The sequence below is a fragment of the Ctenopharyngodon idella genome, chromosome 7, assembly GCF_019924925.1.
Source record: "Ctenopharyngodon idella isolate HZGC_01 chromosome 7, HZGC01, whole genome shotgun sequence".
Taxonomy (NCBI): Eukaryota; Metazoa; Chordata; class Actinopteri; order Cypriniformes; family Xenocyprididae; genus Ctenopharyngodon; species Ctenopharyngodon idella.
Genome location: NC_067226.1, coordinates 13,338,291 through 13,467,257, shown reverse-complemented (window position 1 = coordinate 13,467,257; position 128,967 = coordinate 13,338,291). Strand labels below are relative to the sequence as shown.

At 36.6% G+C, this 128,967-nt stretch overlaps 4 protein-coding genes across 14 annotated transcripts in view; 2 read left to right on the top strand and 2 right to left on the bottom strand.

The window, feature by feature from the left end:
* The window catches only part of mnx1 (motor neuron and pancreas homeobox 1), a 2,628-nt gene extending 347 nt beyond the window's left edge, over positions 1–2,281 (bottom strand). The window contains exons 1-3 of the mRNA XM_051900467.1: positions 1,733–2,281; positions 419–579; positions 1–204 (exon numbers count right to left, since the gene is read on the bottom strand). The exon at positions 1–204 is cut by the window's left edge and continues 347 nt beyond it. Coding sequence (XP_051756427.1) covers positions 1–204; positions 419–579; positions 1,733–2,228 — 861 coding nt within the window. The 5' untranslated portion in view covers positions 2,229–2,281. The remainder of the gene's footprint in view (positions 205–418; positions 580–1,732) is intronic.
* A 5,621-nt stretch (positions 2,282–7,902) lies between these two features.
* On the top strand, positions 7,903–40,982 carry ube3c (ubiquitin protein ligase E3C). 2 transcript variants are annotated; one of them, XM_051899854.1, is made up of 24 exons: positions 7,903–8,046; positions 9,037–9,169; positions 9,327–9,380; positions 9,708–9,782; positions 9,894–10,040; positions 11,318–11,433; positions 11,560–11,717; positions 11,832–11,985; positions 13,428–13,648; positions 13,809–13,960; positions 14,073–14,260; positions 18,240–18,326; positions 18,427–18,584; positions 18,772–18,998; positions 22,142–22,246; positions 23,462–23,549; positions 26,079–26,176; positions 26,431–26,563; positions 27,322–27,569; positions 31,384–31,596; positions 32,448–32,636; positions 32,831–32,897; positions 33,345–33,475; positions 39,164–40,982. In XM_051899854.1, exons 2-24 carry the CDS (start codon positions 9,104–9,106, stop codon positions 39,332–39,334), a joined length of 3,246 nt encoding a protein of 1,081 aa, XP_051755814.1. In that variant the 5' UTR covers positions 7,903–8,046; positions 9,037–9,103; the 3' UTR covers positions 39,335–40,982. The 2 variants fall into 2 exon arrangements, with proteins under 2 accessions (XP_051755814.1, XP_051755813.1); XM_051899853.1 differs by having other exon boundaries at positions 18,427–18,596.
* Positions 40,983–43,900: 2,918 nt separating this feature from the next.
* Positions 43,901–70,446, top strand: dnajb6b (DnaJ heat shock protein family (Hsp40) member B6b). 9 transcript variants are annotated; one of them, XR_007930921.1, is made up of 12 exons: positions 43,902–44,200; positions 48,810–48,927; positions 52,144–52,253; positions 53,401–53,454; positions 53,547–53,660; positions 56,826–56,954; positions 57,067–57,211; positions 57,391–57,461; positions 66,951–67,106; positions 67,578–67,666; positions 68,451–68,550; positions 69,324–70,446. XR_007930921.1 is itself a non-coding variant. In XM_051900348.1 (12 exons), exons 3-12 carry the CDS (start codon positions 48,863–48,865, stop codon positions 69,411–69,413), a joined length of 1,023 nt encoding a protein of 340 aa, XP_051756308.1. In that variant the 5' UTR covers positions 47,172–47,224; positions 47,348–47,422; positions 48,810–48,862; the 3' UTR covers positions 69,414–70,446. The 9 variants fall into 9 exon arrangements, 8 of the variants coding, with proteins under 8 accessions (XP_051756306.1, XP_051756312.1, XP_051756313.1 ...); XM_051900348.1 differs by lacking the exons at positions 43,902–44,200; positions 68,451–68,550 and adding exons at positions 47,172–47,224; positions 47,348–47,422; XM_051900346.1 differs by lacking the exon at positions 68,451–68,550 and having other exon boundaries at positions 43,901–44,200.
* Positions 70,447–88,761: 18,315 nt separating this feature from the next.
* The window catches only part of ptprn2 (protein tyrosine phosphatase receptor type N2), a 179,628-nt gene continuing 139,422 nt past the window's right edge, over positions 88,762–128,967 (bottom strand). For both annotated transcript variants that reach the window (XM_051900568.1, XM_051900567.1), the window contains exons 13-23: positions 119,964–120,179; positions 115,803–116,015; positions 108,444–108,591; positions 108,079–108,152; positions 104,138–104,215; positions 100,552–100,671; positions 100,182–100,348; positions 95,361–95,414; positions 94,296–94,360; positions 92,032–92,105; positions 88,762–89,489 (exon numbers count right to left, since the gene is read on the bottom strand). In XM_051900568.1, the coding sequence (XP_051756528.1) occupies positions 89,418–89,489; positions 92,032–92,105; positions 94,296–94,360; positions 95,361–95,414; positions 100,182–100,348; positions 100,552–100,671; positions 104,138–104,215; positions 108,079–108,152; positions 108,444–108,591; positions 115,803–116,015; positions 119,964–120,179 (1,281 nt within the window). In that variant the 3' untranslated portion in view covers positions 88,762–89,417. The remainder of the gene's footprint in view (positions 89,490–92,031; positions 92,106–94,295; positions 94,361–95,360; positions 95,415–100,181; positions 100,349–100,551; positions 100,672–104,137; positions 104,216–108,078; positions 108,153–108,443; positions 108,592–115,802; positions 116,016–119,963; positions 120,180–128,967) is intronic.

Below are 128,967 nucleotides of genomic sequence, written 5' to 3'. Positions count from 1 at the left end.
GTCTCCTTCTTCGTCGTCACTGTCTCTGAAGTCCCGTATTCTGTTACTTTTCACTGAATCTACCTTCTGGTAGTCCTTCTCTAGTCCGTCCATTTTGTCCTGGTTTCCTTTACCTTTCTGCTTCTCGGCCTCCTGGGCGGCTTGTTCTTTTGCCTTTTTACTGCGCTTCCATTTCATACGCCTGTTCTGAAACCAGATTTTCACCTGGAAATAAAAACATGACATCTCATTCGTAAACGATATAGCTAATCAACTTTGGCATTATTTGACGTTATGTTAATCAGCCATATTTAGATTAAACCGTTTTCTATTAGCTATTATATTTATCAAAAACTACATTTCAACAAATTAATTTAGACTTTTTTTTCATTACAGAAGTATTTATCCAGGCGATGCATTAAAAAACCCGATGGTTTACCTGTGTCTCTGTTAGCATTAGTGATGTGGCCACTTCAAAGCGTTTTGGTCTAGATAGATATTTATTCAGCTTAAATTGATGCTCAAGTTCAAGGAGCTGCTGGCTTGTGAACGCGGTCCTGGGTCTTCTGCACTTCCCGAGCAAGTTTGACTGCGCCTGGCCTACAAAATGAAAAAAATTACATTTTTAGCCTAGATATTTCATCATATATTTCGTAAAACACAGCAGAAATAAATAAATTGTAATGTTTATATGTTGGAAATATTATTAAAAAAAAAAAAAAGAAAGATTCCAATTAGAACAAAAAAGATTTAGCTATGCTGATACCATAAGAACCTTTTAAGTTTTGCAAAGATTTTTATAGCCTACTTTTTTTTAGAAAACCACCTACAAACTGATGCTGTAAAGAACCCAAAAACGAAAACTGGTCTACAAAACTCAACATCAATTTCTATAATCTCCAAAGAAGCTATAAAACAAACTTGTTAGTGTTATTTGATGAAAATGCTTCTGCACTGAACCGTTGAATAATTTATTTTTGAGAGTGGCACGGGCAGTGGACCTGTAGGCCCTGCTTTTCACATTTTTATTTTATTTTATTTTAAAGTAGGCCTATAGCAGCAGTTTTAGTGCACTGCACTCACACTGAATTTTTAACACACCATGTAATTTATAAAATGGGACGGCAAGAAATGTTAAATGCTCTAATTCTTAAGCCCCCAGAGCAATTCCCAATCACACATGGCCTCTATGTGCCACGGCATTGTCAGTACATCTGGTAACATTTCCACCCTGTCTGATTTGTTTGGGAGAGGTTTGAGAAAATCTGCAGACGAGCAGCGGAACAGAGAGACAGTGTCTGCAGTGTACACAGTTGGCAGGCTGTGGTTTTCACACTCGTCCGCCACTTTCCCTCTGTCCATTATCTGTCCATTTTAGCCCCTCTTTGAAAGAGAGTGCTCGTTCAGTCTCAGCTTTACTGACCCTGCACGCGCTTGTTATATCAGGCTACTGTGATCCGTTGCTCAGAACAAAGTCTCAAGGCAGTATTTACGGGGGCTTGGGGCAAAAATCTTATGATTATTTTTATTTATTACAGCATACAGTAGAAGAGTTGTTGAAAATAAACAGCGTTTTTCTGTAAGATCAAAATATGTAGGCTAATTCAACGCTAATTAATGAATTACAGAATAAAATACGTAGCACACATAAACAAATTGAATAGCCTAAAATAGGCTACAATTAATAATAATAACAACAACAACAGCCTAATACGTTATCTATTTAACCACGTGCATTTCAAATGTGACTCACCACTGAAATCTGCCATTTTGGGCAGCATCATTCCCGCAGTTGACACCCTCAGCCAGTGATCGAGCTGAAAGGAGCTGGCGGTGAGTTTGAGGGGGTCACTGGGATGATGATGATGCGACCCATGCGGATACGAGTACGACAGCGCCGGGTGCTGACCGAGCGCTGCTGCTGAATATGTGTACATTGGATGACCGTAGAGAGCCTGAGGAGGAATCCCGGTGCTGCTCTGAGGGTGTAGTCCGACCATGCCCGAATGTGGAGAGTTTAAGAAACCCGGTTTGGGAATCAACCCGCAAGACGATATCCTGGGGGGAGATGGAGTCGCGGTCCGAAGTGCTTCGGAGTTCGTGTTCAACTCTGACGCCTGGACACTTTCGGAGGAGGATGATATGGAAGAGGTGGGCAGGGAGGTTACCAGCGCCAGCGGCGAGGTCTGCACTTTTGGTGGATCGACAGCCAGAAGCGCGTCGATTCGAAAGTTTTTAGATTTCTCCATCTGGCCCACCTCACAAACAGATTAACGCGTCGTTCGCAACTTTACAAGGCTGTCACGAGTGTCACCGTTCCTCTCCTTAAAGTTATGATCTTGGCCAAGGTGTGCAAGCCAGAAGTCCACTTGTCAACTGCTGCCCGAAAGGGTGTGGATTGGTCATCACGTCATCCTTGTGGATATCCGATTGGACAGTGATTTCACCGTGTTCACAGTGCGCTTAGTAGAAATTCAGTAGTCCTCAAAAGATAAGAATTTCCTCTTATCGTTCGTGGAAAGTTAAGGGTGTGTGAAAAACAGGGGGGAAAACAATTCCTATATGTGTGTGTATAACACACAACACGCACATACTTTATACATTTTGCTTACATAATCAAGTGCAGAATTGAAGAAAAACCTAACTGTTTTAAGAAAGAATTGAAACGCAATGATTAACATCAAATTCTCGTCTTAATACAGAACAGAAACATTTTCATTGCATCTCTTAAAAAGAGTTTAATGGTGTTATGATCACGATATCATTGTTTTCGATGCAAAAGAATAAGCTTGAAATATTAACTAAGATGTCTAATTAAATGGCTAAACTATCCTGTTCACTCGGATGTAGATAATTCATTCAAACTATATCATTCATTTATAATTGTAAAGATAACATTTATGCTTATTTGTTTTAAAAAGAGAATGACAACTATCCACCAAGAGCTACTGAATTGTATGTGCACGCATAGGGCTATGGGCGTTTGTTTGTTTTTTAATTGATCATATGAATGAATAACAAAGTGGCATATAGCTTACGCAAATGATATTAAATTCTGAATTCTGAATAATTAAGAGAACAAATTTGTGGAAAGACTGTCCTCACACCAAACAGACCTTGTCACATTTATTTGTACTCCAGTGAATATTTTTGAACAGTCAATGATACAGTCAATTTTTTTTTTTTTAGCAAAGATTGAAACAGTACAACAATGATGAAACATAAAACAATTGATACAAAATGTAAAAGGTAACACAATGATCAGAACAGTGTTTTGAACAACAACCATTTAATATTTAATAAATCATACATTTAATAATTTAATAAATTATTAAATGTTGCCTAATACATAATATTTAAAACGCATGTGACAACTTGCCCCCCCCCCCCCCCCCCCCCCCCCCCCACCTGACATATATGAAAAATACCTTTGTCCTGAGAACACAGTTCAACCTTTTATTTGAAATCGACCTTGAATATATTTGACCTTTGCCAGTTTGATCTTTATTGTGATCATTTGTTTACAAAACAGCCACGGTGTACACAAATATTAATTTATTAAAAGTTTACTAGAGGATAAAATTCACAAAATAATTTTAATTTAAGTGGATTTTTAACTAGCCATTGCAAACACATTTTGACTTGAAAACCTTGTGACAACTTTTCCGCGTCACATGTAGCGCCGGTCTTTATATGCTCTAAAAACATCTTAATTACGTGATTAACAGTTAAATAATTCTGTTATAGGCTGCTGTCGATGTTGACATATTTTAGCATCTTTGCATCCGTAACAACAAGATAATGTGTAGGTTATTTCAACGTTAGATTAGCCTATATTAAACAAATAAAATAGCCTATAGACTACAAAATAAATACTAAAACACTGGAGATTATAATCAAACTATCCCATTTAGCTACTGATAATATTGTAACATGTTGGTACATTAGATAGCCTATAGGCTATTTTGTATTTATTCTGCATAAACATGGGCAAATCAGACCTCTGTTTTTTTGAGAAAATTTAAAGGAAAAAAATTTTGACATTAGGCATAGTTACTCATGGAAAAAAAAAAAACCGGGGTCTATGGCTTCCTTAAATGTTTCAATGTCTAAAGCCTACTGTAAACGTTGGATCTCGCACTCTTAAAATCTAAATTAGCTATATATTTCTTGAAGCAGCTGGGCACGTGCACGGTGGGATAGGAATGTGGGAGATCTGCATCCTATTGTGGGGTCTGTTCCTCTTATAAGCCTCTTTAAGCTAATGGAGAAAGAGGTCAGAGAGAGAATTATTGACACTCTGTTGCCCTTAACCTGTCTACCAATAAAGCGGATTAGTTTTCCTCGATTCATCAGCTAACCACTCTCTCGAGACTGCTCGCATGCGTTTATTTGCTCAGGGGAAATCAACAAGTCACGGGCCGAAAGGATACAGGGTGCCGTAATGATACAGTGACCAATTCTGAAAATATAGGATGGAATCACTAAGTATCAAGTGTTATTGCTTACAATATGGGTAACAACTACAATGCACATTATAAAATAACCCAGTCACATTTAGGCGATGCTGGACTACGGGGGAAAATGATTTTAAGTGATTTACAATTTATTTTATTTTAATTTTATTTGAGTTTATGGACAGTTTGAAGTCTGCAACATTCTTGTGTCTTCAAGCGCTACACGTTTAAACGTTCTGTGTCTTACCGCTTTGTCTGCTTCCCAGTTTTAATTTCATTAAGGGATCGCATGAATATTTCTATTAAAGCAGCAGTGAAATATGAAGCCATGGACCTGCAGCGATCAGAGAGATTTATGGCTCTTTTTCATCACATCAGGGGAGAGTAAAATTATTATTGCACCCTGAGATAGAAGGGCCTGAAACCAGGGACTCTCCTCAAAGCTGTTCATTCGCTCGGTAATTACTTTCACAATTAAGTGGAACACATATCACAATGACAAATCGAAATAGTTTATATATTAATTATCCATGGTAAATGTGTTCATTATGAAAAGCCAATTTAACTGGACCTCCACTGTCTCTTTTATTGCAATAAATATTTTCGATTATAATGGCACAAATGGGCAGTGTGTTGAAACATAGCCTATATAGCACTGCTTTTAAACACATTTAGGACTCATAATCTTTTTATCAATTTAATTTGTAGAGAACGGTTACTTACAACGAATGGTCCTAGACTCCAATATCAAAAATCATTAAAGGAAATCCGATTTCAGCGCTTAATGCATGATTTTTTCCCCAAGGACTGAACATGAAGATAATTCATTTTAAACTGCATACCAAATCCTTCTTGGCTATCGAAATAAGCGTTTTTCATCAGTTTGCTTTGATAAGCCTGAATAGCCTATATCTTAAGTGATTCACTGGACCAAACAAACGAGTGAACAAGCCCGAAAGCCAGGTGTCACTTAACCGAGCATACTGGTAGACTACACTAATGTGATGAATACACACAATTCAGTCAGTGGTGTAATTTAAAATGTGCTTTAAACGAGATGACCCACGAGTCCCCTCTCTCCGTGACACGAGCCTGTGATTGACGATGTCACCAGATGTCAGGCTAATTCAAATGAATTCATTTCATACTTGTCATAAGCAAAACAAAGACCTCGCTGTTTATTAAAACGAGTGCCCCGCGAAAGACAAGCTGAGAACCTAGTAAATATTTTAAAAGCAATGTCTCTTTTGTCTCTCTAACTAATGTCGCTAATGTAGTCTATTAATTAAATAAAAAACAATGCTTTAATATTTAGGCGACAAGAGGTAACAGTTTTGTAAAAAACGAAAAAAACAAACAAACAAAAAAAAACAATGGCTATTTAAAGACATGCAACTTAACACAAACATGTTGCAAAGTAAAGCTGTATTAGCCTATAATGCTTTGAATCTGCATATTTAGGCTAACATGATTTAAAAACAATAGACCTAATAATAAAAGTCACTGTTGCCTTAGATACAATTAGCTATTTTGTAACTTGATCTTTTAAACCCTGATTTCAGCTGAACTCAGCTGCCCCCCCCTTATTATTTTTTTAATGGTAGATGTGACACAGTGATGGCTGTATTGTACATTTGGCCACCTCAAATTAATTGGAGGTGTCAATTTTCCTTATTTCCTTTTCTTCCTCTCTTTTTCATTATTTTTCAGAAAAAAGGGGGAGTGAGGTACATTTAGCCCTAGAATGTTTCAATTTATCAACCAACATCGTAAGAGCTAAACAGCTTTTAGTCAATGAAAACAGTTGCTTCTTATTAATGTTTCTCAAGCGCAGCTTTTACATTTTACTCACTGACTGATGAATGATCATAGATCAAAGACTTGTTTTTGTTAGAGGAGTTTTATAATTTAAACAATGACTGTAACCTGACTTCAAATAAAAAGCACAGCTCAGGACCTATGGACTTACAGATTTAATGATTAAGTATGAATTTTGAATTGTTTTGTAAAATTTGACGTGTACTTTGGAGTAAGATATAAAATTTACTCTGTGAACGTACAGCGTTTGTATAACTGAATTATTTCTAACCCACATTTGTTTTTAATTTTTTTTGGGTGCCTATTCTTGGTTTAAAAGTAGAATCTTGTACATGTAACTTGAACTAAGCATAAGCACATATATATAGATATATATAAGACAAATGTAAAGGCTTCTTGATTCTGTATTCATTATGAATTGTTAATTATTCAACAATTGTTGAATATTTAAAAATGTAGGCTATGCGATAAACTCAAAAATAAAGGCTCTTTATTGGCATCTATGGTTCCATGAAGAACCTTTAACATCCATGGAACTTTTTCAATGTTCAGAAAAAAAGTAGAAAAAAAGTTATTTTGACACATGAACTGTTCTTTACACTACAGAATATATATATATATATATATATATATATATATATATATATATATATATATATATATATAAGTCCTGAGAGGACTCTTGAACAATTTAGCAATTAACCAGCCTCAACAAAGAGTTATGGAGACATATAACTCATGGAGCTGACGTAAATGTGTGACCCTTTTTGACATCTTTCAAAATTAGAGACCTTTTGAGATGATGAGACCCCCATTTTGTATTCTGAAGCAGCTCCAGAAGACTTGCTGTAGTGGCTCGTTATATCCTTTTCAGGTCTAAAAGGCAGGATATGATCAATCAATAACTCATAAATCCCTCTATAACATATATGAGAAACTGAGTGGTTTCCTCTCTACTGCTGTCCAACAAGATGCCAAGCAATGAGTGTGAGACATATTCTACAATATTTAGGAAGATGTGTGTGAAGTACTTTTGAGTATTTGTTCAAAAAGTAAGTTGGCTTCAAAGTTAAAGGGATAGTTCTCCCCCCCCCCCCCCCCCCCCCCCCAAAAAGTTTACTCACACTCATTTCTATATGTATGACTTTCTTTTTTTTCTGTGGAACTTAAAAGATATTTTGAGGAATGTTGGGAAAAAACAAACAAACAAACAAACAAACAACAAAAAAAAAAAAAAAAAAAAAAACAAACAAAAACAAAACATCTCTGTTCCACAGATAGAAAATGAAAGTCATACAGGTTTGGAACGACAAGCGGATGAGTAAATAATGACATAATTATCAAGTTTGTGTGAACCATGCTTTTAATGTTTCAAAACTTTATGTAGGTTGCTTTTTTGCTTTACTATGTGTTTGCCAATTCATTATTTACATCACTTACAAACAAACCAATGAAGAAAGATATTTTATAAAAGACTATCTAAGATAAAGATGATCCAGTTTAACGTCCCGGAGATTAGATCCCTTTCACCGTCCGCAACTGGTTTCCTTTCATTGCTGGGATTCATCCAGGAAGTAATTGTGACATTTTTCACGTTATTGACCTCGTTTTTAACCAATCGTTTGGTAGCAAGTGTTGTGTTGTCCAATCACATTTCACCGTGTTACTGAGAGGGCGGGCTGTTCTCTGTGTTGTGTTTGTTTAGTAGAGCAAGAGCAACGATTTCGGTTTTGTTTTCTTTGATTTCCAGTCGCTGAACTATAAGGTTCGGCTGATCATTCAGTAAAACCAGGTAAACAATTCGCATTTCATCATTAATACGACTCATCTGTAGAAAAAGCTGTATAACCTCACTGAAATCACTAGATGACTCTAGAAGCGAGAGCGACATATGACTGAAGTTTATGTCAAGCTGAACTAACATGTCAGAGCAGAGCACAGCATTGATGTTTCCAAATTACTGTCTTAATTCTCGTTAAGTGGTGACAGACCCCAAATAACATGCAGTTATACGTGTAAATTACTGGGAAATTGGGAATTGTCGAAGTGAAAGACAATTGAACTGCTGCTGAGTCATTAGCTAGCTAGTCAAAGAACCTTTAGCCAAGAGGCTAACAGAGAAGTTCAGTGGATCTGACTGAAGAAAATACCAGAAGTCTCTGTCTTTCACAGCGCAAATGCCGATTTATACTTGGACCTTAAAAGAACACGTTCGTAAATGATGATGAACTTCTGGTATAGTGATTCTTTACTGGTTCTGTATGTTAGCAAGCTAACTAGCCTGGCTTGAGTCATAACAAATGTATTTGTCTGCTTATGAAACAGCCCTTTTCTAGAACATGTTTCGCTCAGAAGAGGGTGCATGGCAAAGCAATTGTTGTACACACAGATATTTGTATGAATTAAACATATTTTTCCTGACTCGTTAATGTATAGATAAAGTTGAAATAATGACATTTCTTGTTGGTGATACACTCGTGTTATACAGCTCTGTTTAGTGTTGATCATTCCACCTGCTGAAGTGCCAGATTAGCTGCTGCTAGAATGACAATTTCCATTCACGCCCACTGTAACCTTCTGCACCTCTTCAGTTATCTATCACAAGGATAAAGTTGCTTTACATATCTTCTTCAAAACAGCCTGCTTTAATTAACAGTAGCAGCATCTTTACCAGTGTTTATTGTTACAAGCAAACATAAATTCTGTTATGAGAGAGTGTTTCCATTATGATTAGTTCATTGACTTGACTCCAGACTCATCATCATTTTTGTTTTCACCACAGACAGCACTTCGTTGCACTGCACACAAGATACTTGTATTGATTGCTGCTCAATGGGAAAAGTGTAACCATGTTCAGTTTTGAGGGAGATTTCAGGAGAACACCCAAGGTTTCCCTTGGGGGTGCTAGCAGAAAAGTAAGTTTTCCATTTGATATGCATCACTACATTTGACATTTGTCTACAATGATTATTACTTGGAAACTGACCATATTGTATTGTTGTAACATGTACCAATTGTTGTACCATCTTGATATTGGATCTATTTTGTTATGTCTAACACGTTTTTGTTCAGGAGGAAAAAGCATCCCTTCTTCATCGAACACAAGAAGAAAGAAGGAAAAGAGAGGTGAGCATCAGCCATTAGGGTATTTTACAGATGTTTATAGTGTTTTATTGTGAAAAGAAGACCAAAAAGTTAAGTTAAGTTCTAAAAAAAAAATTGGTTTGACTTTTGTTATCTAGTGAAATGACATTCATACATTTTCATGTGTGTCTTCAGTGTCCAAATACTTTTTGGTGTATGACAAAATTTCCGTGATGTGTATATGAATAGTTGTATCTATTTTCAGATTAGAGTCAGATGTAAGAATGTGAATCTTGCAGTTATGAACAAATAGAAGATGATGGTCTTGTCCTTCATATATGGTTTTACTCATCTTTTTATTTCCCACAGGATGAGAGGAAAAGACTGAAAAATGCAATCATCATTCAGTCTTACATAAGGGGATACCAAGACCGGAAACAGCAAGTATGTGGAATCGCTTTAAACTCTACAAGTGTGGAAGGGTTTCTTTAAACCATTTCTTGTAGTTGATAGACAGATTGTTAAATTCCTGAATTTTCTCTCTTTTTCATATAGTATGCCATCCAAAGGGGCTACTTTGACCACTGTGTGTGTCAGTGCCAGTCAGGCTCTGGCCCTCAACTTACAGACAGTGCCATACTCGGCCAACTTGTTCGCCAGCTTCTCTTTTTTTACAGACAAAGTGAAGACAGACACAGAATGGTAAGAACCACAAATATGACCTGCGTTGCCTGTTTTAAAAGCTTTTATTGTCATATAAGGGCCAATGACTTTTTGCTTTTGTTAATTGCCTTTTTAATGTGAATTGATGAAAAATAAAAAGAAGTTGGACAGCTTTGTACTATGGCGCCATTGTCTTTATGAATCCAAGAACATCCATTGTATTTATGTTAGGGCTGTCGACGTTAACACGTTAACGTATGCGTGTAATTTAAAATTTTAGACATAAATTGACAAATAGACAAGGCTTAAGCTAGTCCTAGACTAAAATGCATATTTGAGCTGTTGTAACTGAAAGTAACTTGTACTGACAGATCTTAAAATATGTCAGTGCCATTGTTTTGTCTCAAGATGCACACCAGTACAAGATGTTTTTTTCTAGTGAACGTTTATAAAAGCTACTTAAATATCCTAATGGAACTAAGGCTTAATCCTGGCTTAGGCTAAGCCCTGTCTGTGAAACCGGGCCTTTAAAATAAGTTAATGCAAATAATTTACTGAAGCATGTGAAATTGCATCATTAACATAACGTCACACAGGTAGATGATCTTGGGAGTCGGAAGTTTATCACACTGAGCATCTACAATGGCGCAAACATCTGTAACCCTGGTTGGTGGAAATTTCTGTTTTAACCAATTACCAGATTTCACTTCTCTGTTTGTGATAAGATCATTTTAAGCCGCTAAACTTCAGGAAACATTTTCAGTCCAATCATCAAGTAAGAATTCATTTAAACAATCAGTCCAAAACAGCGCTAATGTAAAGAAAACCCGGCTGATTACATTGCACTGTGTGAAATACAGACCTGAACTGAACGCCAAAACATCCCACCGCTGTATAGCCAGATAATACTCAAACTACGTTTCTCGGCTTGATAAAGCAAACCAGCGTCTTGCTAGTAAAGTTTTCATGGATGAGGAGACTTACAGGAATCGTACAGTAAGTATGCGTGAGTCCGTTATATTGATGGACAAACAAACCGCGTGTGCGCTCCTTATATCATTTGGTTATTTGGTGTTCTCTTGGAGTGTCCTTTTTTGGAAAGACGCCTACATTTACTTTGAAAAAACTTGCTGAATATACCGAGTTGTGAGAATCACCCTTCAATCTCATGGTTTACTTTACTGGATATAGCAAAAGATGGTTAATTTTCACGACAAGGGTGTGATTAATGTGCGATTAAATTATTTAATTATTTTAATCTGTTGACAGCCATAATTTATGTGCATTTAAGAATGTTAATGTCTTAACTGTTGTAGATCTGGATGTGTCAGAGTTTGGTAAAGCATCATACTCAGTTTATCAAGCTGCTGACGGGGCCAGAAAGACAGAGCTGCCTGTTTCAGATCAAGAGGATATTGGGACACTGTTGCAGGTACAAAATTAGATGTTCCCCAGAGACTGTTTTCATCCCTAAAATAAATATGTCTGTCATAGTAACATGTAAATCTTTAGATCTGCTTGTTGGTTGGTCGCTAAGCATTTTTTCTGTCTGTTTAAGGTTATTGCAAGCATTTGAAGATAACAGTCTGAATGTGACGGTCCCGATGCGAATGCTGGAGGTGTTTTCATCTGAGAGAACCTACTTGCCCTTTCTACAGGATGAAAACTATGTCACTGCACTTATTGAGCAAATTTTGCACTATATGGTACAGAAAGGTACAGAGTTTTGCCTTATGTTTGATTTGTCTTCATCATACTTTAAGGCAATAGATGAGTTTATTTAGTTAAAAACTGTTTTTTTTTCTTCTTCTTCATTTCTTTGTCTTTTAGGATACTACAGATCTCTGTATGTTTTAGTGAATCACAAGTTGCCATCGAGTCTAGAGTACAGTGACGCCCCTTCCATTCCGCTGGCACAAACGCTGCTGGAACACACACTCAAGCCTCTGCACTTTACATACAGTTCCTGCCCCCCAGATACCAGGTACACACTCACATAGGTTCATACTGGAAAGAAATCTAACTACTTCAAATTATTCACAGCATTTTATACCATATATGCTTTGGAGAGCATTCGATGTAAGCTGCTAGAGGAATGTCTTTGTGTAGGTGTTTGTGTGGTGCACAGGTCCCACCCAGTAGAAGGGTGCCCACTGACCCCTTATTGCAGACCGTTAGCTTTATCCTTCCAGAGGACCAATGGACAGTAATTCCCTCACTGCTGTGTTTACAGAGAGTAGTAAAATCCAGACAGACTCATTGACTCAACATGTAATGTTTACACAACATTTACCCTCCATTGTAACACTCTGAGTGACGAACAGCGCTGTTTTCTTTTCTTTTCTATCTGAAGAACGACAAGAGCGCGAGAGTATAAGCTTGTTCATACAGTCCTGTGTTTGTCCTCTCCCCCCTCTCTCTCTCTCTCTCTCTCTCTCTCTCTCTCTCTCTCTCTCTCTCTCTCTCTCTCTCTCTCACTCTCTCTCACACACACACACACACACACACACACACACACACACACACACACACACACACAGAGAGAGAGACAGAGGCACGTATTTAGACAAACCAGCCAGATGTTGTTTTCAGTTATGTATCACCTTTTGATTGAAATTAACATTGACACATTTTTATGTGTTCTTTTCCTTTTACATTTTTTAGGGTAATAATGTTCACTACCATTCAAAAGTTCTTTTGAACTTTCTATTTATCAACAACAATAAGAAATGTTTCTTGAGTGCCAAATCAGCATATTAGAATGATTTCTGAAGGATCATGTGACACTGAAGACTGGAGTAATGATGCTGAAAATTCACAGGAATAAATCTTTAAAATATATGAAAATAATAAAAAAAGTTACAACAATATTTAATAATTACTGTTTTTACCATATTTTTGATCATATAAATGCAGCCTTGGATAGTATAAGAGATTTCTTTCAAAAACATTAAAAAAATCTTACTGACCCTAAACCTCTGAACAGTAGTGTACATTGTCGCCTTATATTTCATTCCAGTTTGGGTAGACTAAATTGTGGAGGTGCCACTTCTACTTTAACAACTTTGTGTCTGTAGAGCAAAGGCAAAATACGTTCTTTAGAATTGCTTAATTACTATACTGTTAATTTGAAAAAATATGTATTAGTTATATGTAAATATGGCAACAAACAAAGTTCTGCTAGTAAAAGGTCTCCTTTTGACAGAGGATTGAGGGTTTTGTTGTCTCATAGATACACAAATGGCCAAAAGTGTGTGTGTGTGTAAATGTATATTAGTATTGAAGTGCATCTATATTGTGATATTTAGTAAAAATGAATATGAAAGTTAAAGTACTTACTACAGGCTAAAACATAAGCTACAGTTACAGTTTATGTTAGTCAATAGAGTATTAAATTCACAACTTTTTCTCTCTTCTCATTCACAGGCAGTTTGTTTTTTCAGCCTTCACTGAGGAGTTCATCTCAGCGCCTTTCACTAAACAAATCTATCATTTCATCGTGCCAGCTTTGGCAGACCCAAAACTAGCTTTCCCATTTCAGAACTTCCTTTGGTCACTCCAGGCCACCGTAGCCTCCTCTGCCCAGGCCAGAGCTCAGGCTCCTTGGCTCTTTTACTTTGTGCTATCAGTTGGAGAATCAGGACTGGGTAAGTAGTGTGTGTAAGAAAGATAAAACTGCATTGTATGACTAGTATAACGTGCTCACAGGGTAACCCTTTTAGGAATAAATTTGCAATTTTTTTAGATATTTTTGAGAGTATATTTAGGGAATCAGGTTTGAGTATTTTGTCTGTTTTATTTGTATAGGTTCACTTTCAGAGGAAGGGTTGCTGTTGTACTTAAATGCTCTACAGACTCTGTTGCCATTGTTGCCAGTGACGGAGTGCAACAGGAGAGCTGACATCAACAGTGATTCAGAAGATGAGGAAGAAATGACCGTACAGCATCCTGCTGCGCAGGTACACACACATTATCTCTTATCCATATCTTTGCACAAAAGAAAATATTCAAAGAGCAGCATACAATTTTGAGCTAAAACGGGTGGATATAATCCTGTTTCTTTTACTATAGGATGGCAGTTGGATTTCTGTGCATTACATAACAGAGGAATGTGTGCAGAAGTTGGACACCAAGCAGCAGACTAATGCTCTGCTAACATTAGTGTGGAGAGACTCGGCAAGTGAAGACATCTTCACCATGATGGCCTCTATCTGTCACACTTTGATGGTGCAACACCGTATGATGGTGCCCAGAGTCAGGTCAGATCACACACACACACACACACACACACACACACACGCACACATGCAAACAAACCATCCAGAAAATTAATCACTTAGCATTTTATGCAACACAACATTAAGGAAAACTAATATAACCAGATTTACTGCACAGTGTACACTTGTGCTCTATCACTCTCTCATTGCAAGATAATTTAATCATGCTGTACTGCTCTAATTGATAAAAAGAGATACAGTTAAGAAAGTGCTATAGATCGCAATCAGATAGGATTGGGATGCACTTTTATATGAGTATAAAAAAGATTACCAAACATCAAACTGTCCTCAAGTCTGTGAGTGTTGTTTTTCTTTTTTGTTTTTCTGCTTGTTTTTAAAAGCAGAAAGCAGTAAAATTTCTAATGAAGCAGTCAGACGGTTAAGTCTCATCTTGCTGTGTTTTTTATATTACCAGGGCAGTTTTAGTTCTTGTCATTCCCCAATTAGTGTAATGAGCTCTCCTCTCAATTACCTTTGCTTTATCTTCTTCTGGTTCTGCTATGTTGACAAAATGAGAACAGGATTTCAGCAGAAGGCACTTGAGAAAGAAGGAAAGTGATGGAGAGAGGTGGTATAAAAGACAGGGAAGAGATGAACGTCTCGTTTAATGATGGAGAGGGACATATCTGATTGATAAAGCCAGTGTCAATCAGCTAATCAGAACTTCCACACATGGCGTGTGTTTAATCTTGTTAAATCAGTTTTCAGTTAAGAATATTGTAGAACGTATTAATATCTTGTCAGAAAACATTCTTCACAATTGAGGCAGCAGGGTTCACAAGCCTTTCAAATCTTAGAAAAAATGTAAATGATACATTTTGCATATGCTGAAAAAAGGTCACTTATTTTTTCACACATTTTTATTTTTACATAGTTTCACATCTCATTTTTAAAATTTTTTATTTTGTTAATGTTTGCAATGTTTAAATTTTGCACATTATTGTCTAATTAAAATGGTGTTTTCATATGCTAAAATTATATGCCATTTTAGTCAAAGTAAAATGAAGTTTTTAAAATTCTATTTAATGTTATTAATTGTTCTATGGAGATATAGAGTATTCTGAAATATACGAAAAAAAATCTAGCATGCATCCTATTAAAAAACTTGTTTGACACGACACTCAACAAGTTTCTGTATGACACTTTAGACTTCCTCTATAATAATTTTGCTTCTTTGACTTCTTTTACATGTTTTGCCTGTTCTGATTTCTTTCATACATGACATAGACTGCTTATTTCCATTAGGCTTTCTTTCATATCCTTTACTCATCCCTTTTTTTCCCTCAATATTTTTATTTGGTGGTATTTTTATATTTTACAGCTCAGTCCAGAAGAGAAGGCTTTTATCGTAAATCCTGCCTTCACTACTTTATCATTATCGGATATCTGTACAAAATAATTAGCTGGCCTAGGAAGATTAATTCCTGCAGGAGTGGATGGGATAGTTTTACAAGAGGTATAACAGCTGGCCCTGATTTACAACCTTTAAAGAAGCGGCCAGTGAGCGTGCAAACTTGGTTGCCTTTTAAACATTATCATATTTTAAAGTGAAGAGTATGGCTGTATTTTATACTAAACAAGGTCATTATAGAATCAAAACTGTGTTAGTGTAAATAGCACACTTGGTTCCTGTTCATGGAAAGGTCTCATTAATGTTAAGCCTGCTGTATTTGTTTTGACTATTTAAAGACACTATGAAGATGATTTCAAATTATGATTAGACGCAAAGAACAGAAAGATGAAATAAAGAAAATAAATCAATCACAATACTCATGTTAATAATAGATACAAGATTTCTAAGTGCAACTTCATTATCCTTGCATATCTTATTTATAAAAAAATTAGTAGCTGGTGGTTTTTTGAACACCTTAAAGTCAGTGAAATTAACTTTAGGATGATTTTGTGTGATGCCCAGAAAGGTCATTTTTCACATTTCAGTCAAACTCACTCTGTTAAAAAAAAAACTGTTATTTTTACACAATAAAACTGGCAGTTGTGGTTGCCAGAATAATTCTGTAAAAAATACAGTAAAATGTAAACAAATTTACAGTGGACTTTCATCCACAGACGCCTTGTTTTGTGCACAGGAATGGGCCTGTTTACTGCTTGATAAATATAAGCAGCACAGCACAACGGTTTATGTGCTCGTCGTCTCATAATTAGGACCCGAAATAGATAAATATCAAGTCTGCTCTTTAAAACAAAGAAAAGAAGCAATTTAGGACAATATTATGTGCAAACAGCGGGAAACTATGTATATTCATGCAGTGTGTGCATGTCAAAAAATCAAAAAGCATATAACACCCATTTAGCATATAAACGCGTTCATGTAAAAAGCATATAAACATGTTCATGTAAAAACTACGTTCAGATTTATCATTCGAAATGAATTGAAACAAAAGGTGTCCATGTAAACGTAGCTAGTTTTCATCGCAAGTGGCTTTTCCACAAGCTGAGCTAAATACTAATATATAAAAGCTGCACACAGTCATGCACACAAACACAAAACACCGTCATGATAACACATGACACTAAAATAATGCAATAAACATTCAGTAAACAACATAAGATGTAACATAAAACCCTGATGTAACATGAGAAAAAATGTGAAGTGTCACAGAATTCTGGGAATGTCAGTTTACAGTTTTTCCACTGTAAATTATAAGATGATTTGTTCTTTTTACTTCCAAAAAATGGTACATTTAACAGCATTTTAATGTAAAATTACACAAAATGTAAGGTTAGATCTATTACAGCTTTTCCCCATATATAGTACAGGAACTTACTGTTAACCAACTAACAGGTCTTTACAGTCTTTTACAGTTAAAATTAGTCATTTTCTTTTTACAGTGCATGCTCTGTAAGCACTAAACTTTTCTAAACGTTTAATTTATTTCCCCCACCTAATTTCCCTAGAACCTGCGATGCTGAGATAACTGCATAATTAGTAAACTCAATTTACTGTATCTGGTCCTTGATTGGATTTCTTTATTTTTTCACAAACTGATATGTTTATATATTATTTTTTAAAAAAAGGCAGAATAGCATTTTTCTTTGTCAGTTTAATTTTTTTATATATATATATAAATATTTGGGCTACTTATTTCGGAGTATTGATGGACTTTAATTTAATTTTTTGACCATTTACTCTAAGTCACAAGGCTGTCAGCTTGTCTAAGGGTTACATCCATTTCTCAGTTAGAGTTCTGCAATTATTTTATTGTAGAAGTGCCACCTGACATAAATCGTATTGGTGACCAGTGCTTTGTGTGTGTGAGAAAGGTGGATGTACACATTCTTACCTAACCTTGCTACAACTTTAATCTTATTTTGTCCCTTAATTACTTCCAATTATGCTTTATTTATTCTTTCACCCCTTGACACAAAACAAGCATGCAGTAACCACCAGAGCGATTTCTCACACCCTGGTGTGACGGCTGTTAGGTTTAATGATTTGGGTGGCCTGAGCACAGTATCTAATTTGTGATGGCAGCACTGCTACTATGGTCAGGCAATTGTGGCCGTGCTACATTGTCTCTCTGGCCGTCATTAACTTAAATGGAGCCCCCACAGGAACCACTGGTCTGTTTACGACCCTGAAGCAGACTGCTAGTTTACTAATGGAAGGTGCCTCACCTAAATAAAGCTTAATGGCTCATTTAATCTTTCCTGTGGTCACATACAAAGACTAGAAATTCCAGCTCACTGGGTTGTTTATATTTTTTTCTACTTTATGAGTCCTGCTGGAAATTTGGGAAGTTCAGGTTTTATGGGCAGGAGATGTGGTTATTTGAACATTTAGAGATGAGTATAGTTCCTGTAGCACCTTTGACTAAAAAGTGTCGGTGAATTGTTTAGTAATGCAATTGTGTGTGTGTATAGCCTATGTTTAGTGGTTTCTTAGCTTTTGTACATTGACTTAAAATCTTCATTCTGTCTTTTTGTCTTTTTATTTTTTTAGGCTTTTGTACAGTTTAGCCTTCAATGCTCGCTTCCTTAGACACCTCTGGTATTTAATCACATCTATGAAGACTAAAATGATCACAGGGTGAGTTTTCCATATTGTTCTTTTCTAATGTATATTTGTTGAATATAATAATAACAAATCCATTTTTCTTTTCTCTTCATTCTTTGTCTCTTTTGTGTAGCTCTATGGTTCCCTTGTTGCATGTGATGTCCCGTGGTTCTCCAATGTCTCCAGAGGACTCCAACAGGATCATCCCTCTCTTCTATCTCTTCAGTTCACTCTTCAGTCATTCACTCATCTCTGTGCATGACAGCGAGTTTTTTGGAAGCTCAGCAGATGGTATTAACCATGGTATCTGCAGTATATTTAAATATTTAATAAAACACATTTAAATGCATCAGGTCATTTTGGTCTTTCCGCCTTCTTTTTATTGTGGCACTCCTAAAATTTAGTTTCTCATTGTTATCTTTTTTTTTTTTTTTTTAATTGAATGTTACAAAATAAATGTTTTTCATTGCTCGGGCAGGTCAGAGCCAGTCGTCGATGATGCCCTTCTCTCTGGCAGAGTTGGTGACATTGTCTCGGTGTTTGCGGGACGCATGTCTGGGAATCATTAAGCTGGCCTATCCTGAGACTAAGACAGAGCACAAAGAGGAGTATGTAGCGGCGTTCCGTAGTGTCGGGGTGAAAACCAACAGCCAAGTACAGCAGCGCATTCAAGCGCAGCAGAAACGATGGGTCCAGCTCTTTAAGGTGATTTCCTCTATATCCACATCTCATACTCTTTTATTTCCTAGTTGATATTTCCACTTCCATAAGGTGTTGTAGTTGAAAGGAATTAAACTTAACCAGTACTGAGAAGATTCTCACTAGTACTTATTCCACATTTATTAGCGCTGATAATATCTCCAGTGGTTGATGGCCGTTACTTTTAACCGGGCGCTGTATTAGCAGTCCTAACAACGTCTTTGATGACCTAATTAGATGAGTTGACAATTAATGAGGCGAATAGTCTCAGCATCTGTTATGGCCATCAGTGCTGATCAGCCAGGCAGGAAGACCACTCACTCGGGAAATTAATAGGTTGTTTGCCAAGACTAAGTGAGCTGAATAATGGCATTAGGATATTAGTCAGCTGTCTTCACTCTCTGTCTTCATCCATCGTCCTCTTCCTCGTCTTCCTCCATCATGTTCTTACTTCCATCCCCATGTCATGTTCCAGCTTTTTCTTCATTATTTGTTTGTGGTTTAACCAGATCTCTTCTTGCTGTTGACAGCTCATTGACCTACTTTTGTCTTTTCATTTAACTAAATGTCTTTTTCAATAGATTTGTAGAGCTTTTCAACACTGACATTAAAAAATTAAAGGCCAAATGTATGTCTTAGTGATGGCCGCATTATAAAATTAACGTGAAGCAATTATAATGATTATACAGTTCATCTCAGTCATATGTTTCTCCAGGAACTTGTTGTTAAAGTCTAAATTTTAAAAAGATGTTCCCCTTGACTGAATGATATCATTATGATTTTTTTCTTCTTCTGATATTACACATTTCTCCAAACTGTGATTATTGCTCTCTAATCCAGTTCACACAACTGTCAGTATAGACTCTTCATTTAGCAAATCAATTCAAAACAACATCAAGAACAATAGATTTGTCCACTATTGATTACATCATATATTCAGCTATATACACACACAAGAATACAGGCTACACAATACATTTTTAAAACTTTGCTCAGATTCAGTAGGCTGATACTTGTTGAGATCATTGATCTTAATTTGGAGATAAGTTTAAAATAAACAGAGATAAAAAAGAAGTAATATACAATACAACAAGTTGCTCATAGCCTTGAATCATTAAAATGCTATTTTTAAAACCTTTGAAATTCAGTTCTCACTTAAGGCGTTTTCACACTTGGCTCATTTGGAGCATTTGTTTCAAAACCTGGGGCCAGTTGCAAAAACATGGCCATTATGTTAAGACTTTGTTTTAAGAACTAGTACAAACAACTAGAAGTTAGGTAGGGGTAATCAGTCTTACTTTTCGGTCTCAAATTAGACCAGTCTACATTTTTATGTAACTAACTTAAAAAAGTTGTGTACAGTCTTAAAGAAAAAAATTGGATGACTAACTTGTAAGCAGTTTATGCGGGCGGCCCCTGGTGTATTTTCTCCCTCAGTTCGATTTTCTTTGGCATAAATGAACAGAGTAATCATGCTCAGATCTGCACTAAAACAATCATTCTGAAAACGCCTGAACGAGGGGGTCTTGGGCTAATTGAAAACAAGCTCTAGAGCAGTTTGTGTATGGTGAGAAAGCAATCCGAACTAGTGGACCAATGAACCAAGCAGTATATGGAAAATGCTTTAGAAAAAAAATCAGCACTGTCAAATTCTGTGGGTGGGCACATTACTTATCGCAGTTGAAAACCAACGAAGTTGTAGACCACCTCTAATAAATTGTATGTAATTTATAGCAGCAATCCAGACTAATATACATTTATGTATATGTGTAACAGCAGCTAGTCTGTGGAGCTTAATTGTCAATCCATCTTGATAGATGACCATTATGAGCGAAATCCCAGAACACAAACAGGTGCGCTCTGACCAGTGAAATTAAAAAATGTTGCCTTGTGAAAATGAACCGAACCAAGGAGAAAACACAATTGTAAAATGTCCCTGTTTCGGAATAATGATCCACAGGTTTTAAATGACTTTACAGAGAAAAGTGGCAAATAGCATTTCACTTGTGTAATATTTCTGTATTTATCTAGTTTGTACTATTCCAGCAAGCCTCTTGTTCTGAGAAAAGCACTTCAAGAGACAGCTTATTGTTTGGGTTCCACTGGTCGAGTCAGAACAGCACACAAAAGGCTCTGAAATATTTCAACAAAAGATGGCGGAAAACGCCTCCTGTCAGCTAAAACGACCCATTAAAGAAGTACAAGCAGGAGAAACGCATTTCCCAAATTGAATGTGCAATTTACAGTCAGCTCTAACGCTGTTGACCCCTCACACACTAATGTTTGCCTCCAGCCATGGGCCTTCCCTCCGGATGTTTTATCACTCCTATTGTCGAGCTATCTATTTAATTGAAAGAAGTTAATTGAATGAAAATGATCAACTAAGCTTGTATTAATATTGCTAATGGAACTTTCTTCTTGGCCCTGTTTGGAGAGAGATGTCACCGCAGGAGTTTTGGAGAGACCCATTAAGGCCTGCACTTAACCCGATGGGCTAATTAACCAATGCTTATTCATTCCACTTAGACAGGAAGAGCCTTCGGACCCCCTGCCCCACAAGCCCAACAGCAACATAGTTTTACACTTTCCGTTATTACAGACTCTCTGGCGTTAACATTGCTTGGTCAGAGATTGATAGGCATTCTCTAGAAATGTTTGTTTGACACTGTAATTGGAGAAAATGAGTATTAAACAGAAGTGTAGATAAGTGAATTCAGATGAAGTCATTGCCCAGTGTTTAAAGAGAATGAAGACTTAGAAAAGAAATATTTGGTGAATTGTAGTGTGTGTGTGTTTTTTGCTGTTGTTTTGCTTTTCCCTGTGAGTATGTGTTTGTGTCCTGATGTCAACAAAATACATAATGATTAGTTGTGCCGCCTGCTCCACTTTTGGTTGCACTATTACATAAGCTATGTTATACTAATTATACTTAATAGGATTTTTTTTGGTTGCTGAACTGTTAATGACTAAATTGTAATGTTTTTGATGATGTTTTTAGAAGCTTAATATTTTAAATTGCTTTCAGAATTTAAATTTGTTTATCTGTATGTTTTTCATATATCAGCCATTTTTGATACATTTTTTTAAAACTTCCACTGTACTGATTGTGAATAAACATTGTGCTAAACATTATTTTTGTAAATTGTTAGGTGATTACCAACCTTGTGAAAATGCTGAAAGCCCGAGATATCCGAAGACCATTCTGTCCATCGGGTCATTGGCTGTCTGATGAGGTCAACATCAGGGCAGACAAGGTAAAATTAATTTAAGAAATTTAATCATATGATTAAAACCTAATAAACAATTACTAGTTTTGCTGTCTGAGCAATCCAAGAATTAAGTGACTGCAATGTTTTTGATTGATAAACATTTAAAGACCGAATGAAAGCTGGACTAGTTAAATTTTGCTAATGAATGGCAAGCATTTGCATTTTAAAGAATACATACAATTTATTTATTTGTATCTGTAGCAATGGCAAAATTATCTGTATCTGTATTTGGATAAAGCCAAATGTGGGCAGGACATAAACCGGGGGTTTGTTTAAACTATACTATAAAGCCTGTTTTAATGTAACTTTTATCCCTTCATCATTTGCATGCCTTGTATAATTCATAAAATAGTTTTTTCTCTGTTTTTTTGTTTGTTTTACAAAATTTCAAAATCTTTTAATAATTAAATACAACAATAATAAAAATATATTTTAATAAATAAAACAATAATACTAAATGTAAATTAAAAGGTAAAAGTTCTTTAGTACAGTGTTGTTTGTCTGTTTACTAGATGAACTGCGGATTGCTCTCCCTCATCAACCATATTGCATTATGAAAAATTGTTGCATATTACATTATGAAAAACTACAAAAACCAATAGAACCCATTGTAATCAGTGATGCTGTCTACACTGCATGTGGCACAGCATGATGAGTCACAGACACAAATGTTCTAGTGCAGATAGCCTCATGTGGTTGCGATACGTCTGGTGTAGACATGGTGTTACATCACACGTCTGCTTGTCGGCCTCAGTAAGACCGAAAAGCATCATATTATATTTCTCTTTTGTAATGTATTATATATTTAAATAGACATATGGAATAGTTGAAAATGTGTATGATGCAGTATCTTAATTGCTGTTGACAAGCTCTGGTTTCTGAGAGACGAACAATATACAGAAACTGCAACGTGGCTGATGGCGCTGCGCTCATAGAGTTTACACTTACTCACTGTACACATTTAATATTGCACTGTAATTTTAGATGTTATTCTAAAATATTAGGCTATCACCTCACAAGCAAGCACAATGAGTGACTGCTTCTAACGAATATTTTAGTTATTTTCCATGCCTTTCAGAATAAAGTATATGGCTTCTAAACAAAAATGTATCTATATAAATAAGTTAAAATATGCATATGTGTAGACTCAGTAATAGCTTGTAGTGAACTGGCTTGCTTTGTATGTCATTGTTTGTGTAGGTGACTCAGCTCTATGTGCCCTCTGCAAGACATGTGTGGAGAACCAGGAGAATGGGACGTATTGGACCGCTTCAGTCTACGTTAGATGGTAAGAATTATACACATGGAGAACAGCCACATTTAAATTAAAGTGTTGTGGATAGGGATGAGGGAGACTATTTGACTAGTCCATTAAACGATACTGCTGCTGCTAGTTGACTTGGAAATACTATTCATTTTTTTGCACATTTAATGTTTTGCTTTATATTTTTACAAAGACTACTTTTTAAATTACCATCATGTTAATGTAACATTTTAAAGTATATTATTTTGAAAAGCATATATCTGGAGCGTTTCATTTTACTTCAGATTTTGCATGCATTCTTTTTCAATCATGGCGGGTTCAGAGAAATGTCCACTCGAAAAATGAGAAAGGTGAGGGGGTATTTTGAAAGCATAGCTACACAAAACTTTTCCGTCATATCAAAATAGTATATAACAATTAAGCTTGCTTATAGGCTTGTTATACTACCGGTTATGAGGGACAATATGGTATGAAATTTTATATCGACAAGCTTTTCCTGCGACTTTGCCGCCCGTCGTGTACAGATACTTTTATTAATGTGCTGACTTATGTGGACTAACTTTTATTTGAGGAAATCTGTTTATAATAGGCTATTAGGTTTGAACTTATTGGTCGTGCGCTGCCTATTGATTCAATTGTTTTGAATACATATGTCTTTAATGGCTAACGCTGCTTAAGTGAACGATTAAGTTTAATATACAATTATCATAATGCAAGGCAAACACATCGCATGTAACTGACCTATTTTTAGCGGCATTCAGTTTCGGATTCGACTGTTCAAAGATTAAGTACTCTAATTCAAATGGATCACATAGGCTTTACAGACTGTTTCCTGGGGTGTTTGACTAGTCAGTTGCAAAATGTCCGTTTAAATGTTTATGAAATTAGTCGTTGCGCACATCCCTAGTTGTGAAAGACTAACAAAAGGTAATAACAAAATGGTAATAATAACATGGCTTCTGTCAAGCAATTTCATTCCAAAGCAAGAACACTCAAGAGTGTCTTAACGCTAACTAGTACCAGTGTTTCTGATCTTTTCCATGCCACCCTGGAGCATATGTGCTTAAAAATTCAATTAACCTAAGGCTGGACACATCTGGCTGCCTGTTTGTCTGGACCTTTTTCATTTCCCTAAATGGACTTGCGAGGTAGTGACGAATGGCTCCTGTATTGACCATGCTGCGCCATATTTCTCTACCAAGATGGCCCCTTGATGGCTGGTTTGGAGAGAGAGAGGACTGACTAATTGAGTAGAATCGTTTCACCATGCAAGCAACGTATTAGATGAATGACACTTCTCATCTGCTGCTATGGCAGGTTTTTTCCCGTGGTCGAAACGTTTGTATAATACAAAACAAACGTCCCTGTAATGGAGGGAGAGGACAGGTGGATGGGCAAATCGCTGCTGAGTTAATTAAAAGTGTGTGGCAGGAAAGACATAGGGGGATTGAGTGATCTTTAATGGGATGCTCTGTAAATATCGCATTCAGCAAGGCTGGTAGTGGACCTCACTCAAGGTTGTGCAAGTGTACAGATGGAAATGAAATAGGTCTTTTGCAACTGACATCATGGTCTTGAGCAAGTTAATTATAACCACATCGTTTCACCTTGTTGTGAATGGAAAATATGTGCGGATATACACTACCATTCAAAAGTTTGGGGTCAATAATATTTTTTTCATGTTTTTGAATGCTAATCAAGGCCCCACCCATTTAATAAATCAAAAATACAGTCAAAATGAAATATTGAAATATTATTACTATTTAAAACATCTTTTCTGTTTTAGTATATTTTAAAATTTAATTTATTCCTGTTATGGCAAAGCTGAATTTTCAGCATCATTACTCCAGTCTTCAGTGTCATATGATCCTTCAGAAATCATTCTAATATGCTGATTTGGCATTCAAGAAACATTTCTTCTTATTCTTATTATGTATCACAGAAACTGTGATACATTATTTTCAAGATTCTCAGTTGAATAGAAGTACAAAAGATAATTTAATTTTTTGTAACTTTATAAAAGTCTTTAATGTCACTTTTGATCAATTTAATGTCCTTGGTGAATAGAAGTATTAAATTAAAAAAAAAAAAAAAGTATTAAAAAATCTTACTGACCCCAAATATTTGAACAGTTATTGTATAGAGAGTGCTAATGTAAAGCCATGTTAAAGTGAGGAAGAATTTTTGGTTGACTGGTATTTTTTCGGATGATAGAGAGCGTTAGTGATTGGCTAATGAGTTAATGAATTCTGTGCTTATAGAGTAAATTGCTTGTCAATGTTGTATCTTTTGTTATCCATGTAAATTTAACAGCAGATTAATAAATGATTGGATATATTCCTAAAGGTGAAAAACAGAATTGTGTTTTTTCATAATTTCATTATATCTGTAGATGTTTACTGTATTTTTGCCCATTTTTATCACTTGCGCAAGTGTAGAGAGAGGACAAGAAGTGGCAAGGATACAAGGGGAAACAGGATTAGGAAATTAGATATTCAGAGATGACTTAATAAAAGTTTAATTTTTTGTTTTTAATTGTCCTCCCCCTCACAGTTGGACTGGAGCCTCCACCATTGTCAGTATCGGAGGAGAGACATTTGGCTATCCTCACTGAACTACCGTTTGTTGTGCCCTTTGAGGAGAGAGTGAAGGTAAGCCATCACTGGTAGGATATGGAGTCCGTTTCATGCTCAGCACTGGTCTAAAAATTCCAATGATCTGTGAATTAAAGAGAAGGTTAAAAGTTGTAATTATTTGATGGCATTGTGTTTTACAAACTCTTTCATGTGTTTTTGTGCTTTAGATTTGAAAAGGTGCGAAAGTGATAATCTAAATTAACACATGCTAAAAAATTGGATCCATTACATGACTTTAATCAGCTAAACTTCTTTCATTCTGTTTTTAGATTTTCCAGAAGTTGATCTACGCTGATAAGCGGGAAGTGCAAGGAGAGGGCCCTTTTTTGGATGGCGTTAACATCACTATTCGGCGGAACTACATCTATGAAGATGCATATGACAAATTATCCCCAGAGAATGGTAAACAAACCCACCTCTTCAAATATGCTGAAAGCTCTTTTTAATAAAAAGTGATTTGCACACAGAATGTGACTTTCATAGGCGCTGGGAAGAGACGCTAAAGGAATTAGATAAAGTAATTTATAGCAGCCATCAACAACAGTTGTTTTGATGATTTAGGGCGAGGCATCTTGAGTGTAAAATCTCACCTGAGAAAAGTCTTTTTAGTTGTGTAGCACCAGACATTTATAGATGACATAGAAAAGTTTGTCAAATTTTAGTGTTTGTTTTATTTTAAAATCTTTTTTGGCAAATGTTTTTCTGACTGTACATCCAAACGGAACATATTATTGAAAAAGAACAAATGTAGTGCAGGGATTTGGTGTTTTATTCATTGCTTGTTGATTGAATGGCAGATCTGAATGAGAACTTGTTTGTCTAATTTTGTCACATGAATTCATAAATGTGTTTTCTCATCATATAATCCCTGTACTTCTCACGTAGTTCACCCTGCACAGATGCAATTACTAAAAGTCCGTAAAATAGGGCACAATGTATTGTTAATATGAATTTTCCATATTGATTTTTCTTAGGTGTTTTACTCATATTTTGAATTATGCATTGCATTGCGTTTTGTTTTAGGGTTAAAGGAAATGTCTGTAAACTTAACAGATAATGTCCTTGCAGAAAATTGACAGAACCTTTATGGTTTATCTACAGATTTTCTTCTTACACTGCATGTGGAACATGCTAAATACAATTGTTTATCTCAATTTCAGAACCTGATCTCAAGAAGAGGATCAGAGTTCATCTGCTCAATGCTCATGGGCTAGATGAAGCTGGCATTGATGGAGGAGGAATATTTAGAGAGTTCTTGAATGAACTGTTGAAGTCGGGCTTTAATCCTAACCAAGGCTTCTTCAAGACAACTAATGAAGGTCTTCTCTATCCAAGCCCCACTGCAGAGATGCTTGTGGGAGAATCCTTCACCCGTCATTACTACTTCCTTGGCAGGATACTGGGAAAGGTAAGAAAGACATCACAAGGATCACGTGATGAATTGCATTACACTGTAACATTCTTTATCTCTTCAGTGGCACAGATAATATAGAGCCTTACGAAATCAGTTTAATCACCTGCTACACCTGTTCACGATTTAGTTAACATATTTCACTGCAAGTTAATAATTTAATAACACTTGCAGTGGCTTGTCTTTTGATTTTTTTTTTTTCTTAGTTGTCTCATTTGTCTTTCACTCACATACACTCTCAAACACAAATGGAGTAATTTGGATCAATGCTGAAGGTCAAAGGTCAGGTTCAATCAGTGATCTCAGGCTGAGTAGCTTTGTTACTATTATAGATCCTATGCATTTGATTTACGAGGTCACTGGAGTTTAAAGTCAAGTTTATTTGTGGCCTTTTGATCCAAATAATTTTTCCATTGGCTAGGTAAGATCATTTTGTAAATTACCTTTAATAAACCTCCAACAAAATACTAGAAATGTATTTTTGCATGTAAAATAAATAGTTTGCTCCTAATTATATCACTTTGTCTAATTGTATGAGACCTCAAAGTAGTTTAGGAACTTTATTTTGCTACAGAAATTACAGTTTACTGTTTCCAAGCATTGCAAGAATCTGTATATATAGTAGCAGAACATAGTTTTTGTTCATAATAAGTGGAAAATGTTAAAACCATTTTTGATTAAGTTAACCATTTGAGTTAACCATTTAATGCTTTGATTGTGCTAATTTTACCCAGTATTTTCCTATAATGGCTACACCTTGAGCCACAATTTATTGACACTATTGTTTTGGCCATCTCTTTTGTATGCCCGCTAGCTGATATTTATTAGTCGCTAATGTTTTTAAAGTTTCATTAATGCTTATGCCCTGGATTGTTTATCACAAAGCACATTGACTGGGGGAAGGGTAGATGAATTACCTCATGCCAAGAAGCTCGCTGCTCAATTAGGCTACTCCATTAGCCCATGATTTCCCGTCTCTGTTTGTGTAGCCATCGCATTTGGCCATGGACGCTAAATCAGCTAGCACCATAAATAACCGGATCCGTGCCGCTGGTAATAGAGTTTTGATCTGTTTTACAGTCACAGGCATCAACACCACTTGTGAAGAGGCAATTCAGGCCACTTATTAGAGAGCTATAATGAACACACACACACACACACACACACACACCTTGTACGATGGAAGGGACATAACTGAGCTCCTATCCTGAGGAATGGCTGGCCCCACCCTCCTACTTTCTTGATCTTATTCCATTCAATTGCCCCCACTCCTTAGTAATGGGCAAAGCAATTAAGATGACGAGATTAATTTGAATTTGACTTTCAATTAACCCTCCTTCTCTCTCCATAAATATGTGAAGTAGTGGCAGACTGAGTGGGATATTGATATTTGTTTAGTACTGTTATAAAGACGATCTGTATAGATTACAATTGCGTCACTGTAACTGTGGCAGGGTCCACCGAAGACGCACACAAAAACATAGAAAAACTGTTGATTTCACTTTCTGTGATACATTGCAAATTTTTTTTCGAATTCTGCCAATTTGTTACTTTGGTAATGTTATCTAGCTGGCTTTGGTCAAAAGCTTTGTCCAAACCTTTCAGTAGTTATTTAACTTTTCAATTTATATATATATATATATATATATATATAAAAAATATATATTACGTGAAATCTAAACTTCTTGTCTGACTGGACCAGCTGGAAAAAATCCTATTGAGCCCTACACTGTTAGCTTTGCAGCCCATATTTATGTCATCAGGTTTAATAGAGTTTAGACATCATTGCAGATTTTGTGTGGACCTGCTGATCAGTGCTTTACACAGAATTGGAGCCCTAGTCATTTACAAGGGTCAACACATCACTTCGCTTATTCATTAAATATTTTGATTAGGCTTTTCATTAATTTGATTATAATTTCAGCTACCATATAAGGAGTGTATTACTCCCAGATCCTTTCAACGTACAATTCTATTTTACATTCTAGTTTTTCGTTCTATTTTTTTTTTTTTTGCCATTTTGTATTATTATTTTTACTTTTTTTAATGATTTTTTTCATGATTGTTTTTATTAGGTTTAGTCAAAGAAGCTGACCAGGTTTACATTTCACTGCAAGTTGTATTCTGTATATGACCGTGTATGTGATGAGTAAAATCTTGAATCTTAATTTGTAGAATTGCTATTACATGTCATTATCAGACAGACATAATGGGCTAGGTGCATTATAGATCATGATGTAGAAGAAAATGTTCGTTTCACAATATTGAATGTGGATACTTGGAAAATAAAGGCTTTTCATTTAAAGGGTTACTTCACCCAAAAATGAAAATTCTGTCATTTATTACTCACCCTCATGTCGTTCCACATCCGTAAGACCTTCATTCATCTTCGGAACACAAATTAAGATATTTTTGATGAAAGATATTGTTGAATAAAGTCATTATTTTTGTTTTGTTTTTGTGCACAAAAAGTATTCTTGTAGCTTCATAAAATTAAGGTTGAACCACTGCAGTCACATCGACGGTTTTAACAATGTCTTTAGTACCTTTCCGGACCTTGAAAGTGTTGATTATATTGCTGTCTATGGACGAGTCATATACCTCTCCGATTTCATCAAAAATATCTTAATTTGTGTTCCAAAGATGAACGAAGGTCTTACGGGTGTGGAACAACATGAGGGTGAATAATTAATGACAGAATTTTCATTTTTGGGTGGACAAACCCTTTAAATATCGAGGCATGCTGCAGCCATTAAATTGAAGACTCACCCTTGTGTAGAATTACCCTGTTGAATTATTTTCACACAAATACTTCCACACTCTACACATGCCCCCAAATACGAGTCACACACACACAAATACCACGTGTTCTGCAGTTCAACAAGCAGTGCTTAACTGTCCCTATTGAAAGGGCAACAGAGAGGAAAGAGAAGGTCAGAACTCCTGATTGATGGCAAGTGTGTTAAATTTTTTATTGATTCTTAATGCTGTAAATTTACAAATTTATTTGGCAGAAACAGAAGGCAGCTGCTAAGTTGTTAGCGTTTACTCTCCTGATGGTGCCACAATTTGCATTAATTGCGTTGCCACTGCACTCACTTATATTAAAAGGCCCGGCCATTCATTAATCCTTTTTATCCCAAGTCATTTTGGCACAATTTCTGGCAATAAACACCCATAAATAACTTGAAGGTTTGAAAAATAGTCTGCGTTGTACCTCCATATCCTTATTGCGGCTTCTTCCCGGGAGCGACGTTATTGATAGGTTTCAGGAGCGCAGCACATATGTTCCCACAACAGGGCTCGTGGGAAGAATGTTGCTAAGTGGATTATTTTGCATAAAAAATGTCCCATGTTTGAAGTTTCACGATTAACCTGTGTTTAGAAAATGCTCTGATTTACAGCCTGCGTGTGTGTTTTAGATGCATGCATTATGGAGATTTGGGAAATTTATAATCCATTTAGCTTATGTGGTCGAGGGATTTTAGTGCAATCATTTATTCAAGGCCTGTATATTTTAATGCCCTCAGATATGGTCTTTTTAGGACTGTTGCAGTACTTTAGCTTTTATGACTCGCCATCCTTGTGCTTCCTAATGGAACAACAGGTTAAGGATACAGTTAATGTTTTTAAAGTTTGAGCTTCCTCAATATAAAGTGTCAGTATTTAAGACAGATTAGCCCATAGGATGAAGATATTGTCACAATTTTGCCACTTACTTGGCTCATATTAGCTGGCTGCACATTGCAGTGTTGAACAGTCCTGGAGGTCATATTTAGTTAAATATATTTCTCTCTCTTCTGTTTCCCAGGCGCTGTATGAAAACATGCTAGTGGAATTGCCTTTTGCCAGTTTCTTCCTGTCCAAGATTTTAGGCACCAGTGCAGAGGTGGACATCCACCATCTGGCCTCTCTAGACCCAGAGATGTACAGAAACCTACTTTTCCTCAAGAGCTATGAAGGCGACGTGGAAGACCTCGGCCTTAACTTCACTGTGGTCAACAATGATCTTGGGGAGGCACAGGTGAACAACGTGTCTTTTTTTTACCTTTTGTGCTCTTTTGTTTGTCTTTTGTGTCTCCTCTCTCCATCTCTTGTTCTCTGGCATTGTTAATGATTGATCTAACTGTTGTTAGTCTTGGCTGATGGAGATAAAGCACGTCTCTGTCCAGATCTCTCTAAAAGAACTTCTCTGTTGACCAGCTCAAACATATCTGCTGGGAAAAAACTGTGTAGCATAGTATAAGAACTAATCATCCAGCATGATATCTAGTGCCACTCCTCACTTCCAACATTTGAAAACCACCTCAGCCTGAGGTGTATAGAAGGAAATTGTATGTGCTCTCCACATTTGCTTCAAGTTTAAGGTTTTTTTCTCTTTTAACAAATGGTTAATGAAAGGAGGTATTGAACGTTCAGAAAATGTTGATTGTCAACTCAGATCAAACAGTTATTAAATAATTTAATTAAATAGACAAACTGTTTACATAATATATAAAATATAAATAAAATAAAATTATGAAAGGATAGGTAACGGTGGTAGATTTAGCCTAAATAGTAACTCAGCTACTCAAATAGTAGCGACAAGCTAGTTTAGAACCAAATGATAATAGTTACTGATAAACTTTTATTTTGCACGAATGAAAAAAAAAAAAAAATAGTTAGATCACTTTGTCTTGTAACTAAGGTATCACTTTCCCATTCATTAGGTAAATGTAAAGGGTGTCCATGTGCACTCATTTCCATTATGTTTCTCAATTGCCTTCAACATTTTCCTCTGTAGATGTACTGTTTCACTTTCAACATGGAATTAAATAATCACTGAACCCAGGTAGACAGTACCTGTCACACTTTCATCTATTTGTCTTTTCCCAGGTGGTTGAGCTCAAACCAGGGGGAAAGGACATCCCGGTAACCACAGCCAACAGGATAGCCTACATCCATTTAGTGGCCGATTACCGTCTGAACAAACAGATCCGAGCACACTGCCTGGCCTTTCGACAGGGCCTGGCCAACGTGGTCAACCTGGAGTGGCTGCGAATGTTTGATCAGCAGGAAATTCAGGTAGCAGCTTACCTGGGCACACACACATACTTAGATTTATGCTAAAAATGTGGGAAAGGGCACATGTGTCTAGACACAAATCAATCAGTCGTGTATCAGAAAGGATTAATAATAATAATAATAATTAACAGATATTATGGTCATATAATATTAAAAACTCTTTTCTTCACTCCCAACTTTAAACCTATTTTCAGGTACTGATTTCTGGTGCACACGTGCCCATCTGTCTGGAAGACCTGAAGAAATTTACTAACTACTCAGGTATAACAAGCACACCCATCAGATGTTTTATCACTCACTTCATTTTTTTTACATTTTATTTTAGATTTAGTTTGATTTACGAGCCTTTCTTACTTTCCTTCCAGAGATGTCAGGTTGCTGTTACATTTTTTTTTTTTTTGTATTTATTAGTAATGGAGAGCCAAAACACACACAGGTCAAGTGTGAATTTGTAGTTTATTAATTAGTAATTTAAAATATGTTCAGATAAGTAGTGTAGTGTATTCCAGCTTTAAGTGTTAACTCAGATGCTTCAACTTTTCCTCTACTTTAACAGGATGTAGTAAAAAAGGTTTAATTTTTTTTAACCATGTTTTGCACTAAATCTCATAGGAGTATTATCTGATAATTCAGAAGGGTTTAGCTATGCAAGGATTTAGACTTTTAGTTTATGCATTATATTCTTAACTTTTTTTTTGCACTTCTCAGGTGGTTATTCAGCAAATCATCCAGTGATCAAAATTTTCTGGGATGTGGTGGAGAGCTTCAGTGATGAGGAGAAACGCAAGCTGCTCAAGTTTGTTACAAGCTGCTCACGACCTCCGCTCTTAGGCTTCAAGGTCAGTGACATTGATCAAAACCCTCTGAAAATATGATGTGAATTAACTTTGGGTTGTGTCTGAACTCTTTAAAGATGAGTTAATGTTTATTTAAGATTGTAAGGGGCCTTAGATGGGTTCACTGGAAAAGTGAAATGTACAGACATAACCCAACCCTGTGTCTGAGCTGCGTCTATATGACTCGCACCTATGTTATCACATATGGAGTTCAGCTGAAGTTCATGCCAACTCACACCTGCTGATGATTTTGTCCCAATTTCTATATTTTCATTCAGTAAAGTTATCAGGATCCCCACCACAAAGACGTCTACTCCCTGCAAGGTGTGCTGCCTTAACGGAGAAATAATGAAGGGAAAAAAAAATGTTTTGTCACAGTATATCGTCATTAATTTACACAAAGGGTGTACGAGCAAACAGGCTCATTGTAACAAATCATTTTCACATTATAACAGCTATCAGGATAGGCCTTATCTTGGCCTCTATTTGTGCTAGAGAGGTTGTGACCCATAGCATTGTAATGTTATTTGAGGCTTTTCCAAGTGCCACTGGGTGTGTGAAATCCATCTGACTGATAAAATGCCCTGTTGAACTTTAAATGGCTCTTGCTTGATGTTGACTGTATCTAGCGTTTAGTCAAAGGCCAGAAAATGAGGATGAGAGAATAGCGTCTGACAGCAAACACAGTAAATAAAATACAGAGCTTTCAAATTATTCTGACGACTTTATCAACTATTTTCTTGTTTAGGATTAGTATTGTCTCAGTCTCCGGGAATGTAACCTTAAGTCTTTTTCTTGTATACCACAGTGTGAAGTCTGTCAGTTGTGCTTATTACACTCAGCAGAATCTGGAGAACAGAAAAATCATTAAATGTGTTTTTATGCCTTACGTAGACTAACCAAGGACAGTAATTGTCATTTCATTGACTTTATTACATATATTAATATCTGTCATCAGTTTAAAGTAGATTACTTTAGCCTGTATGAATTTGGGTGGGGGAAAATCATGGCTTCTGAGCAATTCCACAGATACATGCTACTGCCAAAATTAAAGTGGAGCTGTTTAATGAATTTGACTTTGGTGCAGACGCTCTGAGGAACGGATGGAAAGGAGGAGTAAGAGGAAAAAGACGAAGAGAGACAGATCAAGGGGAGATGGCCTCCCACCTCGTCTGCCTCTTCAGCCAGCTCAGCCTTAATTAGGTGCCGTTAAACACCCCAGAATTCATTAGGGGAGAAATAGCCCTGTCACGGCGAGCTATTTAAAAAACATGATGGATACCCTTTTTTCAAAATGATGGCTCCCATCGTGACACTTTCTCGATAAGCAACGATACTTTAATACCTTAATTGTTAGAAAAATTGGCCCGTTAAAGCAGGTTTAATCAGGTTCATTTTGGGGTTGAGCCTTGTAGCCATGTGGAGAATTTTTTCATTAGGGCTATCTTGTTGTTCTTTCAGTAACCTTTTACAGATCTGAAAAGTTCTCTGTTTAGCTGTTACTTTGATATCAGGCTGTTGTTTGTTGCATTTATCTGCACAGATGCTGCCTGTTTAAAATGTTTTATAGTATTTTTTTATAATCAGTGATACTGTCTACACTGGATGTGGCGCAGCGTGACGAGACACTGACGGTAAACTGATGTTTTATTTCTGACGTACTCCACGTGCTTGCGCTACTTCCCACAACAGTACAAATGGATTTAGAACTTTCATTTTGACACGTTCAGTGTAGACGGCCTCAAGCTGTTGTTGACAACGGTTCGCCCAGTGTAAATACAGCGGGCCTCATTACAACAGAAAATTGGGCGTACGGCCGTTTCCACGCAAAACTTAGCATTTATCAATATGGACGTGAGCGGTGGCTACAATCAAATCTCACGTCCGGTCTTAGCTCGTGTACGCAAGTTTTTGAGTTAGCTTGAACTTGCGTGCAGCATAGTAAATCTGGTGGAGAATTGTAATGAGAGCATTTTGTTCATTTATTTTCCTGACCGACAACCAAAGCTCATTAGTCGATCGTTAACTGTTAAGATTAGAATGTCATATTAAAATTAAATTAGAATAGATGGGTGTCTGTGACCCATTAAAAATACCACAAATGTTTGTTTTCCCCCAGGGGTTTAGCTTTATCACAAATAGTAGCATAAACAAAAGAACATGAGGATTCACACATCGTCACAGCACACACCTGCAGCGCTTCTGTGAACGGAGAAAAACAGAATTAAAATTAACTATATAAAAGGAATAAAATGGCTAAATAGGACTACACGAAATATATTTCACTTAAATTAACAGGTTAGCAAAAGAAAAAGAAACCTGTGCAACATGTAGTATAAGCTACGCTTGTTTTTGTGGCACTCTACTGCATTATATCTTTATATTTTTATTTTATTAAATTCAACTGATCACGCAGGCACCTCGCATGTGCACGCACAACATATCAGTTCTAGCAATGCTAACTTAAAATTTCAGCCATTCATCATTAAACTAAAATGCAGTCAACCAAACATAAAAGTTACACTGCTCAATTTAAATTGCCCGCTGTAAAATCAGCGTGCCTAGCGCTCAACCAGTGCACGCTGATTTTACAGCGGACAATTTAAATTGAGCATAGTAACTTTTATGTTTGGTTGACTGCATAAAAGTTGCTGGATGGTGTTTTATGTGGATATTGGAAAACACACAAAGTACAAAGCCTTGTTTACATAATGAATAATAGTTTAGAAACCAAATGTTACATGGCAAATATGGAAACATATTTGGATTTTTTCCGAATGAGAGAAGTGAGCCCAATGCTGTTTCAGTTGTGCTTTAAATAAATTCATATTGGCTTGACATTTGTTGTTTTATAATGATTTCCACTATAGCCTAATTTGTGTTTTAATTTTTATAGTTAAATATATAATTTATAGCTACTAATTTTTCATTCTTGTTCTGTTCTGAATACCGTTAAATTTAAAGGATTTGTTGGGTGAGGGGAAAATAGCTTAAGCTATAGTGTTTATAATGTTTGTAAATGTTCCATTTTATTTACATATTGTAATAAACCTATAATATAATATATTTGCAATTATGAGGTTAACGGGTGTTTTTGGAGTAAGATCAATTTCTCTCTGAGATTACTTCCTCTTCTTGGCTAGGTTACGTTTCTCCATGCGAGGCTTCTAAAACGTGAATTTTTAGGGGAGTGATATTTAAATGATGATTGTTTTCAGCCGCAACATTTATCAACATACGTCATTCATACAATGGGACTGGCAGCATACGTTTCATGAATCACACTTAAATTCTGTCGTAAGATGATTTCTGCCCTCGTTTCTATGTTAGATTGGTAAATGAGGCCCAGTGTTAGTGTTTTTACAATCCTACACTGATTTTGGCAAGACTTAAGTATACACAACTTGCTTAATTTCGAGACAGTCAGCACTGAAACTGATGATAACTTTTCAATTCAATTCACATTTATTTGTATAGCGCTTTTCACGATACATATCGTTTCAAAGCAGCTTTACAGAGAATGCATATCAACATTACAATTTGGAGACTGCAGTTAGCTAATAATGTAATAATTTAGGCGATTAACATACAATCACTGTTAGCAATTTAATTGGAGGTAGAAGCAAAGAGCTCCTGGAAAAATGAATTACATATTAACAATAATTAGGATTTATAGAATGTGAATGTGCGTGTTGATCCAGATGTTGCATCTTCTGAAGTCATCGCAGGAGTTGGCGCCGTCTCTTCCAAAGTTTTAGTCATCTGAGGTCTTCTTAAGAGGCTGGATCCAAACTGAAACTGATGTACTCTCTAGTCCCGAGGTAAAACAGAAAAGCAAATGGAGAATAATTAGCATAGCTGCTGTTCATAACATTAAGCAAAGATAGTCATGTGCAATTGATCTGATATGAGATGGATTATGTGAATGCTTGGCTAAAGAGATGTGTCTTTAATCTAGATTTAAACTGGGTGAGCGAGTCTGAGCCCCGAACATTATCAGGAAGGCTATTCCAGAGTTTAGGAGCCAAATGTGAAAACGCTCTCCCTCCTTTAGAGGACTTAGCTATCCTAGGTACAACCAGAAGTCCAGAGTTTTGTGATCTTAAAGAGCGTGAAGGATTGTAGGGCGATAAAAGGTCGGTTAAGTACACAGGAGCTAAACCATTTAGAGCCTTATAGGTCATTAGCAGTACTTTATAATCGATACGGATTATATGGATTATATGATAACTTGCAGTTCAGTGAGTCAGATGTTAAAGGGTTAGCTCACCCAAAATGAAAATAATGTCATTTATTACTCACCCTCATGCCGTTCCACACCCGTAAGACCTTCGTTCATCTTCGGAACGCAAATTAAGATATTTTTGTTGAAATCCGATGGCTCAGTGAGGCCTGCATAGCCAGCAATGACATTTCCTCTCTCAAGATCCATTAATGTACTAAAAACATATTTAAATCAGTTCATGTGAGTACAGTGGTTCAATATTATTATTATAAAGCGACGAGAATATTTTTGGTGCACCATAAAAACAAAATAACAACTTATATAGTAATGGCCGATTTCATTAAGCTTCGGAGCGTTATGAATCTTTTGTGTCGAATCATGATTCAGATCGCGTGTCAAACCGCCAAACTGCTGAAATCACGTGACTTTGGTGCTCCGAACCGCTGATTCGACACGCTGATTCATAACGCTCCGAAGCTTCATGAAGCAGTGTTTTGAAATCGCCCATCACTATATATGTCGTTATTTTGTTTTTTTGGCACACCAAAAATATTCTCGTCGCTTTATAATATTAATATTGAACCACTGTACTCGCATGAACTGATTTAAATATGTTTTTAGTACATTAACGGATCTTGAGAGAGGAAATGTCATTGCTGGCTATGGAGGCCTCACTGAGCCATCAGATTTCAACAAAAATATCTTAATTTGCGTTCTGAAGATGAACGAAGGTCTTACGGGTGTGAAACGGCATGAAGTTGAGTAATAAATGACATTGAAAAAGACATTTTTTTAAAAATCAGTGCTACATGACTAGAGATAACCGAGAAAAATGGCTGTGGCAAAAAAGGTAAGAAATCTTCAACACTCATAACGCATTGGACTTGATCCGACTGTCTGAGCGGGGATACAAAAATGACAAAGTACGATCTGTAGTTTTCACAAAAGCCATGGAGCGGTCAAAAGTTTTGTTGACAATTAAATGGGGATATCTCTGTGCAGGTAACATGGAAAAAGAGTACAGATTGTTCATTCACTTATACAATTGACATTGTAACAATACAAAGCTGATTGAAAATTGGCGAATGTACCCTTTAATTCAGTAACCACCCTGACTGATTCAAAGAGTTCATTCAGTGAAGGGTTTGTCAGACTGATTCAACCCGGAGTCTTCTTGAATAATTCATTAAAATAACTGGCCCAATAAAGTCACTTGTGAATTGGATGACACTGTTGGTTACTCTGTATGTTTTGTTTTGCATGCAGCCCACAAAACTTAGTAGAAAGACATGTTTTTGTGCCTTCAAATTTATTTTTGGCAATCTTGACTAAAATAGGATTTTGTTTATCCTTCTCTTCTCTCCTCCAGATACTTTTTTTTTTTTTTCTTTCAAAAGTGTTTGTTGAGTGTTGCTTTTGGTTTTCCTAGATGTTCATGAGATTTTCTGCTTTCTCTTTGTCTCTAGGAGCTGTACCCAGCCTTTTGCATCCATAATGGAGGCGCTGACCTGGAGCGTCTCCCTACCGCTAGCACTTGCATGAACCTTCTCAAGCTGCCAGAGTTCTGTGACTCTCAGCAAATGAGGAACAAGTTACTCTATGCTATTGAATCCTCTGCTGGCTTTGAGCTCAGCTGAGGAATACGTCAACCCCTCGATGGCCTTGAAACCCAGACAAGAACCTGCGCCTTTTGTCATGGTGACCAGATAGAAAATGATCAGAATGAACAGACAGTGTGTCTGCTGTGGATGTCCAGTGATTTGCAGGTGTCGGGACATAAAAAACAAACAAATGCAGAAGAACAGTTTGAAGTTGTGGCACGGACAAATATATGCTCCGTTTTATTTTTACTTCAAAAAGAGTAAACTTGTATATAATGCATTTATAATTTCAATGCAGCAACAGGGAAGGCGTGCATTGATCAAAAGCATTAACAGTGAACAGGAACATCTGAATGTTGGAGATACTGAGGGAATAAAATGGCAACACAAAATTTACTTGTAGATTTTCCTTGGTTTTGCATTGCTGACATCAAAGTAGATGTTTTAAAACAATGCCATTTTACAGTTTTAACTGCTCTTGAGTATTGAGTGTCTACCAATAAAGATGCATGCTTTAGCCTCGCTGACTCACAAACAAGCTAAAACATATGCTTCTCCAATGTAACAGCATGCCTGAAACTTCTTTAGTACAGTAGGGATACTAAAGATTTGGCTTGGTTTAAGGTAACAATACAGCTATACAAATGCGCATGCCTTGATACAGGGCATGCTAATAGTGTAGCATTCGCTGAAAACTCTGAGCTATTAATTTTTCAGGCTAAAAAATTTTTTTTTTTTTTTTGGCTAATGTGCCACTAACAAATGAATTTAATAGATTAGAGTCAGGCAGGATGTGTGAGGTTAACAGGGGTGGCAGAACAGTAGCACAGGTGTGTAGGTATCTTGTTTTAATCATGTAGTAATGATGACTTAAAATTGGCTGATTCAGGTTTACCTTTACTTGGAAAAAAATCTTCAGTTTGGCCAGTTGCATTTCAGGCCTCAAGGTTTTTTTATATGCGTCCATTGCATTTAAATAAACACCAGTTGTGTAATTATGTATTCCACACATTGGGCCTTGGTATTATAGCAATGGATAATGATGCTGACATTGTGCAGTAAAATTAAAACAAAAATTTTGAGGACATGCAAGTTTTAGATTAGTGGTTGAAGTGGAGTTTAGAAAAATTGATGAATGAAGGAAAAAGTGTGACCTGCCTAAGCCTGTGTACTGGACACCACTCCAACTTCTGCTGTAGCAAAGAACAATTTAAGTCCTGTGGAGGATTGAAGTATGTGCTGTCAGCATCCTCTGATTGCTTTTTTGCTGCTAGTTACTGGGTTCAGCATGGCTGTATGGACATGTTGGTTGGTGGAGAGCTGATGATGGATATGTGAATATGTATATGTCTACATCTTTTAATGTTCACGCAGCATTTGTACAAGACTTTTAATTTCTCTCTTCACCTTGTCAGTAATAACTTGTTCCCCAACACCTGTTAAAGTAAATGAGTAATATGACAGCATACAGGTGCTGAATATCTGATCGTTTACAAACACTGATGTGTAGAGTTTGATTTGATGTTGATGATGAGCAAGGACAAGCAAAGTTGTTTGTAAAGATATATGTTTACCGACTTTAAGTGTATGTGCCCTGAATGATTTTTTGAATGACAAAGACAAGTGTTTGATCTATGTATCAGAGTGTGGCAATGATTAAATATGTTTTGAGTTTTTATTTGCACTGGAGATGTTAGCATCTTTTGTTAAAACATAATATTTAAGAAAAACTGGGATGTAGAATTTCATTTTGAGTTTTATGGCCTTTGACATATAATTAAAGAAACATCCAGTGAGGGGACAAGAAAGGAGGCTAGTCGAGACCACGGATGCATTATCCGTATGACATAAATTAAGGGTGTGTGCGTTTGACATAAATCTAATAGGGCCCTGCTATGAGAGCAAGTGATGGCCGGAGAGCAGGGGGAACTTTTTATTCCTCCTTGGATCATCTCCATATATTCTCCCAGCCTCAGTCTCACCCTCCTCATTGGAATAAGTCTCTAGACTCCTCCTTTTCTGACCAAATCTCCAGCATTTTAGCAGCAATCTCAGACAGGGGTAATTGGGTCTTAAAAAACCAACTTGTCCTATAGCTATGAAGGATTGGCCTTAATTATGGGGAGATTTATTTGGGCCTATTACCTTATAATGGATTATAGCTCGCAAACTTAATGCCTCTGGCCATGAATCACATCCACGTGCAAAGATATACCAAAGGTATTTTATATAGCTTTTAGAAATGTTATTATTGCACTTAGGGTCAAGTCACTTCACACCAGAATGTGAAAGCTGAAAGATATCATTTCAGAGAATTCATTAAGAACAATTAATGCTTTTTTTTTTTTTTTTTTTTTTTTTTAACGTTTAAAGGGTTTTTTTTTTTTTCTCCAGGAAAAGATTCTATTCATCCATCGTGTTAAAGAAACGATTAAAGTCGTACAATTATTATTATTTTTTTTTAAATGTATAAAATAGTTTCATATAAAGATGAGATAATTCACTTTGTCATTGCACAGCATGCAAATGCAAAACTTGCCTTGAAAAAAATAAATCTGACACCACAAGATTATTTGCCGCAAATCTGAAATATGCATTAATAATATAAATACAAATAATATACAACCTGGATTGATTAAATATTAACCTGTTGTCCGTTTTACAGCTTGCTAAAAAAAAATGAAATACTCCTAGCCACAGTAAATTTGAAGGAATTGACAGCCAACACGATTAGCCTATACTCTTAATTCCGAAATGCTATAATTTAGAAATATTTGATCACTTTGTTGCTATAATGTATCCAAAACAAGTAACAACCGCATGAAGATGAACAGTCATTAGAAGACCAAGGGTGCCTCCCTGTGGAGTTTTTTTCAAACAACTAGAAAGAAGTTCTGTAGCATCAGTTTTGATATAAGCAGCATTTATGAACCATGACCTCTGTTATTACAAGATAAAAAAGTCTAATTGAATCATTGGTATTGGGAAAAGGCACATATTGGTATTATCTCACTGTGTATAGTTTAATAGTGCACTATGTAATAGCGTTATTAAATGCAAACTGAATGAAAAACTGCACCCTCTGCTGGCCAATACTTAGACATACAGCACATGCGTCTTAGATAATCGCATACAGTAGAGCTTAAACACTAGGCTATAGCAGGAACACTTACACGTTTTACATAACACTGTCACTAGTTCCCAGAGAAAATGTGTTCCATTAAATTCCATCACACCCCATCATGAATGCTTTATGTCCTGCAGTCTGTAACACACCACACACACTTAATACCAGTTTAATAAGTCAAACTTTTTAAATAAATAAAACACAGTTATCTCCCAGTATTTAAAAAATCAAAAGAAACAAATGGAGCAGCCTTACAAGATATTTTAGTCTTCCACATTCTTCTGACAATTTACTGCTTTTGACTTCAGAAGACAGTCCTTAAAGGGACAGTCCACCCAAAAAAGAATATTGTGTCATCTTTTACTTCCCTCATGTTGTTCCAAACCTGTATGACTTTCTTTCTTCTGTTTAAGGTGAAACAAGTTATGTTGAAGAATGTTGATAACCAAATAGTTTTGGTTCCGACTGACTTCCATTGTATAGACTAAAAATAATATAAAAGTCAATGGGAACCATAACTGTTTGGTTACGTACATACTTAAAAATATCTTCTGTTGTTGTTCTACAGGAAAAAAAAAAAAAAAAAAGGCCAGAACAGACTTTCAGACTTTTTTTTTTTTTTTTTTGGGTGGACTATTCCTTTTACCTGTTCTAACATGTGTAATCTCAACATGGGGTTTAACACGGATACGTACAAGAGCAATTCTCCTCCATCTCATATGTGCTCCCTGCCAAAATATTTGGATCAACAAGTTTAAGATTCCAGCACAATCTTTTTGGCACATTCTTTCCCTAAAAAAAATTATGAAATATGGAGAATTATGCAATTAAATGTGTTTACTAAAAAGGGTCTGGCTATCGTTATCAGAGTGGAAAACATTAAAAGTCCTTCCACATGATTTTCATGGTAGTCACCATCTCATGAATAATCTTTAACCTCCAGTCCAGAAGCCTACCTTCACAGGCAGCAGGAGGGGGAAAGGCAACATCTGAATCCAGATGTAATCATTTGGTTGAATGCTAAAGGAAAAAATAAACATATGTGCCTACTTTTGTCAGTGCCTATAAATTGTGTCTGAATGAGGGTTTATGCACTGTAGTCACTAAAAAATTTGCATGGTCATTACTAAAGCTCATTTGGATCTGTTCTAGAACCTATAGATCATTAAAGACTGAGTTATGGTGACTGTCTAGGCTAGTAACAGGTAAAACCTCTCCCGACCTCACCCTTCGCTCCACCTTTGAATGTGGAAGCTGCACTTTCACTTTCCACTCCACAGGACCACTTCTGTCTCAGGAACATATATATTAGTTTAATGAGATTTATTTTTATGAATGAATTATGAAAATGTGATATGAAAACGAATCCGTTTCCCTCAAGAACGCGTTTTGCTTATTACAAAATATTACAAAACCATTAGGCTACCTGACACATCACACTTACTGAGCAATCTCCTTCAGCTGTTTTTGTAACAGGAAGTGACGAAATTGCACTAGAATCAAGTCGCTTTATAGAGGTCGGAGGATTGTTGGAGAACATTAGCGACAGCCCAATTTCAGTGATAAAGATTCACACATATACATCTCTGTCTTTCACATAGGGAAGTTACTCCGATCACCTGAGACTGTTTTATAAACGGACAGACCTCGGACCAAACAGAATAACCCCTGCTGGAATAGTATTTCAAATAAAGAAACTCGACCTCATCACTGGGATACACAGCGGAGGTCCAAATAAAGCACCGGGATAAGGACACTTGTCTTCGTTACGTAAGGTTTGTGAGTTTAACTTTGTGATATGTTGAGGTTTTTTCGGTTTGTTATAAAAACGAGATGAAAAACAAATAGCCTACGGTGCTTGTGTCAAATAGGGGGCTGCCTACCTAGACAGCATCATTGGCGCGTTTTCAGTTTGCTGATTTGTTTCGCGCATGTGATGCCCAAATGTACTGTTTAGGCAGGCAGCTTATATGAGACACGGACACGGTGTCTTCGGTGATCACCAGAGCGCCTTTTTTAATCTAAAAACAAGTGAGAGCAATAGCAGCAGAGGTCTTTATGAAAATGCTAGATGGAAATAAATGAATGTTTAATACTAATAATTTTACAAAAGACGAACGTTTTGGCTCACTGTAACCAGCAGACGCACAATTTCTCTTGACATTTAAAGTTTGATATGATTTCTGTTTTAAGTTCTGATAAGCGGACGTCGGTATGTAGTAATGGTTTAAGTAACGTTATGTTCCGAAAAGCCTACAAATATAGTAAGTTTTTTTTAAGTCTATGGGAAGATATTGCATGTAAATGTCAAATAGTTTCTTTTATGTGTGTAAACTGACGTATGTAGGTGAAACGATTAGTCACCGGAATTTGGTACAATGTTCTTTGACTTTCCAGAACATTCCTTGTCTTTTCACACCTGTAAACATGCTGCATTCAAATGTCATATGAGCCTGAGACGTGCTTGAGATTATTTCCACGATTAGTTATGATAGTGTTCATAGAGTTCATGCAAAAACTTTTAAGACACTACGTTGCTTGTAGAACAACATCAAGACAGAGGAAAATCTAGAAAAGGATTTTAAGATTGCTCATGCATGGCAATGGGACACCTGTGTTTGACAGAAAGTCACCTCGTTTTTTTTTATAGGAAGTATCAGTTTCTCTTTCTCAAGCATCAGTTTACATCTGCTACAATGGATGTGGAAGTGACACTAGCATACTATTGAGAGAATTACATATTGATGTGTTTCTTTAAATTAAATGCATTGTTGATTATTTGGTGAGCTGTAGTTTATGGTTTTGATCTGCAATTTCAAACTGACATGTTCATATTTAGGCATGGTTAATATTTGTTGCATTTTCATTAATGAGATCACAGTTTGACAGCATAAGTCTTACATTTCAGTAGAATGGAGAGTAGTTCAAGTGGTGTCTGTTAATGGCTTGGCTTCACTTTAATTTTGAAGGGAAGTGTATCATTTTAAGTTTTGCAAATCTATTCACCTGCCTAAGGGATAAAATGGATAACGTTAGTAGCATAACAAGCCAGTTTGACAATGTTTTGAAATGGCATAATGACAGCCTTCATCATCAAGTGGACCAACCAAATTCCCCTTTAATTCTCTGTGCTTTGTCAATGTATCCCAGCGTTTAGAGATTAATGTTATTAAATATGCCCAGTGTAGTTTTTAACTTTGAGGAGGTAACAGTGTCTACAGCTGTAACACTGTCCAGCTTGATTTCAACATAAGAACAGCCTCAGTTGGTTTTAAACTTTTTGTGTAAGGCTTCCGGTCAGCCGTTTCCAGTTATTTTAGCTGTAAAAAAATACTTAATTAGTACCCTTTTTTTTTTTTTTTTTTTTTTTTTTGTGGCCAACGGACAATATTTATTATCTTATATCTCTGTTGTTATCATAAACACATTGGTTTAGTCTGCATAATTATAGTGTAGTACTTAAAAACAGATTTTAACGTTTTAACTGCTAGAATAATCAAATGTAATGATTTTATAGGAAGTACATATACTCTCAGGCCTATTTGTGTTACAGCCCCTCTTTTGGACAAGGAAGTTAACTCTTGAGTCTTTGGTTGCCACAGGCAGCTACTGTAAATAACTGTGTCTTTGTACTATAAATGACCACAATGAATGTCGCCGTACTCGTTCAAAGACAGAAAGAGAAACTTAATTTCTTTTCGTAAGTTGTCTTTTCTAATTGTCAGAAAATTGGTTCAGTTGGCCATAAACCTGAAACACAGCTGTCCTCTGGTTCAGTCTGTCACAGACCCTTGCCAAATAACGATTTCCATTGTCCTAGATAGCAATGGCTCATCTTACTCACACTGACAAGTCAAATACTCTCTCTTTCCTAAATTCTCATAGAAAGAAAAAGAAGAGAGAACAAATGTCCACATGGACAAATTATCTTGTAATTATTATGGCAACACCTGGTCAGCAAGCATATCCAGTTATTCAGTTTTTTGATCTGATCCTTCATCGACACATCCTGTAAACACCTCATACTATCATACTGAGTTATTTTAGGACTGTTCATGTTGTGTAACTCTTTGCCTTCTACATGTAGAAGTCCAGCCTTTTAATCCAAAGCAGTTTCCACTAACAAAAACTGACTGAGCTGTGGTCATATTTGGTGCAAATTTGGCTATACTTGTTGGAGTCAAGTGATTTGCTTTGAGCTGAGCTGACAGCCCCCTCTTAGTGCCACTATGAGAAGCCAGAAAACAAGCTCCAGAGAATTCAGCAGCCATTTCACATCTGTTCACACATTTGTGAGCTTGCCCTGACTGCTGTTTCATGACAAGTAGCAAAGGAATGTGCAACTTGTTTGGAGGAAGATATGGCAGAGGAAAGATGACAATGAAGAAGAGGGGACTGTTGCTTAAAAGTGTGTTTCAATGAAGAGGCTCTCAAAAAGGTGGAAAAGATTGACTGTAGCATGAGTCAGGAATGTTGGCTGTAGGGCAGAAGGTGTGGTTTGAAAGAAAAGCACTTAATGTTCCAAAAGTGGGTGAAGAGAGGACGTGAAATAGAGGGTGTGTATTGTGACCGTAAGTATTAAGATAATTTGCATCTACAGAAATTTGCATCAGTCAGAGTTCACAAAGTTCTACATATCTTTCACCCTTGTGTTGTATTCATTTAGTAAATATTTTTTCTAATTTTATTGTGCTTTCAGCTAAAAACTCTCTGCTGCTTTAACACAGGTCATCATATTTAAATCCATTCCACAGAATTCTTCGGATTATACCTTAACATCAGCACAGAAATACTTTTAGGTATTTTGTGAAATTTCCTTTTTACAGTAACAGATTTTCAACCTTAAATTGTCTTAATTGTTGTGGCCATTAATGTTCAGTATTAATTTGTTTTTGTGCGTGTACCATTTTTATGAAATATAGTACACTACTAGATCTTCCTGACTAAGCATTGCCAAAGATTGTTGTGAAATTTGAGCATGCTGGGTTGGCCTGCAGGTATGATATAATCTTTCTCTCTGTTGTTAAGATCCAAGGTTTAAATATTGCCAATACAAATCATGTTGTGTTTTCTTTTTTTTTTTTTTTTTTGTGGCTGCATCAACTTTGGTAACCCTTGTTTATTCATTTTAGCAGTACCAGTGAGCAATGGACTAATTAATTTTAAAGAACACATCCAATTAAAGGGAAATGAATGCAAACCAAAAATAGAGAAATCTAAAAAAAAATCTGGTCTCAGCTGAGATTTGAGCAAAAGACTAGGTTATATTAGTTGTACATATCAATCTATATTAAGTTGTATTTTAAGACTGGAATACACTGCATGACTTTTGCCCCGATTTGCAGTCTGGAGGAGTCTATGCTAAAGTTGGCTAAAGTCAGAATCAATCTGCAGATTTTGGCCAGTGTGAGTTGACGGATTTCACAGATTATTGTGTAGTGTATGATGGGCACAGACTTGTTTTAGCTTCATACTGTGATTTCATCAGTTGGAGGATGTCAAACATGTTTGATATTTTGAGCTTATTTTAGAACACTTTGTTTTCATTTGTCATGCATCTCCTGGCAACGAGGCACATGATTCTCTGTGAGTTTGTTGTGTTTGGAACGACTTGACCATCTGTTAGTGTGATCTTCATTCATTTAGTGTATAATGCCCAGTTTTTCTGACCATTTACAAAGTCGGCAAGTGTATGATGCCTGTTGTTTTAAAATCTGTTTAGATGTTAAAAGTCGTGTGTAGTGTATTCCAGCCTTTACTTGGACAACGCAGAGGAAAGCCAGTGCTGTGCCATGATCACCTCTGGGCCTGTCCTGAAGGACACTGCAGATATAAATAACACCAATGACATCCAGCTGGAAAGCTACTGGAACTGGGTATTTGGCCCATGGTTGTGTGAAAGCAGTTGACATTTGTTCTTCATAAGATGTTTGGATTTGAGATGACTCAAAATGGTTTTAAATATGGCTTGGTTTTAGGTGTTATAAATGGGTTATATACAGTAAATGGTGTAAAGTGCTTTTTGAAAATGATTTATTTATTTAGTATATTTACTATGTTCATATCTTATTAGGCTTAAACCAGAGTAAGCTGGAGTATGGCCATGTAGATAAGGAGATATTAGGATTTCCTAAAAGTAAACTGAAATCTTATACAGGAGACAAGAGTGAATAACAAATACAGTCATGAATCAGTCGGTTCCTTATAAATGCTTTTATGTATGAGATGTAATGTATAACCATGCTTTCACATGACGAGTTGGTTTGTTTGAGGTTGTCCCTCACAGTAGCCACACACCCACAGAGCTACCAAAACACACCCTCTGTTTGTTGTCCCCTCTTTTATGTCTTCTTCTACTAGATCTCTCTCTCTCTCTCTTTCCAGGGCCACTGCTGAAAATTTGTCAACCAGTGGGGTGGAAAACCAAAACCTGAGCCATGGGGGATTATTACGAGATCCTGGGTGTGACGAAAAATGCATCCCATGATGATATAAAGAAAGCGTAAGTACTCTGTGTCCTGTCATGGCCATCTATTTTTACACAGGGGACATAGTAGAGCAGTAATGATAACAGTGACTGTGCAACACAGGGGTTAGTTGATACCGTCCATGTGAGACCTCTGCTCTTTGCTGCTTGCCTTTATTAATGTGTGTTTGTCTCAATCCATCACTTCTAATGTTCTCGGCACTCCATGATAATAACACAGATATAGTTTGCCAATAAAAAAAGGCAGAATAGACAAAGACATGACTGCCAAAAGAAGACACTGTGCCCTCTGTGACACTGGTGAGGGTGAAACAGAGACGCACTGTGGTATAAAAACAGGGGAGAGAGAAATACTTTGACAAGCTCTCTTACCTCATGCCACAGTGTTATTGTTCTTCAGAAACTGATCAAATGCAGATGATGTAGCCATTCAAGAAAACTTATTTAGTTTATATTTTTGTTTCAGTATTGTAATGTTTATTTATGTTTTGGTTTAATGTAATCTATGTTAATTAAGAAAGAAAGAAAGCGTAAATTGGATACGTCACATAGGGCGTGGAAATGGATTGAATTCAGTATGTCGGGAGATATGGAGTGGGTCAGAGACGATTTTTGACCACTTCATAAGTTTGTTTGTAGTATTTCGTTTTGTATAATTTATATCTTAATTTCAATCGATGATTTGTTAATCAATTATTCTAGATTTAAATAAATAAGGGAGAAAAAAAATGCCTGGTGGAATGAAGTGCGTAACTAAAACACAAGCGCACTACCATGTTTCCGTGGCCTTGGAGAAAAAGCCGAAACAGCAGATGTTATTCGGGCAAGACAGTTACCCATCAATTGCAGCAAAATAAATTTTTCAGCTGCACACCCTTAGAAATTATTATTATTATTATTATTATTATTATTATTAATCTTTTTTTTTTTTTTTTTTATTAATCAAAGACCATTTATCTACATATTTGTTTAATACATTTGAATGACTTGATAAATGCGTGTGTGTGTGTATATATATATATATATATATATATATATATATATATATATATATATATATAAATATATATTGTTGTTTGTTATATTGTATATTTCTTTCTCTTCTCATTACTTGTTTTGTGTATAATGCTTTGGCAGTGTTGTATGTATGTAAACATGGTCATGCCATTAAAGTACTTTAAATTTAAAATTGAAATTGACAGAGAAAGGAAATATAGTATATGGATGGATGAGGAGTACAGCATTCATTGGTATTCAGATGAGTTGTGCCCTTATGCCCCTATGCCCCATGCCTTGTTCATCTACTTCCCTAGAAAGGGTGTTTAGTTCTTTGTGTTTCAGGTAAGCAAATGTCTATTGAATCCAGGTTCTCTAGGTCACTGAATTTGCTGATGGTTATGAGGGGAATTTCTAAAGCACAGAGCTACGGAGGGCAAACACTATTAAAAGATGTGCAAAGGACAAATCCCCTGGTGTATGGAGTGTTTGGTTTAGGCCATTGACCCTGCTGTGTGCTGCTGGTTGGGTGTGTATCGCTGACTCAGGCTTAGTGTGCAGAGATGCTGACCTGTTGTCACACCTACCGAAGTCGTATTGTGCAGCATGACCTGTATTGAAAGTGGTTGTTAAGAGGTGCGTGTCTTTGTTATGCAGTAATGTGCTAGCATCATAAATGAGGACCTTGCAGTACTTTACAATGAACAATTTGTCCTTGACTATATTAATATTGTCTTATAACTGTTCGTTTAAACAAATGTGTGCCATTTAAGACCATAGTATACATATGTAAAACAATTCTTATACTAAATAGCATCAGTTAAAGAATTAGGTCACTTTCGAATGAAAATTAGCCCAAGCTTTACTCACCCTCAAGCCATCCTAGGTGTATATGACTTTCTTCTTTCTGATGAACACAGTTGGAGATGTATTAATAAATATCCTGACGGGATATGAGCAGCAGTGAGCGGGATCAACGAGTATGAAGCTGAAGAAAGTGTCTCCATCCACATCCATCCATCATAAACGTACTCCACGCGGCTCCGGGGGGTTAATAAAGGCCTTCTGAAGAGAAACGATGCGTTTGTGTAAAAAAACAAAAAACAATATTTAACAAGTTATGAAGTTAAATATCTAGCTTCCACCAGATCGCCTTCCGTATTCAAATTTAGAAAAAAACGGAACTGGCGTTGTCAGTTAAGTTTTTTCTGTAAGTTGGATAGGGAAAGGCATAGGACGTAGCGTAGAGTTTTACACTTTCTTCGTAAGTAGAATACGGAAGGCGATCTGGTGGAAGCTAGATATTTTACTTCATTACTTGTTAAATCTGGATTTTTTTTTATTTATTTTTTTTACACAAACGCATCGTTTCTCTTCAGAAGGCCTTTATTAACCCCCCGGAGCCACGTGGAGTACGTTTATGATGGATGGATGTGGATGGAGACACTTTCTTCAGCTTCATACTTGTTGATCCCGCTCACTGCCATTATAAAGCTCGGATGCGTCAGGATATTTATTAATACATCTCCGATTGTGTTCATTAGAAAGAAGAAAGTCATATACACCTAGGATGGCTTAAGGGTGAGTAAAGCTTGGACTAATTTTCATTTGAAAGTGAACTAATTCTTCAATCATTGTTAGATAACAGAGTCTGGTAACTTTTTAATTTATCTAATGCCATGAGGATGGATTCCTTGCTATTTTAGTAAATCTGCACATTTTGAACAAATGGGCAGTCAACAGAGTTTTTTATTATTAAATCAGCATCAAGAATTTTGGTGAAAAACCAAAATTTTGGGTTTTGTCACTGGCCACTTTCTTTTATGTTTTTCCCTCAATTTTTAATTTGTGTCCTAACTAGTGCATTTTAAATTGCCCTGCTGTGTGACATAAGTTTTCTAAAATTACAACTATTCCATGTTGTCTCTCCATTAATATGAGTTTATAAAAGTTGCATGCATAATAATTATAAATTAATTAACCTCCAAAAATATTTAATGCCAACTACATCCAGTTTAAGGTATATTGTCAACTAATATATATGTATATAATACCTTAAACTGCATATGTCATAGGTTTTATTTAATGACCCTCATATTTGCTGTACTTTTAAATGTAAAGGAATGTTGTCGTAATTTTGGATATACTAAGAATGAAGCACTGTCTTTTATGTTGCCTTTTTCACTCTTAATAAGACTTTTTTAATGAGAGTATGTGTGTGTGTGTGTTTTACAGGTACAGAAAACAAGCACTAAAGTGGCATCCAGACAAAAACCCAGACATAAAAGAAGAGGCAGAGATCAGGTTTAAAGAGATCTCAGAAGCATATGAAGTCCTGTCAGATGGTATTGGCTATATATCTTTTTGGCTAGACTTTGTTTTAAGGTGTCCATGTTACAGTGTAATTCTACATTTAAGTACTAAGTAAGATTAGGATTAGGGTTTGGTTTAGGGTTAGTAGTGTGTAATTATGCATAATTTACTGTTATTACTACAGCAACTACATGCAATTTGTAACAAGGACACTTTAAAATAAAGTGTTACCAATTTTTTTTTTTTTTTTTTTTTTTCAAATATGATGCCCTGTTCATTTTTATTTGAGTTAAATGTTTTAATTTACTAACATAAATAGTTGACTTAAGACATTAACAAATTGTTGTGGAATGAATGCCCATGAGACATTCACTTTATGCTGATTAAAAACAGCGTAAAGAGCTGTATCCAGAATAAGCTGCGAGTCTAATAAGGCAGTCAGTAGTTGAAATGTTTGATTAATAAATGTTTTAAGTGTTTTTGTATCATGACACATGTGAATAGGAAGGAATTTGGATAAAACTGGAGAGTTAAAGTGCCCTGGATTAAATCTTGACTCTACAAGCCAACATTTCTGAACTGTTCAAATATGGCCAGTTTCATTTGTCCTTCTTGAGTAGCTGTCCTTGCATGTCTGCTTTTGCTTTTTGTGTGTATCTTGCCATTGACCTTTGTATTGAATAATTGTGTCCTAGCTGAATGCAGGAGGTTTATAGATGGATATGTCATCTTTGCTCTTAAGCCCTGTAGAAAATGCAGTATTTATACGTGTATGGTATGGATTGTCACACAAGTATTAGAATCACCTAAAATAGGTTTCAGAAAGCTTGCAAATGGCAACAGTGAACCTTTCTGAGGCAAAGGTAATATTTGGTGTGTGTTTGTTTACATGAGTGTGTGAAGGTTGCATATGTTGCATTATTTATAGACTCCAGACACCTCAATTACATTGTGAGGAGATTGCAGTTGTTGTCCATGTGTGTATAAATGTTTGTCTAAGCATAGATTGCTTGTAGCAACAATCAGCTTACATTAAACCATAGTTTTGGCACAGGACAGCACCCTTTACTGGCTCTGATGTTGTGAAGGTGTGGTGGGAGGAGTGTGTAATTGTTATAAAACATATTAATCTGTGTCTGTTTTGTGTGAAACTAACAGCAGCATTCTTCTTTCATACAGAAAACAAACGGAGACAGTATGATAGATATGGTAAAGAAGGCCTCTCTAATAGAGGTAAGTGAAGTTATTCCTTTAGATGTTATCGGTTCACGTTTTTACCTGTTTTTGGAAATGTGGTTTTCCTCTAATTATTCCTTGTTGGGAAGGTGGCCATTATGATGAGGATTTCATGGGCGGATTCACATTCCGTAATCCAGAAGATGTCTTCAGGGAATTCTTTGGAGGCCGAGATCCATTTGCAAATTTTGCAGATTTCTTTGGTAGGTGCATGCTTAATTTATATTGATTTAATGAAGCGAAAAATAAAGGTGGAATAGAAAAAGACATTTTTTACATAAAATGTTACATAAAATAACATTTTTTCACTATTTCTATATTTCGGTTTTTAACAGCAAAACCACATTTAACCTGCATAATTTCAGAATAAAGAGGTTATTGTCAGTGACAAATGAGAACAAAATTCCCAAAGAGAGGAAATGAAGGTCATTTAATCTCTCACAGTGTCTCTATGACAGTAATAATGTGGTTTGAGTTATAATTAGGTAATTAGATTTTGCATGAACTTATCGGAGCTTGGATTCATTAGCCGATTAGCTTTCTGTTAATCTACTTTAATTATATTGTTCACTAAAAATACTCTCAGAAATGTGCTCTTAAATTGGGTGTGTATTATGGGAACAATTATTTTTTATTTATTTTTTTTTTTTAACTTTTTGTACAAAAAAAATATATTTTTTCTTTAATGCCATTTCACACCTGTATGCTGTTTTGTTTTTGCTGCTGTGAAACACAACATAAACACAACACATCTCTATTTTGATTTATTTCTATACAACAGTTACTCACAGACTGTCAAGCTTAGAAAAGAAAAGCACCATGAATGTAGTCCATATGACTTGTGTGCTACATTCCAAGTCTTCTGAGGATTATCCATGAATAATAGCTTAACATAAATATCTTTTTAGAGCTCGAGAGTCTGTAGACACTATGATGTGTTACTATAGTGTAAAATATATAAATATATGTGAAGATTAAAAAAATTCTTTCCACAGATAAAATAACACCACGTGGGTTTGGAATGACATGAGGGCAAGCAAACAATGACGTCATTTTCATTTTGGGGTGAACTTTTGATGTGTTGTTGAATAAGTTATTAAAAGCATGAATGCTGATATAGGTATTGATAAACTAGTAAAAAATATTGTTGGGCTGATCATAGATAACACACTTCAGCTATCTGTTAAACACTAAAGTGCTACCCCATGCCCACTGACTCCAACTGCTGGGAACAAATGGCTCAACGGCATCTGTGTAAAACATACAGGCACTCTAAATATGGCGAGGGTGCTCAGACCAGTGGGACGAGAAGAGGCCGTGCATCATCCACTAGGAATGTTCTCAGAAATAGCTTCCGAATAAAAGAGCAGCAAGAGAAAGGGAATGCTCATAGCTCGCTACAGAGAGTGAGAACGAGATGTGTTCAACATGAATGCATTCACATATGTGTTTATCTGTGAGCAAAATGTCAAAGTACTGAGAATTATTTCTATACTCGTTAAATAGATGCGGGTATACATGTGAATGTGTCAGGAACACCATCCTTGATGATAGAAGGTCATTAGTGTTTACTTGTGTTTATGTAGCCATGACAAAGTTGGGGGTGGGTTAGAATAACTGTGTGTGTGTGTGTGTGTGTGTGTGTGTGTATGTGTGTTCGTGTGTTGGGGAAGATATCAGGCTTGGTTCTGCCTGCCAAATCAAACTGCTTGATGGGAAAAGTTCATGTGAAGGTGCTGAGTGCCTGAAAATGGAGAAATATTGATCTGGGCATGTTTTAGCTGGCACACTGTATCTACACTGGTCCCAACATTATGAGAATGAATAAAAATAGACCTTTGTAGACCCCCAACGACCTAATATTCCAATGAACATTTAAGAAAAAATAAAATGTGCAATTTATTTAAAGCTGGAAACCAAAAATTTGTGGGTTTGAGCTCTGCATGAAAGGATCATGAGAAAGATGCATGAGACATCATCACTGAGCAATGTTCGTGTCTCCAGGTTGCTTCAGGGAGATTCTCCCTGTTAATTTACCTTGGATAGAATCATTTACTCAAATCATTTACTACTTCTTTGACAGCTACCGTGTATTCACAACTTTCTTTAAACAAATTATGTCATAACGCACCATACATTTATAAGCTCCCCTAAGTGGCTTAACTGTGGCAAGACAAAAATGAGCATTTTGACTTGTCAAATATATGAAGATTTTGTACAAGCATTTTTTTTCAGTTTGGTTGTAACAAATGGTATAATAATTACTTTTATTTAAAAGTGCTTTTATTTCATGGCATGAAAAAATGGTTCCCTTTAAATGCAGTTTCCTCACTCTGAGTGGCAAAAGGAGTTGGCCAATAAATGGTATTTTCTGACTAAAACAAGCAGATGGATCAAACTGGTGACCTTTTTAGCCAACCAACCCAACACCTCAGTCCCCCCCACCCCCTGTTGTCCAGCACAGTATTCGAAGGCCCCCTATTGGCTAAGATATTTCTGCTGTAACTATGACGATGCTGCTTGTTTTCAAAACTTTTTATTAATAGAAACTAGGAGTATTGATAAATTAAATAATTTAACTGTGAAATGCATCATTGTTAAATGATTTAATATATCAAGACTCCCAGAGGATACTCTGTGATTCCAGAGGATTCAAGATTCGGATTGTATATGTTCTTAAGTTTTAATTGTGGGAGAAAAAAATAAATATGTAATTTCAGTTTGCATCTTGATTTTTTTTATTAGGTTTTTTTTATTTATTTTTTTTATAATTTAACAAAAGTCATGCTGTGGCCCCCTTGGAAGTTTGCTGAGGCCACCAGTCGGCCTTGTCCCTCTGGTTGAGAACCACTACTATTCAATAAATCATCAAGAATTGATTTTCTTTACCTTTGTTTTTTTGTGCTGTTTTTGAATGGCAGAATTCAGAAAAAGTGATTTTCCTCACTGTGTCCACATTTAGAGGTTCTGTAATACAATATTGGGTCTCACTTTATATTAGGTGGCCTTAACTACTATGTACTTGCATTTAAATTAATCATTTGATACAATGCGCTTATTGTGTACATACATGTTTTTACATTGTACTTATATTTTAAAAAATACCTTAACCCACCCTTAAACCTACCCATACCACCAAACCTATCCCTAACCTTACCCGTATCCACCTCAGCAGCAGCAAGTGTTTTGCAATACAATACAAACACTTTGTACTTTGTGATATCTATCAAGCATGTTAATCTGTTGTTCAGTAGTTATTGATAAACTGTTGAACCACTTTATTCTAACATATATCTTATATTTACAGTCATGACATTGTTTTTTTACTAAGCACCTTTTTTTTTTTTTTTTTTTATATATAAATTTAGCTGATGACCCCTTTGAAGATTTCTTTGGTGGTGGTCGGCGTCATAGGGGTGTGAGCAGGAGCAGGACGACAGGTTCATTCTTTCCCGGATTTTCTCCATTTGGTCCCGCCTTTTCTGGGTTTGACACAGGTATGCCAATCTTTGTGTAGCCAGTGAAAAATCACTGATTACAAGAAGTACTTTTGAGTAAGATTACCATACTTTTTGTGTATTTGAACATCATAATCAATAATTTCTGTAGGATTCACTCCGTTTGGCCCAATGGGTGGGGGTGGTTTAACCTCATTTTCCTCCTCTTCATTTGGTGGTGGAGGTGGAATGGGAAACTTCCGCTCTGTCTCCACATCCACCAAATTCATCAACGGAAGGAGAATCACCACCAAACGGTACCAAAAAACATTCTGTAATAGCAGTACACTTTTGCATAAGTTATTCAGCCACTACATATCTATGCAAATTGCCCAAAGTTTTGCTTATTTGACTAAGCCTTTACCACTAGATATGGTAATTATAATCTCACCGTTAATGTAATCTCACTGTACAGCTAACTTTTGTGTCATTACAGTATTGTAGAGAACGGTCAAGAGAGAGTGGAGGTAGAGGAGGACGGTCAGCTCAGATCTCTCACAGTCAATGGTAAGGAGCAGCTTCTACGACTGGACAACAAGTGATCTCTGAACTCTGCAGATGAACATTCAAACAGTTTAAACCCAAACATTCCTAAAGATAACCAACCCTTGCAACCAGGCTGATGGCTACCAAAGCATCTGCTCTCCACTAGTCAGCAATCCAAGTGTAGGTCACATGTGACGCATCCAAGTGATGTGATGCTGTTACCCTCCGTGCAGTGAATTGCAGACATAAACAGGGTGAACACTCATTCCAAACTAAGCATTCTTTTTTTTTTTTTTTTTTTCTTCTTTTCTTGGGGACCATTCCTCACAAAACCTAGAGACCTCAGTTTTTGAACAAGCGCAATTCATTCCTTTCTGTCAGCTGATGGCTGTTCTTTCATCCATAAGTGCTTATTGCCTGATTGAAACTGGAGCGTAACAGGTTATTTCTGCTTTCTGCTGTAGAGCCATGCAACTGTTCAAATGTTGAAGTCTTAACCTCTCCACTCAAATATTTAATATGAACTAACTGTTAGTAGCTACCATTTGTTGATAATATTAAGCTGTTGATAAATTAATTTTATTTTGCTTCACACCTAACTGTTGCATAACCTGAGACCTTTCCATTAATGAGAATATATATTGTGTGACTTTATATGCTGGAAATTTTGTTCTTTGTAAGAAAAAAGCAAAGATGGACAAAGTTTCAGGTTCAATAAATCTCACTTTCACCTGTTTGGAATGTTGCACTCACAGTTTCTTTGCAGTGCCTTCAAGAAACACAGACTCGCCTCTAATTTGTATGTAGGTGTGTGTCATTTTGCTTGGCAGATGTATGTCTCATCCCAGCACTCACAAAATTAAAAAGAGTAAAACATTGCCTTTCACATCCCCTTATGCTACTACTAGCCTCTAAAATATTCACACATGCATGTGCTATACTGTACTTCCCTGGTTTTATTTGGTTTCTTTTATATTACGTCTCAATTTATGCACACAAATACAAAATTTCATCTTTGATTAACTACAAGTATATGTAAATATCAATTGCTTCTGCACTGTCTAACAGCCATGAAAAGTTCAAAACATCAGCAGATGCTCATTCATCCAAACCTTGTACCTTTTATATTGATGTGAAAAACCTCAATCCTCAAAATAGTGAATAGTAAAACTAATAATGAATTGATTATATTTTTTTACAGGAACTCTTTTCTAGACGTAAAGATTGTCTTTAGAATGATAGTCTCACTTTATGACTAGCTCATAGACAGTGCAGTGCATTACAGTATGAGAACTATGGAGAATCAGAAATATAATTTCTGAATATATTACAATTAATCTATACTTATCATGAAATATTATGACAACCAACTTCCAGGTATTCACAACTGGTCCAGGTATTACCTACAAAATTTCGGTCCCCATGATTAAAACAGCTTATAAATTATACTTTAAATTTATTTTAAAAACACAATGTTTTCTGTACAGGTTAGGTTTAGGATTAGAGGATGGAATGTAAAGTTTGTACAGTATAAAATTAATGTCTATGCAGAGACAAAAAAAATAAAAAGAGAGATAGACATTCCCTACAGTTTCCATAAGGGAAAGGAAAACAGCTAATAAATCATACTATGACACTGCACTGTTTTTTGAAAATGTAAAAATGCAGAAAGTTTTCTATGATGGGTAGGGGTAGAGGATAGAATATACAGTTTGTACAGTATAAAAATGATTGTCTATGGAATGTCCCCAAAAACATGAAAACCTTGTGCATGCGTGCGTGTGTGTGCGTGGTGATTTTTATGCACTCATTAAGGTAAGTCGGAAAGAACTGTTGTGTTGAACATGAGCAGATATTCATTCATACAAACACTACCTTCCTTTCCTTTGTATTTTGATGTAATCTATCTCTAGAATTATACTCAAACAGAAATTAAGATAAAATTTCTAAAATAAATATTAAAAGGTTTATTGGTAACACTTTATTTTACAGTCTCCTAGTTACATATGTTACATGTACTTACTGTTCTAATAACAGTAAATTATGCATAATTACAATTAACCCTAAACCAAACCCTATTCCTAACCCTACCCTATATAGTAAGTACATGTTGTTAATGGATATTACTCAGTATGAAAATGTATAATTACACTGTAACAAGGACACCTTAAATGTGTAACCAGTTTATTTATTTATTTACATTTTTAACCATTCAAAAGTTTAGGGTAAGAATTGGTCCCATGATATTAACAATGAGAAATACATTTGTTACAGTATTAATCTTTGTTAACATCAGTTAACACAAAAACTGTTCATTCTTAGTTCATGTTAGCTCAGGTCCATAGATGCAACTTTTGATTTTAATAATTTATTAGTAAATGTTGAAATGAACATTAATTAAGAGTAATAAATGCTTAATAAGAGTTTATTGATGTTCATGTTAAGTAATGTTAACAAATTGAACCTTATTGTGAAGTGTTACCGATTTATTTATTATGTTTTGAAAGCATAGCTGCATTTATTTAATAAAAAGTATAGTAAAAACAGTAGGCCTACTATGGTGAAATATTATTACAATAGCTGTTTCATATTTGAATGTTTTGAAATGTAATTTATTCATGTGATGATGAAGCTAAATTTTCAGCACAATTACTCCAGTCTTTAATATCACATGATTCTTCAGTTCAGAAATGTTTTTAATATGCTGATTTGGTCCTCAAGAAACATTTCTTATTATTATCATCAATGTTCAAAACATTTGTGTTGCTTAAAACAGTTACATCTTTTTCTTTTTTTTTTTTTTTTTTTTTTTTTAAAGATTCTTCAATTAATGTAAAAGTAAAAAAAAAAAAAAAAAAAAAAAACATTTATTTGAAATACAAATTTTTGCACATTTTATTTTCCCGCGGTAGAAATCGTGTTCGGGGGGAGAAATGGGAACGCGGGGGCACCGCGATGCGGCCGCAAAGGGCACTTTCACTTTCGCGATCAAAGGGGCAGGGGCTCAAGCCAACCCCTGTCTAATCCAGGAGTCCACTTTCCTGCAAAGTTGAGCTCAAACCGTAATCAAACACACCTTCACAAGCTAATCAGGGTCTTCAGGATCACTTTAAAATGACAGGCAAGTGAGTTTAATCAGGGTTGGTGCTAAACTCTGCGTGGATCTTGAGGGCCAGAGTTGCCCAGCCTGATCTAATCATTAATGACATTACAGCACTAGAGGGCGCCATTTCTTCAGTGATATCAAAACGTCTTTGATGTGCAGAATGTCTGTTTACAGTAGGTGTAGAAAGATGAAATTACATGAAACTTTTTAACATACAAGGTGTGGCACAAATGACTGTGTGTGTGTGCTGGGTAGTAACTGATTATTTGTAATCTGGATTATGTAATCAGATTCCAAAAATGAAGTACTTGAAATTGGATTATATTACATTTTAAAATGGGGGCCTACCCATAATCAGACTACAGTTACATTTTTACTGATTACATATTCATACAATGTTAGTAAATTATTCATAATTTATTGATTTTCCCCAATTCTTCTTTTTAATTTTCCTTTCTAAAAAAAGCCTATCACTTGGCCTATATATATATATATAATGTGTGTGTGTGTGTGTGTTTGAATCAGACCCATTACTAAAGGTGTATAAAATCAAGCACCCATCCATGTAATTGCATTTACAAACATTTGTGAAAAAAATGGGTCATTCCAATCACGCTTTTGTTTGGCAGCCTGATGGGCGAGTCTGGGCTTGGCGGATGCCAGGAGAACATTGTGCCAACTGTAAAGTTTGTTGGAGGAGGGATAATGGTATGGGGCTGTTTTTCAGGGGTTGGGCCAGGCCATGAATGAATGGGCAAAAACTAAAGAAGCACCCCAAAATCTTATGAAAAGCCTTGCCAGAAGAGTGGTTGCTGTTACTGTACTGTACTATATTTAGAATGTCATTACAGTTCCTGTTGGTGTAATGGTCGGGTATCTCAAGACTTTTGTCCATATAGTGCATTCAGTCCATATAAAGCTGGCCACAAATATAGGCTATATAAAGATGGACAAATCTATGTAGACAAATATAGATGTTCATTTCCTCCCTACATTTTTTCATTGCCTCTTTCTTTGATGAATTATCCAAATTCGATCAAAATGATACACAGCTATGATGAAACTGATGAAAAATGTTTTCCCTCATGTTTTACTGCTTGCCCTCCCAATGCTTATGAAAGATGGTACAGATAGGAGTGATAGAAGAGGAAAACATAAGGCCACCTCTGGGTTTCTGTTGGTGCCTGCTGTGATGTTATCAGAATGTCAGAACAGTGGGAAGTGGCTGCTGTTGACTGCGGTCTCATTTAAAGATGGTGGTGCTCGTTTAGCCTGGCTGTGTCAATGAATTGGTGTTAGACAGAATGATGGAAGAGTGCTAAACTTTACCGCACAGATCCAGTCTAATTTCTCAGTGGCTGCCATCCATTTTTTGTTTGTTTTTTATGTCACTTAAAGGTGCATTCAGTAATTTTTTGCTTATGTTGCAGTGGCTAATATAGATAATGTTTTTCAGCCAATGAAGACACACATAACTACTAGAGGCAAATACTGAATGACAAATACCAACACAGTCATGAGGGATGCCACCCATCTGATAAAAAACATTAAGACTGCTCCTGATTCGCAGCATGATGAGTCACAACATTGACCTTATAAAACCTGGCAAAAATGCACAGAGAAGCACAACGTGCAACAGTGCAGATGTCCGTCAATGAGACTCCTCTAAAGGCAGCCCATGAAGATGAGATAGCTCTAGTGGAATGACAAGTTAGACCCCAGGGCAATGGTTTCCCTGCTGCCTTGTAAGCCAGTGTAATCGTCTCCACCATCCAGTTAGACATTCTCTGTTTCGACACAGAAGCGGCTTTCTTCACACCACCATAGCAGAGAAATAACTGGCCTGTCTGAATTGAGCATTAGTCTCCACATAACACCTCAAGGCATCAACGGGAACATCAAACAAACAACCGTAGGGACAATACTCGAAAATCTGGGGATCCAGTGCCGAAACTGTCATTAGTAGTCGCACATATAAAGCTCACTAACTTATATGTGTGGAAAACACCAGCCACCTGTCTGCACCAAGAGGCACAGAGTATTACAGACGAAATACCCTCAAATGAAAATCAAAACTCGCCAAATGTCTGGAAAAATTCCAAATCCATTGAAATTGCATAGATATTTGCTGACAGCTATTCCATTTTTCATTTTCTTTTGAGGGTTCTGCCGGTCAATAGGAAACAGATCTAGTAGTATTCAGTTGGTCATGTGACCCCAACATGGCAGCCCCCATAAGGGGACCTGCTCCATGTAAAATAGAACAGCTACATTTAAATGAGTCTTCGTCCGTTTTAAACATATTTTTACTACCAATTTCTTGATGTGTAAAACCTTAATGAGGAAAAATACTGAGTGTACATTTAATAAAACTAACAGAATTATTTTAGACTTAATGGGTCACTTTAACAAACCCCTAACACATGACAGTTTATGCCATTTGCAGCTCACACATAACAAAACACATCTTCTTTGAAACAAACCATGTAATGAAAGAAAAAATAGGATTTGAGCAGAGAATCTTTTTTTTTGCTTAATTAGTATTAAAAGCATTTATTAGCATATATTTAATTAGCATTTATTGCCTTTTTTTTTTTTTTCATTGTTTCCCCTCCAAAAATATTTATTTCACCATGCAGAGTAATTAAGTGATAGGCTAATGGATTAGAACATTTACCTACATTACCACAGGGATAACCAGTAACCACCATAACAGCATAATATACTGATCTGAAAGCAAGGACGCTTTCAAACAATAAAAACACCACACTGAATCCCCCTCCTTCTTGAATACACCAGGCTTGTGAAAGCTTCTCTATTTCCTTTTTTATTTCCCTTCCATATTTAAAAAGCTAGATATGATCTCTCCCGCTGCCTTTCATGGACGAATAAACACTGCTTGTTATTCAAAGCTCGACGAGGAAGAGAAACCTTAACGCCAAGGGTTTTTACTCCACTGAGAGCTAGTGAGTGGGACACTTATTTTTCACGTACAGTCCCTGACTGGGATTTACCGCGCCTTGATTTGCTCGGATGCATTTCAGAAAAGCATCTGAATGCGCATGTTTGTATGGACGTGCACCATCGGTAATAGACTGTGATTTTACGGCTATACCCCGCAGTAATAACACGTCCAATCATTCGCGCGGAAATTGAGACTGCTTTTGTCTCTGTTTGACCATACTTGTTACGCTTTGTGCTGACATTTGGGCCTCTTCTCTATCCTTTTCTAACTGTCACGTTCTCTCATCTATATCACTTCCTTCATCTTTCATTTCATGTGTCACTCACTTTTGCCATTTTCCCCTCTACTGAGCCTTCATTTGTTTTCTTTTTTCCCCTGCCAAAGGCTCAGGTTAGAGATACATGAGCAAATTTCTATTGGTTTTGATTAATACTACAAAAGTTTGGGGTCTGTTGCTGCCTTCACATGCTTGTTGGAAGTTCCTGCATCACAAGTTGTATTTAGTATTAAGTATATCACATTTTATGATAATAGGAAACTAACTGTCCATCTTTCTGACTATATTGTCCAATACATGTACTTTTCTGTGTAAAAACAGTGTGCAATAGACATAAATGTTTATGTATGAAACTGCAATGGCTAACAAGGGTAGCTATATTTACAATAATTCATCATTTGCACTGAAACTGTCCTCTTTTCTGCCGTTGAAGGTTATCATTCACAAAATGGTCTCCAATGTTCCCAGCCGTAATTACGATTCAAAGGAGCTTTCTTATGCATCTTGTAAAAAAAAAAAAAAAAAACTTTAAAGAGATAGTTCAACCAAAAATTAAAGTTCTGTTCATTTTGCTCCAAACCTGTATTACTTTCTTCTGCTGAACACAAAAGAAGATATTTTGAGAAATGTCCTAGTGAACTCAGTGGTCACCAAAAAATGTTTTGTTACCAACTTTCTTCAAATTATCTTCGTATGTTCCACAGAAGAGAGTCAAACAGGTTTAGAATGACAGAGTGAGAGTAAGTATGACAGATTTTTCATTTTTGAATGAACTATACTTTTAACATAATAGTTCTGAGTATGTTATCACTTAAACTAATTAGCTTGTTGATTCTAAAAGCTTTTAAAAGATTCATATACTACAAACAATGACAATTCCCGGTGTCACCTTATAGGCAGTTGCTGTTGCGGTCCAGGTCACAGTGATCCCCTTCTCCAAACTCAAATACAAGGGTCCGCCAGACAACAAGAGATGTGGTAAAGGCGTGTGGCTTGTCTTCTAAATGTATTCTATTTTTCATCTTTTCTTTGGGGGATTGTTGGTAGGTGGAGGAGGGTGTTGCAGCAGACGCAGGCCTTTTCCGGAGATGAAAAAAGGTCCGGTAGTTTGAGAAGCAGCATCTGTCCCTTTTCTTCTCCTCTCTCCCCTTTAATTACACAACACAATAGCCACGAGATGTGCCCATAATCTGCACACATAATCAGCCTCTCTTTTCTCTCTTCCGAGCCCCTATTTCGTACGCTAATTCAATATAAATGTAAATTAACACGCGAAAAGAATAAAGAAATCTCAATCTATTTACATGACTAATCACCATAAACGCGTTCCACATGAAATATGAATGAATGCATCTCGATTATGGGGAAAAGGAGGTTGTGGGTGTCAGGCAAAGAGTGCTTTAGTAGCTGTTCGAAGTTTTTTTTTGTTGTTGTTTTTTTTTTTATTTTTTTTTTTTACAGTTTCCTCACACACACATTTTTGTTTGTGGAGTGTCTGTAAAAGGCAGGTTAAGTGTGATATGAATAAATGTGTAAGACTGTTAGTAGTATCATTGGGGCAACACTTACAATGGTGAATATAAAGTCTGGTGAATATAACCTTAAGTAACTGAGGATCCTGATGAATTAAATAATTATTTAGCTAAAAACACGAAATCTATCTGTGCCAGATAGTGTAACCAGTGTTACTTCTTTGCTAAACGGCAAAAGCAGATAAAATATTGTCAAAACTTCAGGAATCAATTCAGTAAATAAATGAAGGTGGTTTTGCATTTGAGAGTCTTGCATGTATGCATAATGACTAATACATGCAAGGCATGATCTGATATAGATAAAAAAAACTGTGCCTTTCCAAAACAAGCAATATTTCTGATTTGTATGCTTTTTGGAAATAATCACCAACTTGATCATGTTTGTTTTATGTCTCTAGGTGAGCACTGACAGATTTTTCACATGAATGAAACATTAAACCCAATGTATTTATTATAAACTGCTAATGTTCCATATCATTTGTCTGTTTTATGCGGTACAGTAAGTTGCAGTGATTAAATTAACATAATTCATGAAGGTTGACTAAATGATTGATTGTGTATTGAATATTATCATCACAGATTATGATGGAGTATAGATGTTGAATAGTTTTGTCTTGTTGTGTGTGTTATTACACTGATGTCATATAAAAATTGTTTTTCTGTTCGAGTTTAAGCCCTCTGTCTACTTTTGCTTATAAACAATGCAGAAAAATATGAGAAGGAATTGATGCCCTGAAGCAAATCGTATGATGTCAGATTTTAGAGAAATAAATAACTGCCCAGAGATCACGGCCGAGTCTGTGCTTACATAAAAACTGTATTTCAGCAAGCACTACTCCAAGCTTCCTTCTGTTTGGGTTTGTTTGTACTATTAACCAGCCACAGGACTCCTACAACTGCTTCTAAAACACATATTGATCCTTATTGATCTCAGTATTTTTTTTTCTGAAGTGTTATTTGTAACACATTTTCATTTAAGTACTTTTTTATGACTTTCTATGACTTGAATAGTGTGGCAACTTTACTGAGAGAAAAATTCTTGTAATCCTAATGACTTGATTATAATATTAGGTGTGTCCCAGTTTGTGTATTCATGCACTATTCAGTGCCATTTTGTAGTATAAATAGGGTTCTGAAAATTCCAATAAGAAGTGCATTAATTTAACTGAAAAATGGAGTGTGAAAAGTGTGGAATGTCATACACTTCATGCACTCAACCGTCACAGCTTTCCTTACATAGCGGTGGGGGACAGGCTATTAGACGCCGATGCTAGATTACAAAATAACCTCATATATAAATGAAGTATAGTGAAAGTGCTTAGTGTATAGTAGGTCATTTGGGACAAAAAAAGGTTATTGCACTGATATGCATTATATTTGTGAAATGACAACTGCAAAGGGACTGTTAGTGTTAGAGTGGTAACTTTAATTGTACACGAAAGAACATTTTGTCATATTTCAAAAATGTGGCCAGTCTATATTCTGAATTAAGACTGAATTATACTAGAAGGGTGGATGTGAAGCATGTACAAATCTGCAAAAGTGAAATAATTATAAAAACAACATACTGTACATAGGCAATCACCATTTAATGCAAATTCATCTGAGCTGTGTCTGGTCTTGGTCACAGGTATTTCTGATGACAATGCATTGGAGGAAAGCCGCAGACAGAACGCTCTCTCTAGCACTGCCCCACACAACCGGTACCTCCGAAATGTGGCCCAGAACCCTTCAGAGGAGGAGGAGGTGGAGGACAGAGGCCTGCAGAATCTGGGACTTGCCAAAGGTTTGTGTCCCAGCTGGATGCTGTGCCTGTAGGGTAGATGCCAAGATCAGAGGAGCAGAGCAGTTTCATGCAGTGTTGATTCATAAAGATATTGAGTTTTGTATTTTTCAAGGTTGCATCAGTGAGTCAGATATTAAAAGGTAAGATTTGTCAGCATGGTAGAGGCAGCGTCTACTTACTCATGACACATTTCAGCAGGCACATTTTTTATCCAATACAACTTGCTTTTGACTGCTTCAAGCTCTCAACAGTGTCTGGAAAAGAATTTCAAACAAAGACGTTCCAGTTATTGATTTAAAGTGATTGAATTCCTCCCTTCTGTGTCCTAGAACCACAGTTAATGTCTAGTAAACAGTTAGAGGGATGTTTTCAAATATTAGTTTTTGGTTATTTTGTGTTGTTGTTTTGTGGTATTAATGACAGTCAAAGCTCATCAGATTTCCTTATAGTAAATATCTTTTAATTTTGTAGGGTTTTTTGACTCCAGGAGAAAGAAGCTATTGCTGAAGGAGTCTGACACCAAAAAGAAGCGGATGCCAAGACTGGCTCCTCGGATTGGGGTGTGGTTCTAACAATTGTTACTTTATGCAGTATATTTTTTGTGTGTTGTCTTTACTGTTCATTTTCTAAAAACTGAGGGGATATAAAGACATTAAATACTGTCACACAAATTATTCAAATTATTCTTTTTAAATAGCGCGTAGAAAGTTTCTTTCTAAATGTTCTGCTTTGACATGCTTACAGTGGCCGAGAGAGCTCAACGTGCTGCATCTGAAGAAAACACGTGCAAATAGAAAAAACACCAGCAAATAAAGAAAACATCTTCATCAGTTTGACAACACATGTACTGCAAAAGTTTACAACACGAGCAAATACAGAAACGCACTGCAAATAGCACATACCAGGCCCCCCTCTGCGATGATCTGAATGATGATGATGATGAGGCTACTTTTAGAATTAAATTAATATTTTAATTTGCCCCGCATCACGTATCATGCATAACCGACGCGCTGTAATAAGTTAGCTAACTCCTCATTTAAAAAAACTACTTGTTTAACACCTACATCTCTTCTCATTTTTTCACTACGTATGGGCCACAAGAGAAATATTAAGAAATAAATTAAGGTTAAATAGTGTTATCAGAACACGTTGAAGTAGATCTCTCATTGCTGAGTTTTTAGTTTCACTTTCTGCAGTGAATAATTGACTGGGATTTGAGACATAAAATCAAGTAAATTATATAAAAAAAAAGATTATTTATTATTAATAATTTATTAATAATGTTTTTTTCATGCAAAATAATACCCCCCCAAATCGTTTGTCCTGGCACCGGGACTGGCACAGACCACAACGAAAATGTTATAAGGGAACACCATCAAGTAACGTACCTGGCTGGGACCGCTTATTGTTCAATGTTTACTCTTCAGTGGTGTGCACCTGAAAGGTGAGTTTTGTTTATCTTAACATCCTGATCGTATGTGCATTGTGAGCAGGCCTATTTGCAGCGCGTTTCTGTATTTGTTTGTGTTGTGAACTTTTGCAGCGCGTTTCTATATGTTGCTTGTGTTGCAAACTTTTGCAGCGCGTTTTTGTATTGCATGTGTTGCGAACTTTTGCAGCGCGTTTCTGTATTTGCATGTGTTGTGAACTTTTGCAGCGCGTTATTGTATTGCATGTGTTGCGAACTTTTGCAGCGCATTTCTGTATTTGCATGTGTTGCGAACTTTTGCAGCGCGTTTCTGTATTTGCTTGTGTTGCGAACTTTTGCAGCGCGTTTTTGTATTGCATGCGTTGCGAACTTTTGCAGCGCGTTTCTGTATTTGCATGTGTTGTGAACTTTTGCAGCGCGTCTTTGTATTGCATGTGTTGTGAACTTTTGCAGCGCATGTTTTGTCAAACTGATGAAGATGTTTTCTTTATTTGCTGGTGTTTTTTCTATTTGCATTTGTTTTCTTCATTTGCAGCGCGTTGAGCTCTCTCTGCCACTGTACATGCTGCATTCATGTAGTGTTGTCAAAGGTCGACGAATCACTATAAAAGTCTTGGTAACATTTGCTTATTGTAACTGTTGTAACCTTTTTTTTTTTCATTTCACAAACTCATGATTTTCCCACATCCATCACCATGCATATGCTGCAAAAATCTTTCATTATCCTGAGCTGATGTTTAAAAAACAATCACACTCACTTTCATTCATGGTTTTTAAACATATCGTAGGATATCCCCCTCCATCGCTGTGGTGTCGAAAACAGGCAGTTCAAGAAGGAGCCTAAAGACATCACTCATTGGATAATTAAACCCAACTGAAATACATTTATTCATGTTTTTAAACATTAAACAGATCTGTTCATTATTCTGTAAAGTATGTTCAAGTTACTTGCAAGACTGTTTTCAACACTTCGATATATTTTTGATGAAGAAAATAATTCATTATAAACATAAAAGTGAGGCACTTTAAAGTTTGTGTGTTTGCTGGTGAGTTATGCATTTTGTATTTAATGATGGAGTACAAACTCAGGATTGACATGATATTTAAAAGAGGCTTGAAAGAGTAACCATGGAAGAGACAAAAAGAGACAGGATGATGAGAGAAGACAGAACAGGTCAGACTGAGGTACTGAGGAAAGTGGGAAAGACCAGGAAGAGAAAGAGGGGAAAGGATTTTTAAATTATTCATTTACCAATGTGAAAGAACACGTTTTCACCAGTCTGCCTTTTGATCCAGTCTTAAGCACTGTATGAATATTTCAGAAAATACTCCAGATGTGGTATGTCCTTCCAGAACTGGGAGCATGGCTTTAATTTTTCTCCAACTACTGCATGTATGTGTTTCATTTTGTTTTTCGATATGGAACAGAGACTCAAATCTTTGCAAAATCATAGTTTCTGTATTAAAAAGGAAGAAGAAGAAGAAAAAAATAATTAAAGAGATGACAAGCTACATAGACACATTTTTAGTAATACATATTAAAAAGCTTCTACTCTGATGTGTTATAGTACTTTTTTGCTGATGCCTAATGAATATGTATTATTTGTTGATACATATTTATGCTGTTAATTGGTATTGGTGTGAACTGAGGCATTTTTAATCAAGTGCTGTTATTTTCAAAGCCATGAATGTCTGTTCATGCTGTACTGCAATAACTAATAAATTGTGTTTTGGGGGAAAAACACTCAACACAAAAATATTTTAACCATACTAGAAAATCGCTTGCTGTTTACTTACATCTGTGAAGGTTTTACTTTGTAATATTGACAAAAAGGCTTATTTCTCTTGTATGTCTGGTTATTTTTCTTTTTTTTTTTTTTTAAACATACACAAATAAAGCTTAAAGTTGCACATTTTTGTATGTTCTGTAAATGTATGATCACAAAAAAATCTACATTTTTTTTTTTGTGTGTATTACAGAAGACATATAATTGCCAATGTATTAAAGCAGCTTGTTGAGTACAGTATTATTCATGGCAAGGCATGTACACATGACCTGTAGAGTAATTTGGGTCTTGTTTGGTTGACTGAAGTCTCACAGGGCTTAATTAAATAGCACAGCACCAGATATATCAGTGGCTCACCTTCCATTGCTTTCAATTTGCAAGCTGTCTCAACCAAGATTAATATAGATCCTGATGGGAAGGAACACTTCAGATTCAGGTGATTCTTAATGATTGAGAGAAATCAAATGTACTGTTTATAAACATGCCATGCATGGACCTTTGAAGTGGGTGTTGTCATCTCTGATTTTTAATTCCTCAGATTTATTAAAAAACAGGGCTGGCAAATCAACTTTAGGGCAAGTTTGAAAGAGTTTGAAAAGAGCTCAGAAATACTGATACAACTACAACTGACCTTGTTAAAGGTTTCATACTACTGATACTGCTAACAGTGGTTTTGCAATCGCAGCTAGCATGTCTGTAAATGATGGATGTGTTTGAGAGGTCTGTGTTTGAAGTAACACTAGGTGGAGATGTTTATCAGTACAGCAAAGGAGGGAACATTGAAGTGGTGTTATCTTAGTATATTATCATAGAATGACTATCTATCTATCTATCTATCTATCTATCTATCTATCTATCTATCTAATCTATCTATCTATCCCAAGCCAACATTCAAAGTTTGACTTGACAAACTTTGTTTTTCTAATTAAATTTCTTTGAATCAGCTCATTTTAATTTAAATAACATTAAAACTACAATTTTCCTTAAATTCAATACAAATTCAGGAACTGGAACCATAAGTTCACTTTTTGTTCACAACATTTTGCTGATATTTCTCAGTTACCTGCAGTATTCTGGTTCAGTATTTTACAACATATATATAATACTACTGACATGACATATTTAAGGTTAAAGTTATAGGGCTATAGGGTTAATAATTTTGTTGGTGTAACTGTTTTCATATAACATTTATTCATGACCACTGACATTACCTTAAACAAGACACTTCTGTGGTTTCATGTTTTACAGCTGAACAGTTGAACTGCTTCTCCAAGAAAGAATATTTTCTCCAGACTCTGAATTCATACTTAGTTTCATTAAACGCTGCCTCACATGACTTACTTTATCATTATATGACTCTCTTAAATACATGATTATGATTGGTCAATTACAGCATTTAAGACCACAGTTCAGCAGATAATTAAAATGTGAATAAAGGTTTTCGCAAATGTTTTCTGTACACTATAGACAAACATTATGCTCCACTTAAAGTATACCAACAAGCAACAGGCATATTCTGAAAACTGATTTAGAATCATCTGTTGTAAACTGGGTGATGACTAAGACAGTCTGGTCAACAGATAGCAATCACTGCCGTAGGCTTACAATGTTTTTTAAAAAAACATTGTCTTTGTGAGATGGAGAATGAAGGAAAGACAGATACGGAGAGTAGTCTACCCCCTCACCTCCCACACATCGACCCATCTCAGGTAAACAATGCTCTAACACACAGCTCTCCTGTGAGATCTTTTCTTTGAGTCTTTTCTCTTTTCTTTCCCTTACGTCTCTTTACTCCCCACCTTTCCTCTGTCTCTGCCTGAGGACAATTTGCTTCTACATTATAACCCCAATTGGTTTCAACCATTGTTGAGACATCTCTTTAGCATAGAGACACACATGATGTTTTCCATGTGAAACTGCTTTTATTACCTACTGTATCTGTCTTTGTATAGCTTAACCATATACTGTAACAGGTCTGGACCACACTAATACCAGTGTCCAGATGCATCCTTGTACCTGTCCAAATACGTATTATTTCTTAAAGTTCCCTTTCCAATGGGAACTTGCACTCCGTCCTTCGACGCTAATGGGGAATGCCTCAGTGTGATCGGTGTCTAAAGCATGTGTTAAATTGCGACAACTGTATTGGCTGGCTACAGCCTATGACGTCACTACTAGTGCGACCGTGAGGTATAAAACGGCACCTAGAGAACATGTCATCCTCTTCTTCATCTTCAGGGACTGTTTTGTTTGAAGTACAGTAAGAATTCATTATGGCTTGTGATAAGTGTTTCAAGAAGTATGCGGATCCATGTCCAAGATTTTTGACACCTGATAACACACGCGACTTGTGTGTTATCTGTGCACTCTGTCCTTGAGGGGGCTGTTTGCGTGCATTGTGAGCGTTTTCCAATGAAAAAGCTCCACTCTCATTTGTCCCTCTTCTCGAGAGAGGAGAGACAGGCATCTGTACCTTATGGCTCTGGTCCTGCTCTCGCTGAGGTGAACAGGAGACTGAGATCGTGGGGGTCTCAGATGGAGCTCGCTAAAGAGTTTGAGAGAGGTATAAATCTCTTGTGCGCTTCAGTGAGCTGCTGAAGGAAGCTGTATTGTCTCTTACATCTTCCGATCCAGCAGCCAGTGCTCTGCTGGCATCAAGCCAGGATGAGCTGGAGGTGGCTGACGTGGGCAAAGAAGTTGAGATGACTGAGCCCTCTCAGCCTCCCTGCCCTGCATATGTTGAGCTGTTGGAGGTTATGGAACACGCTATGGCCAGACTCAAGCTGCGTGAGAAGGAGGAAACCACTCGCAGAAGATTAGATGAGGGGTTTCTATCTGGACATAACCGCTCAGCTCCCGTGAGCCTTCCATTCCTTCCTGATCTTCATATTGAGATCGAGAAGGCATGGAAGAGTCCGTATTTGGCTTGCATCCATTGGCGTCAGCGTGCGAATTATGCAAATGTTGAGGGGATGCGTGAGCATGGATACGTGTCGATGCCTCCTATCGATGCGACATTCGCAAGCTATCGATTGGTAGATCGATGGCGGCGAAGGTGGCCACGGAGAGGCACCTGTGGGTGAACCTGGCCAGCCATGAGTGCTGTTTTATAGGTTTTAAATAGTGTTGTAGGCCCCCTCTCAATTTGAGAGTCATTCTTATGAAGCCTCCATTCTTCAAGTAACAGGTGTAAGCATTGTTAGGTCTCCATTCCCTGTAGTTTCATTAATAATCAGGCAGACACAGAATGTAGCTTGGAGTTGTAGGCTCTCCTTTGAGCCTCCTCTATCTAGCTAGCATTCAGGTGGAGCAATGTCTGGCCGGCTCCTCTTTTTAGAGAATCTTTTATTATGGCCTTTGCTCCCTGGAGCTCCTTATAGAAAGCTGTCAGAAGATACAGTCTCTGTGACTACTTTGTCTATGTGTTATTCTTTTATCCTCCTCTCGTTTCTGAGGCTCCTGCCATCTACAGCTCTGTGCGGACAGTAAGCTGAAGGTGCAGGCTGTTTTCAGAGCCTCCTCAGCCTAGATTGCCCACAAATAGTTTTTAGTTCATTGGCCTCCTCTCACTGGGAGAGTCATTTTGCTGAGGCCTGCATTGCGCTTAGGCAATACTTGGAGTTGTCAGCTCTTATGGCCTCCTCAGTTACTGCCTCTAGGGTTGAGCCTGAACTCCTCTTGTTTCAGAGAATTTTCTTGCTCATTGAGGGTCTCTATGTAAAGTACCCAGCTTCCCCAGAGTGATTTTTATGCTCTGTAGGTCCTGGAGATTCCCCTTTGGGATGAGCAGTGTCACTCCCCTCACTTGGAGGGTCGTTATGTTAAGTCTTGCTCCCCAGGACGCCCGTCTCTGGAATCTGATGTGTTATGGTTATTGTCATTATGCAATCTCTCTAATTGGAGGCATCTGATAGATGTGAACTATAGAGATTCTGTTAAGCAGCAGGTTGTAGGTTGAGGGTTAAGATGGAACAAAGTTGGTCTCCCTGGTGGTTTAAGGGGTCGATGTTTAGATTCCCCTTGAAGATGACAGTCCAGGGTCCCTTTTTGGCCATATTCCCTTAAAGGCATCTTTCTTAGGATTATGATTCCAAGCCTTTGAGCTCTGCCTGTGGTCAAGTCCTTCCATTTGACCTTGCAAGGTGAATGGTAAGATTATAGCTTGGGCAGTGGCTGTAGGGAATAATGTCACCGACCGTGAATTACTGGTGTGCACCTTTGGGGAATTCAACTTTGGCAGTCAGGCCAATTGAGTTATTTTTCTTGTGCTTAGTCACAGTCAATATGGCATGCATTCCCATTAGCATGGCGGAGTGGGCATTAGTTCCCAATTAGCATCCTAGGATGCAGTGTGAGTTTCCATTCGAAAGGGAATGTGTTGGGTTACAAATGTAACCCTGGTTCCCTGAGAAGGGGAACGAGACACTGCGTCTCATTGCCATGTTTCTGGGCTGCCTGCATGGTCCTTTCAGATGAAAGAGTGGATGACATGTTCTCTAGGCACTGTTTTTATACCTCACAGTCACACTAGTAGTGACGTCAGGCTGTCACCAGCCAATACAATTGTAGCATTTTAACACGTGCTTAAGACACCGGTCAAGCTGAGGCGTTTCCCATTATATATATATATATATATATATACAGTATCTCACAAAAGTGAGTACACCCCTCACATTTCAGCAACCATTTTAGTATATCTTCTCAAGCAACAACACTATAGAAATGAAAATTGTATATACTTTAGTGTAGTCAATGTGCTGCTTGTATAGTAGTACAGATTAATTGTCCTCTAAAAATAACTCAACATATAGCCATTATTGTCTAAACAACTGGCAACAAAAGTGAGTACAGCCTAAGTGAACATGTCAAAACTGTGACCAAAGTGTCAATATTTTGTGTGCGCACCACTGTTATCTAGCACTGCCTTTATCCCCCTGGGCATGACCAGAGCTGCACAGGTTGGTGCTGGGATCCTCTTCCACTCCTCCATAATGACATCACGGAGCTGCTGGATGTTAGACACATGGCGCTTCTCCACCTTCTGCTTGAGGATGCCCCACAGGAGCTCAATAGGGTTCAGGTCTGGATACTTGGCCACTCCATCACCTTCACCTTCAGCTTCCTCAGCAAGGCAGTTGTCATCTTGGCGGTGTGTTTGGGGTCATTATCATGTTGGAAAACTGCCGTTCGGCTCAGTTTCTGAAGGGAGGGCATCATGTTCTGCTTCAGAATGTCACAGTACATGTTGGAATCCATGTTTCCCTCAATGAAGTGCAGTTCCCCAGTCCCAGCAGCACTCATGCAGCCTCAGACTATGATGGTACCACCACCATGCTTGACTGTAGGCAAGACACAATTTTCTTGGTACTTCTCACCAGGGCGTCGCCACATCTGAGTCAAACAAGTTTATCTTAGTCTCATTAGACCACAGGACATGGTTCCAGTAATTCATACTCTTGGACAGGTTGTCTTCAGCAAACTGTTTACGGGCTTTCTTGTGAGCCAGCTTCAGAAGAGGCTTCTTTCTGGGACGACAGCCATGCAAACCGACTTGTTGCAGTGTGCGGCGTATGGTCTGAGCACTGACAAGCTGACCTTCCGCTTCTGCAACCTCTAAAGCAATGCTGGAAGCACTCATGCGTCTGTTTTTTGAAGCCAGCTTCTGCACCTGATGCACAGCACAAGGTCTCAACTTCTTTGATTCAACTTCTTGTTCCGAGTGGAACCCGTCTTGGAAAACCTCTGTATGACCCTGGCCACTGTACTGTAACTCAGTTTCATGGTGTTATCAATCTTCTTATAGCCTAGGCCAACTTTGTGGATGGCAACAATTCTAATTCTCAAATCCTCAGAGAGTTCTTTGCCATGAGGTACCATGTTGAACATTCAATGGTCAGTATGAGAGCATTGTACTCAAAGCACCAAATTTTAACTGCTCTAATACAAGATACGCAAATTTGTAGTGTCCTATCAAGCAGACATGAACATGATGAATAGGACATGTGGCTTTGCATGGTTAAAATATGTAGAGCTGTTATCATTTAGGGTGTACTCACTTTTGTTGCCAGCTATTTAGACAATAATGGCTGTATGGTGAGTTATTTTCAGAGGACAGTAAATCTATACTGCTATACAAGCAGCACATTGACTACTCTAAAATATATAAAATTTTTATTTCTATAGTATTGTCCCTTGAGAAGATATTCAAAAATAGTTACTGAAATGTGAGGGGTGTACTCACTTTTGTGAGATAATGTATATATATTATATGAGAAAAAAAATCAATATAATGTCATTTCTTTAGCACATATTCAAAATGAAGTCAGCAAATATGCAGGCTTAAAGTCTGTAAAGTCATTTTCCCTTTACCAGTGTTAAGATTATACCCAAATTACCACATTATAATGTTCAACTTCATTAAGCCATTAAGCCAACTCATGAAATAAAGGCCCTAAAAACTCCCTAAACAGTGTTATCTGTGCTTGTGCCTTCAGTTACGCTTTTATTTACTGATCCTTAATAGCAAGCATTGCATTAATTTGTTTTTGCATGTCTCGTAGTTAACACACTCATGCAAAAGAAAACGTTGACACAGCATCTCATGTGGCATTAGTTCAATATGAGCAGACATGATTTATGAATGGGTTTAGCACAGTAATTAGCTTGCTGTTTTATGTATCCAAGGGGAAACGGCCTGCCGTGGCCACAGCTCAATTTGTGGTGTGGAGGAACAGCTAGAGTGCTACACTGCTATGGGAAGTCTGATCTGTGACTCCACATCTCTCAGTAATGTACTGTATGCTTCAGGGAAATTAAATATTCAAAAATAAAATGCTATCTTAAAAGATAAAATGAAGTAACACTTTAAATTTCAATGGTCCACTTTAGACATTCTACTTACTATAAGTAACTTTGCAACTACATGTCAACTAACTCTCATTAGAGTATAGTAGACTGTCTGTTTAATATCTGTTAACACTTTAATTTGACAGTCCTCCAACAGACATTCTACTGACTATAAGTAACTTTGCAACTACATGTCAATTTATTCTACTAGCCTGAACCCTAACATACATAACCTGAACCTAACAGTCTTCTAACAGTCAGCTAATACTCTAATGAGAGTTAGTTGACATGTAGTTGCAAAGTTACTTATAGTTAGCAGAATGTCAAAAGTGGACCATCAAAAGTGTAACCTAAAAGGATTTTAAACATTTAGGCCCGGTTTCACAGACATGGCTTAGCGTAAACCAGGATTAGGCCTACGTTCAATTAGAGCATTTAAGTAGCTTTTATAAACGTACCCTATAAAAAACATTTCTGGTGTGCATCTTCAGACAAAACAATGGCACTGGCATATTTTAAGATATGTCAGTACAAGTTGCTTTCAGTTAAAACAGCTCAAACATGCATTTTAGTCTAGAACTAGCTTAAGCCTTGTCTGTGAAACTGGGGGTTGGTGTATTGTGCAGGATTGTGGAACTCTGTTGTGTGTTACAGCATTAGAAGGAGTGAAAGATCTGGTCTGATGACCTGAACAATCTAATTTGACTGGAGTTTCTTCTTTCTGTAACATACATTATTACATAGATTTCCTTTGAATTTGTTTAGGAAAACAAATAAGGAAAATTAATTTAAATGATTTTATCAATTACATAAAAGTTTTGTCTGCTATTTTACTTTTTACTTAATAGAGCAATTATCACGAGCAAAGAACCACGTGTATACGCAAGGTTTATGATTGACAACTGTATTTAATGTGTGATTAAATCCCCCAATGGACTGTATGTATACGTACTGCCTACATATTTCCACTAAAATGTCAGTGTAATGCAAGCCTCCGGTATAGTATTTAGTATAATATACCATTATAGTTAAGTAAGTAATAATAAAAAATTACATTTTAGTATATTATATTAAAACATAAGTTTAGTAATGAGTTTCAAAAGGTGGATCATATCAATATTGCTTTGTCCTGTTGTGTGACATTTCCTCAAGATTTAATTTTGTACTTAGTTTTCTCACAATTTCCAAGCACTACACTGCACCAGAAGTAGCAGTGTCCACTAAGGCTGAACACAGAACTGATCATGCATAGAGTCAATTATTGTATGGAAAACTGGTCATGATTGACGAAATTCCGAAGACATGATAACCATAGCAACGCTTTGAGTTCTCACAGCCACAATAAACTACAAAACTGCAAATTCACATTTCATGTAGGGGTCAGTAAATCTGAAATTATTGACAAATAACAACAAAATAATAATAATAATAATAATAATAATACACCGGAATTAAACAAAATGTTTTATTTTTTATTTTATTTTTTTATAAAATGACAATTTTGCCAAGGCCATTTGTTGCAATGTCTGTTTTTTTTTTTTTTTAATTGAAGTGTTGCTTTGGTTTAATTTGTCTGCTGTGATGCATGAATGACAGACATTTGAGCCTCTTTGATGGATTTTTGTCTACAACCACCTGCCCATAAGTATTGTTTTGTAATTCCTGCAGACCTGCTAAGCTCATGTCTAATTAAGTCTTAAAAATCTGCACCTTCCACATGCTTTATTAAAGAATGAATCTGCAGAACCTGATTTCACCTAGTACATGTTCCTGAAACAACATCTTTGTTGATTCTGGAACAACATTTCAATAAACCAGATTTAAGGGAGAAGTTTACAGTTTATGTCAAGTTTAGGCTTATAGCCAGGGTTAGGTGCGGCTACATCAGTGTTGTTCATATAATTTCTCTTTAGGGATAACTTATGGGTAGGGTTAAGTTTATGGGTTGGGATATGTTTAGGATTAAATTTTTAGACAGGAATGTTGTTCCAGGATCAACAAAATATGTTGACACATCTAACTCTGCAAAATCGGGACATGATCCTTATCTAGCTGAAAGCGTCAAATCCTTGATGTGCATCCAGACCATACCTTTCCAGTAACCTATAGTTTCATGCTTTTGAGGAACTCATCTAATGGCATTATCTAAATACTTTAGTTTAAAATGTGATTCATTGCTTCTCTGTTTTTCCAAGTCTCTAATGAACAGCACATTAACAGTAATTTTTTCATTATCATAAATGTTTTAGAATATTGTTTGCAAGTCTTTCAGCAAGTTTTATTTCATTTAATATACAATCAGCTTTCCATTGTATCTTATACTATACCCAGAGAATACAACTTGCCAGGACTAAAAAAGGCTAAAATTGATGCTGTGTAAAAAGACAACCTGGAGGGTCACTCCAAAGACATTAGACCTTCTTGGTGGTCCTGGCCACAATGACTAATGCCAATAATGCTAACAATTTATTTTCTTACAGATATATCCTCTGGGTTTTTGCTGCATACAGAGTGAACATGATCAACTGAATGGCTACAATAGTTCATAATAAAAAAATCCACAAGCCAGCTCCACATTTCATGGTGAAAAAGCTCTCTTGTAAGACAGAGACTATAATGACTGCATGTAACTGCTTAGCTAGCACCAGTTGCTGGACAGCTGGCTGCCAAAAACACCATAGATCAAATTTGACCAAAGTTATACTGGCTGGAACCCAACATAGTGAACAAACTCTCTCTGCTGTTTAGATGTGTGGTTAAATAAACTGACCGAGATTCTTCATTTATGTCCTACTGTAGCTGATGGACCAGTGTACACCTCAACATCTGTACACTTTACCACCTGCAGATAGACAGGATGAGTGCGACTGCATAGGACCTCATTTGTTATTGTACACATTTATAATCCTTTCATAATAAACACCTTTTGATATTTGCATTTAGCATTGTTTTTCCCTGCTGCCTGGCTGATCAGAACAAACCTGCAACAAATTTTTTCGGTTCTTCAGAAATCTTCACGTTCAGTTTGACAAATGCAGGGCTTTAATTTTCCATCATTGGAGAGGATTACTGTTGATGTGCATTGCTCTGGTATCTTTGTCATATGGTTCACTGCATATGTCAACAGGTCAAGTGGCCCAGAAAAGATAAATGATCAGAATTCATTATTCTGTACTAGCGTTGTGTGTTCCTGTAAGAGCTTAAATAGTCCTACTATAAGATATGTCAACATGTATTTATTTAAAATAAAAATATTGGACTTGCTTTATTATTGGTCCTATCAACTCAAGGACGAATCATTTATTTATTACTTTAGCTTTGCTTCCAGTGGTAAATTTCACAAAAGATATCTTTTTCTTTTCCTCATTTATTAGCCTTTATTTTAGAATGTCTTGCAAAGTCATCATTCATTAGAAACGCTGCAGATTAGTTGTTTTGATAACATTATGTACTACAAATAACTATAATATAAACTATATAAAATTATTATATAAATGTTACATATTATTATATAAATTACACTGATATAATTAATAAAGAACATAATAATTACATTAAAAGCACAATATGTAAGATTTTTATATTAAAATATCCAAAAACCACTTGCACAGTGTTATATATTTCGTTCAGCTGTGTGCTTACATTATCCTAAATGTTTGCAAGAATTTGTAAATTCAGAGAAATTCACAATTTTAAATAGTGCCCGTCCCTCCCATGTCACCTGTCAATGACGTAATATCTGCTTTTATCCCTGGTTTGCACTTTTACTGCATAGTAACCATGGCAACAGACGCGGACAGCTGCGTAATGCATAACGTCTAGCGGCACGCTGTTAATGTTTCGCTCAAACATTATGGACCATGATAAGCAAACTTTGGGACAAAAGGAGAAATAAAACGAGGATCAATATCAGCGTGGCGTTTTCGAGATGGCGAGAGCTTTGCGACAAACTTTTGCTCTTGCACATTATTAGACAAGGTAAGCAAATGTAGGCTACATAAGACTAATCAATGTTATATAGCTCAACACGATGAAATGTTAGAATATCATCAGTATGATATTCTAATGTTGATCTAGCTTACTGTTAGTCTCATACAGCCAACAAACTAATACATAGAACAACATTACAACTTCCAACACACTCAAATGCAGTTTAGTATGATAGTGTAACATGAGACCAAGTGAAACAGCGCTGCGTTACCTCACAATTTTAATTAGTCAAATAAACTGACCTGTATGAGAAGTATTTCAGCACTTACCGAGTAGTTCGGTAGAATGAAATCTAGTCCGCATTCCTTTATATCCCCCGGGGCGATTCTCGGCCACGCCCTGCTTCATACCACAGTACAACGCATTCACTCATCCGTAAACATTATTTCGCCGTAAACATTATTAGATCCATCGGCACGATGACAGGTTCCATGATTCCACACTCATTCACTGCGTCATCAATCTATGCCTTTGTTAATGTTTTGGAGAGTTTAGCGACCCCTAGCGGCGAAAAAAAATACACATTGTGCCTTTAATATGTATATAATAATAACAATTTATAACAAAAAACATATAAATCATTAATTATAAATCAACATGCCTGAAATCCTTTTATTTAGTGAAAATGTTGCAATGTTTAATACGAAAATAAATATGATGTGTCTTCTTAACTGTTGTGTAACCCACGCTCATGCATTATAATGGACATATCTTATGTGATTTATGCTCACTTAAGATGAATCCCATTTGAAGTTCACTTCGCAGGGCACTATTGGACGATTGGAACACCACATGACTGTGCTACACAGTTGTCTAGAAAAACACTATTCTCCCCTTCCCTCCTCTCCTCTCCTCTCTCACTCTATTGGCTGAATTTGATGAGATCTGAAAGTTCCCCATAGGCTGAAAGCCTAGTGGAGAGTTGTTGCTGTTGCTAGGTTCCTGTTACTAGGATGGGCTGTCGTGCCGGAAGGGGGGTGGGACACACACAATGAATTATGGATGAATGATTTTTTTCCCCTCTTTTTTTTGTGCAGAGTAGAGAGAGGACTCATCTGTGATGCAGATGAGAGGGGAGTAAGTGAGAGAGAGAGAGAGAGAGAGAGAGGAAGAAAGAGGGGGGTGTCTCAAACCCTAGGGCAGGCATTTGGCAGAGTCCTGGTTGCTGTGGTAACCAGCTGCAGAAAAATGATGTTGATTCTCATGCAAAGCCGAGGTTCAGAGTTCACTATCTGTTATTTGTTCAGCAGGAACACCAGGGAGTTGGCCTCTTGATCTTACCTGACCTCCACTAACCTAAGAGATTAGCCACTGATGAGTGACAAGGCACTAAGAGAGGGGAAAAGAGAGGGATGTAGCGGGAAGAGGGAGAAAGGACAGTCAAGAGTCTAGAGGAAAATTTGGGAGGAATAGGGATGAAATGAGAGGAAAAAACATCTGAAGTACAGATAGAGAAGGATGTGCCTATGTAATGGCAAATGTGAAATCGGATGAGACCCTTATTTGACCACTTTGGTTGTAAATATGAAAAGCAAAGTTCGACACAGACATGTCCTCCACATGTAGCCGAAATGAACGGCATGTCTGACCACACAGAGCTGAGCAGCCCTTTCCAGTGTTTTATGTAACTGTCAGAATGCAGATATAGTTGTTGCAGCTTATTGTTCCGCATGACACATTTTGTTTTTCAGTCTTTTATTCACCTTTTTCTTGCCGTGAATCACAGTCTCATTAAAATGCGTAATCAGCTCTCCACCTCGGTCTAAACGTGCGGGTCGTCTTTACAATGGCTGCGAGCATTTTTAATAACACGTTATTGAATTTTCGCACAATGAACATAGGAAGGGATTTTGCTGTGACAAGCGCATGATATTTCATCCTTTATATAAGAAAAGGAAAACACACATATGCTTGATACAAAGGGCTTTACTAGTGCAGCTGTTACCCTATAAAGCGTTTGAACCTTTCGGGCCGACTAGCCTCCTGTGCTGAGAAGGTATAAAAGCCATAATTACCATAAACAGATGAAGGACAATATGGAGCCTGCTGTTTCAATGTCACAAACACAGAAACACATGCACATACACCTACACTGTGACAGCACATGTTCTCACAAAAAAGCTTACAAAAAAAGAGCTCACTTGCAACAGTACGGGGGAGAATAAGGTCAGCAGCGTATTGTAAAACCTACCAATTATCTGGAATACAGCCGCATATTGAAACAAATAGTGGCACGTGCGGAAAAAGGCCACAGGAACATAATTATTGCCTAAATTACATATCAGCACATTTCTGCTGATTCCACGTCGTTCTTTTTGGGATTTTCAAGTCAGAATGTTTTCAGTTCTTCAGGCTTATATACGTATATACTGCTGCTTGTTTGGTGTTTCTGCAAAGATCTTACCGTATATGATAATTTGTTAAGTTTCAGAACTGTAAATACCCTCTTAAGCCTCCCATGTCATCGTTGACCTCTGACTTTCAACTACAGAATCCATATCATTCAGGTATCTAAATGTGTCTGTGACACTAATATACCATGACATTCTTGTTAGCGCCGCTCTTTATCGTTGATAATTATGCGAGCACGGGGCGACGCCTCCTCGACTCCGAGCAGGAAAGGGAGGGAAAAGCCAATCTCAGTATGCAGATGGTTAAAGTCCCTGCGGAGAGGCTGGCCGATTAGATGTGTGTTGATAAACTCACTTACTCTGAGTGACAGTTTGCAATATTGGGGTCACGGAGGTGACCTCCGTCGACGACACTGATGAAAACGGGGAAAAAAGAGGAGACAAAATGCCAGAAGTGTCCCCTGATGCATGATGGGACAGGGATGAAAGCTTGTGAAATGTCAGTCTGTTTTTTTCTTTCTCCTTGTTTGTGTTGTCAGCCCCTCCTTGTGCTTCCTCTATGGTTAATAACCGTGTGAGATCTTGAGGTGTAATGAGAGGAGATTCTTATTCAGATCAGGAGATTTCCCTTATCTAACTCTTACTTCCTCAACATGTGGAAGTCACCTTGGGTGTTAAATAACCTGGTGTATCCAAATATGCTGTACATATGCATCCAATGTTACATTAAAGGATTAGTTCACTTCAGAATCAAAATTTCCTGATAATTTACTCACCCCCATGTCATCCAAGATATTCATTTCCTTCTTTCTTCAGTCAAAAAGAAATTAAGGTTTTTGAGGAAAACATTCCAGGATTTTTCTTTATATAGTGGACTTTAATGGTTACCAACGGATTGAAGGTCCAAATTGCAGTTTCAGTGCAGCTTCAAAGGACTCTACACGATCCCATCTGAGGAATAAGGGTCTTATCTAGCGAAACTATTTATATACTTTTTAACCACAAATGCCGGTCTTGTACTAATTCTGCGATGCGCCACGCATTACGTCGGAAAGGTCACGTGTGACGTAGGCGGAAATATAAGCAAGTGTTTACAAGGCGACTGTGCATAGGCTAAGTCATACGGCCTTTAAAAAACAAGGTAAAACAATGATGTTGGACGATTTTGAAGTTGAAGGAGAAAATGAGATGGTTTTTCACCCAACCACAGTACTTCCGTGACCTTTCCAACTTGATTACGTAACGCATGGTGCATCGCAGAGCTAGTGCAAGATGAGCATTTGTGGTTAAAAAGTATATACATTTTAATTTTTTTTAGAAAATGACTGAACATTTTGCTAGATAAGACCCTTATTCCTCAGCTGGGATCATGTAGAGTCCTTTGAAGCTGCACTGAAACTGCAATTTGGACCTTCAACCCATTGGTAACCACTGAAGTCCACTATATGGAGAAAAATCCTGCATGTTTTCCTCAAAAACCATAATTTCTTTTCGACTGAAGAAAGAAAGAAATGAACATCTTGGATGACATGGGGGTGAGTAAATTATCAGGAAATTTAAATTCTGAAGTGAACTAATCCTTTAACTACACAATATGCACTACTGTCCAAATGTTTGGGGTCTGTAACATTTTGCCAGTCTTTTGTGCTCTGCATTTGATCAAAAATACAGAAAAACAGTGGAATTGTGAAAAACAACTTAATCAAAAGAACAGCATTTATTTGAAATAGAAATCTTAATGTGCATATAGATATATTATATATATATATAAGCTGTAACATTATAAGGTCTTTACTGTCACTTTTGATAAACTTAATGTATTCTTGCTGAATAAAAGTATTAATTTATTTTACTTTTCAATAGTAGTGTGGATTTTTTTTTTTTTAAATGTCTATAATTTTAATGTAATTGTGTAAATGTTATGTATGTTTTTATATAAACCTTGCTATGTAGTGATAATAAAATGAATAATAAATTTTGTTAACTATTTTTCAATTTTAACAATTCTAAAATCAACCTCTTGTTTTGTATTACACTGTCTCTAAAAGAGTCTGAGGGCATGAAAGACGCTTCATAAAGAGCTCCATCCATATTCCAGCAAGGCACTGGGTGAGTGGGAACGCTCGTGTGTGTAAACTCCTATTCATGTTTCCTCTATTCACTAGGTCCATTGCAGTGGAGAACATGGTGAGAGTCCCTGCCTTGTAGCACCATGTTTAAAAAGCTTGTTTGTGTTTTATAAGAGATCAAAGCAAGCAGGGGTCCTGGCCAGACATGAGACGCTACTGCTGCAATCTGCTCCCCTCTCATTACAGCCTGCACATTCAGATGGGAGAACACAAGCCCCGCTTCAGTAAGCCATCTCAAGGAGACCTGGATCACTTCCCACATGCCTCTTCTGGAAGTCGTCCAAGCCAAACAGCACCAGGGTTCACCATTGTTTTTTAAGGGGGAAAACTAGCTACCTGTGCAGACACCTATTGATCACACAGGTACTTTTAAAGGCAGCTCGTTTTCAGAAATGCTGCTGGTAAAACCAGAAGTGCTTAGATTATCTAAAGACCTTCTGATTTAATACCAACGAACTATGTCAGATCTTTTGCACTATGCCTAAAGATATTTATTGGAAATATGCATCCTAGTCTGCAAAAAGGAAAGTCACACAGCCTAGCATTTCAGACAGGACCAATTTGCTCTCTGAATATCTCTTATATAGGTGGACATACTGTATTATAGCTGTTATATATATGTGTCTTAATTATTTCCACAGTAAGATTGTATATACCAAACTGCGCTTAAACATTAGATTCTCTTTGTCATTTTTTTTTTTTGGTTTGACTCAGTCTATTTCATAGGAGGGTAACGGTGCAAAGACATGATTATCAGCTGGATTGGAACCGAGTTTGAAGTACTATTGAAGGGAATCTCCTATTGAAAAGGGTCCTCTTAAAGAGCTGGGATACTGGGCCAGTGATTGTCAGAGGGGACTTGGGCATAATATAGAAAGATAATTGGGTTTCTAAGTGAGCTTCACTACAGGGCTCTGATTGAGTCATACTCTTGAGGACTTCTAATCGTAACTTTCAGTCCTTTCACGGTGAAAAATTCTGAGCTGGGAAATCTCGCTTTCTTCACATCAGTAAATGATATCAGAATATTGTGGGAACCCTTACACATGAGATGCACTGACCATGTTCATAATATGTGTAACACCGATGAATTCAGAAACGGAGAAGAGTAGGAATCTAGATGCAAAGTGTTATTTAATAACAACAAAAACTGAAAAACAGAACTGAGGACAACACTGACAGAACATCCATAAAGGAACAACACCAGACATTAAACACAGGAAACACAAGGGTTTAAATACACAAGGGTAAACAAGACTAACTAGAGGAGAGATTAATTGACAGGAACTAAGCAAAACTCCTAACTAAAAGTCATATCATAATCTGAAGTGGTTTATGTAATATTTAAACATACATTTGCATGAACTAAGGAGTTCTATGCATTTATAAAAAATACATGGAATAGACATGGCACATAATAATGTTGTTTCCTAACATATTCTTTTCCTGCATATCAATGTTGTAACATTCACATTTGTATTAAATAATTACACTTTTAAATGATAGATTACATCGTGATTTACTTTTCTAAGAACATTGTCACTTCTGAAAACAACTATATATTCAAGCCCAAAACTCAAGGCATGGCAAAGACATTATATTAATAAATTGTATAAAAAAACATTAGTAATAAAGCATTTACCTTTGCTCCTAGTCCTGCCACAAGTGTATCTTTGCCTTCATCATATTTAACAAGTTGTGGCCTGCGTTACAAATTCCAAAAGTATTTTAAATAACAACTGATTAGTCATTTGGATTGTTCTATCTATTAGTGTGGGAGTTTTGTGTAGCTTTATGTCTTTCTGCAGTTTCTAGCCAGTTTCCTTTTCATCCTCTAATGCAGTGGCAGGTAGAAGTAAAGCTCTTAAATAGTACAGAAACACCCAAGGTCATTTGTGATCACTAACAGTCAAATGCTTGATCAATACTGATTTAACTCGTGTTAAACCAATTAGAATGCTGTTTTCATCTCTCCGCTCTGAATATATTCCATAAAACAGCATTTCTGATGCTACTTGTTTGATTTAGTGATCATCAGTGACATCTAACATCAACTCCCATTACTTGCAAACTAAGTTTTGGGGAATTTTGGACATCTTTGGGTCGCTTGAGGTCTTGAGCTGACAATTTCAAGGAAAACATGCAAATAGGTCATTATTTGCAGTTCTAGTGTGTCAGTGAATGTAATGAAATTGAATAATTTAGAACTAATAGTACTAAGAGTAATACCTCTCTTTGACACACAGACATTGTGGTGGTAAAAACGAGATATCTTCCCGTAAGAGAGAAAAGAAAATGGATAATGACACTCTGATTTAAACAACCTGGAACAGACGAGAATAATCAGAATGCAAATTATCAAGGACAATCTGAAGGGATGAATTTTAAAATAAATGATAGTGAAACTAAGTTAATTAAAAAATCAGCTTGAGTTAAACTAGTTGTCGCCAAACGCAATAATTAATCGTGTTAGCAGTGCTGAACGATACCAGGAAATGTGAATTCCCTGAACGGGAGACGACAGCATATCACAATCCTGCATAATGCTCTAGTTGCCGCAGGAAGCAATTACCATCCGTAATTTTTTCTAATAAACTTGTATCCCTCTGATGACGACCAATTAAACATGCACAATTATGGTTACCATATAGTTATTCATAAGATGATTAGCATGCCCCCCTTACATTCAGATTGGCTGCATACTGATAAGACGCAGGTTAAGCGACAGATACATATGCAAATGGCATGCAAATCAACACACAGAAATAGCAGGAAGGGACATGGACGTCACAAGCGCTGTCAATAATAGCACCGCAGACAGGAAATTAAGAGGTGTGAATATTTATGTATGCATCTAGGCGAAAAGTTTCTAAAAATTTTTTAACAATAATACATTTGTATTATGTATACATTAGTGTGTATTAGTTGTTAAAGGACGAATAAAACAGAAAACGGCCCTTTTTTCTCGTTTACCTCCAGATATTCCAAATTAAGTGTTCCTGAACAGATTTAGGAGAACTGAGTGACAAAACATGAGGAAAACTGTTAGTACAATATCTCTCATCCTGTCTTTCTCCATCCATTATACATAAAATGATTCATGAATGCAATTATCACTCGAGCTTCAGCATTTTGAGATTTATTATGTTACTTTTATATATCGCACACACAAAAATAATATGTACAATTACATTTTGGCAGACCCTTTTTAATCACATGGTTCATTCTGTATGTATAACCAATTAATCTACATGTAATAAAATCTGTTTATTAGTTGATCTAGAAACAATATATCACAACAACGAAAGTTGATTCCAAAGAGATCACAACTGTAGAACTGTAATATACTGTAGTATTCTCATTTTCGCATTAGTATTGCTCATCCATAACTATAAAGTGTAGTCACATGAACTCACCGTATAAGAACGTAACTGCAGTGGACTAATACAGTGTAATACAACACCGCTAAGATCACAGCTGCTTCACACAAACACTTATATTTCAGATATTTCATATGCACAACTAGCGGGTATGTAAACACCAATTCGAGCAGCAAATACAATCTATGATTGCATGCCTGGTTGGCTAGTTGAATATCGTTCTAAACAATTATTTCAATGCTATAGAATTTTACACACACTAAGTACAAAGAAATGTCTTATGCAATACTATGCATCTGAATCTGGATAGAGCTTGAAATTGTGTCAATTTTCATAATCATCCAGGTTACACAGAGAAGAGAGGAAGAAGAAGGTTGGAAGTGTTTGTGAAAGTTTCCTTTACTGAGGCAGAGCTTTCAGGATGGCGTTCACCTCTTCTGCTACAGCAGTCAACGCAAACTCAAACTGTTCCTGAAGACAGAAGGAGAGAAAGTGGAAGCTAAGTACTCGAAAAACACCAACATTTTACACTAAGCACAACGGATGCCTGAGAATATAATAATAATAAAAAGAACAGTCAGAAGAAGACAAAGAAAGAACACCAATGTGTGCCTTTTCCTTGTGTAGATGTGTGTGTTTAAAGCTGCAGAGAATGTGTGACTCAATGTGCTCTGTTCAAACTATGACTCAAAATCAGTCTCTTCCCTGAGGGCCGCCCTGTGAAGATCGATCATTGTCTGAAGAGCGACCCTCAAAACTAACGTTTGAAACCCAAGCCTCCCACTGCAGGCCATGGAATAAACCAGGCTAAAGTGGGCGTTAAGTTAGATGCAAAGCTTCACAAAACAAGAAACGGATAAAAATCCCTCTTGAATCAACGTTTATATGCACTTTTCAGTATTTTGAACCAACAAAAATTAGTCTCTAAAAAACTGTGTAAAGTGAAGGTAAAGGTTTATGAGGTCAGCATGAATAAATAATCTATTATTTCACTTTGTAGCAGTAATAGCTTGTGCTGGAGACATATACCACCGAATGCATGCAAATGACCATAAATGCATGAGAAAGATTTGATCATTTTCACAAATATCATTCACTGTCATATACAAGGTGATTTGGAAAGAAAAAGGCAACTGCATAGGAAAGTGTAAATGTGACCATCTTGCCACTAGATGGTGTCACATTAATGCCTCAATGTTCTCCAGACATGAAGAAGAATTGCTGTGGATATTTATCTGATCAGTCAAGCTGTTTATGAGGTTCTCTTCCAAGGTAAACAAAAGCCGGAGAGCTCATGTAGCTGCTAATGCACAAAACATTCCTATTCTGGGCCAGGAATGGAGAGGGTAGAATGGATTTTAGGAGGCAGACCAATTTCACACACGAGTACCTGCTTTGAGAGTGTTCTAAAAGTGGAGGGCGAGGGGGCATCTTTTAAGCACATGTTGCCTTTTGGAGCAACACAGAGATGAAGTGTTGACTGAGCAGGACAGTATGCAAAAGAACACAATTACTGTACTGTACAGTCCAGAACAAGCAACAGAACTTGAAAACAACCTGTTATGTTTGGCTTAAGGTAAGTAATTAAATACGGTAATGTATTATTTTCTTTTTAATAAAAACGTTCATGGTTAATTTAAAAGTGACTCAAAACATAACAGCAAGTCCCAAGGTGTACAAGAGCAATCATTAGCTTAAATTTCATGATTATAATTACATTACACTGGTAATATTAATAATATTTTGCTCATAAATAACTGCAAACAGGGAGATCCAAACATTAGTGAGTCAGGCATTGCATCATAGTCAGAAAATCAAAAATATTCACTCACAGACTATCTAAAATGTGACTGGGAACTGATAAGGATGCAGATCAGCTAAAAAAAAAAAAAAATGCAGCAAGTTTTTTTTAATCATTCTATCATTACTATTTTAAAACATCTTTTACATTCTGATGGTTGTTGGTAGATTTTGTTAACTTGCAGTTACTTTAGAAACCCATCAAAATTCACTGTCTGCTAAGGAAACAGCTCTGGCTTTCATTTGAATACTACAAATTTGTCACACACCATAATAAATGAACCAAAAAACAAACAAAAAAGAAGGTTGATTGCTCCAAAAAATGTATTCACTAACCTAAATATATGAAAAATGAATAAAAATAACCTAATAGAGAGGAATCTAATATACTACTAATATTTAAGACTTATATAATATGCTCTAAATAGATTTGCAAACTGAAAGCTATCTTTTCGCCACAATCCATGAAGGCTCAATATCTCAGTTTACAGTGGTTAACCAGGTATGGTAGTCAGGGCTTTATCTTTTATAAACAGCAGCTAATGTAATTCAGTATGGCTCTGGCTCATTTTCCTATCTCCAAACACAAGACTGCTAAATACATGTTTCTGTAGGAAATAGTTTATATATATATATATTAAAAAAAACAAAAAACGTTGTTGCTTGCGGCATCAACAGGACGCATTTGTCATGGAAGAAGTGATCAATTACAAGTTAGTTTTCTGAGCCTGGCTTTTGGTGCTTTATTGACTAAGTGGTTTTAGATTACAAATCGATGTTAATTGTAGCAGTGTGGTTAGGGTTGTATTGTACAGAACATCTCAGGACGATATGTGCAGGTGAAATTGCACTTATGTTCTGTTGCTTAAAGGCCAACTGACTGAACTTTCCTTTCTGATGATGAAGTTATCATGGTATTAAACTGAATAATAGTATTGGCATTAATATTGAATTATTGTTATACGAAAGAGACATCTAACCTAAAAATGCACCAAATACAAGGCTTTATCTGCAATTTAAGACATATCCAAAAAGAGTACTTAAAGAAGTACTAAAAAAAACCCTACATTTATTTTTATTTTTAATATTTTTTGAAATTCTTTTCTTTCTGGTTTTAGTACAACATCTTTACCAGAGACCCTAAACACCTTACGTCCATCATCTCGCACTTCCATGCTGTTCTTTAAGCAGAGAGTTTTACATGCTGTCTTACCTTGGTCTGTACCATGCCTGATCTCTGGTCCCTCAGGTGCTCCAGGGTAGCAGCAATATCAATCTCCTTAGCACCTGCAACAGAGCCACATAACATGAGTTCAAAGTACTGTGTGTAATCATATATCATCTTCCACTCTCTCCAGCGCTCACTCTTTTTCTGTGGAATTACATCCCCCTTACAGTGTTGGACAAAGCTTTTAGACTGTGTCTCTACCTTGTTTTTAGCTCACATTAAAGAAATGGAAAGGATCTTCAGAGAACAAAATAACAGAACTTCACGGTTTATTCTAGAACAACATAAGAACTTTTTCAAAAATGAATATAATAATACTAGTGATAAAAATCTAATCTATACAGTATATAAAGAGTAAAGGCCCATTCACACCAAGGACAATAATGATAACGACCAAGATATACTGTTCTAAAATTCATTCCAAGTATAAGAATGGCATGAGTCCACATCACAACTATAACGGCACAGATAAACAATATCGTCACTTTCAGAATGTTTTATTATCCAGCTGATGAGCGATAAAAACACTGGCAGCCAATAAAAATCCACCCAACTTTAAAGAGCTCAAGCATTTAAAGCGACGGACGACAAAACTGCAGAGCACTTAGAATAAACAGAACAATATCGTCTGCTGGTGTGGATGCTAACATAGTTATCATGTATGTCTAAAAATGCATAGAAGTGCAAGGAGTTTAGTCCGATTGATGCTGTCATATATTTTTTTACTTGAATAAAATCATTTTATTTAGATTTTGTAGGTCACCTGACAAAATTTCCTGATTCTATAGTCTTTTATGCTTAGTTTATATTTGGCAGATAGCCAAACCGGCACACAGTTTACATGAGTTAAAGCACTCATGTAGAGCTGTTGTTCTCGTCCATACAAATTTACAACGCCATCACTGATTGAACCAAAATATGTGAAAGTGAATATGAAAATGTTCACATGGCAGGAAGAGTGAAAAGGCTGATTAGAAGAAATCTCCCTTTCACCTTTAGCTTGAATGACTTTTTCTACAGGTCCATTGTTGTTTCTCCCCATAAATGAGAGGAGAGCAGAGGAGAGGTGTAACAAGGCCTTATTTCTCATTCATTCATTCTTCAAAAAGAAAAGAAAGACTACCCCCTCCCTTCTGCACAGAATGACAGAGAGAGAGAGAGAGAGATTTTGGAGAGTTTGAGGGCAAAGGAATGAGAAAAGCGGGAATCCTTATAGATGCTTTCTGAAAGGGAGCGAGTGCAGCTGGGGTTCCAGCCTCAAAAGTGCTCCAACACTTTCATGTCTTAAGAAGTGCAAGATTCCAAAGTTTAGGGGGAAAGACAGAGAGCGAGCAAAGGAGGGGGCATCTAACAAGAAAAGCCTTTGGAATTAAAACAGCATTCTTCACTAATTTACAATTCATTCCTAGAGATGAAGAAAAGCAAAAGAAAAATACGACGGGGTGTTTGAGGGAAAAAAAGGAGTGAGAGAGAGAGAGAGAGAGAGAGAGAGAGAAGGAAGACACGAAGAACAGGAGAAAGAAAAAGGGGAATGGAAGAGGGAGATTTCTGTTGTTCAGGACTTTCTAAGGCTTTGATCACACAAGTGAACACTGGAAAGTGGGCAACCTATGAGCCCCTCCTGCTTCCCAGAGAGCAGACAAAAGGGAGATGGAGGGGGCCACTGAGGGCAGAGGCTCCGGGCCTGACAGCATGGGAAAGAGCCACAAATGCGGCGACTCTCTCCCTTGCATCTGCCCTTTGATCCCCCATTATGGTAAAAGCTACGGACCATGGTCGGGTCAGGAGTAGGGATGGACCGGTGACCAGAATAGAGAAGGATGGGGGGGGGGCAAATGCATGGGTGACCTCACCAGATGGGGTCAGGAAGAATGGTGCCGGTGCTGGAGAATTGATTCGGACAGGTTGTGAAGGCACCTCCTGTCTCTGTGGCTGGATTCACATGACTTGTTAAACTCTATGAAGCACTCGACGTTTAATATTTGCATGTGAAAAGTCAATCATAATATGCGAAGCTGAAACCTTTGCAGTTGCTTACCGGAGCAATCACAGGGAGAAATGCAGTATCACATAAGGGGGAACTGTCTATGCTTTTCTCAGTCCTTTACGTTTTCACACACTTTCAGCCTTTTGAGATCCTTGGCCATTCATTGAAAACCAAAACCATCCCCTAATACACAGCGAGACCTTCACTGTGTGAAACTTTGTGTGTTGTTATGAGAGTCCTCATCTGTGCCGTGCGCTCTTACCTTTGGCCATTTTATTTAGAACCATGTCAATCAGGATGTAGGTTCCACTCCTTCCACCACCATCGCTGCAAATGAAGACAGAAACCTGTTATCACTTCTGAGAAAAGAGCAGACCTGCCTGAATGAGCATTATAGTGTGCGCCTGCCGAAAAGAAAACAAAGCGTTCATTTCTCTGTTGTGTTTCAACCGCATTGTTGGCTGTTGCATCATCCTTCAGCATTCACAATAATTCTGTCAAAGACGAATGCTGTCTTGTTTTCCTGTTCTTTGCAGAACTAAACTGCATTTGCAAAAAAAATGAAATAACACAACACAGCTCTTTTAGGAGCAAAAACTACACAGTTTTTTTTTTTTGAGAGTCTGAACACAGTGGGAATTTGAAGTGACTTGTAAAAACATTTTAAACTTGTTTTACCTTCTACGCAATCTACTAAATTGCGAGAACCAGCCAAACTCAGACGCAGCTGAGCATTTTGATTTTGATTTGAAATCAAGGTTACTTTTCAAGACATGCAGCTGAATATCATGAGTGTATTACTGAATGAATGTGTGTGGATGCCACTTTTCTGAGGTTGCTCAGGTTTAAGCACACAGCAAAAACACACTGAAGTGAGGGGTTTGGGAAATAAGAGAAAACTATTTAGGGAAACTCCTCCCTCTCCCCTGATATCATTCTGAATTATTCAAATATGCATAACAGCTGTGAAGCCTGCCCAAAACGCACAACATTTTGGCCATTAACCCCTGAGGTTAAAGATCATTTGACAAATATTTTAGTTTACATAGACTCTCATATTCTTCTAGTTCACACTGATGGTAAAGGGCATACATTTTTAATCAGTCATACAGATACCATTCACTGAATACTCCATTTATTTTTACCAGAAAGGCAAAAAAAACTGTAATTTAACAATATTAAGAATAACACACACACACACACACACACACACACACACACACACACACACACACACACACACACACACACACACACACACAGTCCTAGTATGTTAGACTGGTGCAACTAGCTAATAAATGCATTTTTATATTATTGTGGTACTTGCCTGCAATGAACAATTATTGGACAAGACCTGCCCCGGTAGCACTTGTTAACCTTTCTGCAATGACAGAAAAAAAGAGACCATTAATAAGTGCAAATTAGTAGATCAGGAACATATTCATTTGCCATTTTAGAAATTGTTATAAATATGGACATATATAAACATATGACATTTCTTAAAGAGATAGATGAAACTTCTGTTATCATTTACTCACCCTTAAGTTGTTCCAAACCTGTATGAGTTTCTTTCTTCTGTTGAAAGAAGATAAAAAGAAGATATTTTGAAGAATGTGGGTAACCAGACAGTTGATGGTAGCCATTGACTTCCATAGTATTTTTTTCCCTACTATGGAAATCAATGGCTTCCGTCAACTGTTTGATTACCCACATTCTTCAAAATATCTTCTTTTGTGTTCAACAGAAGATAGAAACTTATGCAGATTTTGAACAACTTGAGGGTGAGTAAATGATGACAGAATTTTCATTTTTGGGTGAACTATCCCTTTAATATAAACTCGTTACTTTCAACCAGAAAATAACTAGAACTTTCTTACATGTGTCTATCAAAATTATTTACAAACAAAAAAGGTCCATGCCAAACAATTAAAACAAATGGGGAGGTTTTTAAATCCCCCACATTGTGACAAGCCATTAAGAAAATGATGTGTGGTTATGTGTCACGATCCAAAACACATTAACCTTGCACAATTATAATGCCTGCAAAACCATAAGGCCTTGCAGGATTTTAAGGCACATAGGTGTTGTTGCCATGGAAACCTACTGTGTTAACTCATATTGTTTATCTCATCCAAAAAGAAAAAAAATCCCTGCTTTGTTCATACTTCAAGGTTGATTTCACAAAAGACACTAAAAAGGTTTTTAGGATCAGATCTAAATGCTCATGAGATGACTTTCAATTCTAAAGCCCAGACTGCACACATTTATATAATGTTATTTAGAAAGCAGGGTCCAAAATTAACACTCACCAAGAGCCAACTGCAAGAAAAACTGGCTTTGGAGAGTTTATTTAATAGAATTGATTAACTTTAACTTTATAAGGAGCTACAACATTTTACAGTCAAAAGTGTAAGAATGGCAATTTGACCCATGCTGATGTAAGTGCCAAGCTCAATTAAAATATTAAAAAAGACTATTAAAAACTATTAATAAAACACAATTCTCATGACTTGCATATCTTCTAGAAACTTTTAATAGTGTGAAAAAATTACCATCAGAAGGATGCCTTAAGTTTTTTTCTTTCTTTTACCAATACAAATGTGAAATATTCGTTGCATTAAGCCATAAAAATGAAAGTATGAGTTTTAATAAAAATGGTTTTAATAAAAATAGTGCAAAATACATTACATACAATTACATACAATTCTAGATCCGTACATTAATTAACTTTGGACCTTGAAAGAAATATAAAATAAAGTGTGATGCTTCCTACACAAGAAATGTGTAATAAAAGTGATTCTTTGAGTAGTTTTGTTTGAGATGTGGCAGATCTGAAAGAGTGCAGAGGGGACCGTCATGCATTAGGGACTTTAGGACAGCAACGTGTGTTTCTGGGTAAGACAGAGGGGCAGAGAAAAAGGGTGAGTGAGTGTGAGAAACAGGGAGATCTGGTGATTGAGAGATGCAGGAGGGGAGGCAAGGAAAAATCAAGGGCCTGGAAGAGGAGATACAGTTTCCAATGATCACTTTTGTGACTATGCAACTGGGCTCATATAACTAGCTGCAACATCACAAAAATGACACTGGCAACCGCTAATTAGCTGGCCAACGAAAAAACAAGAGGTGAGTGAAGAGCGTTTGACAGATTCAGTGTGAGTCATGGCAGTGTATGAGACAAGACTGTGTCACAGGCCTTTGGGGAGATATTCAGAATGGCATCAGAAACCAGAGCAAGTCAAACAGAAGCACCGGGGTTAAAACCATCTCACGACTCAATGCTCAAGGTGTCATTGAAACTTTGGGAGAATTTCCTTAAAGTGAAAAGAATATTCAGGACATTTTTCAAGATGGGTCTCAGAATTGGAGTGCTAATTCAGAACCAAGGACCATATGTTAATCATCAGTAAGACTGCTGATTGAGGATCAGAACCACCCTATTCATATGATATCTTATTTATCAGGGCACAAGATCCAATATCAGCATTCCAGATCTAAACGCTTTGTGCATATGATCCAACACACTTCCCAAATCAGCACTCCAAATCTGATGCTTTAGAAATGTCAGCACATAAATTTCAATCTCATGACAGGTAATTCTTAATTCACCTGCATATTTAAAAGAATAAGAGATTTCTCCAAGACAAACACTGTGTTTAGTAGCTATTTGGAGAACTATTTGAAATTTAAAGCACTGCTCTCCATATCTTTAAAAAGGGGGAAAACATTATACGGTGAAGTAGTGGAATTAATAAACTAAATGTAACAGCACAACAGCCTGAATATGAACAATGAAACTGGAAGACCAAAATGGATTGTAGGTATACATCCACCTATACCAGGGTTGTTAAATTTCTTTAAGGTTGTACCCCAGAGGCCTATTGCCTTTCTTCTGAAAGCTCACAGCAGGTGAAAAATGAGGGAGTCTTATACTGCCATTGGCTTTCCTTTCACTACTGTTTTATTGCTGAACATTTCACATTTAATTGGAGTATTTGATTTAAAAGAGATTGCTGAGGAGAGATTGAAATGCATTTGCTATTATGAACACATACAGGCAGGGCCTAAAATTAACAGGCTCCTAGCGCCAAATGGGAGTAAAAATCGGTGTTGGCGAGTGTATGTAACGTGTCAATCGACAGCTGCCGGTAAAATTTACTAACAATGCTATGTTGTGAGAACATGAACGTGAACAAATGTGAATGACGCTCAGGATAGTTCTGTATCGTCACGAAAGTTTGAGCCTTGCCAATTTAAATATTCAAGCGCAAGAAGACCAAGAGAACTCAATTTATCACTCGCACTGTGTGGGAAGTTTAATGTGCACACACATCCAAAGCGTGTGCCCAGAAATCTGCATCTCAGACAGCGCGCAAATACTGAATTGAGCTCTCCTTCACGTCTTCTTGCACTTGAAGAGACATATTTAAACAAAATAATAAGTGAAGTGAAAAAACGTGAAAGTGACATGTGAAGGCCAAGTATGGTAACCCAGTTAGTAGGGATGTAACGATGCATCAGGAACCGGTTGAAAATCGATTAAAACGTGACGATTCAAAGTGGTTGAGATGATAAATGAATCCCGATACATTTGGGGGCGGGGGTTTATATGAATGTATATCTGAGGAGAGCTGACTGTGTTCAGAAAAGTTTAGATGGTATTTTCTTTTCATCTTACTTGAGTACAATGCATTTTAAAGTAGTTTTTATAAGTGCGCAGCTCTGCTTTGTTCACAGTGGTAACCGTGGAAGTGCTGTATTGCTGCTGTTTCATAAGCGCCACCTGCTTTCAAGACAGTGAATTTGCATTCTCACGCAGCCCGTCTGCTGTTATGATGTTTTATGTAGCATAATTTCACAAAGCTAAAGTCTGTAGATTCTGTTTTTGCTTCAAATGTTAAAAATTATTATAATTTAAATTAAAAACTACTCATGCTGCATGTATGTAGCATCTTTGTTAGGATCGTGATTAAAATGCAGTGGTTGCCTCCCATTTTAAATGGCTACAGATAGTTCAGCCTGTAATAGAGCAAATAAACATCTTGATCATGTACTCATATAAAGAGGTTTTTTTTTTTATTAGTATTATCTATTTATTTGATTTAGGATTTTTTTTATTTATTTCAATTTAGTTTTGTTATAAAGATATTTCAATTTCACAAAGAAATATGCAGCATTGTGTCTGAGAAATAATAAAAAGATACTTTCTTATTTAAATCTCATTTTGTTAAAAAAAAATTGTGAGAAAATCGAATCATGAAACCAGGGTCGTGAATCGTATCGAATCGTGAGTTGAGTGAATCGTTACATCCCTACCAGTTACTGTACACACATTAGGAGTAGTAAGCAGTGAACACACACCCTGCAAACCGTGGACACACACACCCGGAGCAGAGGGCAGCCCGGAGACAATTAGGGGTTAGATGCCTTGCTCAAGGGCACCTCAGTCATTTCCTTCCAGTATTGAGAATTGAACCCACAACCTTTGGATTACCAGTTTGATTCTCTAACAATTAGGCCACGACTACCCCTATATCATTATGTTAAAATGCCCGTCTTGGCAAGTATCCTCATAAACATAGTCATTAATCTCTAAAGTGAATGTAAACAGTTGAGAAAGAAAACACATGTGTATTAGTTTACTGGATCCGTGCATAAGCTCTTAAAGTGACAGTAGCCTAATATTCCTGCTGCTGTCTGTTTTTAATGTTAATCAAACAACAAAAGACAAATTGTTGTCTTTATGTCAAGAGAAAAATCACTCACTGCTCTTGACTGAATAATTTTGACTTGAATTTAATTTTGTAACGTTAATAAGGATTAATCTATGTTTCATGCCTGTTAAAAAAGATATAGTGTTGGTAAATTTTCTTAAGTCACTGGCCATTGGCAAGTGTGGCAAAAAGTTAGTTTTAAGCCCTGCATATAGGGATCTGGTATTAAAAAAAAAAAAAAAAAAAAAACTAAAAACTAAAGGGCTAAATTTTTTCTTCTTCAAAAGCATACTATCTATTCACTCTAAAACATAGACTGAAGGTCATCAGAAAGTCAATAAATAAAAACTAATGAGGAAAATGAGTATTTTAGTCAAAAACTTCAACGAAAACCATTTGGTAGACATCCCATTGAAATATAGTAGCTGGACACATACCTGCGGAAATCCAGCAAGGTTCTAGCAGACTCTGGAACATTCTGGTCCATCCAGGACAAGAAGTGGAACTGAGTGACTGTGCGGCTCTCATTAGTCTGGACGTTCTTCAGGTAGAAACTGCGCACCAGGAAATCATCACACCAGATATGCTCTGAGACCAGATTTACCTTCAAGAAAATAGAGTGTGATTTTACACTACGAACAGCCTTAATCATTTTTCAAGACTAAACATAAATTAGTCAAAATATAAGGACAACTGTAATGTAATATACGTTTGAGGCTGTCAAGGTTGAAAATCTAAATTAAGGTATTAAAACCTGAAATAATATAATAATAATAATAATAAAATACATTTCCACAGGAGCTTTACCTCATATATGTGGTAGAGGTCCGACCCTTCATCAGGCCAATACTGATGACACTGTTTGATGCCGTTTTCAGCAAGAGGTGTCAGCATGACAATCACCACACAGCCACTCTCCCAAACCATCTACACAACAGAGCAGAAAATGCAAAAGCAATGTTACAGTGTAGACAGTGAAGGATAGACAAAAATAAATTTTAAACAAAAAATTTTTTTCCTCAACAGCATGACCGGATTCACAGAGTTTCAGCAGAGCTCACATTAAACATAATTGGTCTTAATAACTCAACCCCACTCGTCACTGTAATTGAGGTTTAGTTTAGTCTTCCAGCCAACCTCTCTTGCCCTTTATCTCTCAACCTCCCCTTTCCCTTGTATACTGAACCTCCTCAGCTTTGCTCCATTTCCCCTAATCACACTTTTACTGTGTCCTTCAATCACGGAAAGGCCCACTGCGACCATTAGGAAAATGAGGGAAAACACTGACTTTTATGGGAGTAATAAAATACAATGATCCTGTTCATAAAATAATCAAACTCATGTGCCACACGTCCCCACAGAGTCATTATCAGAGAAATGTAGAGACATTACACCATGGAAAAAGTGGTTCAAAAAGCAATATAAAGTTATCATTATGAATATGTTATCATTTTTAATCTCACAAAACACTGGAGATGGAATTGATGAAAAATAAAATGTCTTAAAGTCATGATTATATGATGAGAGAATGATGGCAATACAAAGCAGATTTCATTGAGTGTAGTATTCAATAGAGTTTTAATTTTGTTTCACAAGTTTCATCCTAAAAGCATTTATGGTACAACTATTAGCCTACAGCAATGCTTTTCAATGTACACATTAATGGTCAAATTATGTTAAAATATAAATGTTACTCAGCATTATAAAAAACATACTGTGTAGTTTAAGTCATTCTGATGGATGAGCTCATATACATAGATCACAATGCTGTATTATTCTTTAAAACAGGAGTAGAAGGTCATTGAAGGAGCTTGTACTAATGTTCCAGACCAGGTGATCAAATATTGTTGAGTTTAAGCTTTGCAGTGCAATATGCAGAAAAGGTCAAACAAAACCAACAAACATGCTTCTGGAACATCCTGCACAGCGAACAGAACTGAGCGCTCTGCGCTTTGTTTTGAATCAAAATTGCACAAAGCGACAAATGAATACTGCATGAATCAAGTTTGAAAGATGCAGAAGTCCCTTTTAACAATATAATGCAAAGATAAAACAACTTTCCTTTTTGACATTTGGCATACAAATCTCCAATTTTTCATATTTAAACATCATGTTATAACATGTGAACCTATAATGGATCATCACTGCTTGTCTTTAAGAGTTCAGTGGAAATAGCTACAGAGGAGTACTAAAATGACCTAAAACATCAATATGTAATGCACAGTTTTGTTTAATGACTTCAGAACTTTGAACAACATAGATGCTTATCACTAATCAACACTGTTTCTATTGTTCTTTGAATGACGAATTAGAGAAAGTCTTACAACCTCAAGCTATGCCTAATGAAAAACTGTGCATAGAGAATGTGAAGCTACGTCACGCTGTGTTGCAATGTGGGGCAGCACCTCCATCTTAAGAGGATCTCCCTCTGCTTCTGATACTGCTACCAGCACCTTTTGTTTTGTTTTTGCCTTTAAATTGAATATTCACATTCTCCATGGCATCGTTTGCAGGGAAGAGAAGCTCTTTTATTGCACTGCATGATAATTTGATGTTTTCACTGTAGTTTTGCAGAATTCCGTTCACAATGTATCTGGTTACCATAAAAACAGTGTCATGCGCTGGGCGCTTGCTTCTGCTTCAGCCGACACACGGTAGAAATGTCCAAATAAAAATGTGTTCAACAAGCTGAAAGAAGTCGATCCATTCCTTTGTTGGAAATGTGTAAATGTAACTGAAGTTTTATGGTTTTCATTGTAAATATTCACTTTCCCATGGCCACAGAGATAGTGGGTCGCATTCAGTCATTTTTTATTTAATGTATTTATTTCAACACACGACAACCAAACTCAAATCCCTAGAAGGCTGCTTGTGAACAGTTTTGTAGTGCCTGCGTGCAAGTTCTGCTAATTCACAAGCTGACGAACTGTGAGAGTCATACTAGCAAAGGTAATTTTAAACCAAACTAAATAAAAAAACTTTCAAAAACACTCAGCAATGTGATTACTGATAATGTGATAATTGTGGGTTTAATCAGTGACAAGACAATCAGTCCCCCTCAACCTGCTTTCCTTAGTGTTTTTACACGTAGAAAAGGAGAAAAAACGTATTACATCGTCCAATTTTCTGCCTGAACGATGATGTCATTTGATGCCGATGATCATGTCACTACAATGGTGACATTTTTCACAATCACGACAGAAAACCAAAATACCGCCTTAAACTCACTAGCAGTAAGGCAGTGCGGTCCTCCTAATATGGCGTCTAAACAAGACGGTTACCCAGAACTCAACACGGGGTGACGTCAGCTTCACATTCTCTATAGGCTTTTATGTACTGTATGTATAGGCTATCATTTGATCTTTTTATTAACTCGTGCCCTTTCTTAAGGAGAAAACTTAAGACTATGCAAACCTTTAAAAGCTTGGCTCTGTTTGGTATGAATCACCTTTTCGTTAATGAGGAGGAACACTGAGACAATGACATCACTACTTTAATTGACAGGGATTAATGCACTCATTTTAATTTAAATGGAACTTCTAATGGGGTTTTCTGGATTCAGAACTGGCCTGACTGTCTATAATTCATCTGTATGAAATTAAATCAATTTAGATCATTAATTTTCTGCCAGTAATTGACAAAATGACAAATTTAAACAACCAATAACATCAATTAGTGCACACTCACATCTGTTTGTAAACACAGCTTTGTGATTATAGAGGGTCAAGTGACATCAACACATTACCACAGTCAGTTTATTAAAATGTAGATTCAGGTTTGTATTTAACACCATCTACTTATCTAATCTTCAAAAAAAAAAAAAAAAAAAAAACACAAAGAGGAATCAAAAAGAAAGGATGGTCAAAGCTGCTGCTGTCTGCAGATTATTAGATCAGTTGGAAAATATTTAAATATGTGTTGGAGAAAAAAACTCATATTTACATTTTCAGCACTGACACTTTGTGCAGTTCTACCAGCGAGAAATCTCAAACCTTATGGGACTTTGGCTTTGACCCCTTAATTAAGGTAACATAGTGATGTTTATAAAGTAGTTTTTTTGTGGACTGCAGGAAAGTGTCCTTTCTAACCTTAACATTATAAAAAAGGCCCATTTTGCCTTTTTTTATTCGAGAGTTCATATGGTGCACGGACGCTTTCATATTTTGAGTTCTTTGCTTTTACAGATAGATATTAATACCGATATGAAAGCAAAACTAATTCTTGCTAATGGGTTTGCCTGAACAAGTCTAATACAGAAAAAAGGAACTCTGAATAGTGATGAATAGTGATTTTAAATCATAAATCATTAACCTAATAGAGTAGACCAACATTTTCATTCTTGTACTTGTGTTTATCTATATAAAATAGATGTGGACCAGACTGAGTATCTTACCTGCCAGAAGTCTGCCACAGTGGAGGGAAGAGGACCTTGAGAGCTGATATAGGCTGGATTTCGGGGGTCATGGTCCATCTTAAAGGTGAAAAGACAGAGTAAATATTCCATGAATATCCATGAAATGATCACTTTCAAATAATATTGAAAATGACACACCTTGCAGCTTGTTGATAGACATTTAAAGGATATCTTAAGAGTGATATGTGATAGGATGGAAGTTTCTATGGTGCTCTCCTCAGACATGAATCCTCTATGTAAACTGCACTGTTTCATTTATCTTATTTATTTGCTTTCTGAACATTTCTTCAGTCCCCTCCGATCTTTTGGGAAGGGGTAAACAAACTTCCTGCCAAGAGAAACAGAACGTCCACAATTTCTGTTTAGAGTTAAAAAGCTTGAGAGAGAAAAAAAGGAAAAGCAAATCAAATAAAGAGAAGGCACAGAGGCCTGTCACTAACGAGAGCAGAGTTGTCTCTCTCACGACCACCTCCCCTCTCCCGACCCCTTTCTCCCTGTCTTTCTCGTTCTCATTTTTATCTACTCCACATCCACTCTCTCTTCCATTTCTATATCGTTCTATCATCTCCAGTCACCTCTTCTTCCTCTCTCTCCTCTGTCTGTCCTCTTCGAGCATGTGCATTCTTTAATACCTCTGATTAAAGCCGGCTCTGGGAGTAAAGCAAGGCATCTCTCTAATCAAACGCATTTATTGATGAGAAGCTCAGTGGCTGGAGGAGGGTGTCTGTGTGTAATTGTGTGTCTGTCTGAGTGAAAGCTGTCCCGATGGAAAAAAGGCTAATGATGGAGAAAAAAAAACTTGATATGGATATGGACTATGACATTCATAATGCACTAGCCACAATTAAATAATGACAGGCAAGATCTTCTCCAGCACTTCAGCTAATCAGCAGCAAAACTATAACAAGCAAAAGTAGATTTCAAACTGCAGCAAAGGGACAATCCACCTCTTTTAACTTATTTAATCTAACAGGTTTGCAAACTGTCAAACTATGCCAGTGTTTCTCAACCTTTTTCCCATCAGTAAGACCCAAGTAACTGACAAACCAGAATGTGTTCACTGTTAAAAGCTGTAACTGTAAGGAGCTATTTCTACCTATCTATCCCTTAAATATAGTTTTGATGGTAAAACGTGCATTTAGATTGATTCAGTGAAGTTAAACAACATGTTTGACTTGCATAAAACCAATTCATTAAAGAGGGTACAACATGAAGCACATTAACATTTAACATTAACATTTCATTCTGTCCACATGATTTTAAAAATAATATTTTTAATATCATATTATACTGAATAGGAAATGCAATCATTAATATTATTAAAGTAGAAAACAAAACAAAGAACGTTCAATACTGATCAATACAAACTCACCAAGTAGCACAAATATTCTGGGGTACATGCAAACCTAATTGGCAATTACTGATTTATGCAATACAGGAGAATGGTCAGAATGGGGCATGCCATTTATCAATTCTTATTTAATAATCTACAAGCTGTGATGACCACAATTCCCAATTTGTCTGAAGTATAGCATCCGGTCTTCCACTCTGACCATTAGTACACACATCCCACTATCTGTCCATCAAAGAACATCAACGGAAACCACCGTTCATCAGGTCTAAAAGAAAAAATGAAGCAAAAAAAAAAAAAAAAAATATATATATATATATATTCACTGACTGCAACACATCCTCATTAGAGGAAGATATTATTGTCTGGATGCATTACAGGAGAACATCCTCCTGACCCGAAATGTCTCTTTACAAAAAAGAAAAAAAAAAGAAAAGAAAAAAAGGGAAAGCTGTCATCAGGTTGGAATGTGCCCATTTTGAGCTATAACAAAAGCATGTTTGCTGTAAGGAGGTAAGGTATGCGGTCTTGTTAGGGGTGTCAGACCTGAGCTTATTAAATGAAGGAAGGTTTAGAGAGTGGACGAGACTCTAACACAAGCTCCAAACACTTCCAGAGTTGCTGCTGCTCTTTCATATGTATGTGTGTGTGACCTTGAAGCTTCAAGCTTGGGTCATTTAAAAAGTATAATACTGCTGATAAATGTGGCCATTTTCATGTCCAAAATGCTGATGAAATGATTTAATGAAAATTTCTCCACATTGATCAAATGCTACAGCCGTCTTTGTGAGTGTGTGCTTGATAGCACGTATGTCTGTCTTTGTGAGTGCGTTTGGGAGTATGTATGTCTTTAAAGCACAAAAGCCGATCACAAAGCCTTTCAAAACTTTTGCTAAAGTAATTGCATGGTTCAGTACTTCTGCACTAATTTCTCTATAGCTTCACAAAAAGATCAAACACCACTGCATGAGAGAGACAGATTCAAACCCCATGGTTACAGTGAATGACACGCACACCCATTAGCATGGCAGAAAATGGATATAATTGCTTTGCACAACCTTAATTGTTGGCAAGAGCAATTTAAGGGTAGAACAATTATATATACACAAGCTGGCTAATGCCGGCAGTCTATATGAAACTGTTTTTTGACTACCCGCTCTCTATAAAGGGTGTTATTATAGTCGATTTGTCATTTCACATTCAGAGAGATGATCATGCTCTTAAAGTCTAATTACTTTAAAAGATCTGAGATTTTTATCAGTTTATCAGTAAATTTAGCATCTTGTGATGCTCTATATGGGGAAAATATCAGATAAAGTAGAAGATTTGAGCATAAAATGATATTATAAAAAAGTGTTTGCAGGATACATTTCCTTGATATTTTGTATAGCAAATCAAAATTATTAGAAGTCAAGTTTAATAGAATTAAACACAGAATCTAATATTTTATTCCTGCTTTAATTTACTCAATATTTCTAAAAAGGACTCATGTTTCCCCATTTATGAGAAAGATGCGATAACATCATCCAAAAAGCTTTATCTGTACCTTTTTCGTGTGTATATTTGAAAGAGAGAGAAATGGAGAGCCACAGCATAACTCAACACCAAAAAGTCACCAAAACTGGAGGAGAGGGTGTTGGTGTGAGGAGGTTGTGAAAAAATATCACAAATGATTTACTTTGAGGCCTTTTTCTTTCTTGCAACTAATGAGAAAGAAGCTACAAACATTGACAGACATAATTATCACAGTTTTTGAAACGCACATTGCCAAATCCCTGCTGCGCTTTAATTACCGCGCCTCCATGCATTTGTCTCCGCACCAGCGGATCAGTGCACCCAACCCCGACTGCAGTGCGAAACCCTCGGGGAGGGAGGGCTGACTCGCTTGTGCCTTTTGTTTCTTCTTTTGACGAGTTCGAGTCCAAAAATAACAGCATGTAAAAATGACTCAGTTTGACTTTCTCAGTGTGATGTTGCTGCACACGTATTATACTGATTAACATTATGTGTATGTACTGATTAAGGGGCCAAAAGAAAAAATCATTGTGTCTGTGACGGTGAAAAAAAAAAAAAAAAATCACACAGTGCTTTTTAAAGCATTCATGTGGTCTGTGTATTATATTATGCACACAAAAAGCTCACGTTGATAGACAAGACTCCTTCCTTTGGACTCACAATGTCTGCCATAGTGAAATGTTTATTTTTGTTCTAGAAATGAATTACTGACTATTTGAACCTACTTGAGTAGTGAGTATTTTTTTCTTTGCTTTTTCTCAGTCTCTCTGTGCCTGTGACTCTACGGTCACTGCTGATTGACAGAGGACAGATGAGGAGAAGAAAGGGGGAAAATACTGTATCTATGAGCAAAGAAATAAAATATAACAGCAACCCTTAGAGGAAGGTTGAAACAGACCTGGCATAGTCCAAGAAACTGACACAAATGGACATAAATACTGTGTTACTAAAAGAGCCTGTGCTTCAGTCACATGAACTACCTGTAAAGCGGTTTTCACTTCCATTAATGGACCTGATGTGTAAAATATGTAAAAAATGAGTTATAGCTACTTACAATGGGACTCGCGTTGATGTAATCAGATCTGGATTGGTTATTCTCTGGCTTCAGGATGACTCTGGAGTGATCATCTACAGTATTCAGGGAGATAGACAGACAGGTGGTGATGTAACTACTAGAGCATCAACATCTTTATAACACACTTGTCTTAACCAGGTGCTCATTTCTTGCTTTTATAAGCATAACAAAAAAAGTATACACAGTTCTGATCAGTTTATGATTAGAAGAGGCCATTGACTTGCTTAATTGATCAAAACAGAACGCAACAGCCTGTAACAGGCTGTGCTGCCGTCCTACGACACAGTGCACAAGAAAACAAAAATAAATTCACTCGAGGCTGATACAATTTGCGAAGCACTCACACACAAGGACGCCGTGTGGGCGGTTGCGCTGGACATTCTGTTCCTCCTGACCCACCGCACATGCTGCTGGCTCAGCCTGGTAACTACAGAGAGCCTCCCACTCCTTATCCAAACGATCCTTATTCTGCAGGTGATCCTCCATATACGACTGCACAAGACACACGGGAGAAAGACACAGACACACAAGTTACTCATAAGGTCCTAATGATGATATGGTGAACATTTCCTGTAACATGCATAACTCAATGAAAAAAATAATAAGCATTCCAGCCCAGACAATATGTGAAAGCATGATTCACGTATAAATCTGAGGATTTCAGTTCAATTCGGGGTAACATTTGTTGTTTATACAACGCAAACAAGAGCATGAAACCATATTTCTTGTGCTTATGCGTTTCATGTCCCATTTGCCTTCCCGTGTAAACGTTTTTGAATTAAGTCTCCTTCCCTCCCCTAAATCCGGCGAGTAAAAAAAGCTCCATAGCAAGTTTCCATTCGTCTGCTATAATCCAGCTTTACCTCCAAGGCCAACCTATCGCTTTCTGTGCTTTCTTTCTTCCCAACAATACAATCACTCACCTATCCACCTTCAGACAGACAAGAGCTCAAACCCGCTCAGCACGGGAATCGTAGACAGTAATCCTAAACATGCACCACAAAGGAGGAGAGAGAGACAGAGAGAGAGAGGTAGAGAGAGAAAGGGGGGTTGCAGGGAGGGGGCTTGTCCTGACAATCACACATGCAATTAAGACTCCTGAAAGGCCTGGGCACGCCAGTGCCTCTTCAGCCTGCTTCAATCACTCCTTTTCACTGCTTGCACAAATGCTGATAAGATTGTCTGCGCTTAAGCCGCCTTCCCAAGAAGCCCAAATTGAATTCAACTGAGACAAAGGGGAGTGGAGAAAGAGAGAGAGAGGGAGAGAGAGAGAGAGAGAGAGAGAGACAGAGAGCTCAGAGGACTGTGTCGCTGGCCAGAGTGTAAGAGCGTAAGTGTTGTTTGGCGGTTGGTGTCTTGTTTTTTGGATGCTTATTTCTGGCCTCCCATTGTTAACCAACAAGAAGGGGGTTACCTTGTGCATGCGGGCATGTGAATGTGTGTTTATGAGTCTATTGTGTGAAAACAAATTACACACTCATAACCTAATGTCAAGAATCCTCTTGGCCCTGTACACAGACAGCAATCCGTAATTTCACAGGGCTCTGACACACATTGAAATGTTCCTGCATGCCAAAAGTGCTATTTAAAATATATATTTTTAAATGTACAATTTGTGGAACTTCAATGTCTTCATGTATACCAATATCATGGCTATATAATCATTCTCATAGATATATTTCATTTCTTGTTTGAATAGCATATTGCACTCCTCTGAACATTAGGCTTTTGTGTGTGAGAGAGACAGAGACCTTGTTTTAAGAGATGATGAACCGTGTGACAAGTCGCTTAATAGAAGACATTATGGTTCATATGGAATTCATGATTTAGTGAAGGAGAAATGACTTTGATTAAATGCCACTGTAATAAGATTAACTCAAAGAGGAGAAAAATGTGGCCAGTGGCCAAGAAAGTCTAGGTGTCAGAAGGCTTTCCTTTTAGTCTGAGGACATAAATACCATTGCTATCATTTTAGAGTATTATTCAGATTTTCCATAAAACACAAGATTTTTAATGTTTTTTAGAGAAGTCTCTTATGCTTGACTAGGCTGCATTTATTTGATCAGAAATCCAGTAAAACGTAATATTATGATCAACAGCATATATTTATTAAATAAAAGTATATTACAATTTAAAATTGTAATACTGTTTTCTATTTTCATATATTTTTTAAAGTCTAATTTATTTTTTTTTGATGGCAAAGCTGAAATTTCTGTATCTATTGCTCCAGTCACATGATCTTTCAGAAATCATTCTAATATGCTTTTGTGCTCAAGAAACATTTCTGCTTATTATTAATGTTGAAAACAGTTATGCTGCTTAATATGTGTGTGATAGGATTCTTAGATTAAAAGAAAGATCAAAAGCAAACATTTCACATATTATTATAAAAATCTTTTGTTACATTATAAAACTCTTTACCGTCACTTTTGATCAATTTAAAGAGGTCATGAACTGCATTTTTTTAACATTTTATCCCACTTATAATGTTACCAAGATTTTTACATCAAAAAATATCCTAATTAAGAAGTAATAAGATATTTTCTATCCTGTTTTTGAACGTGTCTTTCAAACACTCAGTTTTGATAGGCGTGTCACATTCAAGACTTGGAAGTAAACGCCCACTGCTATGATTGTGTAACAGTTTTGCATATTAAAATAATTTCAACGTCTCCGCCATTACACGTGGAATTGTTTTGAAAACTTCTGATGTTGAAAAATATCTTGTTACATAGTTGAAACATTTGCCAACAATGTGAAACATTTATGTGTATTACATATGCTTTATAAGTCTTGGCTGTAGCAAATAAAGTTTAAGTACTTGGAGTTGTTATAATTGACGAAGGATAACTTACAGTGTTTTGCATAAACAGAATTATGAATGAATGTACCATTGTTAGTCATACTGTCATTCTTATATTCGCAGTTCATCCTTTACAATAAAGTGAAAAACATATACATTGTCATTTGCAGTGTCGTGTTTTAAATAAAATGAAATGTGATGTGATGTCTTACTGAAGAAAAAACAGATGTCGCTCACTGAAGCTTTTATTCAGGATTAAAATGGATTTTGTAGATCAAAACAATAACAAAAGCAGCGTTCTCTACGTACTTTCTTCTGCATCCGATAATCCAACGCTTTAACCCCATAAACGCCGAAGAAAAGGAAAGAACTGCAAATCACAGCTATCACAACTATTCACAGTTTCACTGTGGCACTACAGTATAAATACTCAGTACATATCAGTTGTGTATCAGACAAAGCAATAGTGACAGATGGTAAAAACATTGTTACTCATACTTGTGTGTTGCGACATTACTGTCGGATCCAATATAGTCGTCGCTGCATCTTTTATTTTCAGTCTATCTGAAACGTACCCTCACTAAAATGAAGGGAACAATTGAACAGTGTCTTACTGACGCAATCTGGAACTTCATTAAAATAAAGTTCATCCATGCTTTTTTAATGTTAAGATCAGAAGGAAGGCAATGTAAAGACTGTTTTTCCACAACTTGGCACTACAAAACGTCTTGTAATCCTCAGAGGCATCTCTATGGTTTTCTAATCCTGTGTTTGCATCCCTCGTATTTACTACTACATGACATGCGCAAATCTGTGGGTGGGGCTGATGTAGAAGTATACATTGATTTTCTTTAGCCGAGGCGGTCCTAATCGCACTATTACGTCATAATGTGACAAAATCCAAAACGAGTAGTTTGGGCAGCTTGGTTTCAATAAAAGCTGTTTTTGGACTAATGAGGAAGTTTTGAGTTCTGAAACTTACAGGATAGTTTTATAGTAAAATTACCTTTAACATGTCAAAAGATCAAGGAAAATCTGATTTCTCAATTCATGAAACCTTTAATGCATCCTTGCTTCTTACAAACAATTTTAAATCTTACTGACCACAAACTTTTGAACAGTAGTGTAAATACATGGAAATAATAAAATAAATAATTAAAAATCCCCACAAAATAAACATACTAAGTCATGATCTCTATTGGCATATAGCAACTTAATACCAAAGCACATTTCCACAAAACCACTGCCATATTACCAGCATAAACTATGACAGGCAGCTGCACTCAAAATGTTCTCATCCTTCAAGCAACATATCACAAGAGAAACAAATTACCCAGCAATCAGTTTACTTCTGCCTTAGTGCCGTGAGTGGACAAATGCCAACTGTTAGTGGTCACATATGGCTGTTATGAGGACAATTTGCTCTTCTCGAACATATACAGTATCTGACCTTCTAGACAAAAGTTTTTCATTTTTTCCCTCTTAGTTTTTCTTATGTTACATATGGTTGATGGAACATCTGCCCTATGTGTGTGTGTTTCTGTGACAATATGTAACAGTAACTCTCTCTATTTGCCTTCTCTAATACCACCTCTATTAGCAAGATGATGCGTGATTTAATCAGAGACAGAGGGATTTGGCAACTAGCCAACCATTTAATCACTGAGGTACTTCTCCCTGACAGACAGCAGACCATTTTCTCTCCTTTCACACTGAACCCCCCTTCCCCCCAACTTCATTTCTTCTTTGAGCAATGTCAAATAAGCACTAAATAATTGCAGTTTATTACTAGCTTTCAAATACACACACACACACACACACACACACACACACACACACACAATTTCATGTTTTATGGCATAGACGTAGTAATTTTTATACTGTACAAACTGTATATTCTTTCCCTCTACACCCGGGGGCCGTATACTTCTCCTTCATTTTTTATATATATTATACGTTTTGTCTCTTGGAAATGCACATTTAACAGTAGCTTCAGTTGACAGTAGCAGTATATTGAGATGGGTTGCAGAAAAAAAGTAATATCTGTAAAAATTTTAACAACCTAATTTTTATAGGGTAAAATTTAAATATTCTTACTGAGTTAGAACTCTACTCTTATTAAAATTAACCACTGGTCATACATAGTATCATACATTTAGATCATGATAACCACAGGAAAAAGCACTCATGGCACTTCACTACCATGGTAAAAAAAAAAATAACTATATGGTTTCTATGGTATCTAGAATGGCTTTATGGTATTTCGTATAAACATATTTAGTATAAACGAATCGTAATTGGCCCACGGGCCGGACTTTGGGCACCCCTGCCCTACACTAACCCTACCCCTAAACCTATCCATCACAGAAAACTTTATGCATTTTTAGATTTTCAAAACACATCATTTAGTATGATTTAAGCTGTTTTCCTCATGGGGACCAAAAAAAAATGTCACAAAATTTACATTTGGTCCCCATAACATAGGGAATGCCAGGCGCGCACACACACACACACACACACACACACACACACACACACACACACACACAGATCATCCTCAGCATATCAAATATTTGTTGCTCTACCACCAAAAAAAACAGGAACAACTGTGTATCTCTCCCTCATTATCTTTCACTATGTCCATGTTGCACATATGAATAATAAACACACAGTGCAGTGGAGCAGTGAATTGTGGCGCTGTCCAAGGTTCTGAATTAGTTCTTTCTGCTCCTGCAGCAGCTATATATAATAAAAAAGTCTGGGCTAAATCTCAGACTCTTAAACCAATGATGTGTCATAATATATGATTTGAGCCTCACATTGTATGCATACAAAAACATGTATATCTGACCCATTTTATGTACAGAAACAATATCTGTAATGTATTTAAATAATTAGCTGTATTTTCATGTGATGAAATCTGACTGTAAAAGACAAAAAGCAGTTTTATAGATCGAATAGACTTTATCGTACAGCATGCTAGTAGATGGAAATCAAATACACAGCATATATTAAATCAAAGGGGAAAAAAACAAAGCATGGGATTGTCAAAAGTATGAGCCATATACTGTATATGAGGCTGGGCTATGGAGAATGTAGTCTCTAGCTTTGCTCTTACCTGAGGAGGGATGAAAAAGATGCCTTATAGAAACATACTGACATACTGAGAGATTACGCTATCAGAACAGTTATTATTTCATAACCCGTCTTTGATTGCATCCATTGAGAGATTGATAGTGTACATGCAGTAACCTCTGATACATTGCACTATGGTACTGCAGTCACTTCTTAGAGACAGAGTGTGATTTTGAGATTTTCTGTAGCATATCGACCAATATGGATTTTTTTTGCTCATGGATGACGACAATATCTTAGAGAGCAGGGTGACCATGGTCGATATAAAGCCGATATATAATCATACTATTTAATTAAATAAAGATAGTAAATAACACATGCTGCAATTAAATTTTTTTTTATTTTACATTATATATACTAAAATTAAAAAATAAATTTGAAAAACGTATTGTTAATTTGTAAAATAATTAATATGAAAAAATAACTTGAACTTTGAACCTGTAAAATAAACTGATTAACATTAAATAGCAACTTTTTGATTCTGTAATACTATTATAGTAATTTTTTTTTGTTACAAATAAAGGAGGATTTTTTAAAAATGACTAAAAAGGAAGTAATCACTAAATATTAAATATTTATTAGATATTCATAGACTTGTTTAAATGATATAAACAAGTCTTTGCTGAATGCCAATGATATACGAGAAAGTATTATGGTAGTTAACTTTCTATTGCTATTAAGAGTAGTTTTTCATATACCATTTACTTTGTTTTACATTACTACCTAATAATTTATTATTAACAAAACTAACGAAAACTGGGAATGGGACCTCCCGCATGTCTGCACTCAGGTGCGGGTGTTCTCTACACTTTCAAAATAAAAGTCCCTGCGATGTCAAAATAAAAGACACACTTCCGAGCCTTAAATGCCAAACTGAAAAACATATTGGCTGATGGCGATAATTAAGAAATGTCAAATATCTGAGATATATCAGTTGACCACTGCATATAAGCATTATTGCACTGTTCAGAGTGCAATGTGCATTTATACATCATAATATTGGCAGTGTGCATAAATAGTTTCTAAGGTTGTACTAAATAAAAAACTAAAAATCCAATTGTCTCAAACATCTATAATTATCTCAAAGCCTATGAAAGTATACTGCCAAGCATTTTACTATCCTTGCTTAGTGTCTATGAAGACAACATGGTCCAAGATGCTTCAAACCAGCTAAAGAATTAATGAAATAATTACCACAGAACTTTGCAAACTTCTGAATGTTTGAACAATAGCTTTGTAGATGTACACTTTAGCTGATGCATATCTGCCTAACAACAAACATGGTTTTATTAGCTGTTGAAAAAAACCCCATCTCAATAAGGGCCATCCATTACAGCAAAACACAATACGCTAAATCAATCAACTCAGTGGCTGTCTTTTGCTCCACTGCTGGATGTATGATAGATTCTCTGCTCGGTAATGAACACAACGCTACCAGGCACCTATCAGTCTTTCCTGTCGAAGCTGTGCTGAGATGAATAAAACAAAAGTTGGGACGAAATTAAAACAATCCATTGTGTCAGAAAAGCCAGAGACCATGGGGCCCTGCAGTTCCTTTCAGAGCTAAAACAAACCAAAAATCTAAAATATGTGACTGTGAGACAAAGGTGAAGGGAAAAACAAGAAAAGAGAGACAGAAGGAGAGGCATATATATATATATATATATATATAGTATAGAGTGTAGAGTGTGTATAGTATAAGGTATTGTTTTAATAGTCTCTTGGACTATGTCCTGTTTTCACATGCATATATTAAACTGTTTACCAGTATCATGTGACCAGTGGAGATGTCCATGTTGGTTTGGGTAGGCTCCTCACTCCAGGAGGATGTGCTACTGCGGGCGGAGGGACTCTGCATTGGTCCGTCACTGAACTGTGAGGACACGCTGTTAATGCGTGACGTGTGCGATGGGTGGAACACCTCTGATCGCTCTCCACGCTCTGATGTCTGCACCGCCATGCGCTGCCGACAGAGATCCTATCAAGAAAATGGACAAACATTAGTCTTATCTATGAACACATTATCTGGGGCAACTCATAAAGCTCTTCTAAAGAGTAAAATGATCAATCGCACAAACTATAGCATCAAAGCACTGGTTATTGTGCTTAGAATATTATAACGGTTATTTATATAGGAAAATCATACAAAAACACAATGATACTGCATCAGGATTCTGGATCAAATAAACTCTAATTTCATTTATCTCCACTTTGCATCTCAGAGTGGGTTCATGATACAGGCAACAACATATTACGTCACTGTCTGCTCTACAAGATGAAATCTATCAGCTGCATAAACTCACCAACCCACCAATGAAGCAAATAATTACTATATGCTAGCAGCCATTTTTAAACACAAGGTTCAATGATAAGGTTTAATTTTCTAAAAGAATACATTTACATATATAATAAACCATAATCATGCATAATATTTGCTTACAATATGACAAGTCATCTACCTTTTATTTATATAGTTGGAGAGTGTTAGTAAATTGTTCATAAAATGCCATCAAAAGCAACAAATTAGCAATGTATTTACAAAACCAGTAAAACTGAATTGAAAATCCAGCTCTGTCTCAGGATGTAGCCACTGCATTTGCCAACCAACCAGCAAACACTGTATTTACGGCTATATTCACAGGTCTTCATTTCGCCCTTAATAGCTACAATTCAGTCACTCACGTCATTCTGAAATTATAACTCCAAGGTATTATCTACCATTTGTCCCTTCATTGAAATCAAACAAAGAAGCAGATTATTCAAACCACCTTCCCAAGGATCACTGACTCTATGAGGATATCAGATGAATGTTTCAATGTAAAAGCTGAATTCTCTCAAGATGTGTCATTATATCCCTTCTAACCTGGCTCCATATATAATTGTTGCAGGCAATTATTAATGGAACAGCATGCAGAACATTTCTGTACTACGTGACAGATATCACTGAAATAGGAGAGATATAATGTCTGTTAATGGAAAAAATGAATTCGGTAGTGGAATGCTATTGTTTAGTCAATCAGAAGACTTTGAGCTGCTCTCTGCCTGTCAGTCATTTTATGTATTCAGTTAGGTGAAATCAGGATTGATCTTCGGGGGGAGGGATTTTAAAAAGTGAATGGGGTAGTCTAAGTCAGTGACGGAAGTTAGTGAAAAGACTAATATTGCAAAAAAAACAAAAACAAAAAAAAAACAATTCTGACTATAAGCACCTTATAATGTTTAAAACAGTTTACAAGAAAGCTGTCAGCCATTTTCATGCAATTACCATGTAGGTTTTTCTTATAAAGCAACAGCATTTTGTAACAGTTTAAAAGCATTAAAAAGCTCCAATTTTATTGAGTAAAAAACCTTCTGCTCATTGTGCCTGGTTGTTATTCTTTCTACTCTTTCCCTCTTGCTTTACTTCCATTTTATTTACTCAAAGGTTAAACAGGCACAGACAATCCCTTTCTGAAGCATTTGCTAGTCACAACAGTATGACCCCATCAAATGTCCAGCAGTTAAAAAAGTGCCCAAATCAGAAAAAAAAAAAAAAAAAAAACACCCAGCAGAGTGAGGCTGACAGGAGGGTCAGTGAGAGAGTGTGGGGGCTGGAGGTAGAAGCTTAGTGCGCCTCACTAATGGAGCTCCCCAGTGAGAGAAACCAGGAGGGAAGGCGGTGAGGGGCTAAACAGAGGCCACAGAGCTCTAAAACGAGCCACAGAATAGAGGATGGAGTTCACCCTTAACATTAATATCTGATCTTATGTCTACCATGAGTCAATCTAACTTAAAATTAGTAAAACTGCAAAAACATGTGCCAACTGTTAAAATAGTGCCCACTTCCTGATAAATCATGTTCATTTCAGACAGCACAAATTAATGCATACATTTGCTTCTCTTAATCAGTGAACCACTAAGTAGCAAAATTAATTACATTTGCATTTAATAATTTAGCAACCATATTTGTCCTAAGTGATTTACAAAGAGCAAAAGAGAAGAATATAACTACAAAAACAATTAGCAAAAGAAATCCTGAGTCGAGTGCCCATTGAGGAGATGTGTTTTTAGATGTTTAGATGTTTCTTGAAGGTAGGGGAGGGTTGGGAAGATCATTCCCCCATCAAGGTACAATTAAAGCAAGCAACTGTTTGACTTGACTGTATAAATATATATACTAAAAGTCAATGAATGAATGCATGCATGCATGTTCTTAGGTCTTTAACATGAACATTTATGCATTTGGTAGATGCTTTTATCCAAATTGACTTACAGTGCATTCAAAGTGTACATCATCAGTTTTTGTTTCACTGGTGTTGAATCCATGGCTTTGATGTTGCTCTAGTATACCAGTCATTACCTAGTCTTATAACTCCATCACAAAATTATTTGATCATTTAATGTCTAATTCTTTAAAAAAAAAACAAAAAAAAAAACTTTAACAGCATGTTTTTTTCTTTCTTTAAGTAAATCTAAGTAATAACAACCTTTTAATGTCCACAAAACAAAATGAACAAAATGTAAATCCTTTAAAAGGAGTGTGTGGTAACAAAAAAACTACTTCCCTTAATGAAAAATTCCTGGTGGATAATGTATTTTATAAGTATAGAATGTGAGGATCATGAACTGTATTTGAAGAACACAGAGAGCACTGAAAACTACTGTAGATTTGACTTTTTCCCACATTTTGGCATTAATGGTAGGCAAGATACAGATTAATGGTTTAATTTAAATTGCTTCAAAATGTAACTGTTTGTTCCTGTTCCACATTTGAGTAAAATAAATAAATAAATAAATAAATAAGTGAGTGGAATAGGAACAAAACCAAAAAGTATCTTTGCAACACTTTAGCAAAACAAACAAACACAAAATAATAATAAGGTATAATAATAAGGAATAATAAGGTATTAACAACAAACAAGTGTGAATATACATGAGTGTTTGATGAAGGAATAAGAATAAAATTGTAAGAGGGTGTGTGTGTGTGAGTAGATGGGTGGCAGTGTGTGCTTTGATCTGCTACAGAATCATTGCGGCAGAACTGATTCTAATTGCATGTTTCACTGTAAGAGTCCCTGTGCACAAGACTGCATTCATTCCAGCTACAGCAGTTGGGAAATCCCTTACAACTACACAGTACGAGCCGTGTCTATGCCTTTAATCTTATTCGCTTATAAAAAAATAAATAAAAAAAAACTGGCAGATCAAGGCCCGAAAGCGCTCACAATATACTACGATACGACAACATTACACACAAATTAAAATCAATACAAAGTAATTAAAAGCTGAAATGAAAACACAGCAAAGGTGTCAGGATATAATGTGTGACTGCATCATAATAATATTGAGAAACACAGATTATTTTGCCACACTAATAGGACCGACGTTTATGGAAGGGACTTCTCGACAAAGTGTGAGAGGTTTATTAAATATTGAAGGCGGGGGAGGAAGCCAAGCGCTTGCACCCTGCGATCCAGTCTCATTGAGTACAGCTGAGCCCAACACAAAATCAATAAGCCTTCACCGCAAGCCCTCCCTCCAGGAGCCGTAAAAGAAAGGTCAGACAACAAACTCATTTCCCTGCTAAAAAGGGCTCTGCCTCAATTAGGATTCATATTAAACACCGCTGTCGTGCAAGGACATCTGCGTCTGCTCCAATGGGTCATAATTAAGGAAAAGAAGCTTTAAATGAATTCCACTGCCTATTTGTTAATGAGCTACAATAATTTTGGAACAATTAAGAACATTCATTACACCTGGTGATGATCGCAAATATGGATAGTGTTACTCTGAAAGGGTTGGTTTGCTGGATTGGAGGTAAAAAAAAACCTTGGTCGAGGACAACTTATTCAGTACATCCTAAAAACAGGACTGCTTATTCATGTTAATATGTACTGACTGTTGTCAGAGAAAACATGATTGGCTGAAATAATTGGCCTGCTCCTACCTGATAGGCTGCCGTGGCATCGTGGCCTGTGTCATTTCCCAAACCAACGAGCTTCTCCTTCAGCTTATGGTGGGAGCGGTGGCGCAAGCAGTACAGAGCCCCCGACATCCCCAAAACCATGACAATAAAAACCATGGAGACCACCACCAGAATCAAAAAGTTGCCTGGTTCCACTTGACTTTTTTTGACCAGGGGGATGTGGTTTAGTTTGCCCCTCTGAAATTAGAACAGACAAGAGAGAGAAATCCTGATAAACATTGTGGATTAAAAACAATATATATATATATATATATACACACACACACACACACACACACAAAATGAGCATTGCAACTGTTTTCAATAATAAAAATAAGAAATGTTTCTTGAGCAAAAAATGACATTTTGAAATGTATTAAATAAGAAAATTTTAAATTGTAATAATATTTCACATTATTACTGTTTTTACTGTATACTGAGTCTTCTATATCACTCAACTGACCACAGGATAACAATGTCCAATTGGTGTTTTCATATGTTACTTCAAATCAGGCGCCTAGGTGCTTATATACTGCTTTTAATTATTAGTTGTTATACACACTGACGAACAAACACCTCAAGCCGACACTTGGGAAGTAAAGGCCCGCTCCACTCTTGCCTTGGCAGGTTGAAGCATGCCACCACAGAGCAATTAGGGTCGGTCCTCACTGTACCAGCTTGTTGCTAATTAGCCTCCAAGTCTTGGGTTTGGTTGGGATGGGGGAATTGGCTCAGACCTCCAAGTTAATAAAATGGGAGAGGGGCTAAGCCGAGGGGGAGTACCTAAAAGGTCCGAGCCCCGCTAACGTTCCACTGTAGAGGGGGTTGTCAGGCTTGTTAGCCCCTCGGGGGGAGGGCTGACAGCCGGGGATAAGCTGCTGGGGGATTGGCGGCGTATTGTTTCCAAATGCCTTGTGAGGCTGAATAGACTGAGGCCTTTAGAATGGGGTTCAGAGTTTTTTTTTAATCTGCCTCTATTCGCATTCAGTGCTATCATACCAACCGACTGATCACTGAACTATAAGCAATGCAAGCTGCCATCCCATGATTGATTTTTCTGATCAGTATTTTAGGAACAACAATTTTTTTCTGTTTCCTGAATACTGATGATCTACTTCACATTTGTTATTGCTGTATTAGTTTTCTTAAAGAATTACACAACATCTAGGACTACTACACCTTGTATAACAGAATACAAATTCATGAAGCACAAAATATTTAAATCAAGCTCTAATTACATATGCCACTCCATTTAATCAAATACTGAAATCCCTCATACACTGGCTACACGTCGCTGAAAATATCAGCACCTAAATGTGAGGTTTAGTAGTTTCCAAGGATTAGTTTCTACTTTTTGTGATTGTGAGCTTTTGTTGGTGCAGAAATGGTTTGCTTTCCACCCATCAAACATTGCATGGAGAGTGTGTAGAGAGGAGGGCGCATTCAGCTGGAATAGAATGCCCCCTCTCTCCTTCCCTCCATCCCTCTATAGGCTTAGCGCTCTCAATCGAATTACATGAATAGATCTCTAACATGAAAAGCTGGCTCTGAAAAGAAAATTGTGCTTGGCTAAATAATGTCCGCAATTAATTATAACTAAACAGAATACATGCATTAGGCAGTTGAGCAAGGGACTGGAAAATGGATCAAAAAAAAGGAGAGAAAATATAAAAAGAAAAACCAAAAATGTTGTCCTGAGGTAGTATACAATGTATACGAAATTAATGATGACTACCAAAATGGATCCTAAAGCATATTTGTGTAGTTGTTATTTATATACATCAAATAAACATAAAACCCCTATGCCAAAGCAAGGTCAACAAAAAACATTTTTGTACAAAGTAGTTGCTTAGCAAAAATGTTTATCATGGTCTAAATATATTATGTTGGTACATATACATTTAATCAATATAACTGAAAACAAAAAATAATAGGACAAAAAAGTTCAATATAATTGAGGAATTATTATAATAACCAGTCTATGACATAATTTCCCTTATGATAAGGAGGACAGCAAAAATGAAAAATGCAATGCAGACTCAACATGGTATGTTGTAATGTGTTAAATCTCTTCTGAAGAAAAATCTGCTGATTATTTCAACTGAAATAATGTCAAATCCTCTCTCTTCCTGCAACACATCTGGTAACCCGCAAAGATACATTTTACGTAAAAGCAGAGAAGAAAAATAAAATGGGGAAAAAAAGAGACGGGGGAAAAAGAAAGAAAGGGAGGGAGAGACAGAATCCTTTATGCTTTTATGGTTTTGTTCTTCTGTAGGGAATAAAATTGGACTTGCAAATTTCTGATTCACAGGAGACTACTGAAAAAAAAAGACAGACAGACAGGTTCAAATCAATCTTTCTCTCGAAGAAAAAAAAAAAAAAATAATAATAAAGGTCTTCAAATCCTTATTTGAACTAAAAATACAAGGATTTCCGAGCGTATAAATCTATAAAGTCTGTGAAATTATACATAAAATTGTTTCAGTGAAAAAATAAAAATAAATAATATATATATGTATATATAAACTAAAGTATAAATAAAAAATAATTCACTTTTTCATTTTTTAAATCTATTTCAGAGATGATGATATGAGGAAAAAACTGTCAAGAGTTGAAAAATATATAATATAGTATATAATATAGATTTTTAAAAAAAGTTAGAGCAAGACATAAACAAATAGAAGAAAAATGTTACTGGGTGAGATGTGTTCCTGAATTAATGGGTGTGTTTCCAGGGTCATCAGACATTGCTTATCCATAGATTCAGCTAATCAATCTCTTGACTGATCTCTTGAAAATTTACCAAAATGACAAAATTTAAATCTTAACGTTTCTGTTTATATTAAGCGATAAAATAACATTTGTAAAGTAGTGAATCAGTGTCAATTCAAAATAAGACTTGAATCCAGGACTACTGATCTCAAAAAATAACTGATCTTTTATAAAATAAAATGAACACCTAACACAAAGACCACTGCCCAATGTATGGCCAGACAAGTTTCACCTACAGCAATTAACTTTAAGCAATCTATATAAATGGATTAATAAATCCACTCTCTTTTTTGCTCTCAAAAGGACAGAAGATAAACAGAAGGATTTGTATATTTGAGGATGGATAAAAGGGAGATGGATTTGGGATGCTCTGGCTGATTTAACTCATTGAGGGAAGGGTTGGGTGGAGGAGACTGTGACGGGTGAAAGGTTGAGACAAGGGCTGCCCAGATATTCTTTCACTTTTACACACAATAATCACTCAACCTTAAAATCATTCATCCACTCCAATCCCAGCTCTATATTTTTAAAATATGATGAAAATAAATAAACAAATAAATAAATACACTAAACTAACAAAACCTATCAATTTTAATCATGCACACAATATTGGACAACTGAAAAGCAGTTTTACAGACATTGTGTTTTAAAATACTTAGTTCTATATATCATTTTTGTATTGACTTTTTATTTTTCAAAACTAGACTAAAATTTGTATTTAGTGAGAAAATTATTTGTTTCACTATTAATAAGATCGTCTAAATTGCATTATCATGAATGTATGTGGAATCCTACTAGAAATATCAAAAATTAATTTGTAGATCAGTGACTATTTGTAACGCATTATGACTTTAATAACATCTTAATAACATTTCACTTAAGTTAACTTTCCATGTAAATTAGAGATTAGACATAGCTAGCGTTTATAAATATTTACATTAAACATGTCAAACATTAAATCTGAATATATGAAATAAGCATTGAACGAATGTGTGAACTGTTCACAATTTGTCATTAAAGTATATAAAACATTATTGCCCAATTTGTCATTAAAGTATATAAAACATTATTGCCCCACATGTCTTATTTCGTTCTTTAGCACGTTTATGGAACATCTATTAAACCGCAATGATCAGAGATAGGCTAAATAAAATAGCTATTAGCCCTTGTAAATAATCCCAAATTGTAAGAGAAGTTTTTTTTTATTTTTTTTATTTATTTATCAATTGTTCTACATGCCTCATATTTCTTCTTATTATTTATCTTTGGCTCCGAGTAATATGCAACTTGCGAAAACGCATGAAACTAAACACACCGCTTTCAGCGCAATCGATTTCCCACAAACAAACAGTTAAACACCGATTCCTCCCTCTATATGCTCTCTGTTTGTACTCTGTACCATTTGCACAGCTCTTACCACCACTCTATATTGGCTCAAGACCCATATCAATTATATAAAGATCTGCAAACCATCTTGTCCATAAAACCGCACAATATACACGCGTTTCTATCAGCAGAAGCATTTAAAATGAAAAGCACGATGAAATAAATGTGTCATGCTGCACCGCCATGTACCAAGTCTTGCAGGACAGTATCACTCTCATTATCAGTCCAGATGCATCCGGATGCGCAATAAGTTTTAGGTGACGCTTAATGGCGCGTTCACAGCCTTGATACATTAATTTACCCGACCATTATACACGTGCATCAGACATACAGACAAGTCCAGATAGATAGTTACCTAGTTTCATTTTCGGACAGCGCGAGAGGGATGCTTTTCAAGATCCTATTCCGCCTTGGCGACTGCAGCTTCCTTTTGCAATCCCGCTAGCTAAGAAAAGTTTTCACCTTTCCGTTCGCGTCCACCTCAACAAAAGACCGTCGCTGTTCACCGTGTTTTTAAAACAGAAGCGGAGGAGAAAAAAAATAAAAATAAAAGAGTTTGAAAAAGAAAGGACGGGAGCGGGAGAAAAGGCGAGCCAATTCACCCGCCACATTTCCTAAAGACTTATAAGAAGCTGCAGTGGGTTGTCTTGTCCTTTGAATGATCATGTGCGACTGAAAAGCCAGGGTTTTTTCACGGAGCCCCTCCTTATATTCAGCGAGACTCGAGTCGCTGTCTGTAGCACATGTCACATCCACTGGTTGCTATAGCGATGCCTCCACATGTTGCCCACAGCTCGCGGGGCGCTAATCAGTGCGCGCGGGGTAGAGGGACAGCTTGAATGGACGGAGAGCTTGTCACTCATTTGTTCAACTATTCGGGATTTCTGTGCCTGCTGAATCGCTCGCGCTCGGATTTTCCTTACGCTTTCTCCCACGTTTTTAACCCGTTATATCGCAATCAAAACTAACTAATGTTGCAACGCCTACCGCCAACTACAGTCTGTACGAGCCAGACAGTGAAAGACGCTTCACTGACCACTGCGTGTATCGACCCGTCGTTTTAGGACAGACTTCAAAGAATATAAATCAATTACAATTCAAACGTTGTCTTGCATGTTAAATAATTTTTTTTAACGCACACATGACTAAGCTATTACGCGATAATAAGATACTAGATAATATTTGGCATGTCCACATTTACCCTATTATAATTTTTCTTTCCAGAGGAGGAGTTCGGTTTCTCTCAAGGTTTTTTCTCCCTCTTCAACTAAAAATCTAATAGTCGAATTTGATTTGCTGAATTGGGTATTATAATAAATATTGAAAAAATAAAATAATTTTATAACAACTGTTTTAAAATAATGCCTTAACAAAAATTATGCTTAAAATATAAATAAATACATATTAATAAATAAAGAATATAATTCTAGTTTCTAGGGCAAGGAGAAACACTTCACAATCAGTGAGATGGAGTCCATGTAGTGAAGTAGTGACTAAAGCTGCAAAAAGAGGAACTTATTTTGTTTGTTCTTTATAAAAATCACAATTTTCGGGGACTATTGTGAGGTTTGAGGAGGGCAACAGCTGCAGCGAGCAGAGAGGGATTACCAAGTCTAACGAAGGGGGGGGGGGGGGGGGGGGGGGTGTGAGAGAAAGAAACAGAAAGCAATGCAAGCACTCAGAGAGGGAGAGTGTGTAAGAGCTATACAACATGTGCCCGTGAGGTGTAAGTGGCCGTATTTGTGTGTGTGTCTGTGTGTCTCTGTGGGCTGGAGGAACTGGGGGTGGGGTCCCGTCAAATGCAGATGACGAGTCTGCGGAGGGGTCTTCGGTTTATCTTAGGTTTCAGCTGCACTCCTCCCTCTGTTGTCCCTTGCTTACCCCTCTTTGTCCCACAGCATGACAGCTGGAGTTGGCAGAAATGATAGGGAACAAATAAAGTGGTTCACCCATTGCAGAATCTCAAGATCAGATAAACACACCTCAGCATGAACACCGGCCAGAAATACTTCCACCTTTAACCTTACCTCTCTATATTTTATGTTCTTTTTTCTTTTTCTTTCTTGCTGAAAGAATCTCGGCGTGCTGTAGTGAATGACTTGTATACACAATATTATCTTTGACGTGGACAAATGAGCCCAAAACCACAGAATGGCTAGATAACCACACTAACATTTATTCCATCATATTTTTTGTGTAACCGCTTTTATGACTATGTCTGTTTTGTCTGTGTGTTTCTATGATAAATTCCTGTAAGAATGGTACATCTGTGTCCTTATATGCATTGAATCATTATTTCACAGCTTCGACTGCTAATGAATCAACCATTTGTGCAATTTTTTAGAGAACAAAATCTGGATGACTAAAAACTTACTGCCATTTCTGACAACACACACATACACAAAAACCTTAATGATATATGAAATTACATCACAAAACAATGCAAAATCATTTTTCAACAAGGACATTAACATAAACTTCTAACTAAACCAAAAGCTGCAATGCTACTCGGCTCTATATAGAGACAACACTGCACGCCTTTCAGCTGTAAAGAGTCCTGTGGTGACTGACAAACAACACTGTTATGATCAATCTAAATCACAGACTGCAAAAGGAGAGAGTGATGTTAAACAAGCATCTGGATAGAGGGTGAAGTCAGGCTGCCTAAACCGTGCCTCCAACCATACTCACAGACTGAGCCATCTGTCTGTATCTTTCCACGAGTATTACCCTCTGTCTCAAATGTAGATGCTTGAATAGTGCATAGTGAAGGTAGGCTTTACAAAGGTGTTCAATTCAGAGTTGTAAGAGTATTTACGGAACTGCTTATTTCCACACTTTTCTTGTACTTTTTCTTCATTTAATGCATCTAACAATCAAACATATTAACCTGTCTAACCTGTCTAACACTACACAGCTAAAATGTGACAGAACTATATATTTCCCAACAGGGTAACTGATTTTTGATGTTTCTTGAAAAGATGTTACAGCTTCATTTAGTGTTAGGTGCAAAAAAATTACAGTACATATTGTACACTCCTGATATTTCATATCTATCCTTACCAAGGTTTGTGCACTTTATTTGTTCACAAGTGACAACATGCTGTTATTTAATGGAGTTGGCTAGTCCAACCTGGTCTCATGAGGAGTCATAATTTGCTCAAGATGACGAAATCATATTAAAACCATACGACCCATACCTAAACTTAACCATCATTTTAATAGGAAACAGCTATGAAAGTTATATCTTTTCATAAAATCCAAGTTGTACACCATGCTGTACTTGCCATGTAAGAGTGTTGGCTGTGACGGTGTAAAGGTGCGGTCACATTAGTGAAATTTTGTGGAATAGTAATAGCGCAGCTTAAAGTGTTTATAAAGTGTACAAAGCAGAAAAAATTGTTGAATAGATGTTTCACAGTGGTACCAGTCAATACCATACCAGTTTTCAATCAGATTGAAATCATGTGTTCAAATGTTTCAAGACTGTATTTTCTATGAATATTTCTTTGATGTCCTACTCTCCATATTCTATAAAGTTTTATGCTTAGCAACTGTGTCGCCTCATTCTTAATTAGTTTGATTTATTGCTCTATTGGGTTTTGGTGTATGTTGTGTGTTGTTGGGTTTTGATAATGCAGTATAGACACTGTATGCACTGTATTTCGATCGCTAGTTTCGCTAACTTTAGCAAAATTTCACAGGTAAAAAAAGGTCCATTGTCAATAGTGTAGCAATGTACTGTATGAAGCAAAGCAGAAGTCACTTTCAAACCAAACAGCTTTCTTTTGGTCAATGCTGTGAATTAGCAACTTAAACCCAATGCAAAATCTGTGTTAGGATGGATAAAGGGAACGAAATGTGGTGTCGATGACTGACACTAGGGGTCATACTTGGGAGTCCTAATCACCTCTGATACTTTGAGAAAAGGCAATGAAAATTGGCGAGTGGAATTTGCATGTGCAACTCCACTTATTCAAGTTTGTGCTGAGGAGTAGCAGTTAAGTGGGCAGCTCAGCATTGTGGCAGGAGGGACACCACGTCTCATTCCCTCCATCAGGGAATGGACGTTTACAATAGTAACTGAAACGTTCCCTATCTGTCAGTCAGTTCGACATGGTGTCGACAGCAGTGCACGCCTACCGGCTGCAAAGAGTCCTGTGGTGACTGACAAACAATACTGTAATGATCAATCTAAATCACAGACTGCATACGGAGAGAGTGATGTGCTGGGTTAAAAGTGCACTCGCAACATCGTAACCTGCCCAATGCCCCACGTAAGCCATGCAGTCCTTTGTACCACAGTCCCACACAGGGACAGAGAGCACAGTACTTACCATGGGAAAAGTTCGCTTCAGCCAGTCTTATTATGTGTGGTACGAAGGACTACACATCTTACGTGGGGTGTTGGGTAGGTTACGATGTTGCGAGCACACTCAGGTGGAAGAGGGGTGGAAGAAACAAATTATTAAGTAGGTTTTTTTGGGGGGGGTACTTGTACTTTTTTAGGAGTGTATTTTTAAGTCTGTTATTTTACTTGTACTTAAGTACAAATTAAGCTAAGTAATATACTTCGCTACTTGTAAAATCACAATTCGTGAGTACAACTACAATTTGAATTAATATTTAAACCTTTGACAGGCATTTTGGTAACCAATAAAGTTCTGTCATGACAACTCTCTGAGTGTTTGACATGGTAATGGGTATGACAATGTTGATATGTTTGGTCTTGGCGGAATAGATCTGCTACGCTGCTGCTGCTTTTATTGCTGCTGCTGTTGATTATTGCTGCTGCTGCAGAGCAAGTACGGGATTTGCTACTGCC

Coding starts and splice junctions, on each gene's coding strand:
- ube3c (XM_051899853.1), top strand. CDS start 9,104: ATGTTCAGTTTTGAGGGAGATTTCAGGAGAACACCCAAGGTTTCCCTT. Junction 13,649..13,808: donor AGTTGGAGAATCAGGACTGG/GTAAGTAGTGTG, acceptor TTATTTGTATAG/GTTCACTTTCAGAGGAAGGG. Junction 14,261..18,239: donor ATGATGGTGCCCAGAGTCAG/GTCAGATCACAC, acceptor TTATTTTTTTAG/GCTTTTGTACAGTTTAGCCT.
- dnajb6b (XM_051900346.1), top strand. CDS start 48,863: ATGGGGGATTATTACGAGATCCTGGGTGTGACGAAAAATGCATCCCAT. Junction 53,455..53,546: donor AGAAGGCCTCTCTAATAGAG/GTAAGTGAAGTT, acceptor CTTGTTGGGAAG/GTGGCCATTATGATGAGGAT. Junction 56,955..57,066: donor CTTTTCTGGGTTTGACACAG/GTATGCCAATCT, acceptor TAATTTCTGTAG/GATTCACTCCGTTTGGCCCA.